This window comes from Bacillus rossius, chromosome 1 (assembly GCF_032445375.1).
Source record: "Bacillus rossius redtenbacheri isolate Brsri chromosome 1, Brsri_v3, whole genome shotgun sequence".
NCBI classification, from domain to species: domain Eukaryota; kingdom Metazoa; phylum Arthropoda; class Insecta; order Phasmatodea; family Bacillidae; genus Bacillus; species Bacillus rossius.
Window position 1 is genome coordinate 284641194 of NC_086330.1, and position 144179 is coordinate 284785372.

The window sequence follows — 144179 nt, forward strand, 5'->3', positions numbered from 1 at the left end:
CTCGGCTCCGCTAAAGGAAAGCACCCCTCACCATGGCCCACCTGAGTCAAGTGAGCGGACCGCAGCCCAAGGTAGAGAATAGCGAACCATTTTAATTACGCATGCAACACACTCCCCATGCCTACAATATTCCCCACACAATAATAAAGTAATCAAAAACAAACAAATGACCCTAATTAATAGAGTGCGATGTAGGAGTGCCCGGGTCACTCACGTGTAGCTTCCTACTAAAACAGCTGTGAGTGCAACCCTTGCGGCCTTCAGCCTAAATTCGGTAGTGAAACGTGTGACGTAACGCAAACCGCCCCAAATTAGCATTATCATTCGCCACTGGAGTAGTTATCAAGATACAGACAGTCTCCAGCTTGACTCTAATATGCAAACTTATTTTAGACAAACTTATTAAATGTCAATTCTAAAACATATATAGATATTAAATTAATCATTATTTTTATTATGTGAATTTAGAGCCACTAAATTTAGTTAATTATATAGATTTTTACGAATAACGGAACTTTTACCCTCACGCCAGGGCCAGACACCAGTACAGCGCGACTTCGGACCGGGACGGGCGCACTTCCCACGGGGAGCCAGCATCTCTTTGTTTCACCGAACGTCCATCTGGTAATTATAGTCACAACCAAAACATTTTTTTTTAAATACTCCCACGTGTGCGCCCAGTCCTTTTTCGGTGTAGGGCCTAACCCAGCCGCGTCAATTTAACACGCCCCACACAAAGCAATACGTGGGGCCGTGCACTGTACGGTACGGGCCGTCTCCCGCCACCCCAGAACTTTAGTTAATCGCCCAGTGCACAGGCACAGGCTACATCTAAGCTTAAACGTGTTTTTAATTTAGTAGCGAGCCCCGGTCCACACAGGTGGGCCCGCGCGTCGCAAGTTACCGATTACGAGATTAGCCAATGCTAATCGAACGCTCTCCCTCAACTGCGACTGGCGTGAGGACTTAATAAGTAAACACACGTAGAGGCACGCAGGTGCCCCTCTCAGATAACGTGTGGAGTGTAATCGTGCACGCAAGAGCCGAGGCGACGCGCACTCAAGCCGCCACAGGCCCCTGCCAGGCGAGTGGACCTCACACAGCGTCCCTCACCCAATGGAAGACCGAGACCAGCGACGAAACACCGAGCACGATGGGGCACGAAGGCATCAGAGGAACTAAACCTATGGGATCACACCAATGATCGACCATCCCTCACCTGCCATGTGGGTCAGCGACCTGGTGTTTACCCAGGTACACCCACTCTCAACGCACCCCGCAACTACTGTGCCGGACTAGCCACAAGGTGGAGCGACCCCATCCTGTATGCCATCGGCTAGGGAGGACCACTTACCTGGTGTGCACTGGCGGGAGGTGGGACAAGAAGTTGCACCGCGACGACCTGCGCCTCGCCCCCCTGCCCGACGAGGAAACCACGCCGACACCTGACCCAGATGGGGCACACGAAGAAAACAACCCCCCTGAGACCACCCCGACACGGCGCCGGACCGAACAGAACCGACTGCACACACTTGTGTTCGTGAACACGTCAAACACAACTGCAAGGACAGGAAACCACGAGCCCACCAGGACACCACCCCCGAGGACGAGTCCGGGGAAGTCCTTAGGGCTCATCCACCCCGACACCGACCACGACATCTCGAGGAATATGTCTTAAATACCCCTCACGAGAAGACACCGAGTAACCTGACACCCGACTGTACAAGCGACTAGGAGGTGGAACCTCAGGATGCGTCCCAGGACCCCATCATCGAGTGGCCCGCCGACCCAGACACTGACGAATCCGCCACGCAACCAGAACAGCAGGGAGACAGGCTGTGGGTGCTCTCGATCACCGAGCTTTCCCACAGCCCAGGCACAACCACAGAGAACGACAATGCCGACACAACCCCCATGGTGATGGAACCGGACGACGAGGACGGTGAGGCCTCTAATCCAAACCCGCCCAGCATACCGATCCACGCCATGCCAAGCACCGGAGAGCATGCGACCCGGCGAACCTCCCAACCCGGGAGGCGACCTCAGTGGCCGACCCCGAAGGACCCGCCGGCCACCAGATTACCTGGCCGACTACGACCAGGGGAAGGAGCCGAAGGACCACGCCAACGGACCACCACCCAGGAGTTCGACGTGGGACGACCTGAGGCCAGAGTGCAGAGCGTACCAGCTGCGGCCTACGCGAGCACCACCTTGATGGAGCTGCTGCCGAAGCTAGGGGTGCCCCCACGTGGCGGGGCAACTAGCGGTGCAAGGTCGGGCTTCTCCAGGGGGAGGGGGGGTGGTGTTTTATGTCATCCAGCCGAAGGCCACCCCAAGCCCGACCTGCACCCGCCAGTAACCGACCCCGCTAACAGAACGCACCCCCAGCCATGGCCCACCAGAGTCAGGCGAGCCTTCGATGCCAAGGTAGATTCAAGGGCCGTGTCTAATTAATTAAACACCTCGACCCCAGTTCATCAACAATCTAACATAAATCAATAATAACTCCACTATTAATTAAAAACCCCGCCTAAGGAAAGTACGACGCAAGAGTGCCAGTCATTAACGTGTGAACTTACCTTAATAAGTTTGTGAGTGCCTCATTTGCGCCCTTCAGCCTTAATTAATTATAGTGTAGTGTTAACGTAAATTTTACCTCTCTGTTTTTTATGAGTAACTAGCCACTGGAGCAGTCAGCAAGTGACAAACAGTCTCTGGTGTGACTCTTAATATTTATACTTAATTTACTTAAATTAGTTAATAATAATTATTAAAGAGTATCTGCCAATCAGATTAATTATTAATAATTAATGTATGAATTCAGAGCTGCTCTCAGCTTCTTATTATTAAAATAATTTCCGAATAACGGAGCTTTAGCAACTTTGGCGAGAGAACGCTGAGACCTTCCCTCGCGCCAAGGGCAAACGCCAGTACCGAGGGACTCGCAAACCGGGGCGGACGTGCGTTCCACGGGGAGCCATCACCCTTTGTCCACACTGAACAGTACGTCTGGTAATTATAGTCATATAAACTCCCTGCACGAGACATTACGCGGGGTAGTTCAACTTACGGCATAGGCCGACTCCCGCTACCAATGAACTTTCATTAATGTCGAGTGCACAGGCACCGACGGCAACTACTTGTAAACTTTGTACCTAATTTAACTGCGATCCGCGATTCACACAGGTGCATCCGGGCGCCGCCAAGTTAACAATTTTCGGGATTGGCCGCCTCCAATCCAACTCCCCCTTAACCTCGGCTGGCATGAGGGCGTAACTAGTGACAGTGTGTCAGAGCACTCATATTGAACTAAATGTAATTTTGTAGGGTAATTCTTTGCGCGCCGTGCAAGTGTAATGTAAACGTAATTTGCGACTGTAATCAATCACTTGATTAAGCAACCACTTCGCACCCTCCATGTGCGACGTGCCAGCGACAATATAAATCTCGAGTTCGTGTTGTCATTGTATTTAGCCTCCCTATCCCAGCTAGGAATCAGTGTATTATGCTGCACAGGGCCTGTGATGTGATACCAGCTAGGGGCCCCTCCAACCACGAACTTCGCCGACGGTCCTAGCGGGCCACGCAGGGGCAACGCACCCACGAGACCCAAATTTGGTTAGACGCTGAGCTAACCTGGCGCCCTCCCGGAACATAATTTCAATAAGAGCCAATTTCCCGCTAGGATACACGCCCGGTCTCTAACACGAGAACCCGGACGATGGCAACACTACAACTCCTGATCAAAAATACAAAACATTAGTCACTGAATACTAGGTTTTTATGGACATGACAATTAACACAGCAATTAACATGTTCCCACATGTACCATGTGTGTGCGAAACATAGGCAGCTACGAAAGTCCTTGTGTGAGTTAAATGAAGACATCAGTGGTGCACACTTCACTCATAAGTGCAGGCTAAACTAAAAAGCCTTACGGCCAGGCCTTGTAGTCAGACAATGAAATTTTTACATGGTACATTAAAACACCCCAAAGTGGGAAGTAGATAAGTTAATTATGTGGCCGGTGAGTTAATCAAGCTGATTGGGGCCAGTGGCAGATATACTAAATTAGATATGTGATGATCAAGTTTAGTAAAAAACACAACTCTAATTGATAGTTACTTGGGCGACTATCAAACCACCAGTGGTGGCTTTTGTTTGTGGCATCGTACTAATGCATCACACTTCACTCGTTCGGAAGGTGTTCTCCTGCACATGCTCCAGAAGTAACAGCAATGGGACATGAATTGTGCTAGCCGAGAGAACACCAACGTGCATCGTCAGAGGTTAAAAACTAATAATATGTACCTTTCTTGCTATGATTTCCACACATGATTTATCATTAATATTTATCCTAGTCATTATTAATTTTCCTCCACTTTTCTTATAATTTTATGTATAACTCTTGCAAGACAGTGCTAATGCCAATGGTTTCCAAGTTACTCCATGCTAAACAGGCAGGCCAAGTGTCAGCAAATTGTCAGGAGACGGCATGCTGTGACATAATAGAAGTTTCTTTTCAATCTTGCCATCATCATATTGTTCCACACAAAACATATTGCAAAAATAGTACTTGATAATATCAGTTAATGGTTAGTAAGTTTGAATTAGAATGTCTGTCATTAAATATACATAGTTACTTTCATAAGAAAATAATTTTAAAATGTTTCCACAATGCAAATACTACACTTTAACCAATGTTTAGGCATCTAACCAAATATGAGCTAAAGGTAAAAGAAAGGGGGAAAAAAAGGCAGTCATGGGGATTGTCGACAAAAGTGAAAATTAAAAACTTTGTTTTTAAATGTGTAATATGAGATCATTTCTATGTCAAATGTACGAAAAAAAAATAGTTTTGGTATAATATCATTAGCTATCGATGATGCGAACCCATAAGTTTTGCCCCTACCAATAATAACTTTAAAATTAAAGAAATGAAGTTTATAATTTAAAAAATAAAATAAACAAAAGAAAAAATATAAACTCAACTTAACTACCTCCTAAATAATTAACATTCACTAAGTCAATTTAACTTCACTTACTGCTACTACAGCATGTCAGTGACACAAACTCACAAGATTTTACCCATCCAAAAAGAGTCCAACACACATATGATACAGTCGTGTATATACAATGTATTAGTGTATATATGCGTATACATGTACACAGGTCACTGCGCGTCGCCAGTCTGGCGTAACACGTAACTAGCATGTCGGTGACGCGAACCCATAAGTTTTGCCCCTACCAAAAATCGTTCAACACGGCTAAAGAAGTTTTCATTAAAAAAAAAAATATATATATATATATTCGTAATAATGCTATCATGTAGTGAGCAATGTTAAACAAGCATGTCAGCAACATATTTGCAAGGAATTATCGTGAAATTTAACAGGTTGGATAATAGCTGTGGGCTGACGTTATAATTTACACTTTAAGTATTAATATGGCAAAGATTTCACTCAACAACTCCCTTACTTTTTACCACCGTGGTGTGTCTGGTATTGAGTTTTATAGTTTTATTTTATTCGCTTTAACTACCAACCTATATATATATATTTTTTTTAATAACATCAAGTAGCAGGGGATGGCCATATCTATATGATTACATGATAAATGTAGGATGCATTTTTTTCCCTTCATATAGTTTAGGTGTTCAAAAAAGCGACTGAAGTGTAGTTTTTGCATTGTGGAAAAATATTTAAATTACTGTTTTTATGAAAATAACTGTTTTAATGAAGGAGATTCTAATTCATAATTGCTAATCATTATCAGATGTTATCAAGCACAATTACCGCAATGCTTTGGGCAAAACAATATGTCATTGGCGAGGTTTAAATGTGACTCCAACTACATTAAAGCATGTCGTCTCCTGAACATTCATAAATGTGGGTTTACAATTTATTGGAAAACCTATATGTCAATGAGCGTATGAGAAATACTATAACTTTCAGGTTATGATTGAATTTATTGTCATTAATTCCAGCGAATGAATATGGGTGAAAATGCAGGAATGTTATATACGTAAATTGATTTTAAACTTAATTTCTGTTAGAAATTGTTGTGGATTGATAATTTCTTTCACAATTTTTTTTGTCAATTGTGAAATTGATAATGTACTGACGTGGTATGGCATGTGGCCATACTCAAAACAGCGGTCCCAGTACCATCTGCTGCTGTAGAAGTGAACCCTGTGATGTCATGGCCAGGCCCTGCCAGTGTCGTGTAGTAATTATATTGTTTTTGACAGCAGTAAGAACGATGGCATCATTAATCCAAATGTAATTTTTGTTCTTTTACAGTCATTCAGAAAAAGACTGGCAGAATCTCATATTTAAATAACTGTTATTATTGAAGCTACTTTTCTCCCACTGAGCAAAACGAGCACCTATGTAATCCTCGCAAGTTACATGCTAGGGCGATAACTAGCAAAATACGGAATTCCTGCATGCTAGTCAATTGGTAGAGCACAAGTGGTTTCAGGGAATAACATTGTTTGTGGCTGGTAGGTGATAGGTTCGTGGCCCGAAAAAAGTAGCCTAGTTTATTGTAGCCCACCAGGATGCTATGAATGAGATACAGGTGTTCTGGTAAAAGTAGATTTTATTGTGGACAATGATTCCTTACGTGTTCTGCTTGACTGACCTAGCCTTTAGCCGATTTAAAGCAATGGCTCATCGTGACAATTACCGATGATCATCTTCTGGTGATGAATGGTTTGGCATTGACAATGATTTTACCGACTGAGATACACAGAGTTGCAACTGCACTTACAAATACATTTAAGTACAGGGGATCCCATACACACATGAGCATGTGAATACAAATGTTACCCTAACATGTGTCTGGAACATCCAGTCAAAACGCATACAACTGAAGCAAACACTAAAAGCTATAAGCCTTAAACTACAACAGTATCATGTGGGTTAAAAAACTGTTGGAATTACTTTTATGTAACCCATATTACTTGAAACGTTTAATTAGTCTTGAATGATAGCCGCGGGCTGATTGTTAGATGACAGGGACTTACGTTGGTGCATGAATGGAGACCATTGTCTATAGCTGAAGGCTCCCCCAATTCTTGTTCAGAAACAACTGCCGAGGAACCCTATTGGCTGCACTGTCAGGGTTCATCTTGCAGAGGAAATGTGTCAGGAGATAAATGTCTGGTAGAGGTAGGTGTTTGAGAAGAATATCACACCATATACAAATAATTGTAATTATTACGGTGTATTGTTGATCATTAAGTACATTATGTTAATAATTTTCATCATATGAAAATTGTTTCAAATAATTACATAAGAATGAATGCTAGTCAACTGACAATCAATTCGCTGGTGGTAGTGCTCGTTCAGCATGCTGTACCAGTTTTCCCTACACTTTTTCACGTCACACGCACGTTTGGAGTGCCAACAGAGCATAATGGCATTTGGGATTAAAGGGAACACAGATGAGTGTTGTAAAACTGATATTTATATCCATAGACATACTAATTCTTAAACTTTTTTTTCCATTACATTTCTATCACTTACCTGGTACATGGGCAGGAAACATAATAAGGGACTGGCCAACTCCGGCATTTATTGTAAGTAATATCCAGACAGGTGCGAGCTGACCACCACATTTCGGACTGTGTGCAAGTGCCATCGTAAATACACAAATTACTGAGGAAAGTCTAGAGTACTGTGCAGATTTACCTACTTGTAGGTACAAGTAGATGCTGTATTAGATTGAGACGTGACTATTACCTGGTGTGCAAGTAATGTTAAACCCCGACCATTTTCCTGCTTACAGCAAGTGTCACCAGTGTGTCCAGCCAAGCTAAAGACATACCCAAGGGCCTGCAATACAGTTGTCAGTGAGGGCTCACACTAGACTGCATAGCATTGTTTTTTGGTGTGGATGACATCCCATGGTAAGCCATATGGGCCGGGTGGTCCATGGCTCGTCTTCCTGTGAGGTTGAACTGGCACCCGGGAACTACGTCTAATCACGATACTACTAAAGGACATTGGTGATGCCATGAAACTACCCCTTCCCCCTCAGCTGGATTCTCAAATTCATAACAGAAGGTTTAGCTAATAACAGATTTTCCGAGAAAATACCAGACATGTCGGATTTTACTTCCCACCTTCTTTCTCTTCCCCATCTCTTCTCCTACCACGACCTACTTCTCCTACTGCCACTACTCTTCACCCTCCCCTTGGCATGCGCTTCGGTGATCGTCAAGGAACTGCCAAAGAGTAGCTTGCTGACTCTTCTCTCTCCACGATGGGTAAAAAAATAAAGTACAATGGATGAAAGGGAAACAAGGGTATAAAAAATAGCATTCATTTCCTTTGTCTTGTTAGGAAGTGGGGGAATTGGAGGGGTCATAAATAAAGGGTAGGAGGGTAATGGTAATAATTTAGAGACCAAATATTTCAATCTCACTCTTTGATCAGAGAATTGGATCCATACTGGCAAAGATACATTTTTGTGTTTTCTTTTATCTTGTATCACAGTGAATGTGAAATATAGTTACTTTATTTAAAATAAGATTAAAACATTTCCACAAAACAAACGTATTTCCTTAACCTGTAGCATTTTCCCCCCACCATTTTCACACACACAAACTATTTTAAAAACTTTCATTTCTTGATTTAATTTCTTTCTGCTATATATGATAAAATTTTTTTTGATATGCATCTGAGATTTTTAAAAGAATGGCATAATATGACAAGGCTTACAATAATTTTATTAACTTATTGGTTATTGCCCAGAGTGCATGCCACACACTTCCTCAAAACGACTTTTCTTCGTCGCCACTTCCAGTGAATATAAAAGTCTTTCAGCAAACATTCTAGAATTTCCTTCATCCCAACGGGTTTATTTCTTTTGAACGAGTCAATCATTTTTTCTCACAAAAATAATTTAAATTTTTCCAACTTGCGCAAAACATATAAATTCAGCATTGAAAAGTCTCAGATGATTCATAAAAACTTCTTGTAACATTTTTGCATATTTTCTCTGACAGCTGAACATTGTCATGTAAAAACAAAACAAGCATAATGTCATGAAACACCAAACTAGTATATCATGAAACAATGATTATTTGGCTGATTTCATATGAATTCACATCAAGCTTACACATTCAAAAATTTATTACCTCAGATGAGAGTAAAATTAAATATCGTAAAACTCTATTAAGGAGTTTCTCAAAGAACTTGAAAATTTAAATGTTTCAACCAAGGGAAACTTCTTAAATTGTGTTTAGCGGCTAAGTGAAAAATTATTTATACTAAGCAGGATAAATTCATGAATGTGGATCTACTTAAAAAGGTTACGATATATACGTAAAAAAAAAGTTCTACTGCATGTTTAAATTTTTTATAAAATTCTTAATCCAATAACGTAGCAACAAAAGTGGTGAGCAACGCAGTGTGTTGAGACGAGCGGAGAGTGGTAGCGGTCCCCTATCGCCTGCCCTTGGTCTTCTTCTTGGCGCCGCCCGATGGCTGGGTCTGGCCCTGCTCGGAGCCCCCCTGCTTTGCCGTCCGGGTCTTCAGCTTTGGGATCATCTGGCCCAGGTACAGCATCACCGAGTCACCTGCCACACGACCGCTGCAGCTGTCACCACCAACACACACACCTGCACTCCAATCAGAGTGAGACTGATACATGATACAGGTTTATAACTCTTCAGACATGCCTCAGTGTCTGTAACAGCATTAGGCAGACACACTTTAATACAGACTTCTCCGAGATTATATCTCAAGTTACATTATATGAACCAAAAAAAATTTTCTTTTTATCAAGCTACTCAAATTTTAAATATGTATTTTAAATAGGCTAGTATGCATATGTGTATGTATGTACATATATGTATGTTTGTACGTGTGAGTGTGTGTATTTATCTAAAAAAATATACAAAATATTATGTGTACACATCTTAGCTCTCAGTATACTGCATTTGGTAGGAGTAATTTGTGAAAATGGAACGGAAGTCGATGAATAGAAATGTGCGACAAAGATGGTGGAACCACGTGTAACATATATATGTGTATATACTTAGTAAATATTAGGTTACATACCAAACATATTGTTACATTCCAAGTTGGCCCGGCAAGGCAACTCTGAATAATAACAAAGACACAATTTTCACTCTTCAAGTTGTGTTGCGATTTATTACTTTTGAATGTCAATTATTTTAAAGATTACATTTTACATTTTTGTATTGTGAATTGCTGCAGCCGGACATCACACCGGTCCAATGACGACACGACAACTGACATGCACCACGTAGTTACCGTCCCTTTACAAGACAAAACAAAGGGAGGCAACTCCGTGGGCCAACTGACCAATCACATTATTTCCTGAAAAATACTGGCATGGGGAGACACATCACGCCACACCATGGTTCACCCTGATTGGTTGACGAGACAGCGCCCAGCGGATGTTGCAGTTTCTTGGTGCGCAGTTATACGTCCATGTGCTGGGATTTTCCAACAACGCACTATCTTGAGGCGTGATAAATGACTCGTAGGTGACAGTTTGTCGCACCTGTGTTCCTTTCTTTTATAACCTTCTATAATGTTATAGTATGTTCTTATTCTCGCTGCCCAGAATAAGCCTTGAAATTTATCAAAATGTAATTAATACATATTATAATTTTAAGTAATTAAGTAAATTATAATGAAACAAATAATAAAAACACCAAATTTCGTTAAACATAATCCAAATTAATAATAACTATCAAAATTCAAATGAAATACCTGGAATGCCTAAGCATAATAAAAAGACATTAATAAAAATAATTATAAACCATTAAAAAAGAAATAACATAAACATTCTCAAATAAAATGCTATTTGTAGTAGGGAACAGGGATTCTGCAATGTTACAGTATTGGTGTACCAAATGAAAATTTATGATAATGTAACTACCCTGGAATATATTTGGTAAAGTAAAATAGTCATAGTAAAAAGTAATTACAAGTTTTAAAATATGCTTTGAAAATGGTATTACGTTGATAATACAGTGTCTCCTCCCTATACTTAAATTGTCCGAAATGCATAGTGGTAGAAAGCATGCTTGTTAGTATGAAGGGACAGGGTTCAAATATTGCCACTGGTAACATTTTTTTACCTTTTTAATAACATTATGATATAATAATATATAATAAAAATGTTGAATCAGCTCAATAAGGTTAAGGTTTGTTTGTAGGAAGTTATTACAAACTGATTTTAGTCATTTAAGCAAAAACAAATTTACAAACATTTAGTTAGTGTTATAAGTGTTTTAAAATGTTTCAGGTTGATATTTTAATAATGCCTTAGAATAATAACTTCCAAATGTGCGAAAACTTTATAATATAAAAAGTTTAAAATTTTTTTAACAAGATGGAAAGTTTGGAAAATACCTGAAAGATAACACCACGTTCAAAATGCTTTAGAGAACCAACAAAATGTTCAATATCTTTGACACCATGTTCATCCCAATACAATTTTCCTGGCTAATAAATTAGAGGTATTATTAAAATTGAAATTATATTTTCTTATGTCTATTCAAGTCTACAAAACATTTCCCATCATAATTTAATTACCATAACATTTACTTTGGCACACCAATACACTTAAGTACATTTCTCGATATTCGTGAAACATGCATAGTTGCATGTTGCCAAACGTGGGTAGACGATTTTGGCGCGTAGCCATGTATTTCTGCATGCGTGTGCATTGGACTTTCAACATGTCAAATTTTTGTTCTGTAATGCACAATTATTTCATTGTATATCAGGTGCCTACTAAAATTTCACCCTAAGCACGCCAAAAGAAGTATAACCTCAAAAATGCAGGCTATGATAATTTCCATCTAGAGGGAAATGTCACATGTTCAACGTTGAGGCCTTTACATGCGACACATTGGTACTCCTGTAGTTTGGCTAGCCTTGAAAAATTAATAGTACCATCTTCTGAAACAGAATAATTATAGATAGGTTTTGAAACAGGGAAATATTTTTACAGTTTTTCCTTAAAAACAATACTTTTTGTATGTATTTATCACGCCCAGCATTATTTTTAAGAATTCTACGTTAAATTGTGTGTCCGAGTTTCATATTATAAGTTTATTTGCAACATGAGAACACAAATATTTGCTTGTTACCAGGTTAGATGTATACACATCATTTCCGAGTACTAAAGACTTGCTCACATATTTATTTTGTGCTTTACATCTTGTCAACGAGGTAATTAGAGAAGGTATTACAACACTAAACAAACAGGGATATTAGGAAAGAAATGATTCATGGCCTATTATAGTAAGGAACATCTCAGCATTCATCTTGAGTGATTTCAGGATGGCCATAATAGGACTTTGGAATGGCAGTACATTGTCCAGAGCTGCTTGCCTGATAAAATGCAAATTAGTACAAGTTCCAAAAACATAGTAATCTCATCCAACAAAAATTTTTGGTTATGATTCTCAGGTCTGTCAGCTACATTGAAAAGAACTAGGGGCGTAAGCTCCCATGATTCCACAGAGGTTGCACGGACATTTTACTGAATGTTTTCGAGAGGTATAAATAATTTTCAGGAGTGAAAACACACCAATGTGAACCTTAGGCTACAGTGATACTGGATGCTGCTACTACTGTATACAAAAATAAGTACTGGTAAATATATGATTAATTATAAAAATTACATTACATGTATTAAACACAGTAAAATTAAAAAAAAAATAGTACAACTATATTTTATTATTATGTGTTATAATTATAAATATTTAAACTTTACAAATTTCTGAATATCTTTAAAATAATACAAAAGCAAATTAAATTGAAATGGGGTATAAGCCCTGTAGCAAGGAAATTTCACATAAATGAAATTTTATTTTAAGTTCCTTCTAAACTTCCGCAGCCCTTTTGTTCCTACCACCCTCGCCTCAAACTCACTTCACTTACCTTACTTGCCTTACCCCCTACCTCCTACGCAGACTGCTCCCCAGAACACAGAAAACAGCCTCGCCAGTTTATCAAGTCATCTCCTATCCTACAGTGTGCCATGCTCAAGGACTGGAACCATCACAGGTATATTTATAATATTGTTACGAGGTGGCCAGAGGTAGTGGAGCAGCACACTGGCCGCGCTTATCTCTAGGGAAACCCCACTGCGACCCAGGTAATGCCCGTCTCTCCCCCTCTCCTGAAGTGGGCGCAGCATAGGTACAAGTATCCATTAACACGGTCAATACCTTCCTTCCCCTCCCTCAGAGTTTTCTCATTTGAGTCCAGGAATGGAGCTTCTGTGTGTGTAGAGGGCTCTGCAGGTACCCAGGCGCTCGTGGCTTGGAGTGGTGTAACTAGGACACCATTGTTCTCACAGCTTCGAGTGCTAACACTGGATTATCGGGGACCAGGAGATCCGTTACGGTTGTGTTGTACGTCCGGCAGACGAGGGAGTAGTGCGAGGCAGTGTGTTGAGACTGAGGTCCGCGATAAGAGATGAACAGTAGAGCCAAGCTCTAGTGAGAAGAGTAAAAAGTGGACCTCAAAGGTGTGATACAGACATTTAGAATATTATAATTTAACTGATAGTAAAATTATTAGTTAGTATATAAAATATTATTTTATTAATTGTCTATCATTTCAGACCTGTATATTTTCCACTCGTAACAATATGTAATATGTATAATAGTACAAAACATGTTGCAGTGATAAAACACTGGACTCTCATTCTAGGGGACCTGGGTTCGAATCAAGGTCAGCTATTATTATTTCAGTTTTCCATGGTTTCAACAAAAAAACCACATGAATACTGGGAAAGTGTCTTCCCACAGGCCATGGCTGATTGCTTCCCAAAATGTTCTGTGTTGTGAGCACTACCTCACTGTCGACTAATTTTCAACGTAAATAAATAAATAAAAAACTTTCCAAATATGGTAAAACTCAGTAAAGAAGTTTTTCAAGGTATTAGGAGATTCAAAATTATCAAAGGGGAAAAATTGAGTATGTATTTATGGGTCAAGTGCTATATTTTTTCAACTTGTTATGCAAGAAATTTTCTGAAGAGAGATATTCTGAAGAGGGCTTTACTGCATTACAAATTGACAGCTGTGCTACTACCGCCATGCCACATGGCCACATGGGCAACTCACGGTTGGGGAAGCTGGGGTTCACAGGAGTGCCATCATCGTTCCTCAGCTGCACGCGGATGCGCCCACGATGCGTCATCTCCTTGCTGCGCTCCCGGCTGTACAGCTTGTTCTCCACGCCGACCTTGAGCGAGGCTGCCACCAGCACATCCCGTATCTCCTGGGCCGTGGGGTTCTCTACCGCCTGCGGGCCAGATCACATGAACTAACAAAACTAACTATTATTGTGAGAAAAAATTCAAGACCTAGGAACATTTTTTATTACTCAACTTGTAAATAATGTCAATAAGTGTCAATAAACAGAAAGTCCATAAAAATCTCAAATACAATTTCTCTGACTATTTTTTTTTAATAATAAAATTACCTATTTTGCGATTTTGAGAGGAATAATGAAAATACAACCTCTACCATTCCTGTAGCTGGCCTAAGATTACATATAAAAAATTCAAATTCAAACAAAACCTTGCATACTGTGCACTAAAAAACAATCTGAACAATTTCTTTCACAGTCTGGGTGATGGCAAATTGGAGCATGAAATTTCCCTCTCAAATTACAATTGGGGAATTTCCAAGACTTTTCCAGGATTTCAAGTAAATTCCCTGACCTCCCCTGACCAACACTAAGTTCCCTGACTTTCCAGAACATGAACACCCACAAAAATAATAAAAGAATGAATAAGCTAAACATCTTTTCAACCACGAGGGGCGAGACGAGTAAACCTACCATTTCACAGCAATGTTCACTGTGTTTCCTACTTGCGAATAATTCGAGTTTGCCTCTGCCAGAAATCGAATCCGGAGCGCCTTGTGAGAGGCGACTGATCCGACAGCTTGAGCACCATGGCTCTCCAGTGTCGATAAAAGATCACAATGCATCAAGTCTGTAGCGAATAATGCAAACAGACAACTAACATTCATTTTTGAGTGACCTTAATAACATAATGTAATCATGCAGTCAACTATAAAGACTAATTTTTTTACAACGGAAAGGTTGTATAATTGTAAAGATTCTGGTTTTAATTTTTCAGGTTTTGAGATAATTTTTGCACCTAAGAAATTTAATTATTTCAGCTAACAAACAATATTAAATTATAATCATCAAATGTGTCTGCTGAGGTGGCAAGTTGTAACCTGATATTGATTGCTTGTTTTATGAGTCACTGATATTATAACATACAGGAAAATAAACCCATTTTTAGAAATCACCCATTACAAAGATAAAACTTTTTATGTAAGCTCTTTAAGTGGAGGAAAATACATGCAGTATAAATTATGTTAACTGGAAATTTTTTTGAATTTATTACACTTGGAAATTTCCTAGGCATTCAGCTCTTAAGGGTTGGCTAAGACTCACTATGCTTACACCTGACTGAGAAGTCAAGGAATTTGAAAGTGACCCAGAAAATACCTGAAAATGTTAGGGAAAACTTTGAAAGGCCAGGTAAACTATTACTTATACACAGTAAATTTTATTTTGAAATATAGTTTAGGTCATATAATTTCCTTCAAAGCAAAAAAATTCTCTAATGCAAAAACAATACAATATTTGGATAATAGCAATAAAATGCTACGAGGGTTGATTGAAAACTAATGCAAAAATTGCAATAATTTTTTTTTTTAATTGTTACCAGATTTTCACAATTTTTGTTGTACCTGAAAGCTAAAAGTGACCAGTAGCGGAACCAGAGAGGAGGGGGGGGGGGGGCTAAGGGGCTCAAGCCCCCTCCAAAAGCATCTGGGTCCACTATTGTTTTAGTGTTTGCCTTGATAAAGCCTAGCCTCAGCTGGGTCAAGCCCCTCCCAAACCAAAATCCTGGATCCGCCACTGAAAGTGACCTCTATGTAATGCACTGTTCACTTTTCGACATAGTCTCCATCCCTTTCCAAGCACTTGTGCCAATGTGTGACTAATATATCAAATCATTCGGAGAAGAATTCCTGTTTTTGTTGGAGACACCAGGCTTGAATAGCAGCTTTCACCTCATCATCAAAATGAAAGATAAAACAGTTCACACATAATAAAAACAATTATTAACATTAACTGTTAAAATATCCATTATTGTTAGCTGAACTTGGTAACATGTACCAAGCTTTAAATTCTTCATAGAGAAACTTTAAATCACATTAATCTGCAAATAATGAATTTTGAGTTGCAAAAGTAACACTCTACTTGTTCATATTTTTTTTATTATTTACCATCAGAAAAACACTTTAATACTTGATGTAGAACATATATATCTGAAAACGAAAACTAATCGTAATAGTAAAATCTTTGTAAACAGATATATGTCATTCACTGCTTGTGCTGTACTGAAATAGCTAAATGCTGCATAAAAGAAAAAGCAACAATTATGGCACCATCCATGTTTCTTTTTCATGTTCAACAAATTGTTTGTTTAAAGCTATAACCACACAGGGCGCTATGCTCGCTACGCAAGTAAAATATAGCCAGCTGCAACTCAGGTGTCACTGGTCACACAAAGCTGTGTTCGCTATGTTGGCGACATTGCCACGTGTTTGGTTCTCGGCTATTTTTCTAAAACGTCGCTGACACTGCGCATGCACAGATAAACAAAAACATCTATTTTCATGCGGCATTGTGCTATACTTCTGTGTTTGCTATAAATTAGTATCATGTTGATGGAAAAGTTCATTGAAGAAGTACGAAAATATCCATGTATATGGAATAAATCGACAGAAGAACATAGAAAGCAGATACCTATACGAGATAATGACTGGGATTTGATTTCAAGGGAGGTTCACTAATGCTGTGTGTTAAGGAAATAGTAATTAGTGATGTGATTTCCCATTGGTCTTAATTTTCCTTTTATTTTGTTTATAATGTCATGAAATCAGTGTTTAATGACCTCAAGCAAATAGTCAATCGTTCTTCTGCTAAAATGCTCTCCCTGAAATTTAAATGTTCCTTCTCAATTTTATTCTTGCTGAGAAAAAAAATGCTATCAAACTGAATTGTATTTATTCTGAAATAATCCACAAATTTGACTTCGTCCTCATGCACCTGCTTAATCAAATTTTGAAATTCACAAAATTATTTTCTTTTTAAATTGACTTCATAAAACCATTACTTTTTTACTTTTACATACTGTGAGAGCCAGCAGAATATTATCATCATCGGAATCATCACTCGAATCCCACGGCATGCATCTCTCTGACATCGCAAACTAGACTATCCCGTCTGGCCACCTGGTGCAGTGAATATAGCGTAGCTTTCTGTGTGTCCTCGCCTTTATTATGCAAATGAGCTCCCCCAGTCTTTAACGTGTCAAATCATGGTATTATTTTTCAGTCATGGCTTCTGTGTACTACAAACTGTGAAAATCTCTGAAAAAGTAGGAGTGAAATTGAGAAACAGGCTTCCCCTTCCCACTCATCCAGGACATTCCACGGAAACCCATATGTCAAGTGTCACGTCTGTTGGGGAGGTTCGCCAGCACACAGCGTTTATAAATGGTATAAGCAAGGCAGTCTATAGGCACAGCAAGTAGTTTTTCAACTGATTCGTAAACAAAGTTCAAAAATGGCATGAATGACAGTTTGTAGACACTTGCCAGAAAAAAAAAATTTGTTATGGCTTTCAAAAATTCACAGGTTTCTCTCAAGTTTCTCAGCACTAAAAATATTCACACCTAATTCAAGGTTTCCAGATTTTCCTGTTTGGGTGGCTGTTCTGATTAACTAAGACATTGATATACTACATAGTATGAAAAATTACAAACACTGTTTTGTAACCAAGTTAACCACTGTCCATTTCTATGTGTTTTCCAGGTTTTGAAGACACCTTTTCAGTTTCCTGAGTTTTCCCTGTTTCCCAGATTTTCCCTGTCTCACAAAAGTAGGATCATGTCGCCCCAGTTGCACCATGGTCGGGGCACGGTCAAGCCTCTGAGCTGCTCCACCAATCATCGGTATCCATGTTCCAGACAGGTCTGTAGACTATCAAGCTTACAGGGGCCATGATCTGGGTCTACGACAAGCATCTGGAATCTGGACTTGGTACAAATGCAGAGGCAAGCCACGTGGTGAACTTTCACGCTAAACACCCGGTATGACAGCAAATTTCACGAAAAATAAAAACCCCATTGTAGTTTTTGTGCTCGGTAAGCACAAGGGTTCTTTTCCCCACGTCAAGTCACATGATAATCTGCATCCAGCCAATCTCAAGCAAACTAGTGATGGATTTTTTTTTGACATTCTGTACTTGTTATTGCTAAACATTATTTCATCAGTTATCTGCTGTAATACCTTGTCTTTTGGGATCCTCCTGCCTTCAGACAAGGACTTCTTGCTGTTTACATATGCCGGGTAGATGCAAATCCACCTGCGAGCAAGACGCTACTTATTAGTGATGCAAGGACAGTAATAAAGTATCCCACCAACGAGAGTACTCTTCTGACAGTTAACTCATCAAAGCTTTTAGTATGACAGCTGAATATTCTTCCATAATTTCTGAGGTAAATAATGGTAAAGGTTGGTTAGCCTAGATCTTTAGAAAACAATGAAATAAGTTATTTAATGGAATTAAGTTATGTAGAATGGCAGCTTAAGGGCCCCACCTACCTGGGCAGAGTTTCAGAAAAAAACAACACAATTTAAAAACTACTCATGATATTCTAGTGGTGTTTGTTTACAAAAAGCATTTAAGAATTCACTGAGGATGGATGAGTAGTTCATATTTTTAGAAGAGTGAAAATGGCTCAAATGCTTGTTTTCTAAATAATTTTTGGGCATGAAAAATCTTGTATTAGTTTCTTGAAAGCATTCAAGGGAGTTACATTAAAACTCATATCTTTATTTATCCACCATGTAGTGTTATGGTTAACGCTCAAAACTCATAGTCGCCCCATGCACGACGAGAAGACTGCCTTGTGCTTAGAGGCGATACCACGCTACGAGCACCACACTTATCATTCAGCAATACTAATAAATATAATGCTTGACTAGGCAGGCCCTTTAATGCTTCACTTGAATCTGTCAATAAAGCACACTCGTTCATGGGATAAACCATTTAATGGCGTAGTTAGAATTTTATGTTATATATTACTTTAATAACCTCTTTATTGGATCTTGGATAAGTATACAATTTAGATTATACAACATTAAAAGCAAGTTTAGTTTCTGTACTTTGTAAAATATTTTTTTAATATAGCACTTTTAAAGCTATGTGTGTTTTATCCAGTAAACCTAGAATACATTATTTCTACAAATGCAGTACGTGAAATAAAACTTACACTCAAACACTGGTCAGTATGTAGGTTTGAATATTTTTAATGAAATTTATGTGTAAACATCTTAGCTCTTGGTATACCTACTCCATTTGATAGAAGTAAATTTCATGAAAGGAATGGAGTTAGATTGAAACGGAAATAAGTAAACACGTTACTGCCATCTGTGGAAGTCTCAGATGTCGAAAAGATGGTGGATTTGTGCGATTAACCTGCATATAATTTTTTCGTGAACATCGCAAAATTTACACCATGCATAGGTATTAAAAAAAACTTTATGTTATAATTTATAGTCATAAAAATAAATAATGACCACTTCAAAAATACAAAAGAATCATGTCTTTACAACCCTTAGTTAAAATGCTTAAATGTACAGATAACGCAGCTTTAATCATACTGTAAAGACACAACAAATTATTAACCTACATTTATTAGATGCTGTGAAAAATAAAAATATTTTATGATGAAATTTTTACTGTTTAATTAACATTAAATATTGAATCAGCTCAATAAGGTTAAGGTTTATTTGTAGGAAGTATTTACAGGTTGATTTTTGTCATTTAAGCAAAAACAATTATACAAACATATACCTACTTAGTGTTACAATGTGTATTTAAAATGTTTCAAGTTAATTTTTTTAAAAATGGTTCTATTTACTGAAAGTTTTAGTTTGCAAAATACTTAAAAGGTAACACCACATTCGTAATGCTATAGAGAACCAAAAAAATGATGCGGCCATATTTTAATTTCTTCCAAATTCTCACAAGGATTGCCGATGTGTCGACTAAAATAGAGGTTTCTAGGGATGCGAGACTCATCCACTAATGCGTCCCTACATCCATTAGCTTCGGAATAGTGTTTTATTTTGTTTGTATATAATATTACTCTAGATTTTTGGCATAAGATTTGTTAAAAATATATAAGCATACATGATAACTTATTCAGACTCAAATAAAAACCTTAATAAAAATTACCGAAAAGCAAACTTAAACCTACAGGTTTCTTTAATCCTCATTATAAATATTTTTAATATTTTGATAACTGACATTTATAAGTTATGCTACATTAAGTTTTTTTAAAAGTATTGACGTTTTTCTGAATTATCGTAGATATCAGGACTCAAAATGGCTATGTGCACATTAGTACGACCAACTGTCAACAGGTAGTAATAGCAGTAAAAATATTCAGATACTGTCATTCATTAAAAATGCATCCTCTACATTGTGGCTGCATTTGCTAAGAGATTTAGGGATGTGTGTGCTATGGAAACATCCCACTGTATTCAGATAATGATAATTTTCCTAATAAATATTTGGTAGTTTTAGAGTTGCGATCATACATTATGACTACTCAAGTTTAAAATTGGTATTATAGGATATTTTAAATATCATAACGTTTTCTTTTGCACACAAATATGCATGGTACATCCCCTAATGTTTGCGAAAGTTAATACATGCGGGTGCATGTTGCCACACGTGCGTCAGAATTAAAAAAAAAAATTGTCATTGCAGGAAGAAGAAAAAAAAACAATACAGGCACAATAAAACAGTGTTAAAGAATTCTTTCACTTCTTAAAAAAAGGCCTTTCAATATTTCTAAAGACGTCTCTCTCAGTGAGGAATGTGGAACTATTCATGTGAAAGGTAAAGGCCGACACATGAGACCTTCATATTTGACAGTCTCGAATGAAACTATGTTATCAAAAACATATTTTCACAAATTACCTACGATTTTTTCACATGTAAGTGACAATATTGCAGCTGAAGGTTAGGTTTTGCTATGTCATTACAATACCGTTATTTCATATCTACGAATGCATTAATGTTTATAAAACCAATAAGATTAAACCAAAATGTCTAATTAAAAAAAGTTTTAACCTTTCCCGGTCACTATGTTTTTTATCAGGCGTCCACATCAACAACGGAGCCGCCATTTTATCTACGGAAACCAAAGACCACTGTCAGCTAAACAGTCTATGTGGCATTTTTATACTGGAGAGAAAAAACGCGCGCTTAAAAATAGAAAACATCCAGGGGGTAGGCGCTCCCGATCGGCTAACTTCGGAAAGGATCGGCATTTGCGGCCAGTTGCAGGAAGGTAGCATTGCTGCCGCTAGACTCTTGTCATCAAACCAGTGAAACTATAATGGTGTGGTGTTACGCGTCAATTTGTGTCTCTGTATAAAGGAACCCTTAAATTCACAAACGAGAGAGCCACACCCGAAGTTCTCCGAAGTTCATGCTCGCTTTTTTTTTCGTTCTATCACATTGTATAAACCGGTGTGGCATTAAATTTTGCGGTCGATTAAGATAGGTTAGCTACATTATAAATACTTTAAAACATTGTGGATGGTTGGTTATATTAGGTAAGTATAGCTACATTAAAAATACTGTAAAATCATTTTATGGTTGCTTAGCAAATAAGTTTTTAATATGTAGTGTCCAGGGCTAGGAAACCGTTTACCTACCTACATGATTTCACAGTATCTTTAATGTAGCTATCCTAACCAAATCATTTGTCCACAATGTTTTAAAATATTTATAATGTAGCTAACCTAATCTAATTGACTATTAGTTATCATGAGTTACAATGAACAAAAAAACGAAGATGCATGATCGGGAGTTTGGCTCTCTCGTCTGTGAAAAGAAAGGCTTCCCCTCTGTATAACAATTTTCTGGAGCTACTCTGATGAGCAGTTATAGGGAAAAGAATGGTAAATTGTTTTCATGTACATTTCAAATAGTGACTTTTAAAATAACTTCCATATTTATGCTATTTGGTTCCCATAAAGATGAAGTTGAAAACCATATTTATTATCTTTGAAAGATTTGTGCAATGGGAGTGCATGACTTGATGTAAGTTTTTGGACATACACCATTGCTTAGCACATGTGTGTCTGTAGAAGAAAACTCCAAAAAAAATAAACCACACAAATGACAAAAAACACAAATTAAGCAAAAAATTGCTGTTGTCAGGATTTAACGCCACACAATACTCCACAACAGAATATGGTCAACAAACAAAGAAAAATGGACTAACAGAACGGAAAAAAACCCACAAATGATGACAGCACAAAAACAACAACACCAATTTTTTTTACTTAATTTGTGTTTTTTGTCATTTGTTTTTTTCTTTTTTTTTTCTTCTACAGACATACATGTGCTAAGCAATGGCGTATGTCCAAAAACTTACATCAAGTCAAAACCATATTTAACTTATGATATTAGTTCATCTAAGAATTTTTTTCTAATTTTTTTTGACATGACATCTAATAAATCGATGAACGCCGGCTGCACGCACGAAAAAATGTCCCGTTATGCACATTGTCCCATTTTGGGATGCCCCTTACGCTCATTTTATATTGCTCTTTTCTAACCTGAACCTCCTAGCATTGCGACCGAATCCGTGGTGTAATTCTGTTTTCATGCATTTCAATGTTACATTTTCATTGCTCTTTGCTAACCTGTTCCTCCTAGCATTGCTGCAGAGTCCGTGGCGCAAATATATTATTTTTGAATGAATCTTGGTGTTGGGTAAGCCATTTTCCTTCACATCATTCTTGAAACACTCCCATTCGTTTCCTACTTTTCCTGTCATCGTCCTATCCTTAACAGAATAACACAGATTGGAAGAAGTTAAATAGCAAACTTGTATAAAAGTTATAACTAGTTAAAATAATCTCTTCGCTAAAGTAATAAACATATTTGAATTAATGAGTGCAAATAAAAGTAAATTTATTAAATAAATTGTAGATTTGCCATCAGCCGGGGTTTCGGGTGCGATTCCCGCGGCGAGTCTAAGGAGCTGTACGTGAAAATTGGGGTGTTTTCCGGGAGGACGCCAGGCTAGCTCTGTCGTCTAACCGTGAGTGGGTCGATCGGCCCCAGCGTGTCCCCTAGACTCGGTGGCTTGACTTGGAAAGTAGCGACGGCCGGGTTAATCCCTGCACCGTAGGAAAAAAAAAACCGACCTGGAGTCGCGTGGGGAGTTGCATTGTAAAAGGTATTTGGTGATGACTATAGTTACCAGTCGTGAGGAATCAGAGACAAAATCTAAAGGCTCCCAACGGTACGCGCACGTCTGCTCCGGGCTGCGAGCTGATCAGAACTGCCTCAGGGGTTGGCGTGCAGTAGGGGGGGGGGGCACTCCCACCATGCGCCAAGGTTACGCCGCTCGTCTCATTAAGGTGAACACTTGGCGAGGGGTGCGTTCCGCCAGCAGCAGCCAGTACTGCGGGCTGAGGCCGGGCTAATAGCCTTCGGTTGGTACGACGTCAAACGCCCCCCCCCCCCCCCCCTGAAGAAGCCAGCCCTTGCACGCGATCAGGCTCTGCGGCGGTTTGCACCCCTAGCATGTCGTTGACTCCCCATCCTGGCGCCTGGGGTGGCTGCGGCTGGTGGGGCCGGCGCTCTGGACCTGGTGGCTGAGGCTGGCGGGGCCATGTGGAGGCGTGATTAGGTAGGTGGTGGTGTGCAGTGTTGTGGTCATGTGGTGGTGTGGTGTGGTGGCCTAGTTTTCACAGCATGTCCAGGCGGTTGGGGCTCTGGGCGGTCGCAGGTGGTAGTGCGTGACCACTGGTGGTCGAGTTTCCTCCGTCGTGCCCTCAGGATTGCCGGGGCCGCGGTGGCCCCTCTGGGCCCTCCCGAGATTGTACTCAGCCAGGTACCCCAGGGGCCGCCTGTCCCTGGCGGGTCTCATCACTTGGCGTGTGGGCGGTTCGTCGGGTGCTTCTGGTGGGTCGTGAGGCGTCCGAGTGGTGGTTGTGGTGGTGTTGTTGTGGTCATCCGTCGGTGTTGTACTGCGGTTGCTCGCGTAGTGGTTGTTGGATGGCCCGCTAGAGTAAGTTTGCCTCCTTCGTTCGGGTATACCCGGGGTTACTCCTGCCTTGTCGTCGGGTTCCTCCACGACAGGTGTCGTGCCCTCAGGTAGGGTTGCCGCCTCCTCCTCTGATGCGTGGTCGATCACTGGCCCAGCCGCACAGAGTTGTAGTTGTTGTCTGGCGGTGCCGAGTACCAAGTCGTCGGGTTCGTTGATGACGGTGGCGGTGTCTCCCAATAGGCCCTCCGGATCGCTCAGTGAGACGTCGGTGATGGTCACCTGCCCATGGCGGGTCATCTGTCCTGGTTGGCGTGATGTTGTCATCTCGTGCATGGGATCTTGTGCGTCACTTGGTATTTCCAAGTCGTCGAGGGCCTCTTCTGGTGTCCTGGTTCGGATGTCTTGGTTATGCTCTCTGGTAGCCGGTTCGGGCTCGTCTGCTACCGGTTGTTCATCGTCGTGCATGTCGTTGTGTGTCTCGTCGTGGTCGGGTTCTTCCGGCATCAGCTCACCCGGTGTCGTGGCCATACGTAGATCGTCGCGGTGGATCTTCCGGATGTATCGCCCCCCGTCTGACCAGATATGCAGTCCTGCCCACGCGTCTCTGGATTTTGTAAGGCCCGCTCCAGCGCGATGCCAATCCGGTGCAGTAGTTGCGGGGGGCTGCAGACAGCGGGTGGACCCAGGCGTAGACTTGGTCTCCCGCTCGGACTAGGGGTTGCTCCTGCGTGGTCTTGGGGGTTATATTCTGCGAGTAGGTCGTTTGTCGTCGTCGTGCGTCTTCATACATGTCTGTCCTGCGCTGGTCATGTTCCTCCGTCCCTTCTCCATCGTGCAGCGTCCTGTGAGTGGCCCATTCGCCTGGGAGGTGTGCAGGTTACTCCCTTGCACCATCTCGGCGGGCGTGTGGCCGGTGGCGGCGTTCACATGACGGCGGATGCAGAACAGGGCGTCGGCGAGGTGTTGGTCCCACTTCGAGTGGTCGTCAGTCAGTCGGAGTTGGATCTTCAAGTCCTGGTTCCTGCGCTCGGTGAGATTGGCTGTGGGATGGTAAGCTGGGGTGGTGTGGTGCTGGATATGCACCCGCGCGCACCAGTCCTGCAATTGCTTGCCGATGAACTGGCTGCCATTATCGGTCAAGGCCGACTGTGGGTAGCCCTACCGAGGTAGGAACTCCTGCGTCATGAGGTGGATGATGGTGGACACTCTGGCATTGCTGCTCATTTATGCCTCTGTCCACCTTGTGAACATATCCGTCATGATGAGTATGAACCTCTTCCCTCTGGGCGACCTGGGGTAGGGCCCCATCAGGTCAAGTGCGATGGTCTGAAAGGCGTGGGTCAGTTGTCATGGGTGTTGTTGCTGCTCCCCGTCGCGTCGGTGTGCCTTGCGGACCTGGCAGACATCGCACTCCCGGACGTACTCCCTCACATCCCGCACCATGCCGGGCCAATGATAGTGTTGAGAGACCGCGTGTCGTGTCTGGTCCGTACCGGGGTGTCCTGCCAGGTCGTGGTCGTGGTAGAACCTCAAGACGGCCTCGCGTGCCTCAGGAGGCACGTAGGTCTTCCACGACCCAGCCGCTCCAAGCGCTCGGTGCATGATCAGGCCGTCCTGGTCACTCCATGTCAGGTGTAGTTCGTCTCCGGCTTGTTGTCGTCATCGGGTCATTTCGGTTGATTGACGTTGAGCGGTCATGACCCGTTGGTCGACGTCAGTTGCGGTGTCAGGTGGTGGGTCGGTTTGGTTGGCGTCGGTCGTGATCCGTAAACAGGTGTTTAGTGGCGAGAGGTGTTCGGTGTTGGGACCGGGCAGCAGCATGTCCTCCCACTCCTCCACGTCGATGACCTCATGTTGGTCACTAGGTTGCCTCGAAAGGGCGTCTGGCAGCTGTTTTTCTCGCCCTGGCACGTGCTCCACCACGAAGTCGAAGGACTGGAGGAGTAATGCCCACCGTATGAGTTTCCCTTTTCTGCCCTGCATTGTCTGGAGCCAGGTGAGGCAGCGGTTGTCGGTCCGGAGAGTAAAGGTCCGGCCCTTGAGGTGTGGCCGGTACTTTTTTACTGCCCAGATTACCGCCAAACACTCATGCTCATTGCTGTGGTATCTACGCTCAGCAGGCTCGAACTTCGCGCTGGCGTACTCCACTACGTGCTTGTATCCTAGGTGGTCAACTTTAAACAGGACGGCGCCTACCCCTAAGGCGTTGGCATCTGTCTGCAGGATGAGTGGGCGTTCAGGGTCAATACGTGCAAGGGTGTGGCAGCGAGTGAACGCGCTCTTCACCTCCTCGAACGCGTGTTGCGCATCGCTGCCACAGTTGTAGCGCCTTTGCGGTGACAGCAGGTCGGTGAGGGGTGTGATTACGCGGGAGAAATCGGGTATGTATACCCTCAGCCAATTGATCAGACCGATAAACCTTTGGAGCTGCTTCCTCTTACGTGGAGCCTCCGCGGTCGCGATCTTCTGGAGAAGGCCAGTCTGAGGCTGGCTCCCCTCCGCGTTGACGCGGTGCCCCAGGAATTCCACCTCCTCGGTACCCAGGTGGCATTTAGCGTGGTTCGTGGTCAGGTGGTGGGTAGCGAGTCTCTCGAGCACGAGTGCTAGATGGTGGCAGTGGTCCTCCCATGTCTCCGAGAAGACAATAACGTCCTCTAGATACGCGAGGGCGAACTGGCCGAGGTACCCTTCTAGCACCCGTGTCATCATTGCTTGGAATGTCGCTGGTGCACACTTGAGCCCGAAAGGCATGGCCCTGTACTGGAATCGCCTGCCATCAAGGACGGTGAAGGCGGTTTTCTCCCGGTCTTGGTGTTTGATTGGTACTTGCCAGTACCCCGACTTCAGATCTAGTGTGCTGAACACGCAGGCCCTCCCGAGGCCGGATACCGCCATTTCGACGCTTATCTGCAGGGGTGGTGCGTTGATGGTTACGGCGTTGAGGGGGCGAAAATCAGTACAAAAACGCAGGGTACCGTCCCTTTTGGGGGCCAGAACGATACACGCATTGTAGGGGCTGTTGGAGGGTTCGATCACCCCACTGTGCAGCATTTCAGTGACCTGCTCCCGTATGATCCTCTGTTCCTTGTACCCATAACCGCGGGGTGATTCATAGATGGGTTGGTCGGTGGTTGTCGGGATGGAGTGCTCGGCTACAGTGGTGCGCCATAGGGGCTCGGCGGTCGCGAACACGCCTTGTCGTTCGTGCAGGACTTTGTTGATGGTGCTACGGAACTCCGGTGATACATCGTGGTGGAGGTCGTCTAGGGTTATGGTTGGGCCTAATGGACTAGGTGTTCGACCCACCACATACACAACGAATCTCTCAGTTCGCCCCACATTGATTTTAGCTGGCCCCATCTCCAACAGGCATCGTGTTCTGCCAGCCAGGGTTGCCCTAACACAAGCTCTTCCCCCAAGTCACCCACAACAACAGCAGTCACTGGTGTAGTTAGCTCCCGAAGGCTTACCTTCACATCCGCGTGTCCCATCATCCGGCCAGCGTGGGTGGTGGTTGCCAGCCGGAGCTCGCCCTGGTGTGGGCGGAAGGTGCCGGGAGGTACCAGCGATGGGTGGATGAACACCTGGCTCGCCCCCGTGTCGATGAGGGCGAGGGTCGGGCATCCATTCACCTCGACGGGCACGCGGAGCAGGTGGTCGCTGGGCTGTGCGAGTTGTCCCATCCTGGGGGGTTGTTGTAACTGGATTGGTCCGCTGTGGCCGGGTTGTTGGGCGTGGTGTATGTCGGCGCGGTGAGTGCGCTCGGCGGTTGAGCGTGGTGTGGTGCTGGGGTCGCCGGGTCCTGTTGTGAGTGTCGTGGTGGGTTCTGACATGGTTGGCATACCTGGTGGTCTTCGGTAGCGAGGTGTTGTGGTAGGCGGCGCTTGTCGTGGCTTGTCGTGGTTGTCATCGGTGCTCATGTGGCATATGTCGGCATGGTGGATGCACTCGGCGGTTGAGATTGGTGCGGTGCTGGGGTCATCGCGTCCTGTTGTGAGTGGCATGGTGGGTGGTTCAATTCGTGCTGCCCTTGTCACGGGTGGGTTTGCCGTGGTCGTGGCATCACCTGGTTCGCATGTCGGTATTGCGGGCGGGGGGCTCCATCTGTGTCCCCCCTTACTCATTTCTCGTCGGCTCTTGGTCGTGCGAGGTGGTGGGTGGCCGGTAGGCGGGTTGTGTCGTGCGCCGGGCATTTGCCCCCCTAGGACAGTCGCTGTGCCAGTGGTACGTGCCCTGGGAGCATCCTAACCTGCACTGCGGCGGTTGATAACTCGCGCTGGTTTCTGGTCACATCAGGCCTTCGGTGCGTAGCGTTCTTGGCTCCCTGAGGTTGGGGCCCCTCTGTTGTGGTTGGGGTGGTGGTGCCTGGATTGCTAGCAGGTGTCGGCGGTTGGGTGGGCTGATCCGTTCTCGCTCAGGGCCACGTGCGCTCCTTCCCCACATACTCTGAACATTTTGCTCCGTCGCCACCGCGAGTTGCACGTATTCCATGATGGTGTTTACGTGGGTGACGCGCATGAATGGCTGGAGCTCGTCCCTCAACAGTAGGGTGATGGTGGGGAGTGCTCTGGTGGGCTCTGCGAGTGGTGCTATGCGCTTTAAGAGCTGTAGCTTGTGTGCCACGAAGTTCTCAACGGGTTCGCCGTCTCGCTGGGTGTTCCCTTAGAATTGTGCGGTGCATTGCACCATCGTCGTGCCTGCATCGAACCGTTGGCTGAAGGCCTCAGTGAACTCCTGCCACTCCATATCGAAGCGGCCCCATAGGCGCCACCATGTCAGGGCGCTTCCCCGCAGCTGTTCGCTGGTCCGCTCGGGCCATTCGTCGATTGGGGTTCCGCTTCGCGTGAGTCGGATTTTGCACTGGTGGAGGTATGCGCGAGGGTCCTCGTGAGGTGCACCACTGAATTCGGGTAACTTCGATGAGTATGGGGCGGTTCGCACCGACTCCATGCGCGTGTTGGTGGGTCGCGTTGCTATGTCATGCCCAATCGGTTGTGCTGTGGTTTAGTGTGGGGGCATGCCGTAACACGTGTTTGGCTTGTTCCCGGTGACTGGCACTGTCAGTGTGCGTTGTGGTGGTTTTGTATACCCTGTCACTAATTTTTCCTTCAAAATCTTCTCCCAGTCTATGTTCCACTGTTCGTGGTTCGCTTGGTTGGTTGGTGACGTGGTATTGGTTTGTGCTGCACATTGGCACGTGCTTTGCCAAGGCAGTGAGCCTGTCAGCAAGTCGGCGGTTCTCGGTTGCATGCAGTGTGCGCATGTCCCATTGGATGTTTGGTGAAACATAGTTGTGTTGCGACTCTTGGTGCTTTGGACAGCTGTTATCGTTGACGTGCCGCGCGCGCCTTAGCGGGTCCGCGGGCTAGGTGCCTGGACAGCTGCACAAAGCGGAGATCGCGATTGGGAGGGCGGGTAGGTTGCGCGTGCCGCTCCAGTGGCCAGGAGAAGGGGGTGGTGTGGACACCCGTGTGAAGGTAGGGGCCGAGAGTGCCTGGACTGCCGCACAAAGCGGAGGACCGAACAGGAGAGGTGGAGGAGGGGGAGTGCGGATAGCAATGCGCAGCGGCGGCCGAGGGCGCCCGGACAGCTGCACAAAGCGGAGGTCAAGAATGGTCGCGGTGGAGGAGGGGATGCGGATGGGTGTGCGAAGCGACGGCCGAGAGCACCCGGACAGCCACACAGAGCGGAGGTGACAAACGGTCGTTGAGGGAAGGGGATGTCGGGCTGTGGCATCGCGCTCCTGCGTCGCGAAGGACCGAAGCTGGGTGTTGCGGTGGGGTGGGGAGAAGCTCCTATGTCCTCTCGCATCGACGCGCCGCCTATCAGAACCTGATCCGTTCTCGCCCGCAAAATGGCCATTTCGTGCCCGCTCCGTCGTCTGAATTGGGAATGGCTTGAAGAATTCTGTTTTGAGATTTCTCCTGGTTTGTTTTCTGTCCGGTTTTGATTGACGGGTGTTTCTCTTGCTAATTTATTTTGCACTATTTGCCACAGCAGGGGCGCCATTTGCCATCAGCCGGGGTTTCGGGTGCGATTCCCGCGGTGAGTCTAAGGAGCTGTACGTGAAAATTGGGGTGTTTTCCGGGAGGGCGCCAGGCTAGCTCTGTCGTCTAACTGTGAGTGGGTCGATCGGCCCCAGCGTGTCCCCTAGACTCGGTGGTTTGACTTGGAAAGTAGCGACGGCCGGGTTAATCCCTGCACCGTAGGAAAAAAAAACCGACCCGGAGTCGCGTGGGGAATTGCGTTGAAAAAGGTATTTGGTGATGACTATAGTTACCAGTCATGAGGAATCAGAGACCAAACTTGAAGGCTCCCCACGGTACGCGCACGTCTGCTCCGGGCCGCGAACTGATCAGAACTGCCTCAGGGGTTGGCGTGCAGAAGGGGGGGGACACTCCCTCCATTCGCCAAGGTTACGCCACTCGTCACATTAAGGTGGAGACTTGGCGAGGGGTGCGTTCCGCCAGCAGGAGCCAGTACTGCGGGCTGAGGCCGGGCTAATGGCCTTCGGTCGGTACGATGTCAGATTTCATTTTACTCCTTCTTTGTATCCATACAAAATAGTGATAATTCAATAAAAATGAATCAATTTTATTCATAAAAGTATGCAATCATTTCATCAATGTTTTGTTATAACGTCACGTTAAACTATCGTCCGTAAACCGACTTTACAGACAACCAATTTTTATTTATTTTTTAATGTTTCGGTATTATGCTTCTTTAGATGTCAGACTCACGTTGCAAATGAACGAGAGCTTGAAGTAGATTTTGTTTCAATGTTTGCAAGTTAAGGTAATAAAGGCCCTTATACAACAGTTCGAATCTGTGGGCGGTCCGTGGTCTTAACCTAATTGAATGACGTAACATTGTCTCACATTGTCACACGGAAAACAGCCATAGCTACAATTGCGATGTCCAATTTCTGAATGTACTAATTTCTAAAGTAACCATCAGAATGTAATGATTATAGAGTGCAAAACGAAATGCTTTTCAATTGTTATTATTTAATATTTTAAGTTTTTGCAAATGTGTTCACAGCTGAGTTAATATAATGCCGACATCCGGGTTCTCGTGTTCGAGACCGGGCGTGTATCCTAGCGGGAAATTGGTTCTTGTTGAAATTATGTTCTGGGAGGACGCCAGTTTAGCTCATCGTCTAACCAAATTTGGGTCTCGTGGGTGCGTTGCCCCTGTGTGGCCTGCTAGGACCATCGGCGAAGTTCGTGGTTGGAGAGGCCCCTAGCTGGTATCACATCACAGGAACTGTGCAGCATAATACACTGATTCCTAGCTGGGATAGGGAGGCTCAATACAATAACAGACACGAACTCGAGATTTATATTGCCGCTGACACGTCGCGCATGGAGGGTGCGTAGTGGTTGTTTAATCAGGTGATTGATTACAGTCGCAAATTACGTTTACATTACACTTGCACGGCGCACAAAGAATTACCCTACAAAATTACACTTAGTTCAATATGAGTGCTGTGACGCACTGTCACTAGTTAAGCCCTCACGCCAGCCGAGGTAAAGGGGGAGAGTGATTGGAGGCGGCCAATCCAGAATATTGTTAACTGGGCAGCATCCGGTTTCACTTGTGGGAATCGCGGCCCGCAGTTAAATTAGATACAAAGTTTACTCGTGGCTGTCGTCGGTGCGTGTGCAATCTACCTTAATGAAAGTTCATTTGTGGCGGGAGTCGGCCAGTGCTGTAAAGTGGACTACCCCGCGTAATATCTCATGCGGGGAGTTTATAGTTAAGCGCCTGGGTTAGGCCCTACACCGTAAAAGGACCGGGGACACAGGGGGAGTTAAAGTATCGAAGAATTAGGTTTAGGTTGTATGATTATAATTACCAGAAGTACTGTTCGGTGTGGACAAAGGATGATGGCTCCCTGTGGAACGCACGTCTGCCCCAGTCCGCGAGTCGCTCGGTACTGGCGTTTGCCCTTGGCGCGAGGGAAGGTCTCAGCGTTCTCTCGCACCAAAGTTGCTAAAGTTCCGTTATTCGGAAATAATTTTGATAATAAGAAACTGAGAGCAGCTCTAAATTCGTGCATTAATTATTGCTAATTAACCTGTGTGACATATACTCTTTAATAATAATTATTAACTAATTTACGTAAATTAAGTTTAAATATTAAGATTCACACCAGAGACTGTTCGTCACTTGCTGACTACTCCAGTGGCTAGTTACATACACAAAACGAGGAGGTAATATTTACATTAACACAACACTATAATTAATTAAGGCTGAAGGCCGCAAGGGAGGCACTCACAAACTTATTAAGGTAAGTTCACATGTGAGTGACTCGGGCACTCCTGCATCGCACTTTCCTTGGGCAGGGTTTTAATTAGTTGTGGAGTTACTATTAATTTAGGTTTATTTGTTAATGATCTGGGGTCGAGGTGTTTGATTAATTAGATACGGCCCTTGGTTCTACCTTGTCATCAGGGGCTCGCCTGACTCGGGTGGGCCATGTCTAGGGGTGCGTTCCGTTAGCGGGGTCGGATACTGGCCGGTGCAGGTCGGGCTTGGGGTGGCCTTCGGCTGGACGAAGTCAATTATTTAGATAACTTTTAAGTTTGAGGTACAATAATATTTAATTATATTCTGTAAAACAAAGTAAATGCTAATAAATGTTCGTTATTTTCTGTTTACCTTTTGAAACGGATACCAGAAACAAGAAATACAATGAGTGTTCATTCTTCTATGCTACCAAAGTACACTGATTGGGACAACAAGTTCAAGTAGATCAATGTATTCGGACCAGGGAGATTCGGACCAACACCCACAGTACGCATTATGTCAGAGGGTCATGTGGCCAATCAATTATGAGTGTCCATTGAATGTAGTTTAGGAAATTTCAATTGTAGACGGGTCTTAATAGGCATATGTTTGTAGCATAGATCCAAATATTGTTTTATATGCCATCAGCCAGGGTCTCGGGTTCGAGTCCCGCGGTGACTCTAAGGGGCTGGTGATGCTTTATGGTGTGTCTTTCTGGGAGGGCGCCAGGATAGCTCGTATGTCTAACCAATGGGGTGGGTCGATCAGCCCCAGCATGCTTACCTAGACTCGGTGGCTGTATCTTAAGGGTAATATTAACTGCTAGTTGACAATGGTGACACTATCTGTTCAGCATAAGGTGGCTGGTGCCTAACTACAGATGTAATACACGCACTGGAACTGAAAATGTGTGGTACATGTATTTATTAACGGACATATTTGGGTACACGATATTGCACGACACTACTCTTGGTTGATAATTTGGACATAATTGATACACACTATTACACGACACTACTCTTATTTAATTATGATTGTCTCTCCCTAAGGCAGTCCGTTAGAGGGGGGAGTTCGTTGGTTGTCCTGGAGTCGGCGAGGTCCGTAAAGTGACTGACCTTAAGGCAGCCCTGTGGCCCGTGGCCTTAAGGCAGGAATTATGACGGCCGGGTTAAGCCTTGCACCATAAAAACCGACCCGGGGTCGCATGGGGAATTGACATAACAAAGGATTTGGTTCATGACTATATTTACCAGAGTGAAGAATCGGTGAGTTACTAAATTGAAGGTTCCCCACGGAACGAACACACGAACACATCCACCCCGGGCCGCGAGCTGATCTGGACTCCACAGGGGGCGGTCGCGCGGCGGGGAAACAGTTCCGCCGCGCGCCAAACCACGAGTGAAGAAAATAAATTACCGTTATTCAGTTTTTAATTGAAAACTTACTTGTTTATTGTACATGACCCTTGTTTGAATATTAAGGCTGACATTAAATGTACTATGAAATATTGATTAAAGCTTTAGTTTAAGAAATTGAACAAATATTATTTTAAAATATGAGTATCAACTTAAAGACTAGTTGGTAAAAACCACTGGTTATGTTTATGTTTGTGGGTTTGTTCTGGATATTGCTTCAGCATCTTGTTTCTTACTTAAATTAAGGCTCTAGGCCCCGATGAAAATTAAGGGCATTCATTAATCTAACACTCCTGCTCTACAACGCACATTTCTTATCACGTGTTAATTTAAGGGGATGGCTTGATGAGCTTACTCCGTGAATTATTATCGGTTGTTTGCATCAGGTGCAGTTCCGTGACAAAATTTATACACTGGGAGTACTTGCGTACCTACTCCGCGTTTGACCCGGGTTGAGTTTTCGAGGGGTATGTTCCACCAGCGGGAGCCAATACTGGCGGGTCGAGGCCGGGCTTAATGGCCTCCGGTCGGTACGACGTCAATGGCTAATAGTTTTAAAAATGTATAAATTTTGGTTTACTAGTTGAATATCAAAGGAAATAAAAGTATAGCAATCGTTGGTATTTTTTATAGAACTCACATTGGTGTAACACAATAAAATGTTGGTAAAGTAAAGTAAGAAAGTTTACTATTGGTTTTAATGTTTAAGGGTGGCTTTTGTGAAGGTGACGCCTATGAAAGTCGTTTTTACCTTAGGATCCATGAAATAAGAATTATTTAAACAACTTCCAATTGAAAAATTAACCTTAAATCATTACAAATCTAACCTTAAATCTTGATAAATGTAAAAATTTCATTTCCTAAGTAGAAAGGTGTTAATATAGTTCAATGTATTAAAAAATTAATAGAATCCAAAATCGTGATAGTCTTTTTTCATTAATCTGCATAATAGTGCAATTTCAGTTTTGTTTTAAATTTAAAAAGTTAAGCAACTCAAACCTGGTAAAATGTTGGCAACCCTCTTTTAAATTGAAATCTTCACATTTATACCTTTTCACTTCCCAAACTTGTATCACATTGATTCCAAGAGTGCGAGTGAAGGGCACACATGTCTACCTACCTGTAGCATTTTATATCTTATTTTAAAGTTATTTATTGAATCTTTCCTATCTTGTAAAAATTGATTAGTGTTGTATGTGTAGTGCACGTGTACTTTCCAAATATACGTATAACTATTTATTTTTGCTACTCAGGTAAAAATAGCAAGTTAACAGTAAAACAAAAATGTTTTGTTGCTTCCTCACATCATTTGCAGTGCATACATGTCATTGCGATTCCAGCAAAATGAGTTACAATTTTGTAATTAGGGTCGTGGGTTCTATCTCATATTCCTGATGTTGACGTCGACCCAAGTGTCTGCCTAGCTTACACAGCCCGTTATGCCACACCAACGCGTTCTCCTGCCCTGTGTCGCGAGTGCGCCATATTGTGCAGTGCAGTGCGGCTCAGGAGGGAGAAGACTCGTGCGTCAGGGGGGCCAACGGCCGAAGAGGAATTTCCTTTGAGAAGACTCGGAGGTTGTGTAAATAATCGTATTAATTAATAATTGTTATAGTTCTGTAAATATTCTTTGTTAATTTATTTTTATAGTGTTTTTAATAATATTGAAAGTTTTGTGTTAATCATTGTTCACTGGTCGACCGCGTCATGGTCTCCCGCCTGCGACACATCATGGGCGGCGCTTGACGCGAGGGAGGGGGGAAAGAGTTAGTCGCGCGCGGAGTGCGTACATATACAGGTTTAGAGTTAGATTTTCAGTGTTGTATATAGTTTGTGCAGGACAGTGTGTCAGTGGTGGAGTAGGTGAACAATACTCGCGTTGCCGCGCAAAGCTTCAGACTTTCGCAGGCGGAGTCGGGCCAGCCTCATGTAAAGAGTCTCTGTGCGAATAAAACAGACATTCTGCTAACACAGGCTTTGAATAATTACGTATTCGAGCTGGTTCCTCCCGGGCCAATCTGGCCGAACCCTTCTCTACCTAGAGCAGCTGGGCAGCCGGGCATAAATCAACGAGGGAGGGACAGCCTGGCGACGTCAATGTGATTAGTAACTTATGAACACAAGTGGAACATAACAATGGACTCATAACCTTACTTGTACCTTATACCTAGAGTACACTTCGTCTCCCTTTATTTCGGTAATTTTCTTAAGTTGCAGCTTTTCCAGAAATTAATAATAAAACTTCAAATATAATTTTTTGAAAATTAGAGACATTCCCATATTTACCCTGAAAACAGTGTCTTTATATAACTACTAAGAGAAAATCACAGTTTATTGTTTAGATTATAATACCTTTGCATTGATGAAGCCATGACCATTTTTTAAAAATGTTCTTATACATGGGAACAATATGTAAATGGCGGTACTGGGACAGGGTTCGCCAGTAGGTGCCGATAGCCATCTTGGCCAATTTTGGTGTCAAATTTCCAAAAAAATTCTTCAAAAATGACTTAAAATTCCTCAAAATTCCTAGAAAATTCCCTGTTTCGAGGGGAAAATTCCTGTTTTGAGGGAAAGTTTTCCATTTTATTCCCGAAAAATATCAAAAGCTTGAAAATTCCTACAAGTGGCTTAAGAGTCCTAAAAGCAAACCATCATAAGCCACAGACATCAGGGCCTTGAACTCGGGTGCCATCGTTGCACTTTTTGTTATGGTTGCCATCTTGAAAATCCGAAAATATTATCTGATATCAATGGATTTTTTTTTTTAAATTTATAAAAATATTTTTTAATGTGCAAATATATATTGTTAGAGGGAGAGAAATATGTACGTTTTGTGCTTCGCCTGAATAAAGGACGATTGCCACGAATGGACACGAGTATACTTTTATTGGTATGTAAGAACCACACAAGTGTGACATGCTCTGGTTGTTACCACGTTTTTTTGCTGCTAGAGGAATGTAATACTTTCAGGACGAAAAAAAAAGAAGTAGGTTAGTGTTATTCTCCGAGTTCTCCTGCTTCGCACACATGTGCAGTTTCTGCTCTTTTCCTGGATGTACCACGACTCCATTTCACGATTGTGGGGCTGCATGAATCGAGTTGACACATGATATAACATTGGTAATGTTACTACCATGGAGGTAAGAAGCAAAACCTCCATGGTAATAATTGCAGAATGTACACATTAGAGACATATATCCCAAAGCCATACTGTGGTACCTGGTGATTATATTTTATTCTGGGGTAACAATATGTGATCCTTTTTTTAAATTCTTACTAGTTGGTATACGAGTTACTGTAGATAATGCCTACTTCGATAAGCTACACTTGGGTTCAAAAAAAAAAAGGAATTGTCCAAAGCAATTGCTAACAATTATCACACAAACGAGATCACTGATTGACAAACACAGTTTCCAAATTATTTGCTACTACCAGTGATCTCTTCACTTCCAGTAGAAAGTGAAAAATGACTATACCTACTGCCAGAGTCTACAGTGAGAATAATAGTTTCGTTGGAATAGAGTTAAATTTTTAGGTACAGTTAATTTCCTTCACTTCGATTTACCAGAAGTAGAGTGCTAATGGAAGCGAGTATTTTATTACTGTCGAATAAATTGTTTCAAGGTAGGTACTTAAATCATGCTCTCGATATTCTTCCTCCTAAGAAGAAACGAGTGTCTAACATAATATTTATGCTGCTCAAACAACGTGGCTATTCAACCAAGATCAAAATTATCTTTTTCTTCCACTAAAATTTTACATCATGAGAGAAAAAAAAATATTTTACACTTAAACATTACACTATTACAGATTATCCATTATTTGTTCTCTTAGAAAGACAAAAGGTTGAGTGGGCAATGGCTTTGTTAATATATCAGCAAGCTGATTCTTACTTGGGACATAGGATATCTTTACTAAACCATTCTCCACTTTCTCTCGGATAATATTGTATTTGACATCTATATGTTTGGTTCGTTTGTGAAATACTGGGTTATTAATTAACTTAATGGCACTCTGATTGTCAACATATAGCTTAATACAATCATATTTTTCATCCAAGTTCAACACAATTGCTGTAACCATAGTATTTCCTTTGCAGACTCGCAGGCTGCAAAAAATTCTGCTTCGGTGGTAGAGAGAGCAATGGTATTTTGCTTTTGGCTTAACCATGTTACTGGCCCACCATTCATTAAGAATATATATCCGGTAGTGGACTTTCGAGTATCAACATCGCCTGCAAAATCAGCATCGGAGTACCCGATAAGATCATTGCTTTCTCCATATCTAATACAAACATTTTTTTGTATTAATTAAATATCTAATCACACGCTTTACTGTATTAACATGTTGTAGACTAGGATTATTAATATACCGACTCAACATGTTCACCACATATGAAATATCAGGTCTGGACACTGAGCATAGAAACAACAGTGAACCAATAGCTTCCCTATAAGGGAATTTCACAGCAGTTTCCTCAAGATTTTTACATATAACAACATTCGGATCAGCAGGAGTTGATGCATGATTGCATTCACTCATATCAAAAGTTTTAACAATTTGATCTATGTACTCTCGCTGATGTAAACAAATACAGTTATCAGACTTTAACACTTCTATGCCTACAAAATGTGACAAATTCAATTCCTTAATTTTAAATGCATGTTTCAAGTAACTAATTATATCTTTAATTACCTTTTTACTTGATGATATTATGAGAGCATCGTCAACATATATTATCTTTATAACCTTGATACTTTCAACATTTCTAACATATACACAGTAATCAGCTTGTGACTGATCAAAACCATATGATTTTAAGAATTCAGTAAACTTCTTGTTCCAACACCTTGCTTCTGTTTTAACCCATATAGTGACCTATTCAATTTTAATACATTACTTTTGTCAACAAGCACACCATCAGGAATTTCTAAATAAATTTCTTCTTCAAGATCCCCGTTCAAAAAAGCAGTTTTGACATCAAATTGTTGGATTTCTAAGTTATACTTAGCTGCAATACTTAAAATAATTCTAATTGAATCATACCTTGTGGTAGGGGAAAATATTTGCTGGTAATCAATACCAGGGATTTGATTGAACCCTCGTGCACATAATCGAGCTTTGTAATGGTTTACTTTTCCATCGTCACCCCTCTTAATGGAAAATACCCACTTGGCTGTGAGTGTTCTCTGTCCAGCTCGCTTCACTGGGGTCCAAGTCTGATTTTCATTATGAACACTTAGTTCTTTAACGGCTTGCAACCATTCATTATTCTGCGAACTCTTCATTGCCTCATCAAATGATGATGGTAATACAAATTCCACTAAATTGGCTTCTAAATTCAAAATTCTCCTTGGTCTCAGATTCATTGGTTCATATGGAGAATCATTGAGGGTCTGTGATGGTTCATAATTAGGATCATCATTGTTACAACTGAGCATACTTTCCTCATTCTCATTCAGTGAGTTTTCATTTAAAGAATAATTATCACTCAATGCAGGGTCGTTTTTGAGTATGACTTCAGATTTATCCTGTTGGACATTTTCATTACTTTCTTCTATGAATATTTTTGCTATATTCTGTCTTTGTTCAGGATATTTATTCTCATCAAAAACAACATTTCTTGATACTTTAATTCGTTTTGTTTTCATGTTGAACATTCTGTAATTGGTACTATCATATCCAACCAATATCATCTTTTCGCTTTTTTTTTCTAATTTGTTCCGCAACTGATCAGGAATATGTAGGTACATATCCTTCACTACTACCAAATACCCTTACATGCTCCAAAATTTGTTTGACTCCATTCCACAACTCTGATGGCGTTTTGTCTGATGTTTGGATAGATGAGGTTCTATTAAGCAAATAAACTGCACAATTTATGGCTTCTGCCCATAAATCCAAAGATACATCACGTGCATACAGCATGGATCGAGCGCTTTCTACTATTGATCTGATATCTCTTTCTGCACGCCTTTTTTTTGTTCTGGGGTATATGGAGCAGTACATTCATGAACAATTCCTTCTTTATCTAAGTAGTCTTTAAATGCAGTATTAATATATTCACATCCATTATCTGTATGCAAGGCTTTTACACTGTGCATGTATTTGTTTTTCACAATGGCATTATATTTCTTGAAATATTCAAGAGTATCGCTCTTATTTCTCACGAAGTACACATGTCTGTAGCTGGTTGCCGCATCCTTGAATAATAAAAAATACCTCATACCTTGAACTGATGTATGACTCATTGGACCACAGACGTCACTATATACTAGGTCACCAGGTGGTAGTTCTGCCCGACTTGATTTCTGGAATGGAAACCGAGATTGTTTCCCATAAGCACATGTTTCACATACTAATTCAGTTTCATTACTTTTTTCAATATTTAAACCTTCAACTATATTTTTCACGCTCATTTGTTTTATTTCTTTAATGTTTAAAAGTCATAATCTCTCGTGCCACTTTTTAATATCACTTTTATTTTCTGCACTAAGTTGTATGTGTCAGGAACAACTGTTTCAATGTCCCGTTCATATAAATTGTTTAGCTTCATTTTTGCACACATCACAACTTCATCACCACTGTAAATTAGAGCATTACTGTCGTTCTTTTTTCTATGGAATAACCTTTTCTTGTTATCATGAGTAGTATATAATAGTATTTCCTGAAACAGGGTTCAGGGTGTGGTGCCGGTGCCGGTGTCCGCCATCTTGTATTTGTGACGTCACGGCGGCAAAAATTCCTCAAAATTCCTCAAAAATGCCTCAAAATGACTCAAAATTTCCCGTTTTAAGAAAAAATTTCCCGTTTTCGAGGGAAAAATTCCCGTTTGGAGGGAAAATTTCCCGTTTTATTCCTCAAAAATCCCAACGGCTAGAAATGTCCTGATAGAGGCTTAAGCATCCTTAACTCAAGCCTCAGTTAAGCCTCTATCAGGATGTGACCTTGACCTTTGACCTTGACCCCGACGGCCATCTTGGATCCGCCATTTTGGATGACGTCATTTCGTTTTCTAGAAAATTCCGGCATTGTGTTATCCGCCATTTTGAATTATGACGTCATCGCTGCAATTTCCGTTACGGCCGCCATCTTTAAATTTATTATCCGATTTTAATGAAAAAAAATTTTAAAATTATAAAAAATTAAATAATAAAAAATTTAATAAAATATTTAAAAAACAAACATTTACGACACGGAGCTCGGAGTCCTCGGTTCAAACCCGACGAGTGCAAAAAAAAATAAAAATGGCGACCGATCCTTCCCCCGCGGTGGCTGCAGGCATACTGACTCCCACCACTTTTTTTTTCAAAGCATATATATCGTCAGGTAGTATGACGTCATGTCCGCCATCTTGAAATTTGGACGCCATCTTGAAAATCTTTATTATCCGATTTTAATGAAAAAAATTCCAAAATTCACCAAAAAATTAACGTATTTGAATTCTGTTTGATTATATCGATGTACGTCCTTGGTTCGATTCCCGACGAGAGTAAACAGTCGATCCTTCCTCCATGAAAGCTACCTAGACTGATCTATCACCACCAATACCAAGGTATATATCGTCAACTGGTATGACATCATGTCCGCCATCTTGTCTTCATCCACTGGAGACCACCATCTTGTTTTCATCTGCTAGAGTGTGCCGATATCATGTAGTATAATTATCTGGTCACCACACCTTTACCTTTACCTTGAACTTTGACCTTGACCTTGAACTTTGACCTTGACCTTGAAATTTGACCTTGACCTTGAAATTTGACCTTGACCTTGAAATTTGGCCTTGACCTTGAACTTTGACCTTGACCTTGAAATTTGACCTTGACCTTGTTATTTGACCTTGACATTGGAATTTGACCTTGACCTTGGAATTTGACCTTGACCTTGAAATTTGACCTTGACCTTGAACTTTGACCTTGACCTTGAAATTTGACCTTGACCTTGAAATTTGACTTTGACCTTGAAATTTTACTTTGTCCTTGAAATTTGACTTTGTCCTAGTCGACCATCATGGATCCGACATTTTATGTTCAGTACATGCTACCAGGAGCGACCACCTGCTGGAGTACACCATCTTGTGCGTGTACTCGTATTATAGAGTACATTTCCATCTGGTTAATTTTATTCTAACCCGCTACATTGCAGTAATCATTTATTACCGAGGTGCCCCTGCCATCCTGAAATTTGGGCGACATCTTGGAATAGTGTAATTATTTAGCTAGAAATGCGGGAAAAATTCCAATAGTCTCCGAAAAAAAAATCAATTAATTCACAAATTGAATCGATGGATCCCTGTCCACGGTTCGATTCTTGACCAGAGACAGTTGTAACTAATTATTAAATAAATGTTAGGTTCTGTTTTCCATTACCTTTCGCGGAGTTTATTAATCATTCACTCTACGAAAATCAACTCAAGTCATTATACCGGACCAACGAATTAAATCAGTGCCGATTAGCCTATTATGAAAGTCTAATTTTTCAATAATCTGAATAACATATAAGCCGTTCATGTACAAAGCCACACATATAGATCAATTGCCTTCAGTCCATGAGACCGAGTCATGTCATTATCAGACGTATAGGCTAGTCATTTCAGGACCACATGACCTTCGTAATCCATCGTGACATATTTATACATTCTAAAGGACCAAGTAACCTTGTAAAATATTTTAGTAACACCAAGAGGTGATAAACTAGTAAATATTCAATCACTACATTTTGTACTACGCGCAATCAACAAAAAAGGAAGCACCAACAACGAAAAGACAGCACCACCAACGAAAAGCCAGCTCATTTGGAAGCACCGACAACGAAAAGGCACCACATTTGGAAGCACCAACATCTAAAAGACAACACCGCCATCGAAAAGGCAACCCATTTTGGAAGCACCGACAACGAAAAGGCAGCACCGCCAACGTAAATACAGCACATTTGGAAGCACCGACAACGAAAAGACAGCAGTGACAACGAAAAGACAGAACATTTGGAAGCACCGACAACGAAAAGGCACCACATTTGGAAGCACCAACATCTAAAAGACAGCACCGCCATCGAAAAGGCAGCACATTTTGGAAGCACCAACAACGAAAAGGCAGCACCATCATCGTAAAGGCACGGACCACAAGACCGGGTCATGTCAATATCAGACATATAGACCATGAACTCAGTACACACAGGAAAAAGGAATGTACACGTAGGAAAACGGAACGTACACGCTGGAAAACGGAATATACACACAGGAAAACTGAATTTACACTCAGGAAAACGGAACGTACGCGCAGGAAAAACGGAATGTACGCGCAGGAAAACGGAAGGTACACGCAGGAAAACGGAAGGTACACGCAGGAAAACGGAAGGTACACGCAGTTAAACTTAACGTACACGCAGGAAAAACGGAAGGTACACGCAGGAAAACGGAACGTACACGCAGGAAAACGGAAGGTACACGCAGGAAAATGGAACGTACACGCAGGAAAAACGGAAGGTACACGCAGGAAAACGGAACGTACACGCAGGAAAACGGAATTTACACGCAGGAAAACGGAATTTACACGCAGGAAAACGGAACGTACACGCAGGAAAATTGGAACGTACACGCAGGAAAAACGGAACGTACACGCAGGAAAACGGAAGGTACACTCAGGAAAACGGAAGGTACACGCAGTAAAACGGAACGTTCACGCAGGAAAAACGGAAGGTACACGCAGGAAAACGGAAGGTACACGCAGGAAAACGGAAGGTACACGCAGGAAAACGGAAGGTACACGCAGGAAAACGGAAGGTACACGCAGGAAAACGGAAGGTACACGCAGGAAAACGGAATGTACACGCAGGAAAAACGGAAGGTACACGCAGGAAAACGGAACGTACACGCAGGAAAACGGAATTTACACGCAGGAAAACGGAATGTACACGCATAAAAACGGAATTTACACGCAGGAAAACGGAACGTACACGCAGGAAAACGGAACGTACACGCAGGAAAACGGAACGTACACGCAGGAAAACGGAACGTACATGCAGGAAAAACGGAACGTACACGCAGGAAAAACGGAACGTACACGCAGGAAAACGGAAGGTACACGCAGGAAAACGGAAGGAAAACGGAAGGTACACGCAGGAAAACGGAACGTACACGCAGGAAAACGGAAGGTACACGCAGGAAAAACGGAAGGTACACGCAGGAAAACGGAACGTACACGCAGGAAAACGGAATTTACACGCAGGAAAATAAGGAACGTACACGCAGGAAAAACGGAACGTACACGCAGGAAAAACGGAACGTACACGCAGGAAAAACGGAACGTACACGCAGGAAAAACGGAACGTACACGCAGGAAAATGGAAGGTACACGCAGGAAAACGGAAGGTACACGCAGTAAAACGGAACGTACACGCAGGAAAAACGGAAGGTACACGCAGGAAAACGGAACGTACACGCAGGAAAACGGAAGGAAAACGGAAGGTACACGCAGGAAAACGGAACGTACACGCAGGAAAACGGAACGTACACGCAGGAAAACGGAATTTACACGCAGGAAAATAAGGAACGTACACGCAGGAAAAACGGAACGTACACGCAGGAAAAACGGAACGTACACGCAGGAAAAACGGAACGTACACGCAGGAAAACGGAACGTACACGCAGGAAAATGGAAGGTACACGCAGGAAAACGGAAGGTACACGCAGTAAAACGGAACGTACACGCAGGAAAAACGGAAGGTACACGCAGGAAAACGGAACGTACACGCAGGAAAACGGAAGGAAAACGGAAGGTACACGCAGGAAAACGGAACGTATACGCAGGAAAAACGGAAGGTACACGCAGGAAAACGGAACGTACACGCAGGAAAACGGAATTTACACGCAGGAAAATAAGGAACGTACACGCAGGAAAAAAGGAACGTACACGCAGGAAAAACGGAACGTTCACGCAGGAAAACGGAAGGTACACGCAGGAAAACAGAACGTACACGCAGGAAAACGGAACGTACACGCAGGAAAACGGAATGTACACGCAGGAAAACAGATCGTACACGCAGGAAAACGGAACGTACACGCAGGAAAACGGAATTTACACGCAGGAAAACAGAAAGTACACGCAGAAAAACGGAACATACACGCAGGAAAACGGAACGTACACGCAGGAAAAACGGAACGTACACACAGGAAACGGAACGTACACGCAGGAAACGGAACGTACACACAGGCTCCAATATTCATTGGCTTCAATATTCATTGGCTCCATCAGTCATTGTCACCAACAGTCTTTTGGTTCCAAAAGTCTTTTGGCTCTAAATATATTTGGCTAGAATTCTTCGAGTCTAAGAGACTCTGAGGCCACATGGCTACGAGTCTAAAATGATCTAGATATTTTACGAGTTATACACGGCTTGCGAGGCTAGAGCTACGAAGCTTCTAGTTCACAAGTTTACGTAACTGCGAGGATACAGAACTACTAGTCTACATGAGTACTTGACTACGAAGCTACTCGTCTACAAGGCTCCAATTGCAGCATCTGTCTTCGTCAGAATTTTCTCTCTTGCTCCAACTGCACCGCCACCATTATGTTATAAGATTACATGGATACTTGCTTACGTAGCTTCAAGTCTACGAGACTCCATTACATCATGTCTACGCGACTACGAGCCATGAGGTTACGAGACTACGTGACTACGAATCTTCAAGTTGACGAGACTGCGAGGCTACAGATCTACGAAGCCTCTAGAAAACGAGTTTACGTGTCTGCATGGATACAGGAATACAAGTCTGCATGAGTTCTTGACTACGAAGCTACTCGTCTACAAGGCTACAATTACTACATTTGTCTTCGACGGAATTTTCTCTTTTACTTTATCTGCTCCATCACCATTATGTTATAAGATTACAAGGCTACTTGCTTACGTAGCTTCAAGTCTACGAGGCTCCAATGCATCATGACTACGAGACTACGTGCCATGAGGTTACGAGACTATGCGATTGCAAGTCTTCAAGGTTACGTGATCCTGAGGCTAAAGGACTACCAAGCTTCCAGAACGTATGGTTACGAGACTGCATGACTAATTGACGGCGCGGCTACGAAACTTCATGTCTCTAACTGACTACAATAGCACTATTCAGTGGTGAGAGTTAATTTATCTCATGCAAAGGTACTTGCTGCAAGTAGTTCCGCTTTTCAACATCAGATGACGTCACGTGTTGCTTGCAGGTAAATAATATTTATTTCTTATATGCGGGATGCTCACTATCGATCGCATAAGAAGGATGGCTTCGTTAGTCTCCAAGGAGAAGGAAGTTCGTCCTTCCTGCTAGTGCTTCTTAGATTTCTCACGGTCCACCATCTTGGATTGCGACGTTACGGCGACCATCTTTGATGGATGTGACCTTGACCTTTGACCGAAACCGCAGGAATGATCGCAAGCACTCGGATTAATCATCAAAATATTGATAAGAATAATCAGGAGCACACGGAGAAAACCATCACAATATTGATAAGAATAATCAGAAGCACACGGAGAAAAACGCCACATGTTTTCTTTGATATCATAAAATTACAGGGAAAAAAAATTTAAAAATAAAAATAAATTAATAAAAAATTTAAAAAAAATTAAAAAATACATAAAATTCTGGCTTGTACTAAAACTCTATCTTTGCTCAACAATGATAAGTTTACAAGCTAGCAGAATCTGATTCTGATAGCTTGTGAACTTCTCATTGTTGAGCAAAAATAGAGTTCTAGATCAAGCCAGAATCAGATTTGTATTTTTTTGTAATATTTTTATTTTAAATTTTAAAATTTTTTAAAATTTTAATTTATCAAAGAAAACGTGTGGTGGTTTTCTCCGTGTGCTCCCGATAATTCTTGTCAATATTATGTCGGTTTTCTCCGTGTGCTCCTGATTATACTTGTCCATATTATGATGGTTTTTCTCCGTGTGCTCCTGATTATTCTTGTCAATATTATGATGGTTTTTTCCGTGTGCTTACTATCATTCCTGTGGTTTCTCCAAGTGCTTCTGGTTATTTCTGAGAAACCGAACTCTCCATGAAGGAGTTTTAATCTTAATGAGACATGTCATTTTATTCAAAGTTACATTTAATTAGTGATTTTCGGCTACTAAATCGGCACTTGCAATATTTTTATGAGGTGGAAATAAAAAAATATATTATTACTCAGTCTAGTAGTATGCTCTGAGAAATCTGAGAAGCACTAACTGGAAGAACAAACTTCTTTCTCCTTGGAGTCTAGCAAAGCCGTCCCTATATTGCGATCATTAGTAAGCGTCCTGCATCCACCATAAAAAAAAAAATATTATTTACCTGCAAGCAACACGTGACGCTATCTGTTGTTGAAAAGCGGAACTACTTGCAACAAGTGCCTTTCCATGAGATAAATTAATTCTCACCACTGAATGGTGCTATTTTTTTAATCAGTTAGAGACATGAAGTTTCGTAGCCACGCGGCCAATTAGTCAGGCAGTCTCGTAACCATGCGTTCTGTAAGTTTCATAGTCCTATAGCCTCGAGATCACGTAACCTTGAAGATTTGCAATCGCATAGTCTCGTAGTCTCACAGTCATGATGCATTGGAGGCTCGTAGACTTGAAGCTACGTAAGCAAGTAGCCTTGTAATCTTCTAACATAAAGCTGATGGTGCAGTTGGAGCAAAAGAGAAAATTCCGTGGAAGAAAGATACGGTAATTGGAGCCTTGAAGACGAGTAGCTTCGTAGTCAAGAACTCATGCAGACTTGAAGTCCTGTATCCTCGCAGTCACGTGAACTTGTGTTCTAGAAGCTTCGTAGCTCTGTAGCCTTGCAGTCTCGTAAACTTGAAGATTCCTAGTCGTGTAGTCTCGTAACCTCATGGCTCGTAGTCGCGTAGTCATGATGTCTTGGGATCTCGTAGAATTGTAGCAATGTAGCCAAGTAACCTCGTAGACTTGTAGCTACGTAAACAAGTAGTCATGCTATATAATAACATAATTCTGCTGGAGTAGTTGGAGCCGAGTAGACTTGTATTCTTGTAGCTTCAAAGACATGTAGTTTCGTAGTCACGCGGTCTTTTAGCCATGCAGTCAGGTAGCCATGTATAACTCGTAACCAGCTAGATCCTTTAAGACTCGTAGCCTTGTAGCCTCATAGTCTCTTAGACTCGTAGAATTCTAGCCAAATATATTTGGAGTTGATGAGACAAAAGACAGTTGGAGCCAATGACTGTAGGAATGAATATTGGAGCCAATGACAAATGTGCGGCCTTTTCTATGATGGTGCTGCCTTTTCGTTGTCGGTGCTTCCAAATGTGCTGCGTTTTCGTTGTCGGTTTTTCCAAATGTTCTACCTTTTCGTTGGCGGTGCTTCCAAATGTGCTGCCTTTTCGATGATGGTGCTGCCTTTTCGATGATGGTGCTGCCTTTTCGTTGACGGTGCTTCCAAATGTGCTGCCTTTTCGTTGTCGGTTCTTCCAAATGTTCTACCTTTTCGTTGGCGGTGCTTCCAAATGTGCTGCCTTTTCGTTGGCGGTGCTTCCAAATGTGCTGCCTTTTCGATGATGGTGCTGCCTTTTCGTTGACGGTGCTTCCAAATGTGCTGCCTTTTCGTTGTCGGTTCTTCCAAATGTTCTACCTTTTCGTTGGCGGTGCTTCCAAATGTGCTGCCTTTTCGATGATGGTGCTGCCTTTTCGATGATGGTGCTGCATTTTCGTTGACGGTGCTTACAAATGTGCTGCCTTTTCGTTGTCGGTGCTTCCAAATGTGCCGCATTTTCGTTGTCGGTGCTTCCTTTTCGTTGACGGTGCTTCCAAATGTGCTTACTTTTTATTGTGCTTCCAGAATGTGCTTTTTTTTGTCGATGGTGCTTCTATTTTTAATGTAGATTTGACTCTAGTTTTATAATAAATTGTTCTTGATTTGACTAGTGTATTATTCCATCCGGTGCATGTATATAAGCGAATCCTAGACAGCAGGTCACTTAGTTGTTACTGTCGTCACGGTGTACGGATCACCTAGTTTGTTTCTTCTGGTGCATTAGTCACGTAATTACCTGTTAATGCGAACTCACTGGCATCTTTACGGACTTTAACGACGAACTCGATGGAGGTTGTACCATCATCTACGGGAACCTTGACGACAGCTACGACGGAGAAGGAGCAGATCCCGTTGGCAACGACGACGTCAACACTGGAGGAGACTTCAACAGACGTGATACCACCAGCAGAAGAGACTTTAATGCCGGTAGTGCTGGCTGTACAGGAAACCTCGACGAACGCTGTTTCGCCCTCGATGGTGACTTCAATGGATGGTGATACGACAACAAACAACGAACATCGGTGCCGTTACTGCGACAAGATTTTCTCAAACAACAGTAATGCTCGATGACACGAGAAGAGAGAATGTGTTAAGAACCTTTATCGAAAAATGTTTGGCTGTGAGAAATGTCGTAAGTAATTTACAAGAAATGCTAATTTGCAGCAACACTTGGAGACATGCAAAGGACCTGTTGCGCGGCAGAAAGTAAAGGTGTCTATACAACAGCAAATGATTGATGTGCATAAGAGTATGCCTGGAAATGGTACGACGGCGGCAACGTCAGTATCTGGATCGAGTCTGAAAGGCTCGTCTTCATCACCGCGGTATCCTTGTAGCTACTGCGATATGACGTTTGCATTTGCTCATGATGCACGGAGACATGAGAGGAGTAAATGTACAAAGAATCCTTCTCGCATGAAGTTTCGCTGCGATGAGTGTCATGAATGGTTTACTCGAATTGATAATTTGCGACGACATGCGAACAAATGCAACGGTAAAGTCCGTGCGCCTACTGCTGAACTACCTGCAGAAATTTCGACTCCTCGCTTTAGATTGGAGACTCGTAAGCGTACAAGCAAGAAAACAGATGCGCAGCAACCGATTGGTATGTCGTCTGGACATGGAACTAAGCCTAAGACTGTGATCGGTGCTCTACAGGTGAATGATAATGGCTTCTACTTGGCGCAGTCTGCATTTAGTGGAACATTGAAAGACTACTATTATCTAAATATGTTAGGTGAGTCGAAAGACATTTGTAATTTTCTTGACGATATTAGACAGAACATAATCAATCAGCTTACTGATGACGTAGCAACAAACGGACCTTTGAAATATAACTTGTGGTTGGACTGTATATATGGAAAGCCATATCCGTTAGATGACAAAGAGAAGAAGTGTGAATTCAAGACTTCGGCTGCAGTAATTTACAGTTCTGACGATGTGAAGCAAACTGTTAAACACGGTATCCAGAAACTCTGTCAAGAAGAGGAGGATTATGTCAGTAAAGGTTCTGGTTGGTCTCTGTCTAGTATAAACCGATTGGAGCTACGAACTAGTCATTTCACACCGATGCGGAACTAAATGATTATAAGATTGCTGGCTTTCGCAAGTGTTCGTGTAGTACAATAGAAATTATGTAATAAATATTATGTTTGTAAAAGAACTTGCGGTGTTTTGTTTCTCAAACCTGCCACTTTAGTGGTACTTTTGTAAAATTGAAGTTGTTTTGTATCGGCCAGGTTTCGAACTAATATGTTAATTAATGAGTGAATTATTTAATGAATTTAAATTTTTTTATTAAAATCGGATAATAAATACAAATATTCAAGATGATGGACGTGCTGGCTTATAGGATGATGGTTGATTTGGAAACTATGCTTCTTTTAGGATTTTGATCATTATTTATTAAAATTATTATTTTTTACATAAAATTAAATGTTTTGCATCGTCTAGGGATCTAACCAAGGACAGGAATCGATCGAATCAATCAGTATATTTATTGTCAATTTTTTGGTGAATTTTAGAACTTTTCCCGCATTTCTAGCATTAAAATTACGGATTTCCAAGGTGGCGCCCAAATTTCAAGATGGCGGAAGTCACAGTAATAAATGATTACTGCACTCTAGCGGGTAAGAATTAAACTAACGCGGCATCAGCGCATTCTAGCAGACGATAACATGATGGTGGCTTCCAGCAAACGAAGACAAGATGGCGGACATGGCGTCATACTAGGTGACGTTATATACTTTGACATTAGTGGTGGGGGCCAGTCTGCCAGCACCCACTGTGAGGGAAGAATCGGTCGCATTTTTTTTGCCCTCGTCGGGTTCGAACCGAGGACTCCGAGCTCCGTACCGTAAATGATTGTTTTTTAAAAAATTTTAATTAAAATTTTATTAATTGATTTTTTTTATAATTTTTAAATAAATTTCATTAAATTCGGATAATAAATAAAAAAGTTAAAGATGGCAGGCGTAACGGAAATTGCAACGGTGACGTCATAATCTAAGATGTCATATTCCATGATGACGTCTGAGGCTTATCGGAGGCTGTAGACATGGATGCTTAAGCCTCTATATGGACATTTCTAGCCGCTGAGATTTTTAAGGACTAAAAAAGGGAAATTTTCTTTCGATACGGGAATTTTTCCCTCAAAAAGAGAAATATTTGATTTGTGGAATTTTTAGAATTTTTTGGCGTTTTTTCCCCCACAGAAATGGAAATTTTGGCAATTTTTGAGGAATTTTGGACAAATTTCGCCCAATTTTGGACAAGTTTTGACAAGTTTTGAGGATCAAATTCAAGGTCAAGGTCAAAGGTCAAGGTCACAACCATCCAAGATGGCCGTCGTGACGTCAGAATCCAATATGGCGGTCGGCACCTCAGGCACCTCAGCCTGAAGCCTGGCGCCGGAGGAACCAAAACATACTACTATGAGTGCATTTTCTACTTTTAGAACCAGGACTGAAATTAGCTCATTTTGTATTTTTGGACTTACGTATTTTATTTTACCCTTTGGTTTATTTAACAATTCTTCTAAAATCGGGTCGTATTTTTCTAATAACTCAACAATACTCAAAAAGTTTCCTCGGGAGTTTGGATAATTGCTATTTGCATTTTCTCTATGGACACGAAATGCTAAATTACGCGTTGAAAATGTCAGAGTAACATGAAGGAGTCTAGAAAGTACTTGGCGCCAAAATGATTTTTCTTTTTTGGTCATCGACACTTGCTCTCCATCAAGAATCCAGATGAATTTTCGATGTCTCGTGTCTTTCTATGGCGTCTTCAATATGTTTCCAGTCGTCATAGCCTTCCATCCAAACATTTTGTATTTTTTTAGATGCACGATTTGTGAATAACCAAAATGGTTCACAATACGCCTTCTGAAGTATTATAGAATAGGATAGCCATGTACGTTCAAGTTTCACGCCAGACTTGGAAACAATATAGTAATGTTTTTCTAGAAAAGATCTATTGTCACTACCTTTTAAGAAAGGACCCTTAGGTTTACTATGCCCGTTTTCAATCACGAATCTTTTCACATGATCGGTTAGTTCTTTAAAATGACTCTTATCAGTAACATATGGCGAAGATACAATATTGTTCACACTAAAATATGATTCACATTGATTTTTGCTAGTACCTTGTTGTGGTTGTACTGGTGTTGGGTGCTGCATCTGGTAATTCTAGTATACTTTTAGTACGGTCCAATTCTTCACTTTTGGGGCACTGTTCACTGACGTTTTTAATAATAAAGTCATCATTCTTTAAGTACTGACTAATTTTAGGTACTTTTTATTTTTTTCTTCAGTCTCCCTCTTTCTCTTTCGTTTTTCACTCTCACTTAAATATTTTCTAGAACTAGACATTTGATTAACTAACTTTCACAATTAACTTTACTTTTCCACCATTTGCAGGTTTAATAAAACAACAAATCCGAAAAATCAAAGATACAAATGATCAATTGTCAAGACAGTCACACAAAGAATGTCAATGCTCACCCGCGCTGCCAACGTACCGCGACAAAAAAATGTAGAAACCAATGGATGCGTTCTAAAATTGATCAACACATTTTTGTTTAGGATGTGTTGAAATTCTTAATGATTAATTTGGATTTGTATTATGGTCTTTAATGGATTTTAAGCTTTAAAAAATATATTTTTTTAAGTAAAATAAAATGTAATATAACTCAGGTACAATGTAAACAATTTATTTCTGCGCTTGCGGTCTTTTGGGCCGGGGCCCTCTTGGGTCGGGGGCCCGTGGCATTTTGCCAGCCCTGCCATCCTATAGTTACGCCATTGGAAAGAGCCATTCTTTCGTGCTGCAAGCGAGAAAACAACAAAGCAGTGTTCGCGCATACGCTTATCTAAAACGGTTTGAGTTACTCTTTAATTGTGACATTTAACCAAAACTTTACAACACTTATAGTTGATACTATTAAATTTTATAACTGAGACATTCTTTTATGGACATACTGTATTTTAGAGGGGGAAAAAACGAACTCTCACAGAGTTAAAATTTCTTACCTGTAGAGCCTGCCAGAGGAAACACCAACCCATGTATGTTAGAAGGAAAGGAGTTTTTTTTTTTTTTTTTTAATTGGGTAGAGTTGTACTTGAAGTGTAAACGTTGCCAGAGATCGGGGACCATGACACATGATATCTCGCTGCCTGCCCAGGTTCGTCCAGCTTATAAATGGCGGGATTACAAAGACCTAAGTAAGTTCATCCTGGAGTGCATGAAGTATCTATGCCTGCAAGGGGTTGACACCAGAAATTAGATTGAAAGTATGGGTTGGGGGGGGGGGTGTTAATGAAGTTATTTACCTGGCAGCACATTAAAAAGCAAATAAAAAATTCAAATATACGTAGTTGAAATACTTTAATTGAAAACAAGATGCAATACTTGTCCCCTTCAATTGTTACCAAAATACAAACAAAGGTTAAATATGTATTGTAACAAAGTATAAACAAAATGTACTGTCTACTGGATGGGTGTTACATTAATTATTAATTTATTATAATTTTATAGTTGTTAACTGAAATAATTTAAATTTACAAAACAGGATTTTTGTTTTACAAAATACAGATAATTTGCAGTAAATCTGCTCTTTTAAAGCCTCAAGGAAATGCTGCACTGATAACATTCATAGCAAGTGGCAGGAAGGGTAGTAAGGGTGTTACTAAGAGAGTGTTTGACGATGAAAGTACTGCATTTATCCACGAACTGTAATACGGCACAGATGAATAGACACCTGGACTGCGAGGCTTGCCGCACCCTCTTCCGTAAGACACCACTCCAATCAGCAGTCCGGAACAGACCATCGGGCCGCCGCTGTCTCCCTGAAATACAAACTGTACTATAAAGCCCCAAGCGCACGATGGAATTTTACGTGGATGGTTTAGTGTTAAAATCGGTAATTTATTTTGAAGGGATTGAAGTTTTCTTGATTATTATTTGAAACGCGGTGGACATGTAGTCTATTGAAACATTTACCGTATTATGCAACAATTATGAGAAACACCCATTTTAATATTATACAAAAAAAGTATTAACTAGGTATCATAACAAAACAATTTAAACAAGCTCGATTATACGTGTGATACAGGCTTAAGCAAGATTCTTTCAATGCCACAGGGTACACCGGATTTTGGGAAAGCGTTATTCCAACTGAACAACAGGTTACTACTAAAGTTATCTTAAATATTAATGTCCACGTGTTTAAAAAATATACACTAATTTCTTACAAGCTGTAGGGTAAGTCGAGACGTTGTCTCACCAGATTGTAACGAAAAGTGCAACGCTCATGAATGACCAGCTTGAAGGGTGGGTGACGGGGGGAAGGGGGGATAACAAAGTAGAGAGACACCTATAAGACTCTATGCAAGCTTTTTGTCACCATGTTTGTTACAACTGTGAACCTCCAGTGTGATATTTTTATGTTTTCTTTTGTTTAGTTTCATCACTCATTGAATATTTATGGTGTTTATCGTCCAAGTGTATTATTAAAGAGAGATGTTTCACTAAGAGAGAGCGTGGCGGCCACACATCGATTTTGTTCATTTTCAAATACCACATGCGACTGTTGTGTTCTTACCTGGCAGGCGTCGATGCCACCAACTTCAACGTCTCCAGCGCAAATCAAGGCGGAGTTCATGGCGAAAAAACGGGCACAATCAGTGAGCGATATAGTTGGCACATTGACGTAATTCAAGATGTCGGGAAGCCAAGTGTTGCTCTGTTAAACAAAACACGCATCAGACCAACGATATGATAAACACCTAAACTTTTTTTTGTATGGGGCCATCTTTGGCTTCTAATTTGTTATAAGATTTTCAAAATCAATGAGTGTAAACAATGTCATGAGCACATGTTTCAAGAAGTTACTCCCAATATATATATATATATATATATATATATATATATATAGATGAATGCACTTTAGTTCAAATTTATTTACTTTAAAGCATTGCATATTTTAATTCATTGGTGACGAGATATCGAACAATCACTACATTTAAATTCTGATGAGATTTATAGCCTTAACCTTGTTCCCAGAGTCTGCCATGAGATACTGGCCAGTTATATTGACAAATGAGCTGCCAAATGTTGGGGAGTGCGACATTGGTGTGTTGGATTACGGCAGCGCGGTTGTAGACTTGAGCGGAATTACAACAGCCCGTCACCTCCATCCGCCACTTCATCCGTCAATGCCACGCAGCTAGCCAAGCGATATACAACATGACTTCATCCGTCCGTCAAAATATTTTCCCAAGTAAGTGCTACCAACAATCTGTGGTTTTCTTATTTCGATGTTGTTTAATATTTATTTCGTGTTTTTGTACGTATTGTGTAAGCACTTCCTCGGAAAAATTTAGAGTCGTGATTAAATTGTTTGGATACGAGTTTTAAGAACTGCAATGTTATCATACAAAACATCTGAACACAAACACCACAGGCCTGTATTCTGGTAACAATTGACTGCCGCAGCTAAAACTAAAGATATAATCCATCCGTCCGTCCGTCCGTCAAAAGTATGAGTTTGCAAAACTTTTGACGGGCTGACGGATGCAATTTTTTGGGCCCTCCGATTGGCTGCAGGTCACGTGACCCACGGACGGATGAAGGATGGACAGAGGAGACGTGCTATTGTATTTCCGCCTTAATAATTACTGTCCTCTACGCATTAAGCCAACATTGCCGCATAGTTCGAAAACATAACTGCCATATTTAGCTGATGTAAATAAGGTCATGATTAATTAGTGGAATGCAACTAATCTATGTCACCTAGAAGTATTACTCTGGAAACAGTACGCACCATTTACTATGTACTGCAAACTAAGAGTGTGGCGCTTTACAATAACGAAATGTCTAACCCTTACTGCAGTGAAACTCAGATAAACACTGCGAATTTATATTTGACAACCTCAACAAAGAACAGTGTTGTCCACTATGTCACGCGTGTCAAACAGTTCAATTGGCCAATAAGCCATTCAGTCTGGGCTGAAAAATTGTTAACTCTGCAGTGTATACATCCGCACGATGAAATATTTACTGGCTTAAATTTATAGAACAATGTGAGCAGTGCTCTTCGATGATTGGATTCAATGAAAATTTAAAAACGATTTAGAGATAGTCACTTTACATACGGTACGGCAAGTATTTACTCAAACAAGTGTATTTACCATATTATGTTTTACTAAATAAAAATTCATTTTCTAAAAAAGTTTGTTTCTCATTTTATTTTTTTTTCCGAGGATGAGACTCTATTAAAATCGTTTTGTATGATTGACATTTTAAAAATATTAATATCTACAATTAAATATTTTAATTTAAAAGTTCTTTTTTGACAAACAATGGCAAAAAAAATCAGTTCGTAGATTAATTAGATCGTTTGGGGGACATAAAATCGCCGCGCAATCAATTACGTTATTATAATCTAAGAACGAAAAATCGTATTTAAAAAATTATAACTGTCCAAATATATATATAATAAATCATATCATTCAATTCTTTGAATGACAATATGGCCGCAGTTAAAATGTTTTGCACTGGAACCACGGCGCAATGCAAAGTTTGCGATGCAACAGCAAAATATCGCGTGACTGTGGACTTTCTGTGCCCGCGCGATAACCAAACATACACGATTGTAGGCTACATAATATAAAATGTTTATTGCTGTTACACACGCACCAAACATACGATAACCATCAGTGGATGCGGGGATTTTTAATCGATACGTTCGAGAGGAATTAGATTACTTAGTTCAAACATAACATTCAATTGTTAACATCACTATACGTAAACACATTTCAGAGATGTCACAGATATATTTAGTAAATAAAGCCTTAAAGAATTACCAGAGTACCAGTTTAACCATCTTTCGAGCCCGCGAAGAAAAAAGAAAATTTTAATCGGAAAGTCTGTCACGTCAGCTATTTTTGTCTCGTTGACGTCATAAATGTGCCGAGCGTGATTAGCTAGAAATCTTCGCGTCGTCGCCGTCGCGCTATTGAGATTTATCACAAATGACGAAACGTGTCATACAAGAAATCGCTCCTAATTAAAGATTGGATGTGATATGAGCAAAACCTGATCGCATGAGCTGACATTTAGGCTGGGTTTATAAACTGTGTCGCCAACTAGTATTTTTGGCACAATTTCAAATGATACATTAGAAGTGATACATTAAAAATAAGTTTGGTAAATTTGGGATGCGTATTTGTTATAAAATCGTATTATAAAAACGAAATAATATTATTCCCCTGCGGTGCTGGTATCTACGGTGACGGACGCGAACCGAACGAATCGTGCTCTCTATCAGCTGCCGCGGAAACCAGGCACTTGTTAATACATATTTTCCTTTGTTTATCGCGATTGGCGTTATTATTAATGAATTATAAATAAAATTTCGTGCCCGGGGCCACAATTGCATATCATTTTGAGCACTGGAAGACATAAAAACATAAAATAATCTCGACGAATTTTAATCTGTGGTTTTGATTGCTTATTACAACAACAATTTCGGCAATAAAGGTTAATTATTCTTGCATTTTAAAAATCTGCTTACTAGTATAATTTCAAGTATTAGTAGTAGGAAAATACCGGTTCTGGGACAGGCGCAGGATCCAGGATCCGGCGGCCATCTTGGATGACGTCATCTAATCCGTATGCTAATCCATGCTAATCCGTATGCTAATCTATGCTAATCTATGCTAATCCTTGCCAATCTATGCTAATCCATGCCAATCTATGCCAATCCGTATGCCAATCTATGCTAATCCGTATGCCAATCTATGCCAATTCGTATGCCAATCTATGCTAATTCGTATGCCAATCTATGCTAATCCATATGCCAATCTATGCTAATCCATATGTTAATCCATGCTAATCCATGCTAATCCATCCGCCATTTTGTATTTCTAGAAATTTCCACCAACTTCGAATCGTGACATCACCGTTGCACTTTTCGTCACGGCCGCCATCTTGGATTCGAATTTTTTTTTTTCGAACTTCAACTTTTCGAAATTCGATGTAATCATCAGCCGCCATCTTGTTTCGTCTGCTGGTGGCCGCCATCTTGTTTTAGTCTGCTGGTGGCCGCCATCTTGTTTTCGTCTGCTGGAGGCAGCCATCTTGTGACGTCATATAGTTCTGTTGGTCGCCACCAGATAGCAGCAGGGATTATTTTATTTTTTTCTTTAACTAAAATATTTTCAGTGCCGAGGCTGGGATTCGATCCATGGGACGTGAAAACGTCCAGGATGTCGTGGTTACGAGGCGGACGCCTTGACCACTAGACCACGAGACCAATTGGGATATGGTGGAATAAATAATCTATATATGCTACGTACTGACGGCAAGTTTATGATAAATGGGGGGAGGGTGTTTTTGCCTTCCTTAATGCATACCTAAGGCGCCACATTTGAAATTAAAATTATTATACAGCCGCCATCTTTAATTCCAGCACAGACTACCAGATGGCGCTAAATTCAAAAAATTAGTTGCCAGAGGCGCCGCCATCTTGGTTCTCAAGTTGGCTGGTAGATGTCGCTAGTATCGCGCGCCAAATTCAAAAATTAGTTGCCAGAGGCGCCGCCATCTTGGTTCTCAAGTTGGCTGGTAGATGTCGCTAGTATCGCGCGCCAAATTCAAAAATTAGTTGCCAGAGACGCCGCCATCTTGGTTCTCAAGTTGGCTGGTAGATGTCGCTAGTATCGCGCGCCAAATTCAAAAATTAGTTGCCAGAGGCGCCGCCATCTTGGTTCTCAAGTTGGCTGGTAGATGTCGCTAGTATCGTGCGCCAAATTCAAAAATAGTTGCCAGAGGCGCCGCCATCTTGGTTCTCAAGTTGGCTGGTAGATGTCGCTAGTATCGCGCGCCAAATTCAAAAATTAGTTGCCAGAGGCACCGCCATCTTGGTTCTCAAGTTGACTGGTAGATGGCGCCACCGTCGCCATATTTTAGTTCATACAATCGATACCAGATGACGCCACCATCGCCATCTTTAGTTCCTAGTGTTGCTACCAGAGTGTGCCACCATCGCCATCTTTAATTCTTAAAGATACCGCCGGAGCGCGCCACCGTCGCCATCTTTAATTCTTAAAGTTACTGCCGGATGGCGCCAAGTGTTATGTAGTCAGTCTAGACAAGTCGGGATAAGTTTGGAACCTGTAGCTATATTATTATTAATTAATAATGTATGTTTATTAAATATGATAGAGTATTTATAAAATATTGGTGTTGTGTAGAGTCTCTCTCTCTTCTTCTCGTAGTGGCGGAAGACATCTCGAAGGTAGTGTTAGAATTTATGTATTAAAGCAATCACTCTAGCTGAGGAGGTTAATAACTTATAGTTACAATTCAATAATATCGGCAATTAAATGTTTTGAAATTAAAGCAAACAACGTAAATGTTAAACACATATTTATTTAAATCTTATTACAAACAGCAAGGGATAAGAAAAATCACTGATTTAAAAGAATTAAATAATGAGTAATAAAAGTACATAATATTCACACACTGCACATCATAGTGACAAAGTCAACATAACCTATTTACATAAACCAGAGACCCAATACCTAAATATTAAGCATAACTACAAGTTACATAGGATATAATATACTCTGAAATACATATTAAAGAGAAAATTGATATAAATAATATTATACTTTGCTCAATAGTTCCAGAAGTAATGAATGTACAGCTACACGAGCAATCTCAACAGTTCTTTCATCACTAGTGTTTTCTGTAGAACATACTTGAGTGGTGTCTTCACTGATCGGACCTAGATGACTGAGATCTCGGGTTCGACTCTTGCGAGATGTAGGAAGGCGAAGCTGACGCCTGCGTTTATGCTGGACTGCTACTGATGTAGTAGGTGCTGGCGATGTGGGACTCATCTGGGTACAGCTAGATGATGTCTGGACTGACGAAGTCTGACCACATGCAGATGCTGGCGGTGACTTAATAGCTGGTTGGTTGAATGCATGTACGAAAACCTCTTCAGGCGTTGCAGGGAGAACTGTATCGTCTCTATTCATATTCACTCTACAATGTCCATAGCCCAGACAGTTGATAACTTCTAGAGGTGTATATTGAGGTCCTGGGTTTAAAACCTGTTTCACGTGAAACACAGCGTCACATCTCTCCGAAAAATGTTTTAAAACACCGTCGATCCACTCACTATAATCAACAGTGCCTAGCCCAGGCGTTACACTGGAGTATATCCTGTTCGGTTGAAAGTTAGACATCTTGGTTAACTACTTCTGCTGTAGGTCCTTACACCACCACAGTTTCAGCTCGACTGCCATCGCACGAGGCGAGGGTCGTATCACTTGGATACAACATTCCAACACGGTGATCAACCATCCAAGCCCTAAGCATGCTCGCATTGTGTCTTGAGATCGAACCTGGACATGTATTATTGCACGTGTACAATTTATTTAATTCTTTCAATGATGGACAGTCATATTCTGCTTGTACATCTAATATTAGCACATGATGCTTACAATAGTTAGTTAGCCACCGTTTCTGCTCTATTCCTACAACCAATACAGGTCCGGTGAAATGACTTACCAATATGTTGGGTATTGAAGCATAAGGAAAGAGTCCGTGTTCCCAATGTAAACCATGAAAATTTCTAGTGAGCCAAGCATTTGTTTTTTGATGCTTCCTGGTGAGATATCGCCATTCAAAAGGAGGTTGAAAGTTACGTGTTATTACATTTCCTTCTTCATCTGCAATGCTAAGTTCCTTGATAATAAACCCATACTGACTAGAGAAGCCTTGGAGGTTTACACATTTCGTCATGGAGGTCGAGACGAGACTAAGCCGGTAATGTACTGTCAGGTCTTAGATAATGGACGACACAATCTACCTTGTTGCAGGATGTCTCGATTATGTCCGGAGCCTCCTCGTCACAATCACTGGCCCAGTGATGACCGAAGTTGCAGACCTCTAGTTGAAGTAACCATCCTCGGTGACGTAGTGCACACGGCAGAATCCTGGAGTTACTTCCGCGTACTTTGCAGTTGGATCGAACAGCATTTGCTTGAATTTGTAGCAGCAGCTCTATACCCACACGACTATGTGTTGACTGCTGTGTCTAGGGTGTTGACCTCAATTTATACCGCTAGGACCCCCCTCCAGTCCAGTCACGTGTACCGTTGCTTCCGTTGTTGTCCCCCCGCCTTGCTGGCGGCCTCCAACATTCGAACGAGGTGATCAACCATCCAAGCCCTAAGCATGCTCGCATTGTGTCTTGAGATCGGGCCTGGACATCCAAGTTACATAGAGTATAATATACTCTGAAATACATAATAAAGAGAAAATTGATATAAATAACATTATACTTTGCTTAATAGTTCCAGAAGTAATGAACGCACTGCTTGACCAGTGACAGGTGTAACTAAATATTAAATATATTTTATATTTTATTTTCCATTACCTTTCGTGGAATTTATTAATCATTCACTCTACGAAAAACAACTCAAGACAATATACCCGACCATCGAATTAAATACAGTACCGCTATGCCTTACATGAAAGTCTAATTATTCGATAATCTGAATAACCTATAAATCATTCATGTACAAAGCCACACATACAGGCCAATTGTCTATGGACCATGAGACCGAGTCATGACAATATCAGACGTATAGGTTAGAATTTTCAGAACCGCAGGACCTTCTTCGTCTTTAGATAATTACAGTCATTTAGACCATCATGAAATCTTAATACATACTAAAGGACCAAGCAACCTTGAAAAATATTTTAGTAACACCAAGAGGTTTTGAACTAGTAAATATTCAGTCACTACATATTTTACTATGCGCAATCAACAAAAAGGAAGCACCATCAACGAAAAGGCAGCACATTTGTAAACACCATCAACAAAAAGGAAGCACAATCGGAAGCACATTCATAGAAAAGGAAGCACAATCGGAAGCACAATCACAAAAAGGAAGCACATTTGGAAGCACAATCACAAAAAGGAAGCACATTTGGAAGCACAATCCACAAAAAGGAAGCACATTTGGAAGCACATTCAACGAAAAAGGAAGCACAATCATAGAAACAACGCACAATCGGAAGCACAATCAACAAAAAGGAAGCACAATCGGAAGCACATTCATAGAAAAGGAAGCACAATCGGAAGCACATTCATAGAAAAGGAAGCACAATCGGAAGCACAATCACAAAAAGGAAGCACATTTGGAAGCACAATCACAAAAAGGAAGCACATTTGGAAGCACAATCCACAAAAAGGAAGCACATTTGGAAGCACATTCAACGAAAAAGGAAGCACAATCAACAAAAAGGAAGCACATTTTGGAAGCACCATCAACAAAAAGGAAGCACATTTTGGAAGCACAATCACAAAAAGGAAGCACATTTGGAAGCACAATCCACAAAAAGGAAGCACATTTGGAAGCACATTCAACGAAAAAGGAAGCACAATCATAGAAACAACGCACAATCGGAAGCACAATCCACAAAAAGGAAGCACATTTGGAAGCACATTCAACGAAAAAGGAAGCACAATCATAGAAACAACGCACAATCGGAAGCACAATCAACAAAAAGGCAGCACATTTGGTAACACAAGTTACGAGAACTAAGTCTTAGTTAGAAATCAGAATGCAAGAAATAAAAACATTAAATTTTTACTTTTAATATTTAATTTATTTCTTAAGATTATACAAATAGAAGTAAAATAAGCCATTATTGTATGTAGCCAGCTTTCCTCAGTTCTTCGAGTATGAAGGATATTTCTTTTATGCACGAATAGTTTCCTGCACAAAGCGAGCCATGTAGAAGTCTTAGCCGGTCAACCAATAAGTTTGGATCTTTCCACGATGTGTAATCAATCTCTTCTACCACCATCTCACTTGCTTGTTTATTATAAATACTTTTAATATCACAATCGTCCCAGTGATCATAATAAGCGTTATCAGATTTATTTATTTTAACACGTCGTTTCCATCGTTTCGGTCTCAGGACACCGTTACATTCTTCGATCTTGTCAGCGTTAGGTGCTTCATCACAGTCTATGCTTTTGTCAACAGCCTCAGAGTCACTGTAACAATCACTGTAGAAGGCATCCTCTTCACCCAGATTACCATATGAATTCGATATCGATGATGTCGAAGTGCCATTATCGTCTTCATGCTTCCTTTTTAGGAGTCCATCATCATTTTTACAAAGTAAGAAAGATCTACTTGAATTCGGCTGGAATGTATTCTCACTTTTCACGTTAAGGATTCTTCCATTGTCTTCATTCTTCCATAAATCATCATCGTCCTTCAATTTAAGTTCTTCGTCGAGATCGGAAGAGCCACGAACAAAATCTCTCTCAAGACAAGGAAAATTATTGCCGTAATGCACATCACTATTCCTTAGTCTAGTAGATCCATCGTTGTACTCTGGCTTGTAAGCAGGCTTAACGTTACAAGTTCTGTCATGTCTTTTTAAGCTCTCTCTCCGCGTAAACGACTTGCTACATCGAACGCAACTTATCATATTGCGTAGTGGATTTTTAACACAGTCATTCTTCTGGTGTTGTCTTCCATTCTTACTCAAGATAAATTCTTTGCTGCAAAACTTACACCTGTGTCCTTTCGATACAGCGACAGACACCGAATCAGGATTCATATTAGTTACTGTGAATAATGTTAGATACAAAAAGACAGTTTTCCAATTGGAACCATTACTTAAATATAATTTTTTAAATATTTCTTAAGCGAGAGTTATCTCATGCAAAGGTACTTGTTGTAAGTAGTTCTGCTTTTCAACAACAGATGACACCACGTATTGCTTGCAGGTAAATATTATTTCTTTCTTTCATGCGGGATGCAGGATTCTCACTAACGATCGCAATACAGGGATGGCATCGCTAGACTCCAAGGAGAAGGTAGTTTGTTCATCCAGTTAGTGTTTCTCAAATTTCTCAGGGTATATATTATTATTTGACTTAATAATGATTTTTTTTAAATTCCACCTAATAAAAATAAAATAGAAGCACTCATAGAAAACCATCAGGGATGATGTCGTTTATAAACATCATAAATTAACATTTTTTTTAAAAAAGTCCAAATTTAATCATGCTTAAGCAAAGAGTTCACAAGCCCGCTTGTGCTAGAACTCTCATGTTGCTTAAGCAAAGAGTTCACAAGCCCGCTTGTGCTAGAACTCTCATGTTGCTTAAGCAAAGAGTTCACAAGCCCGCTTGTGCTAGAACTCTCATGTTGCTTAAGCAAAGAGTTCACAAGCCCGCTTGTGCTAGAACTCTCATGTTGCTTAAGCAAAGAGTTCACAAGCCCGCTTGTGCTAAACTCTCATGTTGCTTAAGCAAAGAGTTCACAAGCCCGCTTGTGCTAGAACTCTCATGTTGCTTAAGCAAAGAGTTCACAAGCCCGCTTGTGCTAGAACTCTCATGTTGCTTAAGCAAAGAGTTCACAAGCCCGCTTGTGCTAGAACTCTCATGTTGCTTAAGCAAAGAGTTCACAAGCCACTTGTGCTAAACGCTCATGTTGCTTAAGCAAAGAGTTCACAAGCCCGCTTGTGCTAGAACTCTCATGTTGCTTAAGCAAAGAGTTCACAAGCCCGCTTGTGAACTCTTTGCTTAAGCATGATTAAATTTGGACTTTTTTAAAAAAAAATGTTAATTTATGATGTTTATAAACGACATCATCCCTGATGGTTTTCTATGAGTGCTTCTATTTTATTTTTATTAGGTGGAATTTAAAAAAAAATCATTATTAAGTCAAATAATAATATATACCCTGAGAAATTTGAGAAACACTAACTGGATGAACAAACTACCTTCTCCTTGGAGTCTAGCGATGCCATCCCTGTATTGCGATCGTTAGTGAGAATCCTGCATCCCGCATGAAAGAAAGAAATAATATTTACCTGCAAGCAATACGTGGTGTCATCTGTTGTTGAAAAGCAGAACTACTTACAACAAGTACCTTTGCATGAGATAACTCTCGCTTAAGAAATATTTAAAAAATTATATTTAAGTAATGGTTCCAATTGGAAAACTGTCTTTTTGTATCTAACATTATTCACAGTAACTAATATGAATCCTGATTCGGTGTCTGTCGCTGTATCGAAAGGACACAGGTGTAAGTTTTGCAGCAAAGAATTTATCTTGAGTAAGAATGGAAGACAACACCAGAAGAATGACTGTGTTAAAAATCCACTACGCAATATGATAAGTTGCGTTCGATGTAGCAAGTCGTTTACGCGGAGAGAGAGCTTAAAAAGACATGACAGAACTTGTAACGTTAAGCCTGCTTACAAGCCAGAGTACAACGATGGATCTACTAGACTAAGGAATAGTGATGTGCATTACGGCAATAATTTTCCTTGTCTTGAGAGAGATTTTGTTCGTGGCTCTTCCGATCTCGACGAAGAACTTAAATTGAAGGACGATGATGATTTATGGAAGAATGAAGACAATGGAAGAATCCTTAACGTGAAAAGTGAGAATACATTCCAGCCGAATTCAAGTAGATCTTTCTTACTTTGTAAAAATGATGATGGACTCCTAAAAAGGAAGCATGAAGACGATAATGGCACTTCGACATCATCGATATCGAATTCATATGGTAATCTGGGTGAAGAGGATGCCTTCTACAGTGATTGTTACAGTGACTCTGAGGCTGTTGACAAAAGCATAGACTGTGATGAAGCACCTAACGCTGACAAGATCGAAGAATGTAACGGTGTCCTGAGACCGAAACGATGGAAACGACGTGTTAAAATAAATAAATCTGATAACGCTTATTATGATCACTGGGACGATTGTGATATTAAAAGTATTTATAATAAACAAGCAAGTGAGATGGTGGTAGAAGAGATTGATTACACATCGTGGAAAGATCCAAACTTATTGGTTGACCGGCTAAGACTTCTACATGGCTCACTTTGTGCAGGAAACTATTCGTGCATAAAAGAAATATCCTTCATACTCGAAGAACTGAGGAAAGCTGGCTACATACAATAATGGCTTATTTTACTTCTATTTGTATAATCTTAAGAAATAAATTAAATATTAAAAGTAAAAATTTAATGTTTTTATTTCTTGCATTCTGATTTCTAACTAAGACTTAGTTCTCGTAACTTGTGTTACCAAATGTGCTGCCTTTTTGTTGATTGTGCTTCCGATTGTGCGTTGTTTCTATGATTGTGCTTCCTTTTTCGTTGAATGTGCTTCCAAATGTGCTTCCTTTTTGTGGATTGTGCTTCCGATTGTGCGTTGTTTCTATGATTGTGCTTCCTTTTTCGTTGAATGTGCTTCCAAATGTGCTTCCTTTTTGTGGATTGTGCTTCCAAATGTGCTTCCTTTTTGTGATTGTGCTTCCAAAATGTGCTTCCTTTTTGTTGATGGTGCTTCCAAAATGTGCTTCCTTTTTGTTGATTGTGCTTCCTTTTTCGTTGAATGTGCTTCCAAATGTGCTTCCTTTTTGTGGATTGTGCTTCCAAATGTGCTTCCTTTTTGTGATTGTGCTTCCAAATGTGCTTCCTTTTTGTGATTGTGCTTCCGATTGTGCTTCCTTTTCTATGAATGTGCTTCCGATTGTGCTTCCTTTTCTATGAATGTGCTTCCGATTGTGCTTCCTTTTTGTTGATTGTGCTTCCGATTGTGCGTTGTTTCTATGATTGTGCTTCCTTTTTCGTTGAATGTGCTTCCAAATGTGCTTCCTTTTTGTGGATTGTGCTTCCAAATGTGCTTCCTTTTTGTGATTGTGCTTCCAAATGTGCTTCCTTTTTGTGATTGTGCTTCCGATTGTGCTTCCTTTTCTATGAATGTGCTTCCGATTGTGCTTCCTTTTTGTTGATGGTGTTTACAAATGTGCTGCCTTTTCGTTGATGGTGCTTCCTTTTTGTTGATTGCGCATAGTAAAATATGTAGTGACTGAATATTTACTAGTTCAAAACCTCTTGGTGTTACTAAAATATTTTTCAAGGTTGCTTGGTCCTTTAGTATGTATTAAGATTTCATGATGGTCTAAATGACTGTAATTATCTAAAGACGAAGAAGGTCCTGCGGTTCTGAAAATTCTAACCTATACGTCTGATATTGTCATGACTCGGTCTCATGGTCCATAGACAATTGGCCTGTATGTGTGGCTTTGTACATGAATGATTTATAGGTTATTCAGATTATCGAATAATTAGACTTTCATGTAAGGCATAGCGGTACTGTATTTAATTCGATGGTCGGGTATATTGTCTTGAGTTGTTTTTCGTAGAGTGAATGATTAATAAATTCCACGAAAGGTAATGGAAAATAAAATATAAAATATATTTAATATTTAGTTACACCTGTCACTGGTCAAGCAGTGCGTTCATTACTTCTGGAACTATTAAGCAAAGTATAATGTTATTTATATCAATTTTCTCTTTATTATGTATTTCAGAGTATATTATACTCTATGTAACTTGGATGTCCAGGCCCGATCTCAAGACACAATGCGAGCATGCTTAGGGCTTGGATGGTTGATCACCTCGTTCGAATGTTGGAGGCCGCCAGCAAGGCGGGGGGACAACAACGGAAGCAACGGTACACGTGACTGGACTGGAGGGGGGTCCTAGCGGTATAAATTGAGGTCAACACCCTAGACACAGCAGTCAACACATAGTCGTGTGGGTATAGAGCTGCTGCTACAAATTCAAGCAAATGCTGTTCGATCCAACTGCAAAGTACGCGGAAGTAACTCCAGGATTCTGCCGTGTGCACTACGTCACCGAGGATGGTTACTTCAACTAGAGGTCTGCAACTTCGGTCATCACTGGGCCAGTGATTGAGACGAGGAGGCTCCGGACATAATCGAGACATCCTGCAACAAGGTAGATTGTGTCGTCCATTATCTAAGACCTGACAGTACATTACCGGCTTAGTCTCGTCTCGACCTCCATGACGAAATGTGTAAACCTCCAAGGCTTCTCTAGTCAGTATGGGTTTATTATCAAGGAACTTAGCATTGCAGATGAAGAAGGAAATGTAATAACACGTAACTTTCAACCTCCATTTGAATGGCGATATCTCACCAGGAAGCATCAAAAAACAAATACTTGGCTCACTAGAAATTTTCATGGTTTACATTGGGAACACGGACTCTTTCCTTATGCTTCAATACCCAACATATTGGCAAGTCATTTCACCGGACCTGTATTGGTTGTAGGAATAGAGCAGAAACGGTGGCTAACTAACTATTGTAAGCATCATGTGCTAATATTAGATGTACAAGCAGAATATGACTGTCCATCATTGAAAGAATTAAATAAATTGTACACGTGCAATAATACATGTCCAGGTTCGATCTCAAGACACAATGCGAGCATGCTTAGGGCTTGGATGGTTGATCACCGTGTTGGAATGTTGTATCCAAGTGATACGACCCTCGCCTCGTGCGATGGCAGTCGAGCTGAAACTGTGGTGGTGTAAGGACCTACAGCAGAAGTAGTTAACCAAGATGTCTAACTTTCAACCGAACAGGATATACTCCAGTGTAACGCCTGGGCTAGGCACTGTTGATTATAGTGAGTGGATCGACGGTGTTTTAAAACATTTTTCGGAGAGATGTGACGCTGTGTTTCACGTGAAACAGGTTTTAAACCCAGGACCTCAATATACACCTCTAGAAGTTATCAACTGTCTGGGCTATGGACATTGTAGTGTGAATATGATGAGAGACGATACAGTTCTCCCTGCAACGCCTGAAGAGGTTTTCGTACATGCATTCAACCAACCAGCTATTAAGTCACCGCCAGCATCTGCATGTGGTCAGACTTCGTCAGTCCAGACATCATCTAGCTGTACCCAGATGAGTCCCACATCGCCAGCACCTACTACATCAGTAGCAGTCCAGCATAAACGCAGGCGTCAGCTTCGCCTTCCTACATCTCGCAAGAGTCGAACCCGAGATCTCAGTCATCTAGGTCCGATCAGTGAAGACACCACTCAAGTATGTTCTACAGAAAACACTAGTGATGAAAGAACTGTTGAGATTGCTCGTGTAGCTGTACGTTCATTACTTCTGGAACTATTGAGCAAAGTATAATATTATTTATATCAATTTTCTCTTTAATATGTATTTCAGAGTATATTATATCCTATGTAACTTGTAGTTATGCTTAATATTTAGGTATTGGGTCTCTGGTTTATGTAAATAGGTTATGTTGACTTTGTCACTATGATGTGCAGTGTGTGAATATTATGTACTTTTATTACTCATTATTTAATTCTTTTAAATCAGTGATTTTTCTTATCCCTTGCTGTTTGTAATAAGATTTAAATAAATATGTGTTTAACATTTACGTTGTTTGCTTTAATTTCAAAACATTTAATTGCCGATATTATTGAATTGTAACTATAAGTTATTAACCTCCTCAGCTAGAGTGATTGCTTTAATACATAAATTCTAACACTACCTTCGAGATGTCTTCCGCCACTACGAGAAGAAGAGAGAGAGACTCTACACAACACCAATATTTTATAAATACTCTATCATATTTAATAAACATACATTATTAATTAATAATAATATAGCTACAGGTTCCAAACTTATCCCGACTTGTCTAGACTGACTACATAACACTTGGCGCCATCCGGCAGTAACTTTAAGAATTAAAGATGGCGACGGTGGCGCGCTCCGGCGGTAACTATAAGAATTAAAGATGGCGATGGTGGCACACTCTGGTAGCAACACTAGGAACTAAAGATGGCGATGGTGGCGTCATCTGGTATCGATTGTATGAACTAAAATATGGCGACGGTGGCACCATCTACCAGTCAACTTGAGAACCAAGATGGCGGTGCCTCTGGCAACTAATTTTTGAATTTGGCGCGCGATACTAGCGACATCTACCAGCCAACTTGAGAACCAAGATGGCGGCGCCTCTGGCAACTAATTTTTGAATTTGGCGCGCGATACTAGCGACATCTACCAGCCAACTTGAGAACCAAGATGGCGGTGCCTCTGGCAACTAATTTTTGAATTTGGCGCGCGATACTAGCGACATCTACCAGCCAACTTGAGAACCAAGATGGCGGCGTCTCTGGCAACTAATTTTTGAATTTGGCGCGCGATACTAGCGACATCTACCAGCCAACTTGAGAACCAAGATGGCGGCGCCTCTGGCAACTAATTTTTGAATTTGGCGCGCGATACTAGCGACATCTACCAGCCAACTTGAGAACCAAGATGGCGGCGCCTCTGGCAACTAATTTTTTGAATTTAGCGCCATCTGGTAGTCTGTGCTGGAATTAAAGATGGCGGCTGTATAATAATTTTAATTTCAAATGTGGCGCCTTAGGTATGCATTAAGGAAGGCAAAAACACCCTCCCCCCATTTATCATAAACTTGCCGTCAGTACGTAGCATATATAGATTATTTATTCCACCATATCCCAATTGGTCTCGTGGTCTAGTGGTCAAGGCGTCCGCCTCGTAACCACGACATCCTGGACGTTTTCACGTCCCATGGATCGAATCCCAGCCTCGGCACTGAAAATATTTTAGTTAAAGAAAAAAATAAAATAATCCCTGCTGCTATCTGGTGGCGACCAACAGAACTATATGACGTCACAAGATGGCTGCCTCCAGCAGACGAAAACAAGATGGCGGCCACCAGCAGACTAAAACAAGATGGCGGCCACCAGCAGACGAAACAAGATGGCGGCTGATGATTACATCGAATTTCGAAAAGTTGAATTTCGAAAAAAAAAAAAATTCGAATCCAAGATGGCGGCCGTGACGAAAAGTGCAACGGTGACGTCACGATTCGAAGTTGGTGGAAATTTCTAGAAATACAAAATGGCGGATGGATTAGCATGGATTAGCATGGATTAACATATGGATTAGCATAGATTGGCATATGGATTAGCTTAGATTGGCATACGAATTAGCATAGATTGGCATACGAATTGGCATACGGATTAGCATAGATTGGCATACGGATTGGCATAGATTGGCATGGATTAGCATAGATTGGCAAGGATTAGCATAGATTAGCATACGGATTAGCATGGATTAGCATACGGATTAGATGACGTCATCCAAGATGGCCGCCGGATCCTGGATCCTGCGCCTGTCCCAGAACCGGTATTTTCCTACTACTAGTATTTATTCTTTTATTATTAAAATAAAAAAGATTCAATTTTATTCATAAAATTATTCAATCATTTCATCAATGATTTGTTATGACGTCGTTATGACGTCACGTTAAACTATCGTCCGTAAACCGACTTTACAGAAAACCAATTTATTTTTCAGCTTAAATAATGTCTCCATGCATTCCTCTGCTGCATGAACTTAAACTTGTTCATCCTCCTGTACACTCACATCCAACCTTTTTCAGACTTGTCTCCCCAAAGTTTCCCAGCCTTTACTATCCAATGACCCAGCAGGGTGATCCCATTATTCCCGTCTTGGCGCACGGACGTCTCCTGTAATTCGTCCCCGTAATTCGTGACGAGAACTGCTATGATCGGCGAACTCTCAGGACATGGCAGTTCCTAGACCTCGCCTGACGCCAGCACTCCTTGGCATGATCGCGAATCATCTTCGCCAACGTATAGTCACGCCTCCGGGTCTTGTAGACCAGCTTTCCCACTGGCATCGCAGTATTAACCCCCCACCCCCCCCCCCCTTTTCCAGGTTTTCCTAGCAGCAAAACCGAGACGCCAACCTTCAGCTCCAGTTTATTGGAAGGCAGGTGACCCCTAGGCAAGGCGTGACAGAAGCACCAAACAATAGTGCGTTTTAAATTCAAGGCAACACTATCTATTAAGAAAATTAAAACCTAAACTCTTATTAGCGCCTTTAGTTCGTTAGCGGCTGCGAACTTGACAAAGCGGATGGTTTTCGCCAAGGAGAAGGATAGGAAGTTGCTAGACCTTACCATATGACTGTGTGGCAGACATAGAGAAATAACACAAACTCACTGTGTTTCTATAACCTACCTCCTATGATTTTCTATTAATTATAAAACAGGATTTACCCCATTTTCACTTCCTTAGGGATGAAATGTCGTAATTATATGTAGCCTTTATCACTGTCCGGCCCATTAACTATCTAAATGCAAAAATATCATGTCGATATGTTGCTCCGTTGCTGCATGAAAGAAGGAAAAACACACTTTCGCATTAATAATATTAAGTAGGGATTATGCATTCTTGAATTAATTTTTTCCCATGACAAACAGTGCAAAACTGCAATGGCGTAAGTCCAAAAATGGTATTAAATCAAATATCCGCAATGCATGTTTCATTTGATAAACGTATATTGCGTTGTATGGCTGCTGCGTGGTTCGGGGCAGGCGGCAGGCGGCAGGCGGCAGGCGGCAGGCGGCAGGCCTACCTCCTCAGTGGCGCCCCAGCCGGACACGGTGCACGAGGTTCCGGCGGGCATCTCGCGAATGGCGAGCTGGACGCGGTCCACGTGGTTCCTGCCGAGACTCAGGGGGACGGACAGCTGCGAGGAGACACACAACAGCAAACTACATTTTAAAATATTCATACCTTTTGAATTCCTTTAAATTTTGTTTAATCAAACAATTAATTAATATTACATTTTTACGTACCTCACTTATCAAAATAATATTTACCTATAATTTAATAAATACATAATAATTAACTTTTGTTACAGTAAAAATCCTGGATAAAGCAGCACCATCGCACAAAAATGGACCCGCTTTTATAATTTTATCAAGCACTTCTTAAGTTGCGATTATTTCGTGTTGTGGCCATTAAAGTGTATAAAATGTATTCCAGGATAGTCTCGCTGCCATAAAGTTTCATTTGAGGTACAGATGTAGCATATTCAACACATAAACTTTTATATTTTTTTTTGTCTTGGAATACCAGCCTTTTACACACTGTTCAGGGATTTGCAGAATGCAAGACGTGGGACTTGAGTGAAATTGTACTCTAACAACTTCCACAACCAGCCAATCAAAATTGCGAAGATATTAGTAGAATTAAAACTCTATATACAATTAATTAAATTTGGTTTTGATACTTATATGTAGTATAACCACACATTTTTACAAACACATTGAAGTCAAAAATTCTTGTCAAACCGGAACACGTTTGAGTTTCATTGTCTTTTTAATAATTTGTGATTGGATCGTAATATTTTAGAAACTTCCATGATCATTATGACTTGCGAATTCGTTGTAAAAAGGGCTTAAAGGAAGATAATGTGGATTCAACCAAAATATTTCTCTTTAGATTCAACTGTTTTGATGACAGTTTCTGCATACATTATTTTAGTTTTTGCTTCGATATGGCATCGCACATAATGGTAATAGAATGCCTGAAAATGGTGATACGCTACAGCAAATATTTTCTCCCTGGAATCTGATTTCTTACTTTCTTACTTATGAATGACTAAACTTATTATCAATAGTCACGATTTTAAGGTCTTGTGAAATCTAATAGTGAAAAATCTCTGACTATGTAAATCCATATTTTCAATAAAGACCTTATTGCTCCATCAAATTTTTGCTTTCCACACATTCTAATAAAGTTTTTCAAATAAGTAAGGAGAGATGTGACGTCACCGGAAACCTAAACACCGTGACATACTTTCAAACTTTTGCTTCCAACGCCTTTCAGTACATTCTGTCAAAAAATATTGGAGGGTTATTTATGACTTCACAGAAAAAATCACAAGCCCTGCCATGTTTCTTTGAAAAGTTGTATGACTTGAGTTTACATAATATATTTGGCATATTGGGTGGGTTATAAAATATTTTTTTTGTTTGGTTTTAGACAATTGGCCTATTTAAGAGATTATTAATGTGAAATAACTAAATTAACGTTAATATGAATGCCGTAAACAAAATAATTTTATATGTTAAAAGCAAATGATGAGTCTATAATTTTTTAAAATAATAAATTTTATTATGTAAGAAGTATAAATTTAAGTTAAATTATTAAAAATTTTAAAGTTTAGAAAGCACAAAAACACTATGCTGCATTATTTAATTTCAAAATGAGATTGAAGTTGAAAAAAAATAAAGAAAAGAAGAAAACTTTGTTACTGTGACACGATTTAAAACAGACGTTCAATATTAGCTCACAAACTTTGTTGTCAAATAACATAGTTTAAAAAAAAATTTGCCTCAAAGTGACTTTGTAAACAATTAAATATCGTTATTACGTATTACCAAAACTCAGTGGAATCCAATACGGAGTGCTAGGGATCGCTTTAGGGCCTGTCCACCCGTATCCGTGCCGTCCGGGTGCCTACAAGTCCGAACCTTCGGGCGGTCCGTGTCCTCATCCTAATGTGAATGACGTCACATCGTAGCACGGAAAACAGCCCTGTATACATTGTGATGCCCGATGTCCGAATCTATAGAATTTTAAAAAGTCAATATAAAGCGCCAAAATGCCTTTTTTATTGTTCTTATTTAGTGTTTTCATGCATTTATTTAACTTGTGAAAGTTTCGGGAGTTCAATAGTGGTATTTATTTATCCTGTAAGGCAAAAGTAAATGCTAATAAATGAATTCCAAGCACCCTGCAAAAATGCCTCTTGTTTCGTCCACAGGAAATATGTTAAACGGTTTTGGAGCTGCACTGTGGTTTAGGACTTTACGTGTGCACGAAAGTTTATGGTGCCAGTGCATCTGCTATTCACGAGGTTGCGCGCGTATTTTTCGCCTGTGTACAGGTGTTTGCATTTGAGTGAGGGCCAACTTGACTTCGCCATGGCTCTACTAGCAGGCATGTTAATCAAGGATCGTGAAGTGTGAGGGCGTAAGAGTAAGACGGACAATGCTGCGGGTCGTAAGTACGCTCTACACCACGCCGACAACCCTGGACTACAAGTAAGTGGATCACCGTTTAAAAATTTGCTACGTCTTTCGCACTGCAGCTTACCCATGTGTTTGCCCCTTTTGACTTTTTAGAATGCTCCGTCAGTGACGTCACACTACCTGAACGTGCTCAACGTGAATCTTAGAACCATCAGCGTAGTGCAGGACTGTGTACGAATCATACTTACTAATTTTTTGCGAGAAACTGTTTTTTTTTAAAATTGTATTTCTTATGCTGACCAGTTTAACATCTCGTTTTAACTTTGTAAAATTTAAACTACCCTTTTTTGACGTGACAACGTCTAATAAATTGATGAACGCCGGCTGCACGCACGAAAAAGTGTCCCGTAATGCACATTGTCCCACTACGGATGCGTCCCGTTACGCTCATTGTACGCATGCGCCGTATCTCTCTTCCACTCGATTGGAACAACAATCGATTTGACTTTTCAATCATTTTTTCGTCGTTTGAATTATTCACATTATATAATTTAACGATCGTCCACCGATTTTCAGCACAATCGGTACGGTTATTTAAAAGTAATGTTGAATTTTCAAATACGTTTTAACGAACAATGGTGTTTTACAGTTACACATAGGCCTAATAATTCAAATTACACACGGGATATTTTGAACAATGTTTTAAAAAATATTGTAACACATTATAAATAAGTTTGGTGTATTTGGGATGCGTATTTGTTATAAAATCGTATTATGAAAACGAAATAATAATATTCACCTACGGTGCTGCTATCTACGGTATCATTAGTAAAAAATAATGATTTTTAAACTTTGTCATATTTTAGCTGTAATTTGAATTTAAATAATTTGTTGGCTTGGAATTATATTTCAAATCTCACAGCTACTAGCGCTGCCTTAACTTTTGATTACTCTGCTGTTTACTTTTGCCCACTCCCGGCATTTGGATGGAAAGTATTTTTTTTTGTACGGAGAAACGGCCTAGTCAGGGAGCGGGTACAGGGGATGGGGTAGCTAACTGTATGGAACAGTGGCGAGATATTTTTTTTACCCTCAAACTATGCTGTTGAGAAATGCCAACAAAAAAATTAAGTTTTCAATATGAGGAAAAGATAACATAAATAAAAAAGAATATTTACGAACATTCTTGATTCAGAATCTATGTAATGGTGTAGTAATGGAGTGGCATATTGATTATAATGGCAAAATATCCTTTGAAATAGTTTTTGCCAATGTTAAATTATTTTTGTAGCAATGAAATAAGCATGGTGGCAAAGCAAAATCATGTGCGTGCTTTGCTTTTGCTGTATTTTATGCAATGGAAACTGAAGTTATGATTTTCAGCGCTCACACATTTTGGTTATGTAGTTTTCAGTAATTGAAAACAATATATATAAAGCATTTTAACATGGTGTTTTGATTTTACCCCATTAAAAAATATATCATATCCAATGTAAAATGGTTAATATTCACAGTAATGTATGACCACAAAAAAATCAAGGGTGCAATAAAAAATTATTTAAAAAAAGTAACGACTTTCAGGTTGTTAGGATGCTTCTAAATTCCGCACAGTTCTAGGTTTTGCAACAAAAATAAGAGGATTAGTTATAGCACTGAGTTGCCACTCATTATCTTCCTTGCCATGTGCTTTAAGGTGGGTGTACGTTTGAAAAACTTAAGAATTATAAACTTAATCTAGACACCGACGAGCATATGGTTAAGTAATATACAGTTATTTTTGAATTAGTGGTAGCTAATTCCAGCCAATAAAAACGGGCGAGAAAGCAGCCGTGTTATTCAAGTTTAATTTTTGTATTCGTACGTATTCTGCAATTTGTAATCGTTATGGATTAATAATTTGTTTAATGTAACATGTTTATCCATTGTGAAATTAGTTATGTTTCTGTTGAAAAACCAGAAAAATGGCTAAGATTGAACATAACATTTCAGTTTGTAACCTAGAATCCGTACAAAATTCCGAATCGATGACACTTAACTTTAATATATAAACACTATGTCAAGTAATGCTAAAATCTTCCATTCCAAGCCATAATAAAATTGTTTTACAGTAAGAAAATATATTCATGAATTGTAATTACATAATAATATACACGTATAATAGCGAAACTAAAGCATAAACACATCAAAATAACCAATTTCTGAAATCTTAAGCCAATATAAATATTCCAAACAGGATATGTTTATTCGTGCAATGTTTACTAAGCATTTAATCATATCTTTACATGATGCTAGTAATTCCGTATTTTCTACTCCTTTCGTACTACACCATTACCAAAGAAACATTATTTCGTGCCAACTTCACATTATACTGTGCTCTCATTGGCGCTTCTCTTATTTGTTATTAGGGAAAAAGATCAAATATAACCATCTCTGTTGAGTTTTAAGGCATCATATGGTTCGCACACAACCCGTCAAAATTCCTACACGACAATGTATTCCAGGATAGTTTCACTATCATAAAATATAATTTGGCATACCAATACGTTTGGTCGGTCTTCCGATGTTCATAAATGTAACTATATACGAGCTAATGGCGCCAGACACGGGTCCGTCATCTGGACGAAATCAACGCAAACGTGAGCTCTACATATGAGCGGATAGAACACTAAAATCGGTTCTCCAAAAATAGGTTCTATCGTGCACTAGGTAGGTACTTAAAGCCTTATTTTTGTGACTCGGAATCTATGTAAAATGCAGCTATGTACATAAAAGAATGTTCCAGTTATAAAATTTAATAATATCAACTGTAAGCACTTTAGAGTATTGTTTCAAAGTCACGATTAAAGAGTTCCTAGCTCAAACAGTTTTAGATAAGCGCATGCATGTATACAGATTTGTTTTCTCGCTTGCAGTGCCATTCCACCAGTATCCATAGAGTCGCATGTCAGGTAGACGACGATCGTGAAGCCACGTCCAGGCGTCCGCGCTCTCCGTGCGGGAGGGCACCACTCACCGCAAGCACCGCCATGTCGTGCAGTGGCGTGCCGTTGCTCAGGACCAGGTAGCCGTCGTGGATGAAGACCCTGCGCACCCGCCTCGTGACGACCTCGTCGTGCCTGTTCACGCTGCCCGCCACTATCGAGAGCGACTGAACCCGCCATCTGCACAAACGAAGCTGCACCTACAGGCTAGCCACAAAACAATGTCCCAGTTTCAATGGCATATTATAACAGTTTCATTACTACTGTTTAAAATAAATCGTACATAAAACTGAAGTTAAACTAACCTAATACTTTTTTTTTTTTTACATATATTCAATACGTGCACCTTTGGTTATACGGCGTACATCCAACCTAAAGTCCTATTCTTCACACGTTTTGATTAACAAGTCCGGAGTAATGGAAGCACTGGCCTCTACAATTCTGTGTCTGAACTCTGGCAAATCATTAGGTAGCGGTGGAACGCAGACACGATCTTTTATAAAGCCCCAAAGGAAAAAAAAAAATTGGTTGTCTGTAAAGTCGGTTTACGGACGATAATTTAACGTGACAACGTCATAACAAAACATTGCTATAATAGTTGCATACTTTTATGAATAAAATTGAATCGTTTTAATTTTAATAATAAAAGAATAAATACTTGAAATTATAGTAGTAATCAGATTAATTTTCTTACGTACATTTGACGTAGAAATTATTTCATTTTACACATTTATAAACAAAGTTTTAAGTTTTCACTTCTGTCGGTGTGGCGCAAGCGTACAATGAGCGTAACGGGACACAGCGTAATGGAACAATGAGCGTAATGGGACACAGCGTAACGGAACAATGTGCGTAACGGGACACTTTTTCGTGCGTGCAGCTGGCGTTCATCGATTTATTAGACGTTGTCTCGTCAAAAATATCGCATTGCGTTATGTCAGTTGAATGTGGAGGCTAGCGAAAAATAGCTCTGTCGTCTCGACCAATACGACCAATCCAACGGTCAGGGACTTCGACGTTCAACCATTCTCATACAAAGACATTCCATTGGGGAGGGGCTCCATCCTGTTGCCAATTAAAGTTTACAGGTTCACCCTCTACTAATTGGGAAAAGAGCCATTCTTTGGCACTGCAAGCGAAAAATCAAATCAGCATACATGCATACGCTTATCTAAAACGGGTTGAGTTACTCTTTAATTGTGACTTTGAAACAATACTCTAAAGTGCTTATAGTTGATACTATTAAATTTTATATCTGGAACATTCTTTTATGGACATAATTGTATTTTACATACATTCCGAGACACTAAAATAAGGCTTTAGGTATATAGTGCAAGATAGGACTTATTTTTAGAGAACCGCTTTTGGTGTCCTATCCGCGCATATGTAGAGCTCACGTTTTCGTTGATTTCGTCCAGATGACGGACTTGAGTCTGACGCCATTAGCTCGTATATAGTTACATTTATGAACATCGGAAGACCGACCAAACGTATTGGTATGCCAAATGAAACTTTATGATAGCGAAACTATCCTGGAATACATTTTGTTCACTTTAATGGTAACAAGAAATAATCGCAACTTAAAATGTATTATAAAAACAGTTACTTTTTTTGTGCCATGTTTTTGCTATCTCTAATATTTTTGCCATAACAATTGTCCACTAGAATGTGTTGAAATCAGTTTCTAGCCTCGCGCATGGGCACAGTTTATTAAAACGGTTGCCTTTTTGTTACCTTACTAGGATTCGGTTTGAACACGTTCTACGATTCGGTTTGGACACGTTTTATGCGACATTTACGGATGAATTGTTACTTTGGTCAATTTTTTAAGTGTAACATCTCAGATGTCGGTATGCGGCATTTGGTAGGAGTAATTTCCTGAATGGGACGGAAGTCACATGGAACGAAAATGTGTAACCACGGTGCTGCCATCTGTGGCGGATGGCGTGAACCAAAGTTCACAAAGCCAAAGTTTATAGCATTAACTGTTATATGAATTTTAACAAGATCGGGAGTATTTAAAAAAGAATTATTGTCGAAAAACAGACTCAAAACAGGGGTTGAGTTTTTTTTAAAGTTATCGGAGCCGTTTAGTAATATACTTAGTATAAAATTTCGGTCTGCAAATTGAATGTTTTGGTAGTCGACGTGTCTGCTCATACAGCGAATTCTTGAAGCGGGCGAGGAAATTATGTCTGATTCGCGTCCAGATGTTTAGTTGAAACTCAATATTATTTTTTAATTATAATTTCGGTTTCGAGTTTCTTATTATAAGTGTATTTACAACATGGGAACAGATGAATTTGCTCGTTACAATGTTAGATGTTACACACCTCTGGCAAGTACTGAAAGACTTGCTCACATATATATTTTTTTACAATCTATTTTGGTCAAGCACGAGGAAGAAAACATGTCACCAGGAAACGACGTTAAAGGTGGTGCCGGTACGGGCTACTGAAGAGACAACAATCTCCCATGTAAAGATACTTATTGAATTGCAAGGCTAATATGAATATTGGCGCAGTGACACGTATGGACGTAGATTCGTACACTGATTTACAAGGAGTGACTCCACACAAGGAACGGCAAAATACCGGTCATAGTATGTCTGATTCTGTTATGAGAGGCTGCCTGTATCGTACCATGTCATTTTTTTAAATTTACGTTTAACATGGTTAAACTTGCAGACTTTTTGAGTAGCCGAACTTATACAAAATTAAAAAACAAAAATTTATATATGAAGTACCAAATGGAATAATTAAGTGAAAATATTTGGGTTTAAAGGCAATTCTGGTAAATATTGTAAGGTTTGGTTTAAATTTATTTCAGAATTTAATTATTTAATTTTATTCGGCCTTTTAAATTCATAAAGAATACAAGGATTTTAGTTTACTGAAAGAAATTAAACCATATCACATAGTAGCCGGTAAATTTGACTTTAAACCTACAAAGTTCCAGTTTTATATTTCTTTTAATTTTCCATATCCACACTGCACAAATCGTTTGTCGGCTTATTATGCAAAAAGTATGCGATGTATATATTATTCCATTTTGTGAAAGTTCAGCGACTCAAAATGTCGGCCAGTTTAACTGTGGAACGCCAAGTATTAAATAATGAACCGGAATGGGACATCAGGAGATACAAGAGCTTGGAATTTACGGCGATTACCAATCTCGAAGTACTGTAATACCTGGAACATGTGCAGCTATCTACATGTACGTTCTTTGAATAGTTCTTTCAGTGAAGAAGATTCATTTAAAATGTAGTTCTGGAAATTTGCCATTGCTGATTAAACTGTATGTCATAAGAAACCACAATAACAGACAATAAATATAAATATTCAAACACACAGTAAATAAGCCAAAATAAACGATGTCGACAAAAATTAAATCATATACAGCACAGAAAATTCCGTGGAAGGAATTAGTCAGAATATTATTACAACACAGAAGGACAATGAAGAGACAGTAGCTAAAAGAACAGTAAATATAGATACAAATCAATCTTGGACACACAACGACAAACATAATAACTTGATAAAATTGATAACACAACTACAACACAGATGCACAGGTCAAACCAGCGACGTGAAAAAAACAACAGATGATCTGAACACCGCAACGACGACAGCACAGACGAACACAGAGGCTTCCTAAGACAATATTTTCAATGTTTTGGGAATTGAGCTTTGTTCCCGACCTCGGGCTCAAACGTACCACGGAATTTTCTGTTGTGTCTGTGTTTTTAATCTTTTGACATCGCCTTATTTTGGTTTGTTTTCTGTGTGTTTGCATAATTATCTTTCCTGCCTGTTATTGAAGTTTCTTATGGCATACAGTGTACCAACATTACATCTTGAATCTATCTGCGCTATCTACCTCCTTGTACAGTATGACCATAAAAGAAAATTGTCAAAAAGGTCCATAATAAATAAAATGGCCATCTACCTCCTTGTACAGTATGACCATAAAAGAAAATTGTCAAAAAGGTCCATAATAAATAAAATGGCCAATGAGGGGTCTAACTAGATGCGGGGTACTGCTAGACACGAAACACTTCAATGCGCAGAGCACTGCTATGCGCAGGGCCCTGCTAGGCGTAGGGCCCTACTAGGTGCAGAGCCCTGCTAGGCGCGGGGCCATGCTAAGTCAGGATTTTGTTAGGCGCGGGTCTTCTCTAGGTGCTGTGTTTTGCTACGCGCGGGGCTAAGACAGACACGGAAGCCTACTAGGAGAGAGGTCCTAATAGGCGCGGGGCCCTGCTAGGCGCGGGGATTTGCTAGGCACGGGGTCATTCTAGGCACGGGGCCATGTTATGCGTGGAGCCATGCTAGGTGCGGGGCTTTGCTAGGTCCCTGGCCCTACTTGGCGCGAGGCCCTGCTAGGCACGAAGCCATGCTAGGTACGAGGACATGCTAGGCACGGGCCCATACAGGGCACAGGGCCCAGTTACACGTGGGGATTTGATAGGCACAGAACCCTGCTTGTAGCGGGATCTTGTTAGGCGCGGGGTTTTGCTAGACGTGGGGTCCTGCTAGACGCGGGGCCCTTGTAGGCGCGGGGTTATGCTAGGCGCGAGCCCTGCTAGGCGCGAAGCTCTCCTAGCATGGGTCTCTACATGACGCGAGGCCCTGCTAGACTCGTGGCCCTGCTAGGTAAAGGACCTGATAGGCATTAGGCTATACTAGGCGCGGGGACCTACTTGGCGCGGGACTCTGCTTGGTACGGGGCTATTTTAGGCGCGGGGCCATGCTAGTCACTGGGCTTTACTAGGAGCGGGTAAATGCTAGGTTCTGGGCGTTGCTAAGCGCAGTGCCCTCTAGGCACTGCGCTTTGCTAGGCACAGGGCCCTAGCTAAGCACGAAACCTCGCTAGGTGCGTGGTCCTATTAGGTACGGGGCCCTGCTATACACATAGCCCTGCTAGGCAAAGGGACCTGTTTAGGAATTAGGCTATGATAGGCGCGGGACCATACTAGGCCTGGGGGCCCTTATAGGCGTAGGGCTATGTTAGTCGCGGGGCCTTGGATAGGCGTGGAGCCCTGGTAAGTGTGGGACCTGGTTAAAAGCAGGGGTGTTGCAAAGCAAGGCCTTTGCTTAGCAAAAGGCTTTGCTAGGTACAGGGCAATTTTAGGCACTGTGCTCTGCTAAGTGCTTAGGGCGAAGCCCTGTTAAACGCCTGGTTCTGCTAGGTAGTTGGGCCTTGCTAGGCGCGGGGACCTGCTAGGCGCGGGGCCCTGCTAGGCACGGGGCCCTGCTAGGCGCGGAGCCATGCTATGTGCGAGGCTTTGCTGGGCGCAGTGCCCTGCTAGACACGATAACCTGCTAAGCGCGGGTTTTGCTAAGCGCGGAACACTGTTAGGTACCGTGCTCTGCTAGACACAGTCACCCTGTTAGGCACAGGGCCCTGCTAGGCACGGAGCCCTGCTATACACAGAACCCTGTTCGTTACAGGGCTCTGCTAAGAATGGGCCCCTGTTATGCGTGGGACCATGCTAGGTGCAAGGCTATGCTATGCGCGGTGCCCTACTAAGCACGGGGCCCAGGAAGTCGCGGGGCCATGCTAAGCCAGGATTTTGTTAAGCGCGGGACAATCTTAGGCGCAGGATTTTGTTAGGTACGGGACTCTGCTAGGTGCGAGACCTTGTTGGTTGTCCTGCCTTGGAACCGCCCGTAGCTTTGCAGCTGTAAAACTGCATTGTTTTCTTTCTCACAATTTACGCCTTGCCTGCAAAAAAATGGAACTACGCAGGTAATCGTTGCTCGAAAGGTTTCGTGCAGCCCGCCTTTAAGACACCATTCTCCAGCCGCTCAGTACCACAAAAATGTGGCCTTCACATTGAACGGATAGTTTGTCAGTACAGCCTGAAAATTTTTATTTAGGCTGGAGCTGCGCTGCTGGTGTTTTTGCTGACCGTGCCCGACCTGCAATATAGTTTTCATCTGGCCCGCGCAGGCTCAAATCAACACTATCATGAATTATTGGCAATTTTTATATATATTTAATGTGCCACAATTATACAGTTATATGGGCAGGGTGAGCTAGTGGATTTAATAGGACAAGTCATTAGAATGAAGTATTACGGCCCTTCATTGCAACCAATCATGTGCAACATGGAATTGGCAATACCTACTGCTCTGTTGGCAATAAAGTATTTGTTATTCTTATAAACTTGAAGTTTTTGTATTTTAAGAGTACATTAAGAAACATTTATTTTTCAGTTACTTATTACATGCCAAATTTATTTCTATATTTTATTGATTTGTCTCACATAAAACTTATGTACAAATGGAAAGGAAGGAAGTAAAAAATGTTATGTATTCTGGTCCTCAGCCAATTTTTTAAATAAAATCTGGGCTTTGGAATGAGTGAAGGTGGTCATCAGTGGTTTCAATGGCAGATTCAGGGATTATTTCGGGTTTGTGTGTGTGTGTGTGTGTGTGTGTGTGTGTGTGTGTGTGAGTGCGCGCGTGTGTGGTTGAAGGAGGGGGGAGGAAGATGATTAAAAAAATTTGTCACGTGTATTTAAAAAAAATTACGTTACTATTGACACTAACACACTGACGTATAAGCTTACAGTAGGTAGTCATAGGTGACATGACTTCTCACACAGTTTTAATTTCAGGTGTTGTTACAGCTCACCTTTCACCACCCAAAATTAAATGAAAAAAACGCCTCCATTGATATTTTGCAAAATGATTCACCACATTTTTGGGGTGGGTGGTGGGGGGGATATATACACTATTCCTCCTCCTCCCTCTTCACGCATATTCCACTGATTTATTTAGGCTATTAATTAACAATATATTCTGTAGTATATAAGGATATAAGTCAGTACGACAAAAGGCCCTGCCAATCTGTCAATTTTTTGACTCCAACTATATTTGACAACAAAGACTGAAGGATAATATTAGACGAATTAGGGCATTCAATTTTCTCCATCTAATAAAGTTGACAGAAAACCTCGAAACTGTTATCAAACCGAGCTAACTCAAACCTTTTATGAAACCTTACTTTAAATCTACTGATTCTGCAAGAATGCGTTGATGTTCAATATGCCGAGGGAAAAGTCGGCGTAAGACGTCCTGGAGTGTGGAGAGTAAGCCATTGTGTGCCAGAGAGATAATGTAGAGTCTGAGTGAGCGCCCTTTTGAATTCGGACATGCCCTTAGTTCCCGTGCCTACACACAGAATTTTTTTTTTTCAGTTGAAGGAAACCATCTTACCCGGCAACGCAGTGAGCAGCTGTGAGCACCATCGTGCTGCTGATGATGGCACCGCCACACGCGTGGTAGCCATTTCGCCTCAGCGACACCTGGCGGAGAAAAACACAAGTGTTCACTTCCTCGACAATTATTCAAGCGCGAATATATGAGTTGTGTTAGAGATGGAAACAAATCTCGTGGATGAAGAAAAGTACACTATGCTTAAATAAAGTAGAGATTTTTTTTTCGACAGGAATTGCCAGGAACTTTTAGAAAGCTGAGAGTTGTGACCAAAGTAACAAACTAAACATACTCTTTTTGCGCTAGACTGGCTAATTATGTATAAATAAACAATGTCAATTTTATAAAAATATTCAGCTGAAAATTCTGTATTTTCCTTGCACTATACCTACTAATGAAGCTTGAAATATTTCTTGAAAATTCATTTTCATCCTGTTTGTAGAGATTTCTGTGATTCAAGAGATTTCCTTACAATCCTTGGCAACGTCCCTTTTTTTTCTTGTTGTTAGTGACTTTTCCCCCTCTCCTCTATCTAGTGTCGTCGCGCATGCGTAGCCAGTGCTTCCACACGTCTTAAATAAGCTTGCACCCGAGGCCTGCGGTCGGCAGTTGTCTCTCAGGGCTCTGCGGGCTGTTGGCTGGGAGTTGCCTGCGACCTGTTGGGTAACGGAAAGCTGGTATTGCGAGTAGGGAGAGCGTGCCGACTCTGGAACATAGGCGAGGGGGGAGCGGGGTAATCCGGGGATTATCCGGGGATTATCCAATTTTTTATTTTTTTTTACGCATTTTTTATGTTTTTTATGTGCAAATCTAGTTTTTTATGTGCAAATCTAGTTTTTTATGCGCTAATCCAGTGGCTAATCCGCTAATCCAGTGGCTAATCCGCTAATCCAGTGGCTAATCCGGAGATCCGCAAATCCGCAAATCCGCAAATCCGCAAATCCGCAAATCCGCGAATCCGCAAATCCGCAAATCTGCAAATCCGCAAATCCGCAAATCTCAAATCCGCAAATCCGCCATTTTGTATTTCTAGAAATTTCCACCAACTTCGAATCGTGACGTCATGATTCTGTGTCGTCTGCTGGAGGCCGCCATCTTGATTTCTTTTGGCCGCCATCTTGTTTCGTCTGCTGGAGGCCGCCATCTTGATTTTTCCTGGTCGCCATCTTGTTTCGTCTGCTGGAGACCGCCATCTTTATTTTTCCTGGTCGCCATCTTGTTTCGGCTGCTGGAGGCCGCCATCTTGTGTGATGTCATATAGTTCTGTTGGTCGCCACCAGGTAGCAGCAGGTATTATTTTATTTTAACTAAAATATTTTCAGTGCCGAGGCTGGGATTCGATCCATGGGACGTGAAAACGTCCAGGATGTCGTGGTTACGAGGCTGACGCCTTGACCACTAGACCACAAGACCAATTGGAATATGGTGGAATAAATAATCTATATATGCTATGTACTGATGGCAAGTTTATGATAAATGGGGGGAGGGTGTTTTTGCCTTCCTTAATGCATACCTAAGGCGCCACATTTAAAATTAAAAATTATTATACAGCCGCCATCTTTAATTCCAGCACAGACTACCAGATGGCGCTAAATTCAAAAAATTAGTTGCCAGAGGCGCCGCCATCTTGGTTCTCAAGTTGGCTGGTAGATGTCGCTAGTATCGCGCGGCAAATTCAAAAATTAGTTGCCAGAGGTGCCGCCATCTTGATTCTCAAGTTGGCTACCAGAGTGTGCCACCGTCGCCATCTTTATTTCATATTTCAGCTGCCAGGGCGCAGCACCATTCGATAGGTCGAATGCTAATCGATATATTTACTTTTATTTCATATTTCAGCTGCCAGGGCGCAGCACTATTCGATAGGTCGAATGCTAATCGATATATTTACTTTTATTTCATATTTCAGCTGCCAGGGCGCAGCACCATTCGATAGGTCGAATGCTAATCGATATATTTACTTTTATTTCATATTTCAGCTGCCAGGGCGCAGCACCATTCGATAGGTCGAATGCTAATCGATATATTTAGTTACAAGTGTTGCTACCAGAGGGCGCGATATTTAAATTTAAAAAATATTACAACCTTTAAACAATTCTCCGCCATCTTGGATTCAACAGCCCCACCATCTTGGAAGCACATGATACACCCAAGGACTCGTTCCAATACATGCACAGAGTGCACCGAAAAGATTGTTCCCTTACATGCACAGAGTGCACCATATTGAATGATCATGATATGTGTTCCTTTATATGCATCAGAAGCAGGCATAAGAGTGTTTTTCTTATAGGCATACTTTAGTGTTAGCTTTCCTGTAATGCATTTAATAATAGTGTAAGCTCATTATTATTATTTAGTGATAGTGAATTTATAACTATGATGTGTAGTCTCATTCTCTTCGTCTCGACGTGGCGGAAGATTCTCTGGAGTGTAAGCTGAAAAAAAAAAATAAATAAATAAAAACTTGTGTTTGAATTTATAGTGGTATGCTGCTTTCCACATCACCTTAGAGACTATGTCTCAGGAGGTACAGCATTAGATGGGTTAACTCCTTTTTTTTATACATGGCGAGTTTCCCCGAGAGGCCTATTTTCCATGTTTAACAAGGGCGCAAGCATTATGCTTCACCGTCACTCTCTCCGAAGCCGTTGTCCACTCCATCATCTGGCTCCACTTGCTCTTGAGCCTCCATTACAGCTTCAAAGCATGCTATAATACCGTTGTAAAGGTATGTTATAAACTCGTATTCCTCTGGAAATGCAGCGAACAAATTGATCGCGGAGACCTCTAGATGGTGTACTATCGCATCTATATTCATGCCGATGCAAGCATGAAGCGCATATTCAATGCAATCGCGCATTTCCTCAAAAGCAGCCATGTTCATTATGGAATTGTCAGAGACAGAATGAAGACTATAGTTGACCTGGTCTTGACGGAAAGATGACATGCAACCTCGATGTCGCGCTACACATTCCAATGAGGCGCCCAGCGCGGGCTGACGTCACAGCTTGTTGATCCCAAGCTGCAGAGTGCTGGGTCGTGTTCAGGAAGTAGTCCACACATTATAAATACATTGCAGGAATAGAATCTCAACAACAGCCCACACAAACGATTCAATAGAATATGCTTCGATTGAGAACAAGCAATAAGGTAAAATAAAATGTGTATATGTAATGTTAAACTCCCATATCCTTTCTCTTTACCCATGTCCTCACGGTATCGGGAAACCCCTTCCAAGACACCTGGAATCTTTCACCACGCTTTCGATGAATTTTATTTACCAAGTATGTATTAGGGTATTTTGTAATTTGAATTTCTGAAGCATAAAAAACACCTTGTATTTTATTTCCATCCATATCACTCAAGTTATACACGCGGAAAGCTGGACCTCATAGCTGTTACTTTAAACACTTCGTGAGACCAATTCGGTGTAAACCCCTTTTCAAAAACTTTCTTGTTTCGTGACACGCGTACATGATCCCCCACACGAGCCTTAGGTTTTCTAGGGTCAATTGTCTTTACATATTTGTAAACACTTTGTAGCAAAGAGTCATCCTTCACTTGATTCGGAGCCATGCCAATGGTGCGGTGGAATCTGTTATTGTAGACACGTAGAACTTGTGGTAAAATTTTAAGCCACTTATAATTTCCTTGAGCTGAAAACTCGCGAAAAAGCAGCGATTTTAGAGATCTATTAAACCGCTCTACCACACTTGCTTTAATCTCACTGTGAGTGGAATAATGATTAATATTTTTTTCTTTTCATAAGAGCTCTGAAAGTTGAGTTATAAAATTCTGTTCCTGCATCACTTTGAATACTTTTAAAACTTCCTGCTAATTTCAAAATACTTCTCATGGCAGCAGTAACCATCACACCTGTCTTTTGTTTAACTGGAACTGCATAAGCACGTTTGCTGTACACATCTATGGCAGTCAGGATGTACTTGTAACCACTGTTCACTTTACTGTATGGTATCATTTCTACCAAATCAATCTGTAGTAAATCATGGAGTCCATATGTTAAAACCTTTCTGCGAGGAAATATAATACGTTTGCCTCGGTGAAGCTCGTATGCAATCCCACGCTGTGCGTCGCTCATTTTGCAATGTATCCTGATTCTTGTAACTCTTCAAGTATCGAAAGGATTTCGTTATTGTGTCCGGTGTGGCCAGAAGCCTGCGAGGCCATTAACAACCTGAGTCGATCTACTATCTCATTCGGATCATTCCATTAAATGAACTCTCGTTTACGACCTAAATCCAATGTTTTATGTAACAATCCACTTCCTCGTTGCTGCGAACCAATATGTGGAAACAGTTGCTTAATGATATCAAATTTCGCATGTGACGTGCTTTTATAGAGATTTGTTGCAGGATCATTCTTTTTAAAATAAGCATTTGTAAGGTCTAGTAGATTACCATATTGTTTAAGGGCCGATTCCGAGTACATATGCGGCTCTCTGCGAAATAAAAGTTCAAATAAACCAGGAGCAGGTTGTATTAGTTCATCTTTAACGCGAATCATATTGTTATCGTGAAAAAATACTTCCGTGTCCCCTAAAAACCAGCGGTTATGTCGTTTAGATACACCATAGGTTCCATCACCAGAGCGAAGGTTGTAGCTCTGCAAATAAGACTGCACTCCACCTAAAGAATCATCATATGGAACACCGTGATGTTTTAAAGGAATAGCGTTCGAGTCATCACTGTCGCTTGATTCTAAATATTGTTTCACAGTAGCTTCTTCCGCAGAATCCTGCTTCACAGTATCGATAGACTGTGCGAGCGATGTAGTAGGTCCAAGTTTATCCAAACGCGAATTAACAGACTTGAATATTTCTTCATTAATTGCATCCCTCTCCAAACGAGCTCGTTTGGCAAGTAGATACTTTGCACGAACATTTTCTATGACGCGCTCCAACTTACTATCCTCAAGAGCCATGACTGCAGAGTTAGCGATAGCATATCACCCTTTTATATACAACTAGCATCAATACGTGAGTGATCTAGGCATGTCTAGAGCTTGATGGTTTTGGAGGTGCTGGTTTTGGAGGTGCTGGTTTTGGAGGTGTTGGTTTTGGAGGTGCTGGTTTTGGAGGTGTTGGTTTTGGAGGTGCTGGTTTTGAAGATGCTGTTTTTGCAGGTGCTGGTTTTGGAGGTGAAGGTTTCTTAGACAACACACCGCGAGAATATTCATCAGGAGTAATCGTCAAAACACCAACAGTGCGATTCATTTGTGAAAGCTGTTGTACAATTCCAGCATTAATTTTCAATACCATCTCAACCATGTTAGCATTTAGTGCATCATTTAGTTCCTCTATAAATGTTTGTGCGAATAAATCTAACCTGCTCTCCAACGAGGTGCACATATCACCCAACTTTGTCGACACAGCTGAAAGACTTTCATTTAATTGAGCAATTAAATGCTGTTCTTTAGCCTCCATATTGCGCAAGAACTCCATAATCCCCACTTGCACATCTCTTGTTACAGTAAGTGATCTGTTGATATCTGTAACTTGTCGTGTCATACCATCAGTCATCGAATGCAAAGCATGTGTAAAAGCCCCGCTTACTGCGTCAACATACTTCTTATTAGCAGCATCACCATCTTGTTTAGGATCACCAACTCTCTTCAAATGTTTCCAGCTTAAGTCGCAGTCCCCTTCACGAGTAAACGTCATGCATGAGTCGTGCGATCGTTTAAGTCCACCACCACCGAACTTTGACATCATGATTCATGAACCTATCACAATAAACTGATCAAAACCACATCTGTAACGCCCTTTATGTAGAGGAAAATCTTTAGCTATCACAATGAAACCATGCTCATTAGGACTGTTCCAACAGTGACCGCAAAGAGTTTTAAATCTCTCAAAGCTCATATCTGTACCGACATGGTCGGAAAACACATGTTTTAGATTAAGATCGTCCATTTTAAACAAAATTATTAGATTACAATTATCTCGCACTAATTGCTTTCGGGTTTGGGTATAAGTTTGTACCAAGTAGAAACAGTCGATCTTGTGGTGTCGCCCCATAGAATAATACTTTTGAACAATGCTTTGTTTATCACAAGCAACATCATCGAAGATTAGCACAGAGTTGGGGAGGGCTTGACTGGGGTCTAAAACATCAGCATTTTCTCGAAATTTAAAAAATTTCACTCCCCCGACATTTTCCAGCACATGGGCTAAACGTTGATATTTTGGTTGTTCTAGGGACTTGCTATATAAATACACATTCTCAAAACGTATCCCATTGGGGTGTTCTAGAAGTGAAAGAATAAGACAAGTTTTGCCAGAATTCGAAGGACCTGACACTATACACCGTATGGTATTTGGTAACAGAGATCCATGACGTTCTTCAGTTTTACTAAACACATCATCATCAATTAGTGAAATTGGTAAAGCGAGCTGTTGTTGAACAACCTCCATTCTTAATACTAAACCTAAACACTATAAAACAGTCATCCTTATAGTGAAACCACTCAGTGTCTTGATATGTCTTGTATGAGACGGAAGAGAGGTTCAGGCTTAGTTAATTCTGTTATAAATAAGCTACCATTCGAGGCACATCTTCCGGGCTACAATTTCTGTGGACCTGGCACGAGACTAGCCGAGAGACTAGCAAGAGGTGATCGTGGTGTGAATGCACTAGACGAGGCGTGTCGTCTTCACGATATTGTGTATGCGAATAGTAATAACTTGTCTGAAAGACATAAAGCGGATAAAATATTAGCTGACACGGCCGAGAAGATTAGAAAGTCTCCCGAAACTAAATTTGGACAGAGAGTATCCGCGTGGACCGTTAACAAGATTATGAGAGTGAAACGTAAGCTTGGTGCAGGTTTAAGATTTTCATCATCATCAAAGAAGAGAAACCGTAAATCTGTCAGGAAAGCCCTGGGGAAGAAGGGTGGTCTATTACCATTTATATTTCCAGCACTCGCTGCATTAGGCAGCTTAATTGGTGGAGCTGCGGGTGTTGCTAAAACTGTTTCCGATGTCCGGAGTCAGGCACGTATGCAAGCGATAGCACGTGCAGCAAAAAACGGTTCAGGACTTTATCTACGCCCCTATCCACAGTCGGGTGGTGGGGGAAAGCGAAGAGGAAGAAGAAGAAAGAAAAATCGCGGGAGCAGGAAGCGATAATCAAAAACTTACCAAAGCGAGCTCTTTCTAACCTCGACATCATCATTGTTTTCACGTCCCATGGATCGAATCACAGCCTCGGCACTGAAAATATTTTAGTTAAAGGAAAAATAATACCTGCTGCTATCTGGTGGCGACCAACAGAACTATATGACGTCACACAAGATGGCGGCCTCCAGCAGACGAAACAAGATGGCGGCCAGGAAAAATCAAGATGGTGGCCTCCAGCAGACGAAACAAGATGGCGGCCAGAAGAAATCAAGATGGCGGCCTCCAGCAGACGACACAGAATCATGACGTCACGATTCGAAGTTGGTGGAAATTTGGTTTTTTACGCATTTTTTATTGTTTTTTATGCGCTTATCCAGTGGCTAATCTGCTAATCCAGTGGCTAATCCGCAACTCCGCAAATCCGCAAATCTGCAAATCCGCAAATCCGCAAATCCGCAAATCTGCTAATCCGCAAATCCGCAAATTCACAAATCCGCAAATTCACAAATCCGCAAATCGCAAATCCGCAAATCCGCCATTTTGTATTTCTAGAAATTTCCACCAACTTCGAATCGTGACGACATTATTCTGTGTCGTCTGCTGGAGGCCGCCATCTTGATTTTTCCTGGTCGCCATCTTGTTTCGTCTGCTGGAGGCCGCCATCTTGTGTGACGTCATATAGTTCTGTTGGTCGCCACCAGGTAGCAGCAGGTATTATTTTCCCTTTAACTAAAATATTTTCAGTGCCGAGGCTGGGATTCGATCCATGGGACGTGAAAACGTCCAGGATGTCATGGTTACGAGGCGGACGCCTTGACCACTAGACCACGAGACCAATTGGAATATGGTGGAATAAATAATCTATATATGCTACGTACTGATGTCAAGTTTATGATAAATGGGGGGAGGGTGTTTTTGCCTTCCTTAATGCATACCTAAGGCGCCACATTTGAAATTAAAAATTATTATACAGCCGCCATCTTTAATTCCAGCACAGACTACCAGATGGTGCTAAATTCAAAAAATTAGTTACCAGAGGCGCCGCCATCTTGGTTCTCAAGTTGGCTGGTAGATGTCGCTAGTATCGCGCGGCAAATTCAAAAATTAGTTGCCAGAGGTGCCGCCATCTTGATTCTCAAGTTGGCTACCAGAGTGTGCCACCGTCGCCATCTTTATTTCATATAACTAGATTTGCACATAAAAAACCATAAAAAATGCGTAAAAAACCATAAAAAATTGGATAATCCCATGTGCTTCAAAGATGGTGGGGCTGTTCAATCCAAGATGGCGGAGAATTGTTTAAAGGTTGTAATATTTTTTAAATTTAAATATCGCGCCCTCTGGTAGCAACACTTGTTAATAAATATATCGATTAGCATTCGACCTATCGAATGGTGCTGCGTCCTGGCAGCTGAAATATGAAATAAAAGTAAATATATCGATTAGCATTCGACCTATCGAATGGTGCTGCGCCCTGGCAGCTGAAATATGAAATAAAGATGGCGACGGTGGCACACTCTGGTAGCCAACTTGAGAATCAAGATGGCGGCATCTCTGGCAACTAATTTTTGAATTTGCCGCGCGATACTAGCGACATCTACCAGCCAACTTGAGAACCAAGATGGCGGCGCCTCTGGCAACTAATTTTTTGAATTTAGCGCCATCTGGTAGTCTGTGCTGGAATTAAAGATGGCGGCTGTATAATAATTTTTAATTTCAAATGTGGCGCCTTAGGTATGCATTAAGGAAGGCAAAAACACCCTCCCCCCATTTATCATAAACTTGACATCAGTACGTAGCATATATAGATTATTTATTCCACCATATTCCAATTGGTCTCGTGGTCTAGTGGTCAAGGCGTCAGCCTCGTAACCACGACATCCTGGACGTTTTCACGTCCCATGGATCGAATCCCAGCCTCGGCACTGAAAATATTTTAGTTAAAGGGAAAATAATACCTGCTGCTACCTGGTGGCGACCAACAGAACTATATGACGTCACACAAGATGGCGGCCTCCAGCAGACGAAACAAGATGGCGACCAGGAAAAATCAAGATGGCGGCCTCCAGCAGAAGAAACAAGATGGCGGCCAGAAGAAATCAAGATGGCGGCCTCCAGCAGACGACACAGAATAATGTCGTCACGATTCGAAGTTGGTGGAAATTTCTAGAAATACAAAATGGCGGATTTGCGGATTTGCGATTTGCGGATTTGTGAATTTGCGGATTTGCGGATTTGCGGATTAGCAGTTTTGCGGATTTGCGGATTTGCGGATTTGCAGATTTGCGGATTTGCGGATTAGCCACTGGATTAGCAGATTAGCCACTGGATAAGCGCATAAAAAACAATAAAAAATGCGTAAAAAACCAAATTTCCACCAACTTCGAATCGTGACGTCATGATTCTGTGTCGTCTGCTGGAGGCCGCCATCTTGATTTCTTCTGGCCGCCATCTTGTTTCGTCTGCTGGAGGCCACCATCTTGATTTTTCCTGGCCGCCATCTTGTTTCGTCTGCTGGAGGCCGCCATCTTGTGTGACGTCATATAGTTCTGTTGGTCGCCACCAGATAGCAGCAGGTATTATTTTTCCTTTAACTAAAATATTTTCAGTGCCGAGGCTGTGATTCGATCCATGGGACGTGAAAACAATGATGATGTCGAGGTTAGAAAGAGCTCGCTTTGGTAAGTTTTTGATTATCGCTTCCTGCTCCCGCGATTTTTCTTTCTTCTTCTTCCTCTTCGCTTTCCCCCACCACCCGACTGTGGATAGGGGCGTAGATAAAGTCCTGAACCGTTTTTTGCTGCACGTGCTATCGCTTGCATACGTGCCTGACTCCGGACATCGGAAACAGTTTTAGCAACACCCGCAGCTCCACCAATTAAGCTGCCTAATGCAGCGAGTGCTGGAAATATAAATGGTAATAGACCACCCTTCTTCCCCAGGGCTTTCCTGACAGATTTACGGTTTCTCTTCTTTGATGATGATGAAAATCTTAAACCTGCACCAAGCTTACGTTTCACTCTCATAATCTTGTTAACGGTCCACGCGGATACTCTCTGTCCAAATTTAGTTTCGGGAGACTTTCTAATCTTCTCGGCCGTGTCAGCTAATATTTTATCCGCTTTATGTCTTTCAGACAAGTTATTACTATTCGCATACACAATATCGTGAAGACGACACGCCTCATCTAGTGCATTCACACCACGATCACCTCTTGCTAGTCTCTCGGCTAGTCTCGTGCCAGGTCCACAGAAATTGTAGCCCGGAAGATGTGCCTCGAATGGTAGCTTATTTATAACAGAATTAACTAAGCCTGAACCTCTCTTCCGTCTCATACAAGACATATCAAGACACTGAGTGGTTTCAATATAAGGATGACTGTTTTATAGTGTTTAGGTTTAGTATTAAGAATGGAGGTTGTTCAACAACAGCTCGCTTTACCAATTTCACTAATTGATGATGATGTGTTTAGTAAAACTGAAGAACGTCATGGATCTCTGTTACCAAATACCATACGGTGTATAGTGTCAGGTCCTTCGAATTCTGGCAAAACTTGTCTTATTCTTTCACTTCTAGAACACCCCAATGGGATACGTTTTGAGAATGTGTATTTATATAGCAAGTCCCTAGAACAACCAAAATATCAACGTTTAGCCCATGTGCTGGAAAATGTCGGGGGAGTGAAATTTTTTAAATTTCGAGAAAATGCTGATGTTTTAGACCCCAGTCAAGCCCTCCCCAACTCTGTGCTAATCTTCGATGATGTTGCTTGTGATAAACAAAGCATTGTTCAAAAGTATTATTCTATGGGGCGACACCACAAGATCGACTGTTTCTACTTGGTACAAACTTATACCCAAACCCGAAAGCAATTAGTGCGAGATAATTGTAATCTAATAATTTTGTTTAAAATGGACGATCTTAATCTAAAACATGTGTTTTCCGACCATGTCGGTACAGATATGAGCTTTGAGAGATTTAAAACTCTTTGCGGTCACTGTTGGAACAGTCCTAATGAGCATGGTTTCATTGTGATAGCTAAAGATTTTCCTCTACATAAAGGGCGTTACAGATGTGGTTTTGATCAGTTTATTGTGATAGGTTCATGAATCATGATGTCAAAGTTCGGTGGTGGTGGACTTAAACGATCGCACGACTCATGCATGACGTTTACTCGTGAAGGGGACTGCGACTTAAGCTGGAAACATTTGAAGAGAGTTGGTGATCCTAAACAAGATGGTGATGCTGCTAATAAGAAGTATGTTGACGCAGTAAGCGGGGCTTTTACACATGCTTTGCATTCGATGACTGATGGTATGACACGACAAGTTACAGATATCAACAGATCACTTACTGTAACAAGAGATGTGCAAGTGGGGATTATGGAGTTCTTGCGCAATATGGAGGCTAAAGAACAGCATTTAATTGCTCAATTAAATGAAAGTCTTTCAGCTGTGTCGACAAAGTTGGGTGATATGTGCACCTCGTTGGAGAGCAGGTTAGATTTATTCGCACAAACATTTATAGAGGAACTAAATGATGCACTAAATGCTAACATGGTTGAGATGGTATTGAAAATTAATGCTGGAATTGTACAACAGCTTTCACAAATGAATCGCACTGTTGGTGTTTTGACGATTACTCCTGATGAATATTCTCGCGGTGTGTTGTCTAAGAAACCTTCACCTCCAAAACCAGCACCTGCAAAAACAGCATCTTCAAAACCAGCACCTCCAAAACCAACACCTCCAAAACCAGCACCTCTAAAACCAACACCTCCAAAACCAGCACCTCCAAAACCAGCACCTCCAAAACCATCAAGCTCTAGACATGCCTAGATCACTCACGTATTGATGCTAGTTGTATATAAAAGGGTGATATGCTATCGCTAACTCTGCAGTCATGGCTCTTGAGGATAGTAAGTTGGAGCGCGTCATAGAAAATGTTCGTGCAAAGTATCTACTTGCCAAACGAGCTCGTTTGGAGAGGGATGCAATTAATGAAGAAATATTCAAGTCTGTTAATTCGCGTTTGGATAAACTTGGACCTACTACATCGCTCGCACAGTCTATCGATACTGTGAAGCAGGATTCTGCGGAAGAAGCTACTGTGAAACAATATTTAGAATCAAGCGACAGTGATGACTCGAACGCTATTCCTTTAAAACATCACGGTGTTCCATATGATGATTCTTTAGGTGGAGTGCAGTCTTATTTGCAGAGCTACAACCTTCGCTCTGGTGATGGAACCTATGGTGTATCTAAACGACATAACCGCTGGTTTTTAGGGGACACGGAAGTATTTTTTCACGATAACAATATGATTCGCGTTAAAGATGAACTAATACAACCTGCTCCTGGTTTATTTGAACTTTTATTTCGCAGAGAGCCGCATACGTACTCGGAATCGGCCCTTAAACAATATGGTAATCTACTAGAGCTTACAAATGCTTATTTTAAAAAGAATGATCCTGCAACAAATCTCTATAAAAGCACGTCACATGCGAAATTTGATATCATTAAGCAACTGTTTCCACATATTGGTTCGCAGCAACGAGGAAGTGGATTGTTACATAAAACATTGGATTTAGGTCGTAAACGAGAGTTCATTTAATGGAATGATCCGAATGAGATAGTAGATCGACTCAGGTTGTTAATGGCCTCGCAGGCTTCTGGCCACACCGGACACAATAACGAAATCCTTTCGATACTTGAAGAGTTACAAGAATCAGGATACATTGCAAAATGAGCGACGCACAGCGTGGGATTGCATACGAGCTTCACCGAGGCAAACGTATTATATTTCCTCGCAGAAAGGTTTTAACATATGGACTCCATGATTTACTACAGATTGATTTGGTAGAAATGATACCATACAGTAAAGTGAACAGTGGTTACAAGTACATCCTGACTGCCATAGATGTGTACAGCAAACGTGCTTATGCAGTTCCAGTTAAACAAAAGACAGGTGTGATGGTTACTGCTGCCATGAGAAGTATTTTGAAATTAGCAGGAAGTTTTAAAAGTATTCAAAGTGATGCAGGAACAGAATTTTATAACTCAACTTTCAGAGCTCTTATGAAAAGAAAAAAATATTAATCATTATTCCACTCACAGTGAGATTAAAGCAAGTGTGGTAGAGCGGTTTAATAGATCTCTAAAATCGCTGCTTTTTCGCGAGTTTTCAGCTCAAGGAAATTATAAGTGGCTTAAAATTTTACCACAAGTTCTACGTGTCTACAATAACAGATTCCACCGCACCATTGGCATGGCTCCGAATCAAGTGAAGGATGACTCTTTGCTACAAAGTGTTTACAAATATGTAAAGACAATTGACCCTAGAAAACCTAAGGCTCGTGTGGGGGATCATGTACGCGTGTCACGAAACAAGAAAGTTTTTGAAAAGGGGTTTACACCGAATTGGTCTCACGAAGTGTTTAAAGTAACAGCTATGAGGTCCAGCTTTCCGCATGTGTATAACTTGAGTGATATGGATGGAAATAAAATACAAGGTGTTTTTTATGCTTCAGAAATTCAAATTACAAAATACCCTAATACATACTTGGTAAATAAAATTCATCGAAAGCGTGGTGAAAGATTCCAGGTGTCTTGGAAGGGGTTTCCCGATACCGTGAGGACATGGGTAAAGAGAAAGGATATGGGAGTTTAACATTACATATACACATTTTATTTTACCTTATTGCTTGTTCTCAATCGAAGCATATTCTATGGAATCGTTTGTGTGGGCTGTTGTTGAGATTCTATTCTTGCAATGTATTTATAATGTGTGGACTACTTCCTGAACACGACCCAGCACTCTGCAGCTTGGGATCAACAAGCTGTGACGTCAGCCCGCGCTGGGCGCCTCATTGGAATGTGTAGCGCGACATCGGGGTTGCATGTCATCTTTCCGTCAAGACCAGGTCAACTATAGTCTTCATTCGGTCTCTGACAATTCCATAATGAACATGGCTGCTTTTGAGGAAATGCGCGATTGCATTGAATATGCGCTTCATGCTTGCATCGGCATGAATATAGATGCGATAGTACACCATCTAGAGGTCTCCGCGATCAATTTGTTCGCTGCATTTCCAGAGGAATACGAGTTTATAACATACCTTTACAACGGTATTATAGCATGCTTTGAAGCTGTAATGGAGGCTCAAGAGCAAGTGGAGCCAGATGATGGAGTGGACAGCGGCTTCGGAGAGAGTGACGGTGAAGCATAATGCTTGCGCCCTTGTTAAACATGGAAAATAGGCCTCTCGGGGAAACTCGCCATGTATAAAAAAAAGGAGTTAACGCATCTAATGCTGTACCTCCTGAGACATAGTCTCTAAGGTGATGTGGAAAGCAGCATACCACTATAAATTCAAACACAAGTTTTTATTTATTTATTTTTTTTTTCAGCTTACACTCCAGAGAATCTTCCGCCACTTCGAGATGAAGAGAATGAGACTACACATCATAGTTATAAATTCACTATCACTAAATAATAATAATGAGCTTACACTATTATTAAATTCATTACAGGAAAGCTAACACTAAAGTATGCCTATAAGAAAAACTTTCTTATGCCTGCTTCTGATGCATATAAAGGAACACATATCATGATCATTCAATATGGTGCACTCTGTGCATGTAAGGGAACAATTTTTTCGGTGCACTCTGTGCATGTATTGGAACGAGTCCTTGGGTGTATCATGTGCTTCCAAGATGGTGGGGCTGTTGAATCCAAGATGGCGGAGAATTGTTTAAAGGTTGTAATATTTTTTAAATTTAAATATCGCGCCCTCTGGTAGCAACACTTGTAACTAAATATATCGATTAGCATTCGACCTATCGAATGGTGCTGCGCCCTGGCAGCTGAAATATGAAATAAAAGTAAATATATCGATTAGCATTCGACCTATCGAATGGTGCTGCGCCCTGGCAGCTGAAATATGAAATAAAAGTAAATATATCGAATAGCATTCGACCTATCGAATGGTGCTGCGCCCTGGCAGCTGAAATATGAAATAAAAGTAAATATATCGATTAGCATTCGACCTATCGAATGGTGCTGCGCCCTGGCAGCTGAAATATGAAATAAAGATGGCGACGGTGGCACACTCTGGTAGCCAACTTGAGAATCAAGATGGCGGCACCTCTGGCAACTAATTTTTGAATTTGCCGCGCGATACTAGCGACATCTACCAGCCAACTTGAGAACCAAGATGGCGGTGCCTCTGGCAACTAATTTTTTGAATTTAGCGCCATCTGGTAGTCTGTGCTGGAATTAAAGATGGCGGCTGTATAATAATTTTTAATTTCAAATGTGGCTTCTTAGGTATGCATTAAGGAAGGCAAAAACACCCTCCCCCCATTTATCATAAACTTGCCGTCAGTACATAGCATATATAGATTATTTATTCCACCATATTCCAATTGGTCTCGTGGTCTAGTGGTCAAGGCGTCCGCCTCGTAACCACGACATCCTGGACGTTTTCACGTCCCATGGATCGAATCCCAGCCTCGGCACTGAAAATATTTTAGTTAAAGGGAAAATAATACCTGCTGCTACCTGGTGGCGACCAACAGAACTATATGACGTCACACAAGATGGCGGCCTCCAGCAGACGAAACAAGATGGCGACCAGGAAAAATCAAGATGGCGGCCTCCAGCAGACGAAACAAGATGGCGGCCAAAAGAAATCAAGATGGCGGCCTCCAGCAGACGACACAGAATCATGACGTCACGATTCGAAGTTGGTGGAAATTTCTAGAAATACAAAATGGCGGATTTGCGGATTTGAGATTTGCGGATTTGCGGATTTGCGGATTTGCAGATTCGCGGATTCGCGGATTTGCGGATTTGCGGATTTGCGGATCTCCGGATTAGCCACTGGATTAGCGGATTAGCCACTGGATTAGCGGATTAGCCACTGGATTAGCGCATAAAAAACTAGATTTGCACATAAAAAAACTAGATTTGCACATAAAAAAGCATAAAAAAATGCGTAAAAAACCATAAAAAATTGGATAATCCCCGGATAATCCCCGGATTACCCCGCTCCCCCCTCGCCTATGTTCCAGAGTCGGCACGCTCTCCCTACTATTGCGTGGGGGATTTGTGTCTGCCTGGGGGTGGCCTAGCAGTGCCATCTGCTACCAACCGCGTCCCGCGGGTGGCAGATACGGGATCCCAGCCCGAGAGTTGCAATCTCGCTGGAGTGACTGTGAATAACCAATAGCAGTCCGCGGACCACTGGCCGGCATGGTGGTGTCGTTAACACGGCTATCGGGGTGAAAGGTAGCCTGGATGCAGGTCGGCGCGTGGCAGGAAGCAGTTCCGTCGGCGGAGGCACCGCAGGGGAGCTAGATGTGCTCTGGATGCGAAGTGTAGACGAACTGCGGGCTGGAACTGGCGGAGCCGCGGAATGCTGCGCGCGCAACGGAATTGAACAGCATCGTAACTCGGAAGGAAGACTTCAGGGACCTTCGTTTGGGGCTACTGTAAGCTGGCAGTAGTAGCCTCGAGCGGCGCGAACTTCAACCGTCTCGGGGATTTTTGGATGCGAGGTATGGGACCTTCTCCACCCTGACTTGAAAGGTACAATGCTGTCGACTAGAAGAAGGAAGATGAAGATGGCGCAACGCTAGGCTGCCTGGCACTCCGTGCACCCGCAGTTCGAGCCGTGTACTGGCTCGTCTGCCCACCGTCGAGAGCACTTGTGCTCTCGGCCATCGCACCAGGCCTAGCTGTCGGTGAATGAGTGAGTTTACCAGCTTGCAGGGCTTGCCCTGCCGCCTTCTGCCTCTGTAAATATTGCTAGAACCGAGGCTGTCCCGCTGGCCTAGCCGCCGCTCCGGCGCTAGGGGAAGGGAATATACACAGCTGCCCATTTCCTTTTTACAGGTGGCTTTCTGGGCAGCTGGGCTGGGCTGACGAGTGTAGTCGCCGGCCCTTGGGGGTTATAGTGCCTCTGGTAACAAAAACCCAGGCGTGCCCAACAAATAATGCGGGCCACAAGGCCCAAGCGTCCAACCCATGCATGGTCGAATCTTTCTGCCCCACCCAACTCTTCGTACCTGGACATTTTTCCCCATTGTTCAATAGATTTCTTGCTTGCTTTAATGCATGTTTATTTTATCCCCACATTACCCGACCCAGAGTTTTCCCTGTGTCTATGCAGGTTTTACCTGGGTCACTTTAGTTATCTTTTAGGCTAGGTAATCAAAGGGGCCAGCAATGGCTACAATCGCAGCCATGACTGGCCAATAAACCACCATTAGCACACCATGCACGCGCCCTGGTTCTGAATGGTTAAAACTCTGCATTTTAGAGTGTTTAGGCTTCGGCCTGAGGCACACTTAGGTCCTCCCCTAACCTGGACCCTCCCCACACACTTAGATTATTTTGGCTAGGAAATGTAGAAATAAATCGCCTGCGGTATTTCTTCAGCCTTCTACTTCGACTGCTTGCGTTGGCTTTAGGGTCGTTGTTGTTCCACAACAGACGTGTCCGCTTTTTCATGGCAAATGTAAGTGTAGACTTTTGTCTCCTGATCTGGCCATGGGTGTTAGCGCCCTTAACATAATTTACTAAGATGTTTGCCATTTCAGGCACTTTATTATTGTATACTTTTCGTAAAGTCAATATTATGTCGAGTATTGGCAAAGTTTCATAGTTTTTGTGAAGGCGTTTCTTATATTTTGCGGTTTATAGCCTTTTCTGCGGCACGTTCGAGTCGTTCGAATTTAATTGTAAATGTTGCTTACAATTTTGATTTGCCAGCTTATTTCCTCTGGTATTTTCAAATTGTTTTGTGTCTAATCTTGCAGCCATATCAGTAACATACTTGGTTTTTGTTTATTATTATTTAGTTTATTATTATGTAATCATTGTGTATACATATTATATTGTTACGATTTACTGCGGGTTCGTAAAGGATAGCCCAATTAAAGATTTTTATCACACACGGTTTTATTTATTGCCACTATTTACATTACTAGCTAATAATCTAGAAATGCCAATTAATCAATTGTACTTCAAAAAATGTTGCTTCCTCCAGTCACTCGTTTCTCACAATCCACACGCCTCGCTGGGCCGCACCTCTGGCGCAACTCTCGCCGCAGCACCCCTCGTGGTCCTCCGTCGCCGCACTCCATCACCGCACTCCGCCGCCGCCGCCGCCGTCGTCACACTTCCCCTTCGCCGAGATCCTACTCGAGGCCTCGCTCGGAACTTCGCTCGGAACTCCGCCGCGCCCGCGATGCTATCGCCTGGAACTGAACTCTTCGCCCTGGAACCTTCGTCCAGGGACTTCGCCACTCTATCGCCCGGAAACTCCGCCGCGGGAAATCTCCCGACTTCACTCTGAACTCCACTGACTCCCGATCGGCGTCCTCGGGCATATATATAGGCCCCGGCGCAATTCCAGAACTCACGAGAGCGGCCGGGGCCCGTCGCGTCATTCCGCGTCGACACGACGGTAGAAATCTTTCGAAACACATGTCGGCGGCTCGCGTAACTCCCAGCTGTCCGGTGTCAGTTACGTGTCAAAGGCAGGGTGCCGCGCGGGGAGGGGTGGGAAGGAGGGGGGAAGCGACAATCCTTCTTATCTTCCAGGAGCGCGCGGCGCATATCATATTACAGCAGTCGCCAGCCAGCTCTGCACCTGCACGTGTCCCGGCCAATGTCACGTTCGTAACAATATTACTGGTTAAATCACTAATTGTAATCATGTTTGTAGGCGGTTTAGGACGTCTTTGTAAGCTTCAAGTTTTTCAGCAATCCTTGTTCGCCATAATATGTCATTTTCTAATAGTAACGTGAGCATTTATGTTTGAAATAAAATTGGTAAGAGTTAATATTTACTTTTAATTTTGTTATATTTTTTGTTAGTCTATGTTAGGTAGGTTACAGTGATTAACCCACACTAGTCACTCATAATCCATAACAAAATGTAATCCATCCTCCTTGATGACTTATCTTCTCGTTTCGCCTAGCGCCGTCTAAAGGCTGTTCGGATTCTGGCTCCAAGAGGGCTTCACTTTTATGAAATAATTTTATCATTAAAATGTTTGGAAAATATTTTTGTACAAATACACCCTCCACAAGGAAAGTGGGCAACTGCTTCCAAATGCCAGTTATAATAATAGTGAGTGATAGAATGTTTTCACACTTTCCTCGTGGTTTATTTTATCTGCAGATCATATCGCTGAGTAGTTACAGTACGTGACCACCTCCTTGCTGGACGTTGCCCCAACCACAATGCATACTTCCGCATCGGTTCAGACAGGAAGTAGTCTTCAACAATTCCTAACTCCGTGCTTTTAAATTTACGCACAAAAAACCCTTTGACTTTTTTCAAAGTGGGGACCGGATTCGGCCATTACGTTGGACGCCATCTCGAAGTTAAGGGATAATTATTTTTGTTGAATAGCTAGCCCATTTTCTACTATTGACTAAAAGGATAATAAATGAGTTCCCTACAACTTTTGCCATAACAGTTTTTTTCTACTCTACGAGTGAATGTTTTCTATTTACAAATTTGCAGATTGTTAAATACTTAACAAATTTGGTATTAAAGAAGTGAAAGGGTGCTTTTTACATTCTGGCGTTTTTTTCTGGACATCCCGACTGGACTGTACGTCTAAAAGTAGTGTGTTTGTTTATGGGAGGAAAGCCGCGGGTTGAGAAGTGTTGCAGGTTCAAATCCCGGGCACGGCATATATGTGTGTGGTGTTTTAATATTGTATGATTGCATTGATATTAATTCTTGATCCCCTTTCTGGAAAAGTCTACCGCATTGGTTCCGAACATGGGGATAATTACTCCTGCTGGGGTGAAACGGATATTCTGGCAACTTTTGCTATGTAGATAGAATGGCCGATCAGCGCCACGTCGCTTGCGCTCTCTCGCGCTGCATGTACACTAATAAAAAGCATGGCGAGGGATGTAGGCAGGTAGAGTAGTTAGCCTCTCACTGTGTTCTCTCTCTTTCTAGCTGCTGCTGCTACTGCCGTGCCCGCTTCTCGCATGCGAACGAAACGGACAAGGATGACAGTTTGAGTTTACTCGCGCTCTGACTCGCACGTTTCATTTCTATTGCATTGTACTTACTATCAAGCTGTACAAGTATACATACTGTTCTAAAAGATCCTAAGCCCAGTTATAAAAAAATATATGTGTTATTTTTAGTTCAGTGACAGCAATGATAATTTTCACTTCTTTTAATGTGTTTTTTTCTTCAATATTGTTATTAGTAAACCAGTTAGTTCACGTCATGAGAGGTCATTTTTCATGCAGAATGGTGAACAATAGAATAGAAATCCGTCAGCCAGTACATGACTGGATCTTGTACATGAGTGTTCTGAATTCTTCGCGATTGGATTCCACAGGAAATTTACAAAAGGCAACTGAATAGTGTCCGAACTTTGTATCAAATTACTTATCGCATTGCTATGAACAAAAATGCACACACTATGGGAGAGGAACTCTTCAAACCTTGTTTTTGTGATGCAGTTTCGCTCGTTATTGGTGAGCAACATGTGGCTAAGATTAATCAAATATCACTGTCCAATACAACAGTTCAAAGTCGTATTTTAGAGTTGAATCGCAACATTTTGGCAACCGTTATTTCTAAAATTAAAGAAAATGCAATGTTTTCGCTGCAATTGAAGGAGTCAACCGATGTAGCTTCGTGTTCGCAATTACTGGTATTTACTTGGTACATTAAAGATGGCCGTGTAAAAGAGGAATACTTTTTCTACAAGTATTTGCCCACCATTAATCGCGGCGAAGACGTATTCAAAACGCTGAAACAGTTTATTGAGTAAAACGGACTGGACTGGTCAAAGCTAGTTAGCCTTTCATGATGGGGTATTCGTTCTGGATTTCAAGCACTCGTGAAACAAGTTGCCCCTCAAGTTTTATCTTATATCTGCACGATACACTGTTACGCTTTGGCGGTTAAGACGCTTCCTTCAGATTCACTAAGCGCGTTGAGCGACGTAGTAAAAATTGTGAATCATATTCGTGGCAGCTCTACGAATAGTTTATTCAAAGCTTTGTGCGATGAAGTTGGTGCCAAATTTTTATGGTCTCTTGTACCACACAACGCTGGCTGTCAGGAGGGAAAATTTTAAAAGGGTTTATGAGCTCCGTGAAGAAATATGATTGTTTCTTGAATACCAGAGAACACAAAAAGAAATAGAGTTGTACTCAAAAATAAAAGATAAAACATTAACATTAAAAGTTAAATTAACAGTCTGAATATCTCATTACAAGGAAATTTATCAAATATCTTGACAACACAGTAAAAGTTGCAAGTTTTTACTGCGTAAATTGGAATTTTACCAACGCAGAGTTCAAGTTGACGATATGTCGATGTTCACACAACAGTGTGAGCAATTGGTAAATGACAAATCAGAAAAATAACGTTTGAAAATTTGGTGTTCACCATTTATTTGCAGTAATATAGGTACTCAATGAAGCACTATTTCTCTCACATGGACAATCGTCAGTCCAATTATTGGATATTTTTTAGACCAATTTCTACTAATGATGAAATTTTTGAAGACGAACATGTGCCAGCCAAAGTATAATTTCTCAGACTACGCGAGGATAGTACTTTCAAAGTATAATTTCAAAATGATGACCTCGGTACACTTTGGCGAAAAGTAGGTGTTCACAGAACTCTAAGAATGATAATACTGTTTCGAACGCGAGAGACCAGACCACGATGCCAGGTTCGGAGCTGGCTGGCGGCCCCGCATGGTCACTGACGCCATGCGCCATCCATTGACGTAAGACATGCCACGCGCGCCTGGCCGGATTACATGGGTCGTTGCTAGCCCCTCCCCCCTCCTCGCCGCACCGCGCGCGACGCTCTGCCCCGGCGCCGGACAGCCTGTGGGAATTCCGCAGGCCATCGCGCGAACTGCCGATGCCCTTCTCGACGCTTCAGGCGTCGAGTCAGTACAGGATGACGTGACTGGCGCCCGCCGCGCTCGTCACTTCTAGAAGGGCGCCATGGTCTATATAAGCCTGAACGCCGGCCTCCGTGACAGTTAGTGACTCGGCGAAGGGAAGTGCGGCGGCGACGGAGTTGCTCGGCGAGTTGGAGTGAGCTCCTCGGCGAAGGGAGTGCGACGGCGGCGACGGAGTGAGACGAGAGTTCGGTGACGGAGGTCCACGAGGAGTGCGGCCCAGCGAGGTGTGCAGTGTGTAAGGACTTGAGATACTGAGTTTTATTTAATTATTTTAATTTTTTTTCTGCTCGGCTCACCAGCCGTCGAATAGATAAAAGTGGTTTTATTTATTCAAAGTAAATTTTTTCCTGAAAAAAATATTTAGGTGAAAACGGTAGTATTTGGATAACTTCTATAGGCTATTCAATATAGGAAATTTTAAATAAAAAAATATGTTTACAATTGAAATTTTACTGACATATTATGCATCCGTAATAAGCCCCGGAGCCCGCAATCGGTTAGTAACGTCGCTTCTCAGGTTTCGACAAAAAACTAAAAGGGGGTGAGGAGGAGAGAAGCAAATACACCTAATGAAAAGAACTACCAACACTTTTTTGAACAGTTTACCTGATACGGGAACTGTCCTTGGTGAGCTCGTTGTCCTCCAACTATTCTTGGTCCTTTGACGAATGGAATATTCGACAGCGAAGTGCGCTGTGGCATCTGAACATCGGCACCACTGGCCATTGCGAGTTGGAAGACTGTAAATATAGCAGAAGGCAGGCATTGTTCACATGATGAAACGCATGCATAGAATTATAAATATTTTGGAATTATTTTGTGTGGTGTGTGTGTGTGTGTGTGGGGGGGGGGGGGGGGGGGGTTGGGGTGGAATGTGGCCCGGGAAGGGGGTGTGTGTTTCTAATCGATGGAGATATAATTCGCTGAAATCAGAAAATAAACAAGTACAAAAAGAAATAATCCCACCACGTTATATTTTTGGGCAACTTTGATACTATCGCAAAGAATTTTCAGTTATGAATACGAAATAGATTGCGCATTTTAAGGTCAATAAAACAAAATAATTAAATTAAAGTAAATGAAATATTAACCTCACCCGTAAAATAATTATGTAAAATAGTATATGTAATACGTCAGCTGTAAAAAAAATTCTTTGTAATTGTGCAAGCAAATGTCGCATTGTTAAGGACACACTTTGTATTTTCAAGTTTCAATGTGGAACGTGATTGGAAGCTAGTGAATAGTTAGCCTTGCATTCAAATTTGTGCAATGCATCAAATAAAAATGTTTCATTATACATTTTGTTTACAACTGTAGGTAAAATTGAATATTAAACGTAAATAAATGCACGTAAATAGTTTTTATAACAGTTTGATAGTTATACTGACTCATCGTGAGTTAATTACTATGCGATACGATGAGAATCAGTTTATCTCAACTCATTTTTAGTTCCTTTAATGAGGCTAGATTTCCTCCAAATAATGTAAACCTGCGTTTCTTGGCGAAGACTGTATAAGTTGTTGATGACTAACTTGACCTCTAACGAATTTACTTATCATAAGCGGATACAAGATCATGAGATCCGAATATTTTCTGTAGCGGTGTGCGACAATCTCTCACTTGGATATCGCAAATTATCAGAATCAAAGTTCGTTAATCCGGTTCCTATGGGTATAGGCCTAACCAAAATAAACAATTTTCCCTGAACTTCAATATTTTCAGTACATGTACAGCATTAAATTTTTACATGGTTCCTAATATTTCATTAAAAGTCCTGTAATTTTACACTTAAATGACGTTAAAACATTTCTGTGTAAAATATATCTATGGATGAGAGAGAATAGCCAAATCTTGGCTTGACGTATGGTGGTAATCCTTGTTTATCCGATCATGTCTTTGAGCTGAAGAAAAAAATTAATGCAAAAATGATAGGTTTTTTTCTACACGAGGAACTAAACAGAAGTTCATTTTGATCGCAAGCGTGAATGACACTGGACTTACCTGACATCGCTGCTAGAACGACGCAGCCAAAACCCTGACTCATGCTTGTTCCTATTGCTGCTAGCTTCTACGACGACGGTTGGTAGCGATTTCATCTGTCTCTACATGACAACACCCGGGCGAGGTAATCTCGGACGTCTCGCCCGATAGAGGGATCAGCCGCTATCAAAGATGGACTTACACTCTCGCTGACACATTACTACCGAAGATCGGGCAACCACCTTTCTCGTAGTGAAGTGAGGTAAGCGAGGCTTGCATTGCGAGTGTCTATTTAAATAACGATTCACCTACTGTTATAGAAGAGAATCCGTGGCTTGACTCCGTGGTAGATTCTTCTTGCAGTTCCTCGTATTTCCAGTTTGTTTCTGAGACCTGCTAAGTGAAAAAAAATGCTTAACCTAACAAAAGTTTATTTAAATAGTTCCAACCATCAAATTCACGGCGTGTAAAAATAACTTTTTTTTTGTTTTATCTTATAAATACTGCTATCGCACTTGCTCACTTACATTTCTTGTTGGAGAAGCAATCGTATTTGTTGATAAGATTTCGCTAAGGAACTAGCATTGGGAACTAGTGAATACTGATAGCCGAGTAGATGTTTTTCAAAGAGGAAATGCAGCTTGGAGATACTTTTGGTGAAAACTAACCATGTCAGATATTTGCCAAAGAGAACGACATGAAAGTGGTGTGATATTTCATTCGTTAGGTTGGCTTCACTTCCGTGCAATGCCAAAACCACTGAGTGATCGGGGGGAAGCCTTCTTTTCACAGACGAGAGAGCCAAACGCCCTATTGTGCATCTTTTTTTTTTTGTTCATTGTAAATAAATATGGCGGTTTGATAAAAGGATAGACCATATTCAAGGCAACGGTATTTATTTGTAATTGTTTTTAGAGGAAAATACCTAATTGAAGAAACGTTGTGTCTGTGAATATTTTGGACAACTCATGATTACTAATGGTCAATTAGGTTAGGTTAGCTACATTATAAATACTTTAAAACATTGTGGACGGATGATTTGGTTAGGATAACTTCATTTAAGATACTGTGAAATCATGTAAACGGTTTCCTAGCGCTGGATAGCTACACATTAAAACGTTATTTGCTAAGCAACCATAAAATGATTTTACAGTATTTTTAATGTAGCTATACTTACCTAATATAACCAACCATCCACAATGTTTTAAAGTATTTTTTATAATGATAGAAAAAGAATAACCCGCAACTTTCAGTTCATTACAAAACCGATCATATGCTTCTTTTGGCTCAAAAAAAAAAACAGATACCGTTTTATCTTCATTTACATACTGAATAATTCTTTAAATTACTTCTTGCTAATTTTAAGAATGACATCTTATAAGTTAAACCCGCGCATTTGGAGAATAAATGCCCGCGAATTCCCCCCCCCCCCCCCCCAAATAAATACACCTGTTGTGGTACAGAAAAAAAAAGCGAGCATGAACTTCCGGGAACTTCGGGTGTGGCTCTCTGGTCTGTGAAATAAAGGCTTCCCGTGATCGAGACAAGTTGTTTTAAATTTAAAAAAAATTACTGTCTCCAGTTGCCCGGTAACTTTTTCCCTTATGTTGGCAACCAAAATCTAAATACGTTTTATTATTTGGTTTTAATAATATGCTTTGTAATTTTTAGTAATCTTTATTTTATCCCTGTTATTTTAACAGTTATGTTAATTACTTTTATGTTATTTTAAACTCCTCAGACCCAAACACCTTTTAACTAATAACACCTTCTCAGTCTGAATGTACAGAATAGTGTACATATATCTTTCAACAGTTGAAACACACATTTGAAAATTTTCCATGAATTCAGACCAAATGTACACTATACCGTACATGTATAATTGAGCTAGTCTATTTGTTGATACTGTCTATGGAAATAAAATAAAAAATATCAACATTTGTTTGAGTGCTTGCAGCTATGGTGACATCCTTGTAGTTACACTGTTTCCTTGGTAAACAATATTCTCTCATTCTTTTCAAACTATTACTTGTTGGCTTTGTTTATTTGGTTTATTAGGTATACGATTTATTAACTAAATAATGCGTATGATCCCAGAAAATATATTTTTGTTATTTGACACAAGTGAAATATGATGTACACTATCATGTACATTCGGTCTTAGCTGCAATTGGTAACATTTGGCACTTAGCAGCCTGTAGGTTATGTTTGTTTATTGTGTACTTGAGACGAGAAGTATATTGTGATTGATTATGGCTCCCAAGAAGTTAACTGCATCATAAATATTAGATTTGATTGAGAGTGGTGATGTGTCTGATATTGAAGGGCTAAGTGGAGAAGATGATACTGTGATTGACGAAACAGCTGTAGTCAATGTAAATAGCGAAGAAGAGGTTATAGAGGATTGCCGTCGCCCGGGTTCTCGTGTTCGAGACTCGGCGGTGTTCCTAGTGGGAAGGCTGTTCTCTTGCGGGGAAACGTGTCCGGGAGGGCGCCAGGCTAACACGGTGGTTAGCCACAAGGTGGGTCGTGAGGTCCGAAAGCCCCTGCGTGGCCGACTAGGAACCGCGGCGGTGGTGATGAAGCTAGGGGTCCCTAATGTTTGTTGCCCCACTGGCCCTACACAGCATAGGACGCTGATCCCTAACTGGATTGGTGAGGTTTTAAAAATAATGTACACGATTTTGCAGTCGTTCACACGTCTCGCACAGAGGGTGCGGAGTGGGCTTTAATTACGTTGGTAAACTACACGGCACTTACAGTCACACGAATTCCCTAATACAAAATGCACTGTCCATTACACACTATGCGCTCTGACGCGCCGTCACTGACATTATGCCCTCACGCCAGTTACAGCTGAGGGAGAGTGTTCGATTAGAGTCGGCTAATCCCGTAATAATTATTGGTAAACTGCGACGCGCGGGCCCACCTGTGTGGACCGCGGCTCGCTATTAAATTAAGAACACGTCTACGCTTGGATGTAACTAGTGCCTGTGCACTAAGCAATTAAGTAAAGTTCTGTGGTGGCGGGAGTCGGCCCGTGCCATATATTGCACGGCCCCACGTAATGCGTTGTGTGGGGCGTGTTAAATTGACGCGGCTGGGTTAGGCCCTACACCGGAAAAGGACCGGGCGCACACGGGGAGTATTTAAGAAAAGGTTTCGGTTGTGACTATAATTACCAGATTGAAGTTCGATGAATGCGAAAGATGATGGCTCCCCGTGGGACGTGCGTCCGTCCCCGTCCGCGAGTCGCGCTGTACTGGCGTCTGGCCATGGCGCGAGGGGAGGGGTGAGCTCCCTGTCGCGTCAGAGTTTCCAAAGTTCCGTTATTCGTAAAAATCTATATAATTAACTAAATTTAAGTGGCTCTAAATTCACATAATAAAACATATTGATTAATTTAATATCTATATATGTTTTAGAAATGACATTTAATAAGTTTGTTTAAAATAAGATTGAATATTAGAGTCAAGCTGGAGACTGTCTGTTTCTTGATAACTACTCCAGTGGCGAATGATAATGCTAATTTGGGGCGGTTTGAGTTACGTCACATATTTCACTATTGAATTTAGGCTGAAGGCCGCAAGGGTTGCACTCACAGCTGTTTTAGTAGAGAAAGCTACACGTCGCACTTGTGTTGCGTGATGTTACTATTTCAATGTGGCGGGTTCGTTAATGTTTGGTGAATTTACTGTATACCTGGCTTGGTTTGTCTTGCCAATTAATGAAGGGCGTTGAAACACCTAAGTACCGCGGCGCTCGCCTGACTCGGGTGGGCCATGGCTAGGGGCGCGTTCCGTTAGCGGGGTTGGATACTGGCGGTTGCAGGTCGGGCTTTAGGGTGGCCTTCGGTCGGACGACGTCAGGATGATGAGAACATTGCAGTATTTGATGTACAGAATGTAGAAGAGTTTGCAGGTGAAGATGTTCATATAGAGATATGTTGGAGTTGACCACAGCAAAACAAAATATAACATGGCGAAGGGGAATTTTTACCACCCGAGAACCACCAGAATTTCAAACTCAAGTTCCAGAACCTGTTTTAGAGCCCTACGAGTACTTCCAAAGGTACATACCACTGGACTTTTATGAGAAGGCAGCCACGTTCACCAATATATATGCGCTTCAAACAGGTGCAACAAAATTCAAGCCTGCGACAGCACATAGCCACAGGATGCCTGAACTTCCCTAGGATCCGCATGTACTGGGAGTCTGTGTTAGGTCTGGGATTGTTCCAAGGGAATATTACGAGGGATCGTTTTTTCCAACTACGAACCAATTTGCATTTTGTAAATAATTTAGAAAAACCAGACGGATGCACTGATGTTTTTTGTAAAGTAAGGCCAATTTTTGATATTGTTCGAAGTCGTTGTTTACAGCTTCATGTTGAGCGTGAAATTGCTATAGAAGAGCAAATGATTCCCTTCACTGGGAAACTTGGCGTGAAGCAATATGTAAAGGGAAAACCTAATCCATGGGGAATTAAAAATTTCGTGCTTTGTGGGACATCTGGTTTAGCATACGACTTCGTGCTGTATCAAGGTAGTACAACTGGATTTGACAATGGCATTCAGAAAAAATTTGGTCTGGGTTCGGCAGTAGTACTCAAGTTGACGGAGAGATTGGTACAACCAGGACACATCCTCTTTTTGGACAACTGGTTTACTTCCTACAATCTCCTTCAACTTCTAAAATAAAAAATATATTTTCGCAGGTGGAACGACTCGTGAAAATAGATTTGTTAACCCACCAATCACATCAGACAAAACATGAAAGAGAATCTTGTAAGGGGCTACTCTGAAGAGCTAGTTAGTACTGATCATGACATAGTATTATGTAAATGGTTGGATAATAGAACTGTCACAATGGCTTCCAATTTTTTGGGTATTGGGGCTTAAGATGAAGTGCGCAGGTATGAAAAGGCCACGAAAACCTATATCCCAGTTCGTACACCTGAAATCGTAAAATATTACAACCAAGTCATGGGTGGAGTTGATCTGTACGACAGATTTGTGAGTTTTTACAGGATCAGTCTTCGTTCGAAGAAGTGGACACTAAGAATGGCATTCCATGCCGTGGACATGGCCATGGTAAATGCCTGGCTGGAATACAAGCGTGACTGCAAGGGAAACAATATCCCGAAAAACAAGATTTTAGATCAGTTGGCCTTTCGCTTTCAAGTAGTTGATAGCCTGCTGAAAGTTGGTAAAACAATAGGCAGGAAAAGGGGTCGGCCCTCTTTGGAAGATGTGCCAGAACTGAATGTCAACATTCCACAGGTCAAGAAGGAGAAAGCTCCTAGTGCCGATGTTCAGCTGGACAGCGTTGACCATTTACCAATTCATGACCAGAAGAAAGAGCCTACGAGATGTAAGAACACAATATGTAATAGTAAATTCAGGTCTCACATCATGTGCCAGAAGTGCAAAGTGCACCTTTGCCTGACTCGCGAAAGGAATTGTTTTCGTGACTACCATACACCCAAGTAATGAAGTGTTCAAGATAAAATTGAAAAACTATGATTTCTTCCAAACTGTACGCCAAATTTTTAGTTTACTGAACTCTTGATTTGTCTTTCTTCAAGTGATGTGTGTAAAATCTATTTAGCCAACTTTTATTGTAGTTTTATTATGCAATTGCAAATATATATTTGACGTCTATTGTTATTGATAAAAGATTGTGATTGATTTATGCAGTGCAAGTTATACTTGTAGGACTAGCATGCAACACTGAAACAGGGTATTTTTATTGCAATTTGTGTATTGTATTTTCATTCAAATTTATTTCAAACTGTAGGCCATTACGCCTATTACACCTAAGTTAGTTTACTGAACTAACCCAAGACATGCAAATTAGTTTGTAGCACACAACACTAAAACAGTAATATTTTATTCCATTTTGCGGATTGTGAAACAAAATTTGACAGTTTTCATAAAATAACTGCTGAGTTTGATTGTACAGAATAGTGTACATTAAAAAAAAATTATGTCCATATAAAAATATATAATGCATCTGGGTACCTTTGTATTATTTATGCGCTTACGAAGGCTAAAACCTAATAATATATTTTTTTAGTTAGGCAAAACATCCTTCAGGTCTCAAGTGTAGCTATTTTTTAATGTACATAATAGTGTACATAGGGTCTGAGGATAACTCTAGGAAAGGTGTTAATGTGCACAATAAGGGACATTAATGTGTCATGCAACAGTCATGATCGTTTCATGGTTGTAATTAAATTTAATAAATTGCAGAAAATAACCTTAAACTTTAACTGGTAATTTTTTTTTTAGTATTACTACCCATTAGATGCTTTTAGATGAATTTCCGTTAGTTTTATTTATATATATATAGAACGCTTCCCTTGCATGCTTGCTAATTTTTTTTTTTTTTCCCTAACCTAACTAAAACTAAGTGTATTTTGGAGGGGTCCGGGTTAGGGAGGGACCTAGGTGCGTCTCAGGCCGAAGCCTATACGCCTAGTCATGCTGGGATTAGCCATGCAAGGAGAGGGTCGCATGCATCATGTGCTAGGAGGGGATTGGCCAGCCATGGCAGCGATTGGCGCCATGACTAACTCCCCTCACTCTTAAATCTAGACTATAACTAGAGATAGGTTGGGGCCCAGGTAAAACCTGCATAGACACAGGGAAAACCCTGGGCACATTCATGCGGGATGCAAATTGGCATGCATTACGTGTAGGAGTTTACAGGAGACAGAGGATGGTCTGGATGAAGTGTTGGACAGAGTAGAAAAGAGTCTACCATGCGGGGGTTGGGAACTTGGACTCGTAGTCCGCTTTGCTTTTTATCCAGGACTGGATTTAGTGACCAGGGACGCAAGCGCCCCTGGTGGTGAGTGGTTGCACTGACCACTCACTCCGCCGCCAGTCAGCACCTAAAAAACTAAGAAACTAAAACAGAAAAAAGATAAATGACTTACAAACTAGGCATTTCGTTACGAAATATGCAAACACCCAACTCAGGGATGGACGTGCAGTGCTTAAGATAAAACTAAAATAAGAACTAAAAATATATATATATTTTTTTTATTTTTTTTAAATTTTTTTTTTTTTTAGATTTTTTATTATTATTTTAGAAATATATATTTTTGATGACTATTACTTAGTATCTAGGACTTATTACTAATTTACAAATCTCTAATATCTACTACTATACTACTAGTTAAATATAGAGGAACTGTCGGTGTATAAAGTTACAGGTGAATTAAGTCAAGACCTATTCGCATTCTGGCATTGTTGCAAGCTTGTAATTCAAAATCCCATGTCTTTCAGAAACACAACCGGCACTGGAGGTGAAGCCTGCCAGGCGGGCCATGCCCATCGTACATAGGGAGTCAGCCCTAACACAACAGGCAGTGAACTCCCGGGAGCCGAACCTACACCTGCGTGCTTCGGACCATTTTGAATAAGCAAATTATTCGTTAATGTCTATAATTTAAGTTTCAACTCGCGGGAGACTGATTGGCCGATCGCTCAGCCAGCCACAGCACACTACTGAGGTCTGTGAGCCAAGATTGAATTTGGCATTTTATATTTTCCATGCAACTCTGGATCTTGTTCGCCCAGTGATGAAATATATGGGTTTCTGCTTATGGCACATTTATCATAGAATTTTTGCGCAGTTCGGAAATAATAATGTTTTAAAAGTTCGAGTTTGAGCTCTCTGTGCATAGCCCTTACGGGGCAATACACAGGCGCATCTGTCGCAATACGAATACTCTTATTCTGAATTCTCTGTAGCTTGATTAAGTGAGATTCCGCTGCTGTTGCCCACACCGGCGCTGCATACGTGATTATTGGTTTTATTAGTGCGTTATAAATTATTATTCCGTTTTTAACAGAGCTACCTAAACGTCTGCTCATGACGGGGTAGAGGGTCATGAGCCTAGTGAAAGCTGTTTTTCTTTTCGCCTCTATGTGATCGCGCCATAGTAGTTTCCTATCCATGTGCACGCCTAAATATTTAACCACATTTTTGTGAGGAATTTGCTCATTGAAAAGTGTTAGTCGTGGTCTATCTTCAAGTGGCGGGAGATGTTTACGCGTAAAAACTATAGCTTCTGATTTAGTAGGGTTTACCTTAATTCGCCATTTTGTGCACCACTGTTCTATTGAATTTAACGCGGTTTGTAATCTGTCTGCTGCGAGTTCTAGAATACTAGATCTGCTAAACAATACCGTATCGTCCGCGTAGCAGCCAAACTGAACTGATCGGTGTGCGGGCTTAGGCATATCGTGGATATAAATATTGAATAAAACCGGCCCCAAGATGCTGCCTTGTGGGACTCCTGCTTTAATTATTTTTAAATCGGACTGTGCTCCTTCTGTCGTGACTCTAAACGATCTATTTTCTAAATACGAGGCCAGTAATTTAATATAACAATCGGGGAAGCCAGTTTTATATAATTTATAAATTAAGCCTTCATGAAGTACTCTATCAAAGGCTTTTTCTATGTCCAAAAACGCTGCGAGATTATAGCTATTCTGATTGAACGCAGTTATTATTTGTTCTGTCATACGGACCAGTTGATGCGTTGTTGAATGCGCGCTGCGAAAACCAAATTGTTCGTCCGGCAGTACGTCATTTTCTTTAATGTGAGTATTTAGTCGCTGTAGAATTATGCATTCAGCTACTTTTGACAATGTACTCAGCAGACTAATGGGCCTATAATTTTGGGGCAGTGTCTTATCTTTTCCGGATTTATGAAAAACTATCACATTCGCTTCTTTCCACTGCGATGGAAAATACTGTAGTTTAAGTATTCCATTTATTAATTGAGCTAGGTATTCCAAAATTTCATCGGGCAGTTTCTTAAGGACTACTGCCTGAATGCCATCGTTTCCCGGTGCCTTACGTGGTTTCATACGCCTAATAGCCTGTTTAACTTCCTGAGATTGAGTTAAGTAAGGTTTTGAGGTTAAAGGCTGATTAAGTTTAATTGTAAGGTCTCTGTATATTCTGGCATTAAATTGCGGGTCACAGGGTTCGATATTAGGTTGAAAGGCTAATTCAAGGGTATTCGCGAAGGCTTGTGCTTTGTCTGTCGGTGTAAAAGCGAACCCAGTGCGTGTTTGTAGCGGAGGTATTTTATCTATCTTATGAAGGAATCGCTTTGTCATACTCCAGGTGCTACCATCTTGCACCTGTAGCTGAGAGACTTTCGTCTCCCATTGGCTGCTCCTCCATAGAGTTATTTCATCGGAAATTATTTTCTGTAATTCATTAATTCTCGCTTTAATGTCGCGCTGCCTACGTCGAGTATATTCGCGCCTTAGTCTATTTTTCTGAGAAATTAAATCCCTAATATACACCGGCAGTTCATCTTGCTTAAATCTAACCACCTTTTCTGGGATGCACGAGTTAATTGCAGTTTTAATTTTAACTGTAAGTTCAGTGACTGCTGATTCGATGTTATCTTTTGTTTTGAAGTTGGCAGCATCGGCTGCAGGCAAATTATCGACTAAATACGTCTGAAAGCCTCTCCAGTCGGCTTTCTTGTAGTCTTTAATTTTTCTCGGAGGACTGATGTCAGTGTCCACGTCATCGAATAGTAGATGTACTGGAAAGTGGTCAGACGACATTTCGTGAAAGACTCTGAGTTCGAATCCCGTTTGAACTCTCTTATTTAATGCAATATCTAAAATATCGGGGTTGTGCCTTAGTACTCCGCTATCGTGAGTGGGCTCTGAGGGAGCATGTACTTGATAATTTTTGTTAGACTCGTGTCTTTGCAGCAGTAGGCCATTGGCTGTATTGCTCCGACAGTTCCAGTCTTTATGTTTGGCATTAATATCGCCGACTGCTAGGAATGTGGGAGCTGAGCCATATAAGATGTCCAGCTCGTTTTCAGTTAGTGACCTGCCCGGTGGTGCATACATCGAAATAAGCACAATTTGTTGTTTATTGACTTTAAAAGTAATTGCCACAGCTTCTAATTTATTAAATTCAGGTAAATGAAATTCACTATGTTGTATACTTCTGTGAATTAGTAGGGCAACCCCTCCACTTCTGGTATCGCGGTCGCGCCTATAAATAGTGTAATTTAAGATAGTTAGACGATCTGTTGGAATTAAGTGTGTTTCGTTTATCGCCGCGATTCTAATATTATGTTTAATTAAATGATCGGTAAATTCGATTATTTTATTTCTAATTCCTCGCGCATTCCAGTAAAGGATGGTACTTAATCCACTGTCTACGGGGGTAGTATTAATGGCAGAACCTAAATTAAGGGTGTGCAGCATTAAAGCTGGCCGCTAATGCTGTCACGAAGCCCGTGGTGGCTTTTATTTTGTCCTCTATTGACTTGGACGGATTACACCAAATAGCCATTAAAATGCACATTGGTTCCAGGACGTGTGCCAGGTTAGGGTCCTGTGTAATGGCATCCGATTGGCCTACGAGCTTCAGAAAGTCGCTCGCGTCCATCGCTGGCTTCTCCGCGGGATTTAGCTGCGGTGAAGCAGTTGGCATTACTGTTGGTGAGTCAGTCTGCAACGGGCTGGCTTGTTGTTGCCCAGGCGCGACTTTCTTGGAATCACTGGGGGGAGTGGTGGAGTTGGGTGGCGCCTTAGTACCTGGCTGATCCATCACTTGACCTTGCGCCCGGCCTTTACCGTTTTTGTGCCCCGAATGGTGTTTCTTCGGGGGCCTCTGGGGCAGGGGCTGGCCTCTAGGTCTGGGTGGGTTTGCCAAGACAGGATACTCCAGTTCATGCCTATCGCTCAGCACTGAATATTGGTTAGGGCTCTGCCATTGCGGGGGGGCGGGGTAGCTCGGGGCTCGCCACGGCTGCCTTGGGGGCTGGGGGCAGTAGCCTGAGGGGCCGGCTTGTTGTGGGGGCGGGCGGACTTGAGCCGCGGCTGTTGCTCGCTTGTTTTCGCGCAATGCGCGTTTGGACTGCAGCTCTCTGTCTTTCCGCTCCTGTTGCGGGAGGTGACGCCAGTTCTCCCTCTTGTAGGCCATGCAGCCTCTGTAATTGGCGCAATGCGGGCCTTCACATCGCGCGCACTTTGCCTTCGTCCTGTCACCTCCCTGGGGGCAAACCTCGGTTTTGTGCCCTTGGCTGCACCATCGGCACACAGGGGAGGCTCTGCAGCCTTTTGCGGGGTGGCCAAACCTCTGACAGTTGCCACATTGGAGGGGGCCTTTGGGGTGTCGATAGTCCTCAACACGAATGCTGAGGCCTCCGAATGACTTCAGGTCGTAAATCCTTTCTGGATTTACGGCCTTCGGGAGCTCTACGACTAACTTATTTATAGGCTGCCTTGTCTGCCTGTTGTACAGAAACCAGAAGTTCTGCACTGGAAGACCCATTGCGGCGAACTCGGCCTGAATGAATTGTTTGTCGGTGCTGCTATGCACTCGACAAAACACAAACTTGTTCGGGATCTCGTCCCGTTGCAGCAGCACAGAGTGTTGCACTCCGGCCTGCTCCAGTGCACGCACTGCCCTGTGGTACTCCTCCACAGTGGCAGTGTGAATCATGAGCTGGTCATGGCCGCGACTGATGCACGACCAGCGCTCCTGCAGTGCTGCATCCAGCACTGTTTTAATGGCCGGGTAGCTGTGGCCAGAATCAACAAATACATACAGGGGTTCACCTGCATTTTCTTTGCCTGAGGGGCAGGGTTTGGCGGGGCAGGGCTCGAACCTGCGGGCGTGTTGGCGGCCGTTTGATTGGCCGAGTTGTTTGCCCTTCTGACGGGCTGCTTGCGAAGTCGCTCGGCCTGCTGCCTGGCGATCGCGGGGTTCGTCAGGGGGGGGGGGGGGGGCGCAGTCTTTCGTCCTTTCCTCCCGTTTTTTGTTTTTTTGAGACGACTGTTGTAAAGCCGTCGTCGCTAGACATTTCTTGTTCGTTGTCGCTCGGCAGGGGCACATCGATGCACTCCTGCATCACCTGCTCGTCACTTAACTGGTCAGTCATGTCGCTAGTTACACCCTACAACGCACTAACACCCACTGACCACGCACCCGGTATTAAGCCGGGTTGTGGCTAGGCTGTAGGGTTAGCTACAACCCGGGTTGTTTTGCACGCTTACACTTCTTAGAAAAAACCTGGGAATACCACCTGGCCTGTGTGCGAGCAAACAGGCTGTTCCTGGAATCTCGCAGCTCCGCTTGACGCGTCCGTCCTCGGCCAAGGCTCGAAGCGAACTCTTGCTAAATTTTCTGTTTCAGTTGTTTTCGGAACGAGCCGAGCGAGCCCGAATTCGTGCGAGGAACAAACGAGCAGCAGCGGACTGTGCGGCGGCGAGTACGACCGACGGCGGGGACTTGTAATTTCGCCAGGCCGACCTCCGTAGCGCAGTCGGATGCACACCTGCTTACGATGCGAAGGCGCCTGTTCCGGGTATGGCATGGTTGTAACATTTCATTACGATTTTATAATGATGTTTGAACAAGGACAAATTGACCCTTTGGCTGTTGGCGTAAAGCAACTAATTTCTCTAAGTGCCGACAGCCATTGACAGGCGACAGGCGACCTGAAGCTATAGTTTCTCCGGAGTAAGGCCCTTGTCTCAGCTCGCGAATAATTAACGTATTTAAAAACATTTAATGCTCACACATGCGCTACAACACATGTCATTTAGAGTTAGACTACAAAATAGTGTTAAGATTCAGCTGGTTGGCAGCTGGGGGGAAACGACTAAGTCGCCCCCAAAAAAACCAGTGCCCCTAAACACCACAAGCGGACACAACCGTCCAAGCGCCCAACCCCCGCATGGTAGACTCTTTCTACTCTGACCAACTCTTCTTCCTGAACCATCCTTCTGTTCCTGTAACCGACCTGCTCGTAATTAATGCATGAAATTTTGCATCCCGCATGAAAGTGCCCAGGGTTTTCCCTCTGTCTATGGAGGTTTTACCTGGGCCCAACTTATCAAGTTATAGTCTAGTATTAAGAAGGGGAGTTAGTCATGGCGCCAATTGCAGCCATGGCTGGCCAATCCCCGAACAAGCACACGATGCATTCTCCCTTGTCTGCATGGTTTAAACCCAGCATGAATAGGCGTAAAGGCTTCGGCCTGGGACGCACCTAGAGTCTTCCCTAACCCAAACCCTCCCAAACAAAATACACTTAGTTTTTAGTTAGGTTAGGAAAAAAAAATTGTAGGCCTCATAATAAAAAAAGAGAAAAAGAAGTAATTTCGTATGCTACGAGAGCGAGGCCGGGGCTGCCTGCTGCTGGCGATGACGACGAGTAACCTGCGCCTTGAGTGCACCTTGAGTGCACCTTGAGTGCGGGAGATGCCTCTGGACACCAGTGTCGTGGAGGGCAGCAATACGCAAAGCGGAAGTTAGTATCATGAATATGATGTGGCTTTTGACTGGGGCAGCTACGATATTTAACGGGTACATTTTCCCCCCGAAATTTGCTACGGACTGTTGAAAAGGAGTTTCCTTACGTTACGTAATAAGATCCGACGCAAGTGTAGTAAATTTGTGTATTGGTAGTTTATGATTACCTTACAAAACTGTGGTAAATTGGAAACAGTTAAATGAGCAGTCAGAGCTGGTTTCGCGTATAGGAAAATACTGTGTGCACAAATGGTAAAATTCAAGTACATGAATTTGTTACGCCCCTCGTACCTCAAAATAGAATTATTTTAAATTAATTAAAAAAGCTTTGGAAACATGCTGAAAAAAAATTAGTTAAATAAATTGATTTACCAGAGGCGACACGAGGTGGGGAACACACAAAATTTAGGAACTTCCTGTAACAAGCAAGGAGGAAATTGGTGTGGATCGTTAAAATCAATAAATAAAAACTACACGATTAACTTGATCTATAGTTTCCCTGTTTTATTTGCCCTGAAGAATTATCTTGTTTGGATTATTTTACACACACAAGGTTTTAACAAGTTTCAAAGATTAACAAAAGGAAAAACGAAAATGGGGGCCGGCCCTCGAATCTTTAAACACTTTACATTCTTAGTTTGACATATAAACATTTGCATTATAAGTTTCACACCCAAAGTTGTATGGATCCGATGATTACATTGATAATTAGTTCTATTCGCTCTACATTTTCTTGAGAAAAACACTGGTCGTTGGTGGTTTGGTCATCCGCTTAAAATAGTTCGTAGCTAGGTAAGGGGGAAATGTTGAATTTACATTACCACCCGGGGTCTTCAAACGATCACGTCGGGTAGTAGAAGCGTTTCTTCTAATGTGACCCACGGAACAGAAGGGGGGGTGGGCACGAGATGAGAGCAATCAATCTCTCCCCGTCATCGAACCCTGTCTGCAACAGTCCAAATCAAACCTGATTAGAACTTGTATACAGGCAGTCTATGGGGCAGAAAATGCCCAAAGAAATTTAAGGGAAAAAAGGGGGGGTCGCGAATTATCACTCACCAAAACAGGGGAGTTGCCCAGCACGCTGCCATCGTGGAGTCAGCCAGGGTCTGGAGCTCGCGAATAGCGCGGCAGGACGCGGATGATTTCTTCATTATTAAATTTAAAAGAGAAAAATTTCTAAGGCAAATAACTAAACTATGCAGACAGACTAATCTACTAGAATTAACTTGAGGGATAGCATCCCTTATACGAAGCGACTACATAGTCGTTAGCGGTCGGATGAAGTCTTGCCGATTCGCCGATACTCGATGGAGGTCTGTCTGCAGACGCGACGCGAGTTGGTCTGTGTCGCGGGAAGCCGCGTCTCGTAATTTAAAGAGCCCACCGGCTCTAACGGGTGGAAGGGGGGGGTGTCTGGGCCACCGAAAAATACCGAAGTTGCCCGAATGCGGGCGGAAAAAAAAACTCTAGCTGGAGTCTTGAAGTTGGCCACACTGGGCGACCGTAGAGAACTCTGTCGGAGCAGGTCTGAGTTGAAAACAATCGACTCGACCACGGCGTCCATATAACTCAAGGCAAAGCAGGTGCTGCTTTCTGGCGCCCTAGCGGGCAGGCAAGCAGAGAAGTTCGCGACTTGGTCGCTAGGTGGCTCTTGCGATCAGTTTTGGCGCACTCGTTTTTGCGGGTAGACCTTGAGAACGGTCACCGGTGTCCAGGGGGTTACGACCGGTCATTGGTCTTACTTGGAACTGAGAAGGGGGGAGGTGGGGTAAGATGCAACGCTGATGGGAAACTACGCCCCGTCGTGGCTGCAGAGGGGTGAACACAATACTAATAGGTACGTGATGAAAAACGCGAATCTCAGCTCGTCTCTGCGAACTGGTCGCCTGCAAGCTACAGGCTTGCCTATGCAGTTAGGGTCACGAAGAGAAATAATATTACAGGCTTGAGGCGTGACTGAAGGTGGGGGTAATGGTAAGCGGTCTGCCAGTCAGGGGTTAGGCCAGCAAAATATCCGATACGCCGATGGGAAAGGGGCTTCAGGGCACTGAGACAAAGTTTAACTCAGAGGAGTACACCAGACTAACAAGTTAAAATTACACTATAGTAGAGCAAATAAAATTTCCACACAAAAATTTAAAATCATAATAAAAATTTAAAATATATCGTGTCGAATTTACTAATTAATGGCACATACTTCCCCCCTGAAAGACGGAGTCAGGGTGGCCCACTTGAGCCACCAAAAACCTGGGTTCCAGAAACTTACCCTGTACCAGGATCTACTGTAGTAAACTACTTACAATGGCTAACAATTCTTAAGGCTAAAACTTACAGATAACTTATTGAATTAGGGGCGCCCCTTTAAACTAGACAACTTAGCGTAACACTTCTTAACCTAAATTTCTTATAAACTAGTACCATGGATTTTTTTTATATTACTTATAATTATTACCTAGGTTTTTTTGTATCAACACGTTGGTTGAGTATGGCATTCCGTAGTAGGAACGCTGTTCCTTGTATAAAGAAACACAGTGAAGAGTGCCCTCATTTTAGGTTGGGGTGCACTTTCTTCAACTGAGAAATGTGTGCGCGCGCGCGATATTCGCCGGAGCTGTGTTCTGCTAACGCGACCGTGACCGGCGTGAGGTATCGCTGGATCTGCCAGGGGCCATTCCAACGATATGAAAGCTTGGCTGACCTCTTGTCGATCGCCTTGCTGAGTGTGTGTGCTCTGCACAACACCAAATCTCCTACTCTGTAGGGATTGGGATAGCGTTTCTTGTTATATTTTTGCCTGCTTGCCTCGTGGGCCAAGTTCAGGTTTTTACGAGCTCTACTCCAGACTTCCTTAATGTTCCTGGGGTCGTCTGGCAGTAACTCTTTTAACGTCCATTGATTAGAGAGTGGGGTGTTGGGCTGGTATGTAAACATGAGTTCAAACGGTGTTGTTTTGTGACTTTCATGTCTGGCGGAATTGAAAGCCATTTGCAACCACACGAGATTGGAATCCCACCTATCCTGCGAGTTCGCATGGAATGCTATTAAGGCAGACCGGAGGTTTCGGTTGAAACGCTCCGCATGCGAAGGCTGGGGGTAGTAGGGAGTCGTGGTCACGTGCTGAATCCCGTGTGAAAAACACATGTTTTTGAACTGAGTCGATTTAAAGTTTGTGGCATTATCGGAGACAATAATGGAAGGTACTCCGGATATTTTGAAAATATAATTTTGGAGGGCTCGAATGGTGATTTCGGCCGTGGCTCTTCTAACAAGGATTAGCCACACAAATTTTGAGAATGCATCTACGCATACTAGAAGCATCGAATTTTCATCTTTTGACCTTGGGAAGGGTCCCACAAAATCTATGAAAAGCTTTTGCATGGGCCTTTCGGCCACGTCAGAGCTTAAATAGCCGAACTGGGTCTGCTGCGCAGGTTTACTCAATGCACATAATTTGCACAATTTCACCCTTTGCGTTATATCCTTGTGCATTCCGTCCTAGATAAAATTCCTGCGAATGTTTTCAATTGTTTTGAAAATTCCTAAGTGTGCGCCCAAAGGTGACGAGTGGTAATATTGAAAAACCATGTCCCTGAGATTCTGAGGTAGGGCTATTCTGAAATTTTTTGCTTGTTGTGTCCTTCGGTAAAGTATGCCTTTTGAAAGTTTGTAATATTTTGGAGGTGAGCCTGATTTTATTTGATTAATTATGTCGGACAATTGTGGGTCAGAATTTTGATTTGATTGTATGTCGGAAAACGCTAGAGGAAAATCTGTTAACAATGCGTGGCAGGACATAGGATTGTTTTCCTGAATCTCGGAGTTGGAAGGATTCTCGAACATTCGAGAAAGAGTATCTGCCACGATGTTCTGTGAACCACGAATATGTTGGATTTTAAATTTCAGAGAAGCAATCTTGACAATCCAGCGTCCTAATTTACCTAATTGCTTGGGGTGAGCCAAAAGCCAAGCAAGGGCCTGATTATCGGTTTCCAGCAGAAATTCTTTATGTTCCAAATAGGGCCGGAACTTGTCTATGCCGAAAACTACAGCAAGGCACTCGAGTTCATACACCGAAGAGGCTTTTCTTTCTTGGTGCGTTAAGGTGCGGGAGGCGAAAGCTATAGGCTGCCTGCAGCCATCGAATTCTTGTGACAACACGGCCCCAATAGCCACACTGGATGCATTGGTTTGCAAAATAAAAGGTTTACTAAAATCAGCCATTCTAAGTACTGGAGGGCTCGCTATTGCATGTTTTAGAAAATCAAAAGCTTTGTCCTGTTCTGGACCCCAATTGAAAACGGAATTTTTTTTACGTAGAGCATTCAGTGGTGCTGCATGCTCAGCAAATTTAGTTATGAATTTGGCGTAAAAATTTGCCATGCCAATAAACCTGGAAATGTCCTTAGCATCTTTAGGGGGTTGGAAATCCTTTATCGCTTGTGTGCGATTAGGGTCAATGGTTACTCCTCGACTTGAAATCAGGTGTCCGAGAAAAGAAATTTCCTGCACTGCAAATTTCACCTTCTTTGTATTAACAGTGAGGCCGGATTTACGTAGTCGCTTAAGGACTTCTTGCAAACGAGCCATATGCTCTTCAAAAGATTCTGAGTAAACAACGACGTCATCAAGATAATTAAAAACAAATTTGAATTTCAGGTCGCCGAAAATTTGGTCTAGAAGGCGTGTTAACACTTGGGCGCCTGTGGCTAGGCCAAAGGGTACTACCTTGTATTGATACAGATTCCACGGAACGCAGAAACTTGTGACGTGTTTTGACTCTGGTGTTAGTGGTATTTGATGATAGGCCGAATTTAGGTCGAACACACTGAAAAATTTGGCTTTACTAAACCAGTGACATGCCGAATTTAGGTCTGGTAATGGCGTCATCTCTACTTCAATTTGCCGATTTACGCGGCGGAAATCTACCACCATGCGGTGACCTTGGCCTTGGTCCTTGGGTACTAAAAATGCCGGGGAGGCGAAACTGGAAGTGGAAGGTTCGATAACATCTTTGTCCAATAAATTTTGTATGTGATCCCGCATTATCTGCATTTTAGGTCCTAATAATTGGTAAGGGTGACACCTAACTGGGGTTTTGTCCAAAAGCTTAATTTCATATTGGGTGAGATGGGTGCGCCCTAATTTTTCACTCAAAACGTCGGGAAAGTTACTGCACAACTTCTCTATTTCTCGTTTCTGTTCAAAATTAAGATGGGTTAGTGAAATGTTATTATCACCTTTAGCCTCTGTGTGAAAGGCATTTACTTTGCTCTGACATTTTGCGTCCGGTGACACAAAAGAAACAAAAACTTGGTTGTTAAATTTAAAGTGAATTCTTCGTGCTTTCAAATCAATTATCATGCCTGTTTTTGCAATAAAATCGGAACCAAAAATTAAATCTGTGGCCAAATCATCTGCTACTAAGAATGGGAAAGACCAAGAAAACAAATCGATTTTTACTTTAACAAAAACAATACGATTTACCTTCAAAGGCTGTTCAGCAGCTGTAAAACACTTTATTTTTATTTGCTCTACCTTTTGAATCAAACGGTCTTGTTGTAATTTCCTGAATAGCTGGCCTGACACGAATGATCGCACGGATCCGGTATCTATTAGGCCTGGAACCTCTTGTTTTCCAATTATGGTGTTGGCGTAGGGCAAAACTGTGGGTATATTAGCTAGAATATTATGACATGTTCTTTTGTCCGTGGTTCGCGGACAATTACATTGTCTGCACATAGGCCTAAACGTGTTACAGTTTTCCGTTTGCTTGTCTTGACGAGCTTTGTCTTTCTTAGCTCGCCTTTGTTTCTGTTTTCTTCTTTTGTTTTTTCCTCTGTGTGGGGAAGCGGTGTTTTGTTGAACTTTTTGTTCGTAATTTTTATTAGGGCCTTGGTGAAGGGAAAAATTTCTAATGGTTGTTTGGGTGGCTGGCTCAGAAAAAAAATTTTCTGGCCAGCGGTTTACACGTTTTTTGGATTCTGAGAATTTTGATAGTTTGGGCGATAGTTTTTTGCGCGACACTGTTCAATGTAGTGCCCGGGTTTTTTGCAGTACCTGCAGACAGGTATCCATTCATCTTTATTTTGAGGCTTAGCGACTTGTTCATTGCTGTTTTTGTGTTGCGAATTTTTGTTATAATACTGCTGTTTATTTTCTGTTATTCTGGTATTGTTGTGGGCGTAGACATTAGCTTCTCTATTTCGCTGGTGGTCTGCGTATTCTACATTTGTGTTGGAGATGCACAAGCGATCAAGCTCGGCAAAATTTTGTGGTCGGGCCTGAAAAACTGCCCGCGATCGTTCCTGCGGATTAATTCCATCGAGGATGTTTGAGACTATCTCCCTCTCAGATACTCGCAACCGAAGAATTTGAGCGGCTAGTTTGATGTCTGCTATGTAATTAGGCAAGGCTTCATTTCTTTGTTGTAGCCTGTTGTACCATTCCAACCTGATGTTGGTCATCAAACGGGCTGGAATAAAATAATTTAGAATGTCCTCATGAAATTGGTCAAAAGAATAATTTTGCTCAATGGCGAGCGTCACTCGCTCGCTCAAGGGTGGTTGGGTAAAGGGGAAAATAACTTCTAGGAGTTCCCTGTCTGGAAGGTTTGCCTTTTGTTTGATTTTGAACAAGTTCTTTAGGAAGTCGATTAGACTCCTGGGCTCCAACCCTGTGGTTTCCTTAAAATTAGCCAGCAGTCTTTCAACGGGATTTGGTATCTTGGCGTAAAAACTACCTCCAGTTGTCTGATTGAAGGTGGGAACCACAGGTACTGGGTTCGGTGCTAGATTAGAGGCGTGAGGTATGACTGGTGGAGGTTGAGTTGAGTTTTGAAGTTGGTATACCTGCGGGCCCAATGGCAGGTATGTGGTGGCGGGGCTGGGGTACAGAAGTTGTGATTCTATCCTGCCACCAGGGTGCACAGGGGCTGGTTGTGGTAGCGTAGCTGCCAGGGTGGAAGGAAAGGCTGTCAGTGGCGAAACTGACCTTCCACTGGCCGAGGAGGTGGGAAGGGCTTCCGGAGAGGTACGGAGGGATGAGAAGGCTGACCGGAATTCATGATAGGGGTTGAAAATGGCGGGTGAGGTGGAGGGTAGGTATATGGGTTGGGGCATGTAAACAGGATGAGCTGAGAGCGAATGCGTAGGATAGGCGAAGGTGACATTGGTTCTCGGGTGAGTACCTGTCGCCATGACAGTCGCAGATGGAAAATGAGATGGTGTGAATGTCGAAGTCAATGCCCGGCGACGTGATGTCACGGGGTGTGAAGGTGGTGGGGAGGGTAAAGGAGGTGGGGTAGGGACTGGGCTGCCTCCAGTGTGCATTTGTTTTAGGGGTTCCTGTACTTGACTGTCAGTTACTCCTCCTGCCACTGCCTCTACGGGTTCAAGTGTTCTTTGGTCGATTGCGGCTAGTTTGCTCCGCAATTGGAAATTTAGACCAGGAATCTGTTGCCTACATTTCTCGATCTCCTTTTGGTAGATCCCATTTAATTTCTTAGTGGCTACTATTGTGAGGTTGGTAAACCTCGTGCCAATATGACTCAAGCGAGTTAGCGCACGTAAGATATTGTTTTTATTTGTCTCATCTCCTACAGAATTAGTATAACTGTGGAGTTCCTGAAATTTATTGCAAACACAGTTAAATTCCTCCAAAGAGTCCAAGTCAGCGAGATTAGTGACTTGTGGTTGAATTTCGTCGGCACACGCAGCTCGGAATCTTCTCCGGAGCATGCCCATGTTACCGAGGATTGACAAACCTCGAACTCGGAGTTCGTACTCCAGCTCGTCACGGAGGAGATACTCCGGCGTGAGCATTGCGTCCCTTTCGTAGGTGGAGCTTGGTCCAGTCTTACGAGGACAGCAAAACATATACACAAAATTTACGTTGATTGGCCAACCAACAAAGACTTAAAACTATGGTTGAAACAGTACAGTTAAATTCTACACAAGACACTCTTAATTTAACTTAGCTTAATAATATCGTAGTTGCTCCGACGGGTCGGAAGTATGTGCCCAGAATAATGAAAAATATATTAGTTTAGTCAACATTAATTTGGTACTTCTGCTGCTCGAGAAAAGAAAAGAACAAGGCCACGGCGGGCGGACAGTGGTCTGTGAAGGTCGTGCAGAACGCACAGGGCGGTGAACTGAACTCGACGCGACCACACGCGCCGTGAGAGATAAGTAGCGCGCAGTGACGGGGGAGGGGTGGCTACGACCTTGTCAACAGCACGTTCCGGGACTCGCGGTGGGGGGGACAGCTGGCTGGCTGCCGGACGTCTCGCGCGCTACGCGCTAGCCTAAGTCCAAACAGAAATTAAACTCAAGATAAATTTAAAAATTTAACTCATTATAACTAGGGGGTGTACCAGTGATCAGTTTACAATATCATTACAAAATTGTTATTATCAAAAATTAATTTTAAAAAAAATTTTTTTGTACTTTTATTTTTATTTTAGATATGCTTATATTATTCAAGTATGCCTATAGATCAAGGAAACTAGGCTCTGCTACCAAGTTGTTACGCCCCTCGTGCCTCAAAAATTGAATTATTTGGAATTAATTAAAAAAGCCTTGGAAACATGCTGAAAAAAAATTAGTTAAATAAATTGATTTACCAGAGGCGACACGAGGTGGGAACACACAAAATTTAGGAACTTCCTGTAACAAGCAAGGAGGAAGTTGGTGTGGATCGTTAAAATCAATAAATAAAAACTACACGATTAACTTGATCTATAGTTTCCCTGTTTTATTTGCCCTGAAGAATTATCTTGTTTGGATTATTTTACACACACAAGGTTTTAACAAGTTTCAAAGATTAACAAAAGGAAAAACGAAAATGGGTGCCGGCCCTCGAATCTTTAAACACTTTACATTCTTAGTTTGACATATAAACATTTGCATTATAAGTTTCACACCCAAAGTTGTATGGATCCGATGATTACATTGATAATTAGTTCTATTCGCTCTACATTTTCTTGAGAAAAACACTGGTCGTTGGTGGTTTGGTCATCCGCTTAAAATAGTTCGTAGCTAGGTAAGGGGGAAATGTTGAATTTACATTACCACCCGGGGTCTTCAAACGATCACGTCGGGTAGTAGAAGCGTTTCTTCTAATGTGACCCACGGAACAGAAGGGGGGGTGGGCACGAGATGAGAGCAATCAATCTCTCCCCGTCATCGAACCCTGTCTGCAACAGTCCAAATCAAACCTGATTAGAACTTGTATACAGGCAGTCTATGGGGCAGAAAATGCCCAAAGAAATTTAAGGGAAAAAAGGGGGGGTCGCGAATTATCACTCACCAAAACAGGGGAGTTGCCCAGCACGCTGCCATCGTGGAGTCAGCCAGGGTCTGGAGCTCGCGAATAGCGCGGCAGGACGCGGATGATTTCTTCATTATTAAATTTAAAAGAGAAAAATTTCTAAGGCAAATAACTAAACTATGCAGACAGACTAATCTACTAGAATTAACTTGAGGGATAGCATCCCTTATACGAAGCGACTACATAGTCGTTAGCGGTCGGATGAAGTCTTGCCGATTCGCCGATACTCGATGGAGGTCTGTCTGCAGACGCGACGCGAGTTGGTCTGTGTCGCGGGAAGCCGCGTCTCGTAATTAAAAGAGCCCACTGGCTCTAACGGGTGGAAGGGGGGGGGGGGTGTCTGGGCCGCCGAAAAATACCGAAGTTGCCCGAATGCGGGCGGAAAAAAAAACTCTAGCTGGAGTCTTGAAGTTGGCCACACTGGGCGACCGTAGAGAACTCTGTCAGAGCAGGTCTGAGTTGAAAACAATCGACTCGACCACGGCGTCCATATAACTCAAGGCAAAGCAGGTGCTGCTTTCTGGCGCCCTAGCGGGCAGGCAAGCAGAGAAGTTCGCGACTTGGTCGCTAGGTGGCTCTTGCGATCAGTTTTGGCGCACTCGTTTTTGCGGGTAGACCTTGAGAACGGTCACCGGTGTCCAGGGGGTTACGACCGGTCATTGGTCTTACTTGGAACTGAGAAGGGGGGGAGGTGGGGTAAGATGCAACGCTGATGGGAAACTATGCCCCGTCGTGGCTGCAGAGGGGCGAACACAATACTAATACGTGATGAAAAACGCGAATCTCAGGTCGTCTCTGCGAACTGGTCGCCTGCAAGCTACAGGCTTGCCTATGCAGTTAGGGTCACGAAGAGAAATAATATTACAGGCTTGAGGCGTGACTGAAGGCGGGGGTAATGGTAAGCGGTCTGCCAGTCAGGGGTTAGGCCAGCAAAATATCCGATACGCCGATGGGAAAGGGGCTTCAGGGCACTGAGACAAAGTTTAACTCAGAGGAGTACACCAGACTAACAAATTAAAATTACACTATAGTAGAGCAAATAAAATTTCCACACAAAAATTTTAAATCATAATAAAAATTTAAAATATATCGTGTCGAATTTACTAATTAACGGCATAAATTTACGCAACTTTAAGAAAATTACGCGTGATCAAAGTAACTAAATGTGCGTGAAAATGGAATATGGACAAGCGTGAATATAAATGGACAACTATTATGATGAAAATAATCAGCCGAAAGAACTTTGTTGTAGGAGCGCTCCATTAAGTTAAAGTGTATTTTAATTAGTGTATTAGATTTTTGTAATTTGTTTGTTAAATAAATCAGTGTTTATCATATCACGTATATCTGTTAGTGTGCGATTGTTATATAATTTGTTTTAACTTTACTGCGATGATAAGGTTTATGTATTTTAATGGTAAAGTTATTGAAAACGTATTGGTATAAATTTTTTTAAATGATTATAAAGAAGCATACATAGATAACTCTAGGAAAGGTGTTAATGTGCACAATAAGGGACATTAATGTGTCATGCAACAGTCATGATCGTTTCATGGTTGTAATTAAATTTAATAAATTGCAGAAAATAACCTTAAACTTTAACTGGTAATTTTTTTTAGTATTACTACCTATTAGATGCTTTTAGATGAAACTCTGCTGATGACAATGTGTGGATGAATTTTTGGAATCTGACATTGTTTGCTCAAGGGATGGACTCCGGCTTCGGGGAAACGGATCTAAACAGCATGTTTCGGGCAGCTGAGTGTTCGACCCTCTTGGTAGCGTGCGTGTGGGGAATTTTGTCAACCTTGACTGTCTTCACCGTGGAATTGGAGGACAAGGTTGTGTCATTTCTCCATAGAAAGATACATAGAAATAAAAAAAAAATACTAATTAGATGAAAAACAATTAATGTCAAAATAATTTCGAAACTTGAACCAAACGATGCAGTATTCAAACACATACTGACTTTTAAAAACTAGGAACAACCTACAAATCAACGCACGCTAGGACCACAGAAAAGAGAGGGAGGGACCCTAGCGATTTCAAGAGCAACAAAAAAAAAAGTTATAACATAATACATTTATATACCAATGGATTTATGAATTGTCAGGAATTAGCATTCTGTGACATAGTTGGTCACTTTTTAATCTCGATATTGCCATATTGTTCCGCCCAAAACATTGCGGAAATTTTACTTGGTCTCTTCTGATGATGGTTAGTAATTATGAATTAAAATATTCATCCTACTGACACGGGGGGGGGGGGGTCGATCGGTCGGCTTTACGGTGGATTGCTAGAGGGCGCCACCACGTGGTACGGCACGTGGACTCGGTGAGACTCCTAACTCAGGGCGTGACGTCGCCCATGTGAGACGTGATATCCCCCCTTGAAAACATCTAGCACTAATTCCTGCCCGCTCTCAGCGTCGGGCACGCTTTTACCTACGAAGTGGGCTCTCAGGCGTCCCACACGCCGTCACACCCCACGTGGTCATACAGATAGAAAATAAAAGAATAATACGTTAAATCCATACACCTGATTTATTCCGCTACTTCAGCTCACATACGTACACGGTTGAAACTATACAAAACGCCCGCGGCACGAATCGGTTTATAGGTGATGCGCCACCACGTGGTCACATATTGAATTACGTAGTACAAGATAAAAGACCGAGACTGGTCGTAAATTAATTAATAAAGCAGTCCCCCGACCGAGAGCTGCTCCGAGGACTACAAGAAAGCGATTGAAATGAAATACAAGTTAACAGAATTACTTGGCAGAGAATACAAGCGGTGAGGTCCCCGTGTGGCCGTCAGGGCCACATTTAACCTCGTAATTAAATTTGGCTTTATTGAGGTTAATATCTTTTAGTTTTATATAGTTTTATTTTACGTATTTTTACGTTTTCATTTTTTATTTGATGTTAATTCATCTCTTTAAATAATGGTTTTGACTGTTAATATTTTATTTTAAGCTAAGCGCTTTATTTTGGAACTATGGATTGGTAGTTACGTGATATCGATTGTGTTTCGCATGATTTCCACTTGGTGCGCCCCCGGCGGTTTGGCAATGACGTCACCGGCGCGGCCGGCCGGGAGTAAGGGGTATCAGCTGGAAGCGAAGACTATTGGCGAGACTCGTGGGGAGAACGGAGCATGTGACGGCGCGGACTGAAGAGCCGGGCGGCAGCGGGCGGCTATGGGCAGGGTCAGCATGGAGACACCACGCAGGACGACAGGGCAAGGGATTGCCCGGCGATGCACTCTTCGTACAAGGTAAAAAGAGGCGGCTGCATTGAGTTTTTTTTTCCCTCGTGGTGTTAAACCAACTGTTGCGAAGATCGTAATTTGATTTTATGCCCATGCTGAACTTTTCTACTTTGGACGGAACTTTTGCACCCTTTTTGTGAGAAGAGGCCCATTTTTTTTTTAATGTCACACATTGGTAATGTGATGACGTGTTTTTGTTAATGGTCGCCCGTTTGCCTGTTTTGTGGGACACGAAAGTGTTTTTAAAATAATGCGGCGTTTGGAAAATTGTAGCAACGTTTTGAGACTTTGGCGAAATTAGCGTATTTTCAATTGGACTTTACTCATCCTAATGACTTTCTGCAGTATTATAGAGTGCATACGAGGGAGTTTTGCCGCACGCACGGACTGAAGTTAGTGCGTAATTTATTCATTTTTATGGAACAGTATGTCGGCGAGGCATTAGACTGTCTAGTTTATTGAAGAAGGTCAGCGAGCTGGCGGACGTCTAGAATGTTAACATAATGGCAAGCTTGTAGTGACAAATTATTTCAAGAGAACAATTAATGAGAGCTGAGAAATACGTTTAATTCATGTTTTGTATTAGAACATTTTATGTAGAATTTTATATAGAATTTTATATAGATTTATATATTTTTTTTATAATTGGTATTAAGGTAGGCCATCTTACATTAACTTTTTTGTGGCCACACCTCACGACCTTCGTTGTGATCATTTAATTATTAGTAAGGCCGTTGTTAATATTTACATACATATATATTTGTTATCATTATTATTTATTTTTTTATAATATTTAATCTGTAATGAGTATTTTTGAGAATGGGTTAAGAAACTGCCATTATTACCGCCTTTTTTTTTATACCAAACGTGTATTGTTATATTGTTATAGTAAATGTTAATTTTTGAAAATTATTTTTTTTTAATAGTAATTACCCAAAGTCTTGCCTTTATTTGGAATTACGTTTGCTCTGCTTTGTATGCTTTAAAGTTTTTGGCCTGACCCCTGGGCATTGGTATGGGGAATTTTTTATGGTGTAGCCTTTCATACCTTTTCATAATTTTTGGAATTTCCCTTCGCGCCCAGAGTGGGTCGGGGACGCAACCCCTCTTCCAAGTTAGCAGGAAGAAGGGTTACACCCGGAGTGCTGATGCGTCTGCTCTCGGTCGTTGATGGCGGTAGACTGGGGTGAGATCATGGCTCGTTCGACTAACATGGCGTCCTACCACCGAAACAATTGCCGTTAAAAGATATTAGCGAATTCGTGCCACGGGAAATTAAATTAACATGACAATAAAGCGTTGAAAATTATGTAACAATTTTTGAATGAATTGAAAAGATTGTACAAATTATAATTATTAAGATTTAAATTTAGTTATTGTCTGGCTTCGGGTTTCCTCGGGAATGTCCGGAAACGCTATGATATTTTAATACATTATTTAAAAATAAAACTACACAAAACCCTCCCGGCCGATCTGCCGTCACGTTGCACTTAGGGAAAATAAAAACAAACAACACAATTATATATTCTTATGTTTTTAGGGGTGCGGCGCACTGCATCTAAGCGCCCTCTTGCCGGGCGAGCACACACGCACGCACACGTACGCACGGGTAGGCGGGAGGTTTGAATGGAGGGATGGTGTTTGGGCGGTGGCATATCGGACTTAAGAGAGGCCGTAGGCCCGGACGATGTCACTACTAATATTATAAACGCGAAAGTTTGTAAGTATGGATGGATGGACGTTTGTTACTCTTTCACGTAAAAACTACTGAATGGATTTGAATGAAATTTGGCCTACAGCTAGCTTATAACCTGGATTAACATATAGACCCCATATTAATATGAAATTCCATCCCTTAGGGAGTGAAAAAGTGATAATTTAATTTTATAACAGAAAAAAATCATAGGTCATAGACATACAAATAGTGAGTGAGTGTCATTTCTCTATGTCTGACACACTATCATACACATCGTAAGGTCTGGCAAATTAATTTTTTTCTCCTTGGTGAGACCAGTCCGTTTAGTGTACCTCGCAGCGGCTAGCAAAATAAAGGCGCTCATAACAGTTTTGTTCTTAACATCGTAAATAGATAGAGTTAGTTGCCTTGAATTTTAAACGCACCATCGTTTGATGCGTTTGTCATGTCTTTAATTTTCGTTTGTTTGTGCCGTATGCGTTCCTATATCTACCATTAATCCGATTGCGATGAAATTTTGGTGATTTGTTATGCGCATGCCCGTGAAGGTTACTGAGACGGTATAACTATTTTTCAATAGTTGGAGCACGAATCGTGTCAAAAAATGTGTTTATTTCATTTTATATAGCGGCACTTCGTCTGTTTTTGTTGTATAAGTGCGCACACATGACACAGTTTATTTAAATATAAAAGAGAGACAGAGATAGAGTGATATATATATAGAGTGAGATAGAGATGGAGAGATAAGTTGAGATAGAGCGAGGTATAGAGAATGAAATGGGTTAGATAAAGAGATATACCTATATATGTATAGAGCTATATAGAGAATTATATATATAAGATATAGAGATAGTGGGAAGTATATAAGTAGATATAAAGAGATAAATAGAGATAAAGAGATACATAGATATATATAGATGAAGATAGAGATAAATATATTGACTTGTCCCTGGCAGAGGGGGGGAGTGGGAGCGGTCCCCGAACAGGGGTCGCTGCCCAAGAGCAGGGGAAGGTCGGGCAGAGGGGAGGAGCAGGAGCGGTCCCCGAACAGGGGTCGCTGCCCAAGAGCAGGGGAAGGTCGGGCAGAGGGGAGGAGCAGGAGCGGTCCCCGAACAGGGGTCGCTGCCCAAGAGCAGGGGAAGGTCGGGCAGAGGGGAGGAGCAGGAGCGGTCCCCGAACAGGGGTCGCTGCCCAAGAGCAGGGGAAGGTCGGGCAGAGGGGAGGAGCAGGAGCGGTCCCCAAGCAGGGGTCGCTGCCCAAGAGCAGGGAGGGGTCGGGCAGAGGGGAGGAGTGGGAGCGGTCCCCAAGCAGGGGTCGCTGCCCAAGAGCAGGGAGAGGTAGGAAGTAAGAGCGGTCCTCCAGAGAGGTCGCTGCCTAAATAATACTGCTCAAGTTTTTTTTTTTTTTTTTTTTTTTTTCTTTCAAAGGGGACTCCCACTGAAGGGAGTCACCCACCAAAAAAATCCATCATTTAATAAAAAAGGGCACAAGGTACAATAAAAGATTGGTACATGGGCACAAGGCCTGCAAGGTGACAATAGTCTTTATTCAACAACAAAGCAGAGCTTCCCCGACGAGGTCGTCCTTGATGCTCAGCTACTTATTGATGGGCGAGTTCTTCACGGCTGCTGGGGGGTCCTCAGGGCTCGGATGGTGCCGCGCCGTTGATGGGCCGGCGCGGAACAGCGGAGAGAAGATCATCATGGCGCCGCCGAGGAGGATGGGGTTCCCACAGTGCTACCAGTCGGCGTGGAGGCCCCAGGGTCATCTGTCTGGTCCACCGGCCGCGCCTACGTCGTCCGGCTGTCCTTCGTCAAGTAAGTGATCGTAACTGAAAAGCGGACGTCGTGGGTGCGGTGCGTCGGGCGGCGGCTCCGCCAGCTGCCGAATGTACGGATTGTCGCTACGTCGGCAACGACGGAGGAAAGTGTCGGTCGTCTGACAGAGCAGGTGGTGGAGGTGCGGAAGTCCCGTCCTGTCCAACAGTGTCTGGCGGAGCGTGGCGCGAGGGAGGCCGAGGAGAAGGCGGGCACCAAGAAAATATGAGCACGTGACAGGTCGAAGGTTGGAACGAGATGAGTGAACCCAGACCGGGCAGGCGTAGATGAAATGTGAGATGACATATGAGCGATATGCGGTGAGGCGAACTGGGAGCGGAACGGCAGAGGACGGCCTGAGTACGGTGGCCAGCTGGGCCAAGATGGCGCGGGACTTGGTGCGGACGGATTCCAGGTGCGGAAGAAAAGTGAACGAACGATCGAGGGTGACCCCGAGATAGCGGAGGGTGGGCGACCAAGGGACGACTACGGTGGAGATGCGGGGGGGGGGGGCGGTCCTGGTGAGGATGAAGACGGGAGAAAATGATAGAGCGTGATTTGGAGTGATTCAAGCCAATGCCGTGCGCAAGGAACTGGGCGTTGAGTGAGGTGAGTCCGCGGGCAAGGCGGTCGCCGAGCAGCCGCTCGGAGACGGAGGAGGCGAGGAGACAGGTATCGTCGGCGTACTGCACCAGGTAGGTCCCAGGCGGGGGCTGCAAGTCGGAAATGTGGAGGGCGAACAGGAGAGGCGAGAGAATGGCGCCCTGGGGGACGCCGGCGAGAATGGGCCGGGGTGCGGAAAGCGTCCCCTCTACTCGAACCCGGAAGGAGCGACCCCCCAGGAACGAGCAGAGGAGACGGACCAGGTGCGGCGGAAGACCGATGGCGGAGAGGCGAGAGATGAGTTGGGAATGCGGAACGGAGTCGAATGCATGGGCCAGGTCCAAGAGCACCATGCCCGTGTGTTGCCGCCTGGCGAACCCCTGCACCACCAGGAGTTCCACACGAGCAATGGCGTGGGTGGTGGAATGACGGGGGCGGAAACCGAACTGGTGATGGGGGAGCAGGTGAAGGGTGTTGACTTGAAGAAGAAGGCGCCGGTGGATGACTCTCTCTGCGATCTTGGAGAGGATGGGGAGAAGAGAGATAGGACGGTAGGAGGAAGGTAAGGATGAAGGCTTGCCGGGCTTGGGGATGGGCGAGACGATGGCGAGTTTCCAAGGAGACGGAAAATGGCAGAGGATGAACATGGCGTTAATGATGCGAGTGAGAAAAACAGTGGCTTTACGGGGAAGATGGCGCAGAACGGGGGCGGAAATGGAGTCGGAGCCGGGGGCCGAACGAAACTTGAGATGGGAGAGCAGAGAGGTGACTTCAGAAGGCGTGGCAAGCGGGAAGGGCAGGACATCAGGGAGGAGGGGGAGAGTGACGTGATGGGACAAGGGGGAAGGAGCATCATCATCGTCCGAGGACTCCGACGACAAGGTGGGGTGGGGGGCGGAGGCGAAGGTGGTGGCGAGGTAGGCGGCGACCGCCTCGGTCCACTCCGAAGCCGTCTCCGCCACCCCGACAGGAAGAGTGAGGGGAGGGATGGAGGTGGGGACGGAACGAAGGCGACGGACGTAAGACCACAGAGAGCCAGAGGTAGCGGTGAGGGAGCCGAGGCGCCGCGCCTCCAGTCGGGCCCTCCACCCCGCGATCAACCGGCGGCACCACCCCCGGAGCACCAGGTAAACTCGGCGATGCAGCGGGGAGCGGCTCGCCTGCCAGCGACCACGGAAGCGGTTGCGCAAGGACACGGCGTCACGGAGATACGGCGGGAAGGGGACGATGAGAGGGCGCGGAGGCGCGAGCGGAATGTGAGAAGAAGCGGCCGTAGAGATGGGGTCGGAAAAGTAGAGGACTCGGTCGTCGAGTTGAGCAGGAGTGGCGAAGGGAAGCGTGAGGTCCAGAGCAGCGGAGAGTGAATCCTGGAAGCCATACCAGTCGGCGTGGATGAAGTCGTACCGGGGGAGGTGAGGGTTGGTGTGAGGAAAGAAGTGGAGCGAGCCGAAGACAGGCAAGTGGTCGGAAGTACCGGCGGTGATGGTGCGAAGGTGAGAAATGACGGGAAGGGGTGATGAGAGAGCGAGGTCGATGACACTGGGGCGGCGATGGCGCTGGGCCGGATAGAAGGTCGGTGTGGGTGGTGCGTGAAGAGAAAGGTGAGTACGCCGGAGGAATTGACGGAGGGAGCTGCCCCGCCGGTTCGCGGCAGCGCAGCCCCAAAAAGGATGGGTCGCATTGTAGTCCCCGGCCAGCACGACGTGGGCATCGAGCCGCCCGAGGGCCACAATGTCGTCGGTAGGGAAGGGGAATTGGGGCGGGAGATAGAGGGAGACCAAAGTCAGGGAGTACGGAAAACCGTGCAAACGCACGGCGACAGCCTCGGCCGCGGGGGAAGACGGAACGAGACGACGATGGTGGGACAAGGTAGCGCGGACGAGTAACGCCACCCCTCTGCCCCGACCATCACGATCGGCGCGGTGAACGGCGTACCCCGGAATATGGAGGGGTGTGGGGGGGTCGAGCCAGGTTTCTGCGAGGAACACGACATCGGGAGAATGCACCCGGAGAAGGTGGAGAAGATCGTGGAGTTTGGGAGGAAGGGAGAAGGTGTTCCAGATAAGGATACTAAGGGGTGGGGCGTGATTCATCAAAGAAATTGAGGAGGGCTTGGAGGAGCACCTCAAATTTCTCCGATGGGGTCTGGGCACGGGAAAGCGCTGTCAGGACCTGGCGGATGAGTGGCAGGTAGTGGCGGATGAGCGTGATGAGTTCCCTCAACATGGATGTCAGCGAAGTGTCGTCTGAGTCGGCATCGGCGGGGCGAGTGGAAGTGGATGACGTGGTGGGTGGCCTCTGTGAAGAGGATGAGGGGAGGTGAGCAAGAGGTGGTGCCCGGGAAGAGGAGGAAGGCGGGTCGTGGCCCTGCCAAGCAGGAGTCCGCAGGGCCGGGAAAGTCCGAACGTCAGAAGGGAGCGGAGCAGATGGGCGCGGAGCGTCGGTCGTCATCGTCGGGTCAGCAGGTCGCGGCGGGTGTCGTCGGATGTATGCCTGTATGACACGGCAGTCCGTCGAGGTAGCAAAGTGCGGCCCGTCGCAATTGACACACATTTTAGTCGTAGAGGTGCAGTCTCGCGACCAGTGGTGCCCAGCGCATTTGAAACACCTGGGGTCCCGCTCGCAGCGTGTCGATGGATGTCCGGTGGACTGGCACCGATAGCACTGGGGTACCCTCCCAGAGCCCCGGTAGCGCTCTACGGTCACCACCCAGCAGCCTAGCGTCTTCAGTTTGAGGAACCGCGTCGCCTCCCCTAGTCCGTTGGTGCAGACGAGGAAGGGCCGGGTTGTTGAGTCGGCGGAGGTGCGGAGCGGCAAGACGGTGCCCACCGGGAGGCCGAGGTCCAGGAGAGCCTCCTTGACCTCGTCCGCGGTGGTGGAGGAGGGCAGGCGCTTGACCACAACACGGTCGGTGCGCTCGTCGGGACGCAGGTGGGTGTAGGGCTGGTAGCCATGTCTCTTGAGGTGGTCGTAGAGGAACTGATGGTCGTGAGGATTAGCAGTGTAGAAAGACGTACGGTCGTTAATGGAGGTGGCGGTGAGTGGACCGGTGAGCAAGGACTGCAAGTGTTTGATGTGGAGGAAGGGTTGAGCGGTCGGCGAGGAGCGAATGCCAATGGGTGGCATGCGAGGCGGCTTAGGTGCAGACGGAGCAGAGGTGGCCGGCCGCTGAGACGTGGATGGCTGAGGTTGCGGAGGGGAGACAGATGTAGAAGGTTGAGGCTGGGGCGGCGCGGCAACAGTCTTATGTCTCTTCGGGTGCTGGGTACGACGAGGCTTGGCGGTGAGAGGAGGAGCAGATGATGCGGCGTCGTCGATGTCAGAGTCAGGCAAGGAGGATAAGGATCCGTAGCGGTTTTCCACTGGGACGGCGTCATCCGAAGAGAGCACGTCGCGGAGAGGCCGCTTGGTGGTCTTCCGAGGCTTCACGAACCCAAAGTCGTCGTCTGAAGTAGCTGGAGCGGCGGTGTCCATGGGGTCCACAGGCGCGTCAACGACGAGAACGGGTAAGGAGGGAGCGGCAGTCACGATGGGCGAGGTGATAGAGGCAGTGGTGGTGGTAGTGGTGTAGACGGACAGAGTAGGAGACGAGGTAGCAGTCGGAATAGTGGACAGGTCGATGCCGGCGAGGTGTTTCGAGTCGCTGACCTTGATGTTGGCGCTCTGGGGGCGGACCCCCGCCGGTGCCGAGGGCGAAGGCAGAGCCCCCCCCCCCCCCCCCGACGCGGAAGAGGCCGCCACACCAGGCGCGGTCAGCTTCGTCGTCGATGGTTGCGAAGATGCAGTTGCTTTCGCTGGTCGTCCATAAGGTTTCGTCGGCGTTGGTCGGTCGGTCAACATGGTGGCTTCGGCCGAAGGCCTCGGACCGAGATCGCCTCCGCCCAGGTTCGGCGTCGTCGGGTGGGGATCCATTCCAGATCCCCCCCTCGACCTCCCCTATAGGCACCGTGCGCGCCACTCTGGCGGCCAACGGTGTAACTAACTGCGGGACGACAGGAATTGAGTAACTGCGCATCGCTAGTGTGTAACTTCTAAACAGTTCAAAACGACTAGCAATATGAATGTATTTAAAGAGCGGAAAGGTAACACAAATTGCTGTGTGGTTGGGTGTAGTAATGCGTACAGGAACACATCATCTGATATAGTGTTTTATTCATTTCCAAAGCGGAAAATTGAAGAACGACGAAAGTTGTGGGTTCAAGCGGTACGCAGATAAAAGTAAGCAGGTGTACACTGCTTATAAACTATTATATGCCCAATTTAAACAATATATAGGCATATAATGCTATAAAAGCAGTTAATTTCTGCACAAAGTATGCTAAAATTATGTTAAGTATCACGGTAATCACATGGTTTATTTACATTTATGCCTAGCATCTGTAGCTGCGACAGTAAATATAAGCTCTGTGAAACACATTTGAAAATATTATTCCGAGTTTTGCATAAAAGTGGTCAAATTTATGTGATGTGAACCTTTTTTTCTAAATAAATAAACATTTATATAAAATAAAACAACAAAATAATGTTTGCTTTTACAGTTTTATATTTTTTGCATACGATTCGTGAACTTGCGGAGGTTTTAAGAAATATATTCCCCAGCACTACTCTATCATTTTACTTTTATTTTAGTACATTTACTAATTTGTTATTTATATAGAGGCTATTAGTGTATTATTTGGTAAAAGTTACATTTTTATTTCAGTGTTGATAATTCACCTTGGGAACCAACAACCACTTCAAGAATATGCAGTGTTCACTTTATTGGAAACAAAAGGTCAGGACACCCAAACAATCCTGCATACGTCCCCAGTTTATTTCCAAAAAACTATAAAAAG

The 144179-nt window shown here is 42.3% G+C and overlaps 2 protein-coding genes across 5 annotated transcripts; both read right to left on the reverse strand.

The window, feature by feature from the left end:
• Positions 1 to 9353: 9353 nt before the first annotated feature.
• LOC134527676 (signal recognition particle 19 kDa protein) lies at positions 9354 to 21367 on the reverse strand. The gene is made up of 4 exons (XM_063360569.1): positions 21252 to 21367; positions 18395 to 18470; positions 14132 to 14312; positions 9354 to 9589 (listed from the first exon to the last, which is right to left on the reverse strand). The coding sequence occupies exons 1-4, from the start codon at positions 21305 to 21307 to the stop codon at positions 9456 to 9458; spliced, it is 447 nt and encodes a 148-aa protein (XP_063216639.1). The 5' UTR covers positions 21308 to 21367; the 3' UTR covers positions 9354 to 9455.
• A 32209-nt stretch (positions 21368 to 53576) lies between these two features.
• LOC134527677 (uncharacterized) lies at positions 53577 to 112558 on the reverse strand. Of its 4 annotated transcripts, none has more exons than XM_063360571.1 (8): positions 109828 to 109943; positions 109613 to 109693; positions 107927 to 108060; positions 85205 to 85293; positions 78011 to 78158; positions 72591 to 72704; positions 54812 to 54952; positions 53577 to 54056 (listed from the first exon to the last, which is right to left on the reverse strand). In XM_063360571.1, the coding sequence occupies exons 3-8, from the start codon at positions 108044 to 108046 to the stop codon at positions 53835 to 53837; spliced, it is 834 nt and encodes a 277-aa protein (XP_063216641.1). In that variant the 5' UTR covers positions 108047 to 108060; positions 109613 to 109693; positions 109828 to 109943; the 3' UTR covers positions 53577 to 53834. The 4 variants fall into 4 exon arrangements, with proteins under 4 accessions (XP_063216641.1, XP_063216642.1, XP_063216643.1 ...); XM_063360570.1 differs by having other exon boundaries at positions 53633 to 54056; positions 109322 to 109693; XM_063360572.1 differs by lacking the exons at positions 109613 to 109693; positions 109828 to 109943 and adding an exon at positions 112483 to 112558.
• Between the last annotated feature and the right edge of the window lie 31621 nt (positions 112559 to 144179).

What these genes read in the sequence shown, in the direction of transcription:
- LOC134527676 (XM_063360569.1), bottom strand. Translation starts at nt 21,307, where the DNA reads ATGGCGGCTCCGTTGTTGATGTGGACGCCTGATAAAAAACATAGTGAC. An exon ending in GGAGGATCCCAAAAGACAAG is followed by an intron (nt 14,313 to 18,394) that starts GTATTACAGCAG and finishes TCTGGCCCGCAG; the next exon opens with GCGGTAGAGAACCCCACGGC. An exon ending in GAACCCCAGCTTCCCCAACC is followed by an intron (nt 9,590 to 14,131) that starts GTGAGTTGCCCA and finishes GTCGTGTGGCAG; the next exon opens with GTGACTCGGTGATGCTGTAC.
- LOC134527677 (XM_063360570.1), bottom strand. Translation starts at nt 109,364, where the DNA reads ATGAGTCAGGGTTTTGGCTGCGTCGTTCTAGCAGCGATGTCAG. An exon ending in CGTTCTAGCAGCGATGTCAG is followed by an intron (nt 108,061 to 109,321) that starts GTAAGTCCAGTG and finishes CTATATTTACAG; the next exon opens with TCTTCCAACTCGCAATGGCC. An exon ending in GCTGGGGCGCCACTGAGGAG is followed by an intron (nt 54,953 to 72,590) that starts GTAGGCCTGCCG and finishes TTTGTTTAACAG; the next exon opens with AGCAACACTTGGCTTCCCGA.